General features: G+C 37.9%; 1 protein-coding gene and 1 long non-coding RNA gene across 8 annotated transcripts; one reads left to right on the top strand and one right to left on the bottom strand.

The window, feature by feature from the left end:
* The first annotated feature begins 21,554 nt into the window (after positions 1-21,554).
* LOC124262711 (serine/arginine repetitive matrix protein 2-like) lies at positions 21,555-137,622 on the top strand. Of its 7 annotated transcripts, none has more exons than XM_046697238.1 (9): positions 21,555-21,641; positions 68,689-70,411; positions 75,953-75,988; positions 122,315-122,850; positions 131,261-131,366; positions 131,888-131,979; positions 132,787-132,933; positions 133,416-133,494; positions 134,105-137,622. In XM_046697238.1, exons 2-9 carry the CDS (start codon positions 68,743-68,745, stop codon positions 134,296-134,298), a joined length of 2,859 nt encoding a protein of 952 aa, XP_046553194.1. In that variant the 5' UTR covers positions 21,555-21,641; positions 68,689-68,742; the 3' UTR covers positions 134,299-137,622. The 7 variants fall into 7 exon arrangements, with proteins under 7 accessions (XP_046553194.1, XP_046553196.1, XP_046553195.1 ...); XM_046697240.1 differs by lacking the exon at positions 21,555-21,641 and adding an exon at positions 24,788-24,996; XM_046697239.1 differs by lacking the exon at positions 21,555-21,641 and adding an exon at positions 24,788-25,005.
* On the bottom strand, positions 91,604-94,507 carry LOC124262712. Its single transcript, XR_006894672.1, has 2 exons — positions 94,144-94,507; positions 91,604-92,254 (listed from the first exon to the last, which is right to left on the bottom strand). It is a non-coding gene; the product is annotated as an uncharacterized LOC124262712 (long non-coding RNA).
* Positions 137,623-141,634: the final 4,012 nt, after the last annotated feature.

Below are 141,634 nucleotides of genomic sequence, written 5' to 3'. Positions count from 1 at the left end.
GAGGTGGTTTACGGGGAGGGTGAAATTTGTGTATATATGTTATGATGTTACACCTTAAAATTATGTGAAATGGAGCAGTAAAGTATTGATAAAATAACTATAAATGATTTCGCTTCGCGAAGTATATTTTCCTCAAATATATTTGGAACGTGATCGTTATTATTGATAGCGTGATCGTCACCCAGTTGACGGTGTGGACTGGTTAATTTAATCCGAAGAATGTATTAGACTGGTTTTCGGTACCGGAAGTGGTAAGCAAGGAAACAGTCTTGGTTTGGCGGCCCATACGAAAAGCGTTGCTGTAAGTAAATAATAGATAATAGGGCATTTTTGTGTGTCAGTTGACATAATACCATTTAGCATGCTGCAAGAAAGCTTCTGTGCTATTTTGCACAGCTAAATATCTTTACCGGCGTGTTCTTGATAAGTTGAACTTGACGTCTGCATGGTTGGGCCAATCATCGAAACAAAGAGGTTTTCATTACCAGCTCATGAAAAAAATCAACCTCGGCGTTATAAAGACGGGTCCATCCTGATACTTAGACAGTAATTTACCGATGCATCTATTGCGTTGGCACCACGCCTGTGTCACTGGCAACAAAACTTAGGTCTACGAATGTATAATCAATGATAATGATAACTTTCTTCGCACTACTGCCTTACTTATACTCGCCTTATTCCGCGAGAGAGGTTTCTTCTCCAGTGACCACATGGCCGATGTTTACTTATCATGTATCTGTACTGTTTTCTTGGTGGTAGGAAACACACAACATTCTGAAATAAGAACAGGCGGCCTGGCGGGTCTAATTCATGACTTTCATAGTGTTTTGCACAATGATGTAAACATGATTCTACAACTGTTAGGTGCGTGTCAATATAGACATGAAGGGACAGTAAGCAAATGGAATGTTTTTCATATTTTATGACATTGTCTCAATAAGAGTCAAACATTTCATTTACTGAAATGTGTAAACTTATCAAAAACAGATGAATACATGCATTATCTTCATTGGACTGTGTATAATCAGACTTGCACAAGTCTCTACTGTAAGTGTAAGGTAAAAAGTAATAGTTTGAATGCTTATTTCTAAAACATAATGAATAACAGACTGTACTCTCTGCTTATGTAGACTTGCCTCTTCGAATGATGGAATTACTATACATCCATGGGCTCAGCATTCAGTACAGCCTTGGAGCAAGGCTAGTGTATGATGTTACAATGTGGCTGAGGTACCAGGCTGTTTGAAAGGAACCTCTGGGTTGAACATAGACTAGCTAATGCTTAGTCTCTGAATATATATTATTTTGATAGAATAAAAAATTCCTTTTCGACTGAAAAGGAGCCCAAGTGAGATGAGAGAATCTGAGGAAATTCCCAAATGAATGTATTATTTATATGTAATAAAAACAAGTTGAAGTAGTTTCTGTTTCTTTTAATAACTGACAAGAAACTTAAAACCCAGATCAAGTAAACAGTTAAAACATGAACTCTATGAAGCTGCAAGTCTGCACCGAAACATCCTGTATTTTGCACTGCACATTTATCAAACGGAAGTCAATTACTAAACTATTGATAGTCACACATACAATCGATGCATCAATAGTACCATCGAGTTCTACCATTGAGAACTTGCTATCGGAGACTCAACAATTGCAATCCATCGATAGTTCGATGCATCATTACAGCCCTAGTCAGTACATGTTCTGAAATGGAATTGGCTTCAAATGACCAAGGCATTCATGTTGTAATCCAGGCATTGGTAAACACTTGCTTCTGATCCAAACAATCTAGTAATGAGTATTTTGTAAATAATTCGTTTGAAAAACACAAACCTATTTCCACTAAAATATGACCAAAGCCAGTTATTCAGCACAGTGTTTGGGTTCAGTATGTTGACATACCAGACGTGGTAATTTTTGCTGTGTGAAATCATATTGTTTTGGTTTGAGAATCAGGGTGGTGGGGTAGCCTAGTTGGTAAAGCGTTGGCTCGTCACGCCGAAGACCCTGGTTTGATTCCCCACATGGATACAATGTGTGAAGCCCATTTCTTTTGTCCCCTGCTGATATTGCTGGAATATTGCTAATAGTGGTGTTTAACCATACTCACTCACTCACTGGTTTGAGAATCGAATCATGCATGAACTGAGTGGAGGTATCACATCACACTTATGCATGATGGCTTTATGCCAATGCATGATGATTTAAAAAACACACAGAACTGTTGACATACTGGCAGTTTGATCTCTATCCCTAGACATTCAGTTACTTTGGGGAAGATATCTACTATCCACCTGTTATTAGAGTGACATTTCAGCATTTTTCGTCCAGCATGTTAGTTCGGTATTGTGAAATAGGGAGGTCACTAAAGGGGGAGGTCCAGCCATGATGCATACTGAATCTTAGGGCTGCAACGAATACACAATGTGGCAAATATGATACGTATCATGAATATTGGGTAACGAATACAAATAGTTATTCACGAATACAATATTGTTGTTAAGTGATTGATGTACAATATGGAACACCATGTCAACAGTGTTAATTCATCACAGCAATAACCAGTGATCTCATGACACTCAAATTTGGTATGTAATGGGTATAGTCGACAGTACCATGTGCGGCCTTGGCAAACTAACATGACTTGCACTACTGCAATGCTAGTACATGTTCCATCCTTGCATATCTCACTTTGGAAAAAGACATAAGGGTTCAAGTAAAACATGCTCCTTTAAAAAAATAGTAAATATTCGTTAATATTCGGTTCTGGTGACCGTGAATAACAAATTGAATTCATGAAGGGCTATGGTTCGATTCACTGAATATGCGAGTGAATCGTTACAGCCTTCATACTGATATTTCCAAATGTTATTTCTAAGAAAGGAGATTGCAGAACTTAAACATGGTGATGATGATAAAACAATCTTCATGTTTTAAAATCAGTTTAAGGCTAAACTATAAACTTTATAAGTAAACTATACAGTAACAATTATATGTATGATGTAGAATGTCCCTTTAGCAGGGACATACCATGCTAGGTGCACCTTTTTGCTTTGTGTAAAGAACCGAAACCTTGATACATGTATTGTTTTGTACTTATTGATAGCCTCATGATTTGTGATACATATATGTGCTGTGATACTTTGCAGAATCATTGCAGCCTTGTACAGTATCTGGAGACATATTGTACAAGTGTGTATTGACATATTGACTTTCCAGTGACAAAGCAAGCTGTGGCAACAGGTTTATTTGTGTTGTTCTTTATACATGACTTATGATAAGCATGATAAGCTTGATCAAGTCTGGTGTCACCCAGGGATTCAGCTAAGCAATTCAAGGCCAGCACATCTGAAGCAAATATCAGTACAAGTTCCCAAATCGGAGTCAATGATTCACCACATATGCCCCAGGTCTTCTTGTTACAATTCATATGCTTTATTATCAATGTTATTGCTTAACAGATATGGTACAAGTGACTTGTATTTCACTAACAACAGTGCCCTAAAGAGGATTAAAGTGGCTTTAATGCTCAGATTTTTGTATGCAATTGAAATTGAATTTTTTTTTGATGCTTTGGGAAAAGATGTCCAATGTACCAGGGTTTTACCTTGACTCACAACCACAGGGGTCCATGGGACCCCCAATTATTAGTTTTAAGGGTCCTTTCAGACAATATGAGGGTCCTGTGAAGTAACAGTGTAAAGCACTGTATGTTTTGATAATTTCTTTAGAGCCCGAATGAATCATTGATCATGTGGACTGATGGATGAAATGATGCAGTGTCGTTACTTCTCTGAAAGAAACAACCGAAACGCTTAGCAAAGTCACAGATGTGTTGTTGGTACAATGAATATTATTGTGAAGTATTTCTCTGAGTCCATGCTCGACATTTGTGTGTACTGGATGCACATTTGCATGTCGTGTAAAACCCCGATATACCCTCTAATTACAGGAAACTGAAAACCTAAGTAAAATCATAATTTCAAAACAAATATTTTTTCTCCAACTACTGTTATGGACCCAGACAACCAGCTGATTAATGTCACCTTAATTTCCAGATGCAACTTCATTTTACTGTTTTATTGGGAATAAATCAGTGTCCTTTTAGTTTTCTGTACACATTATGTAGTGAAATGATATTCGTAGATTAACACAACTTGTTAAAATAAAACATTTTTAAGCATGTTTTAACTTGAAATATCTTTTTCAAAATATGATGGCAGAGAAGTGATAATGCCACTAGAGCAAAAATACCAACATCATGCATTTTTTTAAGGAATTCATGAAAATGGAAAGAAATAAGGATATTATCTCCAGTGTTCATTAAAGGTGGCTTGGGCAATTTTACACTCAAATTCCTTAATGTTGCAAACAATAAATGTCTTCATGCCACAGGAATGTTAACTTTCATTTTCAGTCTTGCGTCTCTTTGACATGGACATTAACATGTCTTGGTAACTGAGAAATGATAGCAGACAAGGTTTACATGTTTATTGAATTGATTTTAGGTAAACTTAAACTATGACTAGTCATTACAAACAACTGAAAGTTAAATTGTGAATATATTCACAACATTTCAAAGGTGAAATTTGTTAAACATATTGCCACAGTCTTAACACAGCAACATTTCCACGGTATCATAGTACATCCATGTATATACTCAATGGATATATACAGAATAGCAATGTATACTATCTTACTAATGTATTGAGCATGACTGACACACTAGCGACACCTGTTGCTAGATGTCACATGACTGGTCACATGATTACAGTTGAATATTTGTGTGAATAAAAACTAGTGCCGAGGGATCCACTGTTGAATATTGTTGGGGAGGGTAAGGTTGGGATTTTTGTTAGACACCAGGTATTTTTGCTTACAGCTTCAAAACCAGTGTTCACGAATAGCGTCTGACCCTCTGACAAATCCGGCAGATTCGCCAACGGTCTGATAGAAGTCTACAACCCGCCAGCCCCAGTGTCTGACTGTATGTTTCACAATGACTTTGACTGAAGTTGTTATATGTGGCATGTAACTCTTGTTTCCTGTTTATAAATCTTATGTTTGTTAATAATTTCAATGCCAATTATAGGAAATGTAAAATCTGAAATGTGTCTTTAATTTTATTCTATGGGTCTTTTGAATTTTCAATGGGTCAGACAGACATCTGAAACTTACAGGACCCAATGTCCTGTTACTTTGAAACACCATTAGTGAACACTGCAAAACACTGAATTAATTTCAGTGAAAGGTGTGGACACAAGCTTTTCTTTACAAAATATATATTCCAGGACATCCAGTATGTCCAGTGTGATTATATGAAGAACAAAACAAACATTCGGATTCCTGACTGTTGAACCACTACATGTTATGGATTGTAAGTTTTTCTGAATTAAGTAATGAAATTGCCAGAATATTAGTGTTATGTCATTGTCATGGACAGATTGTGAGATGATTTTAACTTTGGGAATTGTGACACTCCAACTGCAAGACTCTTGACATTAACATCACTTGATTGTAAGATGTATTTCAATACAATGTATATGTAAACATAGCCTTGTTTATGGTGGTGTACTGGTGCCTTTTGGTAGTTTTGAAATTCTGAATAAAATATTTTTGGCATTTCCATGGCAACAAGTTTGACTTAGATTGAAATTGGTGGTTGTGTTCTTTTCGAGCAGAACTCTAAACCGTTCCCTATTTCTTCACCAAACGTGAGCATACATAGATCTGGTGGTGTACTGGTGCCTTTTGGTAGTTTTAGAATTCTGATTAAAATATTTTTTGGCGTTTCCATGGCAACAAGTTTGACTTAGACTGAAATTGGTGGTTGTGCTCTTTTCCGGAGCAGAACTCTAAAACCGTTTACTATTTCTTCACCAAACTTGGCACATAGATTGGTATGGCGGTGTACTGGTGCCTTTTGGTAGTTTTGGAATTCTGAATAAAATATTTTGGGCGTTTCCATGGCAACAAGTTTGACTGAGACTGAAATTGGTGATAGTGCTCCTTTCAATGCTCTCTTTCCACTTTTCTATATACACACCTAAATATTTGACATAGTCATAACTCGTAGACATAATCATGAAGAGTATTTTGCCATTGCGGGGGATATTGATGACTTTGTCTTCTTGTTTATATGGTATGTCCATATGATGGCTGTTGTCATTGAGTCCACAGTCAATAAATCATTGCTTATTGGATGATGTATTTACAGTACTGTCATGGTGACCAATTTGGGAAAGCCATGGTAGGAATGACCGTTTAATCCCAAAGGCTATTTACCCTGTATACATGACACGTAGTTACAATCACTTAATTGTCTTTACTTATGTTATAAGATGCTTGTCCCATTGTTAATCCGAATTCTACCGTGAGATTGAAGAAGGTGTGATTCTCATTGTTTAAGAAGAGGTTTCCATTTTCCTACTGATATTTCTTTTTAAGTACATTCTTGTCACATAAAATCTGTGCATATGAATGCGTCGATAGCCTACATATCGATCCATGAAATAGTCCATCAATAACCCATCAGCACTGTATGCTTGTCCCCCTCAATAAAACACTGGGTCACTTATACCACCAGGTTCTAGATGCCTTAATGTCTGATAAAGGAAATATGGGCCACAACTTTGATATCCCAGGTGGGAACTTTCAGATGTTTTATAAGATGACAACACTAAACAAAGGTAAAAAGTAATGTATATAGAAATCTCGGGGCTATATTTGGTAACTTCCTCATTGATTAAGATGACAAAATTAAAATATAATGTGATAAAAGATATTTTCAAAACACTTTATTCATGATAACATTATGTTTACAAATCATTTTATGTCACCTTAGCCTTAGCATGGTAGAGGTTAGGCAATCCAAACTGTATATATTAGGCAATCCAAACTGTATATATACTGCAAGTAAGGGGCTTCATTTTGTCACTTCCTACAGAGAACCATACACATTGCATATTGGAATTTACATTCAATCATTCTCAACATTATGTGTGTAACATGCATCATGCCAGATGTTAGTACTCTAAAGCACATTTCTGTATGTATCTTTAAGGACATTGAAGTACGAAATGTTGAATGTGTATTTGCAATAGACCAATCCTGTCCTGGCCAATGAGCCCTGTCCACAAGGTCTCATCTTCATTTAGGGGGGACAACCACTGGCTAATCTCTATGGCATCACTACTGAAATGTCATTGCATGATTGATGAGTTTTGCTTTTAAAAATAATTCCCATCATAATCATGATAATATTATGAAACCTGTAAACACAAGCATATGTCTTGGTAGTGCTGGCTACTTCGAGATCCATGCCTTGGTTGCTCCTTGAATAGAAGAAACATTGCAAGGTTCTTCTTGGTCTCAGATGGGACTTCATTGCATAGAACCAGTTGTCAGGACAGCCAGATAGACCTGACACTATTCCCTTGTTGTCGTCTATCCTCAGACCTCTCAATACCAATACTGAATCTATATTACTGCCTGGCAGGACCATCACCGACTTCACAAACGTGTCTTCAAACCGCCCTTTCTGCTATCTCTACAGTGGACGTATCATGTACTATGTTCACCTGGATGTGTTTGGTGATCATCAAGGCCAGTCATGATTGTTGTCATCCTGCCGAATAAGGTAATCTGCGGTTCGACATCCATCTGTAGGATAAGTGCACAATATGAGATTTTGAACTATAAACTGCATATTGATAAATACTTATCCTGTGGATGCTTGCCTCACCAACCTCCCTAGATTACTCGCATGGTTCCGGCTGCAAAAAGAGAATGAAGATAGCTGGAAGTCACATGATCAACAGGAACATGGCTAACTTGTTTGAGAGGTATTTAGAAGTTGGAGCAGTAAGGAAGAGTAACAAAATATGGATGTACAACTTCAGTATTACAGTTTTGGTGTAGGTTCTAATGCCGTTATGACGAAAGTGCATTGTAGTATTGCCAGAAATTATTGAGAAAGTTGTTTCGGCAAATATCTAATACTAGTTTTACTTAAATGAATATGTTGAGATATGATTCTCTTACAGTCTAAGTGTCTTTGCAGTACTTTGTGATACCTCCTTGCCATTCAATACAGGATTGAATGTGCCTAGGTACACTGCCGATCAAAGTTTGTAGGAAATCTTGTGACAGTGTATCCCAATGTTCAACCACTTCTTTCTTCATATCCTCAATATTTCTAAGTCCTTTTTATTCTGTCCTTCATTAGTCCCCACACAATCTCAGTAGGGTTAAGATCTGGGCTGTTGCTGGGCCAGTCTAAAACTTGAACATTTTCGTCCCACAACCACTGTTTTGTGAAGCATGGGTCATTATCAGGCTGGAAAATCCAATTATCTTCATACAGTGTTCGGGCCGTTGGAAGGAGGTGACCATTTAAGATGTCAACATATAGTTCCCTTGTCAAATTCTAGTGAAAATACACAACGGCGACACTCCACGTGATGATATCCCACTCATGTGAAATTTCAGGGTATGTTTTGGGCATTGGTAGATAGGTTTCACGTATCTTTTGTCCAAATTTTCATATAGTTCAGAAAAAGCCAGATAGAACTTTCATCGGAAAAGAAAACATTTTATCATCTAATGGAGGGTGTTATCGGTGCAATAAAGCAATCTGATAAACTTGGTATCCAAATCTGATAACTATGCAAATGAGGTCAATCCACGAACTACTTTCACAAAACCCCATACACGCCATGCGAATCCTAAAACGTTTAATATTTCATTGATGATGTCGTCGCGAGTTTACATTGTTTGTAAACAAACATGGCTGCCCCCATTCTCAAAATTGGTGATTCTGTAAGAATTGATGACCGAGGTTCTGGAGTCGTTACTGCACTAATTGACTTTTGAAAACATTAAATGGAGTACTTCGTTCAAATTGAAGGTATGGATTATGAGGTATGACTGAAAGACAATCGTCTAAGTAAAGTACCAACCAAGGATTTCGATCTATCAGTCACAATACTGACAACGAATCCGTTCCGTAAGTTATCAGAAACTGATATTGATGAGGTGATTACCCGCGGTGAAAATAGAAACACTGCCAGGACAACCCTGCCTGATTTTGTTGTTCTTTTTAGACAGAAAGATCTTATTTTAAGCATGAGTTATGTTTGCACTGTATTAGTGACTATAGTACTGTTGGAAATAGAAAAAAACTGAATTATCTTTGCACTGTAGAAAAAATATGTATTTTCTCATTTATCTCTACAATTAATGTAGTTGATATGTGAAAGTGTGAAATATCTGTTAAACTAAGTTCGGCCTCACAGTCTCAGTGATAGAAAGATAGGAAACGGAGAAAAAGGACTTTACTGAAAGGGAAATTAGTGCAGAAATGAGAAATGCGTTTTTTTGCTAAGTCCAAAAAGACTTATGTGGAACAGACCATGGCTTTATGCAAATTAGTGTGTGACGATATTGTATTACAAAGGACACTTTTTAAATGCCCAATTTGAAATAAGACGTAGATTCATTAAAAACGATAGCTGACGTAAAAAATAATAACTTTTATGCCGAAACTATTAAGGATGTAGCTACCATGCAGTCTCACTGTCACTATAAAAAGAAACAGATAGGAGGGGTCGCCTCAAAAGCAAAACCTGGGGTCGGGCTTGGGGATAGAGATATAAGCTAAGATAAGATAATCCTTTAGGGCAATTATACTGGGGAGGTACATGGCACGTCATAACAATTTACAAATAATATCCAGTCCTGTCGATCTTCGGGTGGTCATGCCACCTATATACTACGATGCGTTTCTGTGGTTTTCAGGTATCATACTCTCTTACATATCTCAACATAAACTTTATGAAAGAAAGACGCGTAAGATGTTAATCAGTAGATGAGACATAGTCAACACACATGAAAAAGCTCAAAATATCTTTGAGATGACCCCTTGTGCCTGTAGGCAGCACTTGCATTTCATGCCAGGTGAGTCGACGGTCTGAGCGACCTAATTGCCATCTATAGTCTGAACTATTGTTTTCAGCAGCTATTCATATTTTTTCTAAGTTTTGCCCGATTTTACGAGTAAACATGCTTTTCTGGAAATCGTATTACGCATCCCACTGAACGCCCAGTTAGGCCGAAGTGGGTTATTTCAACATATGCTATTTGCAATTGTGTCAATTTTAGGGATATAACAGTAACAGCCTAAAAACATTTTTTTCTATTTCCGACAGTACTATAGTCACAACTATATGCCGCTGTCATGAACGACCTTCACCTTGGTGTACTGCTAAGTATTCTTATGCGAATACTTGATTTTCTTCCTATAATTCACGTCCGATTTGCTTCTATTTTTAGAGTAATTTTAAGAATGACATTATATGATAAGAGATAATTTTAAGAATTAATATCATATATTAGAATAAAATTATATTATGCTCGCCAAAGGCTCGCATAATACAATTTTTATTCCTAATACATGATATTAATGATACTTAATGATACGGAAACACACAAGGTTAATAATCTCTATATCCCAATCTTGATTTTCGTGAGCCCTACACCAGTTTACAGGTCTTTCTTTTTGTGCATCTTTCGACAATGGTGAGGGGGCGGTGGGGTAGCCTAGTGGTTAAAGCGTTCGTTCGTCACACTGAAGACCTGGTTCCATTCCCCACATGGGTACAATGTGGGAAGCCCATTTCTTGTGTCCTCTGCCGTGATGTTGCTGGAATATTGCTAAAAGTGGCGAAAAACCATACTCACTTACTCATCAATGGTGAGGGAATTCTTCTCTTTTTCACCCAGTTCAGTATTTGTAATTCTTGTCTAAGGATTTAATTAGATACCTGAGGACTTCCTCTATTACCGTATATTACCGTCTATAAGCCGACCCCATAGATAAGCCGACCCCCAAACTTGACCCTTAAAATCAGTGTCAAAATGGTATGTTCGTACATAGGCCGATCCCCGGGATGGGGTCCTAATCCTGGCAAACACAGACAACTGGCAGTTACCAATAATTATAACTTTGGTCCACAATAATTCACAATCATATTGCGTCTACTCACGCATCGTGTAGTTGATGTGTAGTTGACAGAAAATGGATAATATATTTTGTTTCCCTAAAGATCATACTTATTGTAGCTGGATGATCACATGTCAACAAACTGGCTTGCTTATTTTACCCCAATTCATGTAGGTACAACTTCCGTTTACCACGTTCATGAGGGTATGTTTTTCGCTCCAACCGCGATAGCCAATTTCACATCATATTATCAACAATCACGAACTGATAACCGCCTCCTTTTCCATTGACTGCTAGTTTACAGTACAGTTTACAAAAGATGGAGCTGGGGTGTGTTCGGGCTGGACTGAGAAAGAGCATAAATGTTTAAGTGTGTGAAAGGAGTGTGCTAATTATACGCTGGCCCTGTGGTCTCTGGCTAGTAAAAATTCATCAGGACCACTAAATGATAAGTTTGCAGTGGTCCTGGTGGCCAGTGAATTTTGTATTGATAGTTAAGTAAAGCTACAAATGTTATTTTGGACCAGTGAAGTACAGACAGGACCACTAATTATTGTCCACCCACTGGTCCTGTGGTCTAGTGGGAAATTGTGAAAGGTTTCTTTCCCTGTAAAAGTACATAAATGTTTCCTAATATTTCATGCCATAAACAGGTAGTCATTGACTCACTGTCTGTGTAGTTATCTAGAGTCACTGCTTTAAGCAATTTCCTCATCATTGTTTTCAAGTTATGTTATGTGAGCAGCAAAATATGAACAGGCACTGGGTGCAAGTCGGTATAAATATGAGATTGCATTGTGTAGTTTTAAGTTGCACCAGTTTAAGTTTAAAATGCTTAAATCAAGCCCTGTAAATGTAATATTATTTCTATAAAGTTGTGAAATTGTTCAAGTGCATGTAATTGGTGTTTGTTGTGGCAGTCATCACATTATTATTACAATCATCATGCGGAAGATAAAATGTCCATGCAACATCTTTCATCTAAAAATGATAAAGTATCAAGTTAAAGAAAAATACCTTTCCAGAATTCGATGTAGAATGTCAAACTGTCTTTCAGCTGAATAGTTAAGTGATTAGTTTCCTGTCTGCTGTAATATATCAGATTTCCTGCAGTCATTGTATTGAAGCTTTTCCTGCCATTCAGTGTAAAATATTAATGCTAATTTTCTTTGTGCGCTTCTGTTACATAGCTGTCACAGACATGCAAGACCACAAAGGTTGTAGTGAAAAAGGTAAAGCAGCTAATGTTGTACTTGCTCGACTATATTGCCTTAATTCTGTCAGGGGAATAGCAGCGGCAATTCTCTACTGGTGACAAAACAGGTAGCAGTTGGATTTAATCATGTAATGGTTTGGTGTTCATTGTGTATTGTTTGACAGTTTTATATGTAGCATTGTATGTTTCAACTGACATGCAAGTCTTAATGGCTATGTTTGCAGTTAGGTTTTGTTCTTTGTCTCTTGTCTTCCAGGACCCAAATATGACAGATGTAGGATTGTGGTTAAGGATCACTCTGGTATGGACATTTTTGAGTTTTGAAACAGTACTTCAGTCTGTATGTATTCAGTCACTATTTAAAACTGATTAAGGATATATACTGTTTGAGACAGTCTGACCAAGAACTGATACCAGGTGGACCACGCAACGTTTTGTTAGAGATTTGAATGAAATTGAATCAGATAATTTTATGCCCTTTTCCCACATTTTTGTTTTTTTGTGCTAACTATTACAGTGTTTAGCATATTAAGAGCCCTGCTCTAGAAAGGTGCCTCCTGACCAAGATCTTGACCAATTTGTAGGCATTGTTCTTATATAAGTTATCTGCATCCCCTCATAAGAGCAGCAAAATACCCGTGATGGTCCTGGTTAGAATGAACCTTCAGTAACCCATGTGTCAAGCGGCAACTAACGGGATCGGGTGGTCAGGCTCGCTGGCTTGGTTGACACATGTCATCGGTTCCCAATTGCACAGATCGATGCTCATGCTGTTGATCATTGGATTGTCTGGTCCAGACTCGATTATTTACAAACCACCGCCATATAGCTGGAATTTGCTCAGTGCAGCGTAAAACTAAACTCACCCACTCACTCACTCATAACAGCAAACACTTACAAGACTATTTCCTGGTATATTTCTGATATTTTACAGAAAACAGCAGTGTGCTAGGGCTTTACAATGGCCAGCTAACCACTTTGAAGTACCACTGAAGTGAGTTGTTCTCTAGTTTGGAATGCCTACTGTTGTCTAGCCCTGTGCCAACCCTATCAATTTCTCAATGTCGTATAACATACAACTTCAAAGTTGCGTTTCAGATAGAATTTGTTTGAAAATTAGAACCATTAGTTAAAGGGAAAAAAAATTAATTTAATGATCATACAGTCAAACGTGCAACATTTTGTGTTTTATCATTGGTTTTCAAGCAACTAGGTTATACTTAAGGCTTATTTTTCCTTGCAGCATCTTTTCTTATTGTTTTGTCTAGAATCTTATTAAACTATGACATGAACTGTATTATAGGAAGGTTTGAGGGCTTTGTTGAATTTGCCTTGATTCATTGGTGTATTAACAGGTAATGATTGGTACAACATTGCTACAATAGGTTTCATACTTGTGATATTACAGCATTGCTCACTGTTCCCCATACCTGAAGCAGCACCAGTTGGAGTGTGACACTAGAAGCAGCGACCTGTGCAGGTTTGAACAGATGTTCATTGATCGTGTCTGTACTGATACTTTACGTCAATAGCTGGGCCTGATGCTGCATAGTTATGGCCATAATATTCTCATTCTAACATATCACCTGTGTTTATTTCAGTTTTTGAATTATCATTGCTATTTTGAAGTGTCACTGATTGTAATGGTACATATTACCTCAATAGTATTGTAGTGATAAGATATACATGAAAACTACATTTTAATGAATATTTTATTTTACCTTCTTAGCACTATTCCAGCAATATTATGGGGGTTGGGGGAAGGGGCAACACTGCATTGAAGTCACATGGAAAATTGAACCCACCCGTTCTGTGTGTCGAACATTTACTTTAACCGTTAGGTAGTGCTGGAGTGATTGATCGAATAATAGTTCAATTGATCAATCTCGCTTGTGTCTGCGATTATCAAGGAACTCTGGAGACTAATCAATATTCATAAAAAATGAAACATCACATTTCACTTTAGAAAGTAGGTTTCTTTTTGTTATGTTTGTTAAATCAAGACATTAACATCTGACTTGTAAAATTGCAATGTAAACAACATAGTTACATACTTGCATGCATCTCTCAGCGGGAAGTATCCTAGATTGTCTTATGTATTAATCAGTGCCTGTTTCATTTCCACAATGTTATAATTGTGTCCCGTTATTGCCCACATGAGTTTGCGGTGGGGTTTACGATTACAGTCGATTATTGATTGATTACTGATCTCCAATTATTGATCTGCATATAGTGAGTGATACCCAGTACAACCATTAGGCTACACCACTGTCCTCAACATTTGACATGTTAGGGGACATTTCATCATAAAAAAATATGAAAATAACATCCACACACTATTAAAACAAAGTAGATATTAGGTACGTAATGAAACTATGGCATGAGACAAAGATTATAGGAAGTTTTATGTAATTTTATACAAATTTCCATGTGTTCTCTTTATGCATGTGATGGGTGGTGGGGTAACCTCATGGTTAAAGTGTCTGCTTGTCATGCTGAAGACCCTGGTTCGAATCCCCATATGGGTACAATGTGTGAAGCCCAGTGTTGCCCGCTGTGAATATTGCTAAAAGCAGCGTAAAACCATATGCACTCCCTCACTATATATATGTTTATTATTATGCTGTATTTGCAAAGAATAGAAGTGTTAAGATTCACTGGGCATTTGATTCATTGCATTATGTTGCTGGTAATATACAATATAAATTGTTTTCCACATGAACGAATCACCTCAAGTAAGTATATAAGACCGTCCATTGTGCATCCTAAACATCTTCCGTGTAATTCTTGCACGATGAAGTTTCTTCTTCCAACCAGATATGACACCCTAATTTGTTCCAGAGGTTCTGATACTAATTTCAATAAATGCTGTCACATATTTGTTTCTTTAATAACATCTAAGTGTGACTGTGTCTATTCATAAAATATTACATATTGTGGCGTCCGGGACTCAAACTTCTAATAAACCTTGTCAGTCTTGTTTTCAGGAAGAGTCGAACACTTCTTTTCAATGAATAAATAGCTTTTTATTAATGGGTTTAAATGTACTTCAGCACAATGCTCTTTTTAATAAGTAGATCCCTCTCAAGCTTAAGGTTTATGTGCATGGACCAGTGTTAGGGCAATATAAGTATGACCTTTGACTTAGCTGTTATATAGATATAGTGATGGCTTAATTATCTGGGTAATCTGAATAACTTGATAGTTACTAAGATATTAATTTGTGTCTGTGTTCGAAAAGTGCAAGGACAAGGGGAACTTTGGGGCTGAATTATCTGCCCTTGGTTTGAAACTGACCTGTAGACTGCCAAACTCAGAATGACCCAACATGGGTCTCACCGTATTTATAGGTGTGAGAAAATTGTCACATGTCAGTTCTAGACCAATCAAATTACGAGATATTACGTCCGGTTACGTCCTTATTCTTTTGAGGGATCTACTTTCACAACATGAAACCACTGAAACAAAGAGGAAGGCAAATTATCTCAGATGGTAATCTGGTAGGATAATGACTATTTTTACCAACCAATTAATTATGTGTAATTAATTCATTAAATGCCTTCCAATATCATAAGATCAACAATTGCGTCTCTCTACGTCTTGCTACGTCCTTGGTGCCTGCTGAGGGGACGTAATATCAACAAGCAGCATCGGCTAGGAATTATGATGGACAATTCAAACAGGAAGATTACCGATGTCAGGAGGCAATTGGAGTTTATCTGACACATAAGATGTTTAAAATCATGACTCACCCCCTTATACAATTTGACAGTGGCACTGGAAGTCATATTTATGAAAACCACGTTCATAAATAATGATGCTGAACATCCCATATGAATACAACAGTGAGAATCACATAGTTCCCGTTGTCAGAATTAACATCAGCTTTGAAACATGACCTGATACATCATCAAGTACAATTCTGGGTTCCTCTGTACGTAATTCACAAGATTACATAAACTTTACAATGCAAAACACTAATCTGAGTCAAAAGTAGCGGTAACCCCGTTGCAAATAGACTGGCTGTCACAAAGTTAAAATTGCAGGCGTCACCAAAACATGTAGCTCGGCCCTGATCACAGATTCACCAAAGAATGGATAATTAACGAGTGTCAAGGGATTATGATCAGTTTGTCGAAGGACAAGGTAATATTAATCCATATCTGATAGTTAGTTTTCGTAACTGGACGCTTAGAGCGAGGAAATGTCAAAAAGTTACGGTCAATTCAAAAACTCTTGAAAAGGTAAACAAGATCGTTCTGACAGGTGATGTTGTTGACATTGACTCTTACAAAGTACAACTGTGTTCTAAACAAATAGTGTAATGTGATGGCACTATCTTATGATGTTTTACGAATACAATGCATGTTATAATGCTCAAAACAACATGCTACGATCTTTTGCTAGATTTCTTACCAAAACAGATTTCAAAACACTGAATTACGTGAAAACGAGGTTGCCAATAATACTCGTATATAGCTGTAAAACTAATTACACAATAATTATAATAATAATTTCTGCACTGCCATAAACTATCAAAAATACAGATGGGAAATACCTAACAGATATGTCATGATGCCTTATCATTTACAAGCTTTTATAACTTATGATATTTTGCAATTAAAATGCAGGAGTATTTTCCAAATCTCTGTGACGGCCATCACAATATGTGACTTAAACTGAAAAAGTGCTTTGATAAACATTATGACAATGTATTCTGGCTGTAGTTTGAGAAACATCGTTGACAGTGTGTGAAATAACCACTGGCCCGCTAGCCCATGGCTAGTAAAAATCAAGTCAGGCCAGTAAATCTCCACAGTCACTGGCCCATCTGGCTGGTGAATTTTCATGGGGTCATTTTGTAAATATATCACTCTCTCCGACTTGTTAAGTTATTATACACTTTTAAATAATGCAAGATTATGGCCTGATAAAAATGTTCATCATATTAGCAGCTTAATGATGAAACCAATGTCTGTATTCAAATTTCGGACTAGTGAATTATTTTGTGGGCTAGTAACTTTCAGGCATAGCTAGCCCAACTGACTAGCAAAATTTTGAAACTATTTCACACACTGATCGTTGATTGTAGTAACTAGATTCATCCTTGTTAGTTTGTCCTCATTATTGATGTAGAAAGCATTTAGATGTCAATAATGACAGCAACTGTTCAGTGGCTTAGTTGATACTTTTACTCATATGACAACTTATGCAGGTGAGCTACAGTACCTTGGCTCGAATAGCATTAGGATATTTTCATAAATTTCATTAGTTTTTAGCAGGAAAATCTTCTTTACAATTACTGCATTTGACAAACAACTAACTATTGGACTTTTGACAGTCAGTTCTTATGAACCAATAACAAAGTTGAGTATGGAGTACACAAAACAAGTGATGGTACTCATAACAGATCTGGGAACCAGGGACAGGTTAATGCATGCAGCAGGTTGCTTCTCTATGCCCAAGGAATTCTGAGGATTTAGATGACGGTCATGAGCACTCCCTCTAATTTAGTTAAAATTTGGTGGATAGGTCTGCGGATAGTATTTCTTTAATATAAATAAGATGCTTTCTTAATTCTGATCTCAGGGTGTGATTTCAGGTGTTTTTTTTACAGTACTTGCGAGTCCAACCTGGCTTATAAGTTTTGCTGCACCATAAAAATTTCGGCTGCACCGTAAAATAATGTGTTGGATCTAAAAAGTAACATACATACTTGTTTAGCAATTTCATAACAAGTACTTGATATCAGATACATTCATCAGAACCTGACCCCATGATAAATGAGGATTCTGTTTCAATTTTGTATTACCTTTTATAAATCTCAATTATATGATTACTTCTACGTGACTGATTTATGAGTACACAAATGTTCCTGCTTGTAACAAATCATGCGGAGAGAAACATGTTACCTCAAGTCACTTACTTCCCAATTAAAACACACGATGACAGCTATAAGATGTTTATTGTTACCTGCACCAGGTGCAACCTGTTACTGAAGGTAACCTGCACCAGACATTTTTAACATGGCCCAGTGCAGGTTGTTAATACTGAAATTGCACCCTGGATCAGTAACATGTTTGCCCATTTCACAGTGGATCTGATGTCAAGTGATGCTCATGTAAGCATGTTCATATATCATGCTTCCCATAATATACACTTCAGTAATGTCCTGGTCCACCACATGCCGGTTGTACTGACACATCTTGGTAGAATGTCTTTGAAGGGTTGTAAAATGCCCACAAGGAGATCACCACTGGCCCCATCTTACATTGAGAGTGTATAGCAGTAGCAGCTTCATGAACCAGACCAGCTCAGCCGTGTCTTTACAAACATATAGTCTATAACATCTTTATAACACAATGCATTTCACTCCTTAGTTATTTTCATGCTGATTTAATTTGGAATAGAGTTGTTTACAAATGCTTTTTATGAAATACATTGGTACTATTATATAAGAGTAATGATCATTTAGTCCCATTTACACCATATTCACCATAATATATGCTCCTTGCTCTGAGAATCTTGATAATTAGGGCTATTTATTAAAACCATACACAATGAGTTGTTTTTAGGGATAGCGATATGAAGAAACTTCATATCTTGATAAAAACCTTGTGATTATGATATATCCTTTATGCACTGCTCTTTTTGTGTAAGACCTATTGTTGTTGTTGTTTTATAATTGTCGTAGTGCTGTGATCATTTTGTATAATGGGTTCTAGGGGTTTAAGTGTGGTGAATATGGTTTGTATAATGGTGATTCATCCTCGATAATCTCCAGCGTATACGTTCGGAAAAATCTCCACTATACCCTGGATGCATCTACGGCTCGAGCCGATGATTTTATTACCTCCCTTTGCTGGCTCTGCATTCTCACAGTAGCCAATCAGATAAGCCGCCGTTACAACCGAGCTTGCCAGTGTCAACAAAGATAACGGTCGCAGCCGCGAAAGTTTGTTCGCAGTACAACTCAGATTTGGGAGGAAAACATGCAGACAAATTGACAGGTCTGAAATCTTGAAAAAATATATGCAAGAACTCCTACCTCTTTCAGTGTACCTCTGCAACAATATATTATTGTGTTACCAAGTTTAATCAGTTAGATAATTTAAAAAGCGAAAGTGAGTTGTGATTGGTACGCTCAACTTCCAAGCTTAGACACCTGATTGGATAAAAAGCCAACCAAGGGAGGTCATACAATTATCTGGCCGAGCCGTAGATGCTTCCAGTTTAATAAAGGCAAAATGTCAAGCAGTCTATCATTTGAACGTATATGAATCAGGATAGATGAATCTCCACATATAAAGGTAATGTCTTGTTGCAACCAAGACCCAGTTCATTCATGACCATTTCATGGCAGAGTAAGGGGGCCCAGATGTGCAGAGTTGCAGCCCCTAGGGTGTGCCAGTAATCTGTGATAGGGTGATATTCCAGATATACCTTGATTATGTTTCTAGGTTTGTCAGGACAATTCCTGTTCTCTTGAGTTTCTTCCCAATAGTCTGAGACCTACATCACCAGCTGACAGTGTCTGATGTGACAGAAGTAATGTTCACAGTGATGCTGAACCAACAGAGAGAGAAACATTTGTCACCTTTAGGAATGAATATAAATACATACACATAATCTCATGAACACAGAGTATAGTGGCATACGTCAGTGAATGGGATGAATGAGTTTCAAGTTAAGTCCAGGTCAGGAATGCTAGAAAACAAACCTAGAATTATGAAGTATGTAGATAAAATTCTTTTATATCTAATCACATAGACTGTAGAGTGGTATGCAAATCTGATCTTTCACCTCAAATGTTTTTGTGCATATGATGCCAGTATCATCCACTTGAAAAATTCATGTGACTTACCTACATCCAGGAATTATTTCTCAGTGTCCATTACTACTGGTACACTAAAGTTTCATGATATTTTATGTAAATTCAGGGGTGGAAATAACCCATTGCCCGACATCCGAGTCCAGTGTTTTTTTCTGTCGGGCAAGCAAATTTGTTTATCACACTGTACCGGTGTCCAGTTGACTTTCCAATGTTAATTATGTTTTTTATTTAAAACATAAACAAGAAAACGGACGGTATAGTGGAAATATTATCAGGGCAAGTGATTTTACATGTGCCACTGTACCGGAGTACACTTGCAATTTTAAAGTTATTTCCACCCCTGAAATTGGAAGCTGGTCATGATTACTTAAACTGTATCCCACAATTGATTGAATGCGCGTTTTTTTTTTTTTTAAAGCTGCTATCAGCAAGATTCAAGTCGTTTCGCTCTTGAAAATTGTTTTGATGCATTAGAATTGCAGCATAACAGATTTGGGTAATAATTTCTGAAATTGTTCTGAATTTTGTATTCATATCACCATGACAACTGCTTTTTGTGGTATTATATATTTGTATTGAAACTTGAATATTCTGCACAGCAAAGCAATGGACTAATGGACTTTGACACAATAATATCAAGCGTTTAACACCATGTAAATATTACTCTTTTATTGTTAAAGCAGTCTACTATTTCCATTGATTTCCATCATTTTATTTTGAATTAGTGTATGGACATAGAGTATTGTAAACAAGGTATTGTGATGGCAGTCATATTATTAATATTGAGTATCGAGAATATTGAGTATAAGTCTCTGAAACTAGGAATTTGTGAGGATTAATTTGTTTTAAATTTCATCTCGGGTCATGAAATTGTCAGGAAACTAATATTTATCTGTTTTTGACAGCTATTCCTCACAAATATTGAAATGCTAAACTAAGAGTTTATGGTTTATCATACAGGAGTTGATTTTATGCATGCAATTTGATATATGAAAAAATAAATTCCTTGAGGTGATCTGTGATGTAAATGTCAGCATTTGTTTTAAGGGGCACTTGCAAGCTGAAGATGAAAACAAAATGTCAGTTTGGGTATAATTTTACGGATGACATAAAAAGACATTACATGCAAAGTGGGTTCATTAAGGAAACCGCCCACATGACCTATTTTGCCTGCAGGCATTTCTCAACAATTGATATTGATTGTGTTGATATGTTTACTAGCTTACTAGAGTGAGACTATGGGGGTTCCCAGTGAAGACAGGACATCCTCAACTTGCTCAATGCTACCAATTTCAGGTGAAATATTGTAGTGACTATGAGGATTATTTCACCAATGTGTGCCTGTCCTCAGATTGCGATTCTTCTGTTTCTTTGTGGGCTTGATCAGGTGGGATGGGGCAAGTTACCTCGAGACATGTTTGCTTCAAGACAATGCTTGTAGTTTTGCCGTGTTTGACATGCTGGGAGCAATCAGCGAATCTTTACGCTATGTATCTTTACAGGTTGTGATGATACTGGGACTGTTTGAACTAGCTTCCAGGATACATGTATCACCTCTGCCACTCTGAGATGTCAGCTCATATGCCAAGGTAAGATCTTGATATGGATAATGTTCATGGAGACTCTTTAGCCCATCTTCTGTCCTACATCGGTCATCTGCAGGTTAGTTGTGGAACTTGTCGACTTGGAAATTATGGAAGTCTAACATTACTTTCATAATCATTTTGAATTCTAATTATTTGAAACAGAATTGCAGATGCTAATACTGGAATAACTCTTAAGATTCTATTTGAAAATGATCCATACTTTTAGTCATTATTACCAATTGGTTAAACAAAGCAGATTGTATGTTAAAATCTATGTTGTATGTGTGTTCAACTACTAGTTGTCTCAAATGAGCATCAACTAGCTTAATTTGATTTCCATAGCCATCCAGTACATGTCAATTAGATATATATAACACTATTTATTTTCAATTTGAACTAATGAAGATCTTGTCTCCAACAATTTTTTGGAAAATGAAAGTTTCTCTGGTTAAATGAATAATTTGCTGACACTGAACTTGCACACAGTTTGGAATTGCTTTTTTCCATTAACAGTATAAGTATATTGATTAATTCATACCACTATTGATTTTCTATATTAGTTATTGTATATGGGATTGATCCTGACTACTGGTTTGTTGGTCTGTACACTGCAGTTTTGAGGTTGGATATTACAATTTGTAGTTTATTGACTGGCCTTGCTGCTGTTTTGAAAATATTCTGTAAATTTTTGTGGATCTGGAGCTTCTTTGTTGAAATGGTATATTTTGTCAGTGATCAAATAACTCATTAGCTTTTGCTGTCAAATATTATAGAAAATAGAGCATGAAGTAATTAAAGTGCTGAAAACTTGGGGTTATTGGGCTTTACTGGTTCTCTGGCTACATACTTGAGAGCTCCTACACCTTACAGTTTTAGCATCATGGTAATGAGAAGGAACTCTTAACTTCCATGCTTGCCCCTGCGATTCCACTTCAGAATTGGTCCCCGGTAATAACTTGTTGCACAGGTGAATTAATGGATTGGGTGCTCAGACTTGTTTGATTGCATACCATTGTACCCCAATGGTCATTGTCCATAATATGATAGAATCACTTGTTTGTCTGGTCCAGATTATGTACAGGTTGCCATCATTTAGGTTGAATATTACTGAGTGAAGCATTAAACAAGCTGTCTACTACAGTGCTAAATTTGAGAAGCACTGGATGTTCATTTTGCATGTATTGAAATGTTGATACAATGATACAGGAATTGTCACCCAAGTATTTATACATCCTATGTAAGTCCTTTACTTACGCTTTCATTCTGATGCTCATTCACAAAAGGCTTAAACTTTATGATGTATAAGTAGCTGTGCTGCATTCAGACAACTGCAATGTAAGAGGCCTATGCAGTGATATGATTGAAATATTAAATCTCTTCACCGTCAGTGGTCTCTATGTATGTCACCACTTTCATTCTCTAAAAGTAGTTTATGCAACATTACAACTGGCCAGCACCCAGTCAGATCTGGTAGTGAAACTTGGTCAGTTGGCATGACTTAAATGAGCACTATAATTATGATCATACTGATTGGTAAGGTTATTGGTCAAGTATTGGCAGGTGAACAGCTGATTCACTCTCATGCTGCGACCAGGAATCTCTGTGAAAGTGTTGAATTTGTTTGTATGTTAAAGTGAGTGAGTGAGTTTAGTTTTACGCCACACTCTGCAATATTCCAGCTTTATGGCAACAGTCTGTAAATAATCGAGTCTGGACCAGACAATCCAGTGATCAACAGCATGAGCATCCATCTTCACAATTGGGAATCAACCAAGCCAGCGAGCCTGACCACCCGATCCCGTTAGTCGCCTCTTAACGACAAGCATGAGTTACTGAAGGTTCATTCTAACACGGTCCTTCACGGGTCTTGTATGTTAAATGGAAGACATGATTTCAGTTACAAGATTGGTACAGCAAGGTCTTTCTTCAGCTTCATGTTGCTAAATGCTGTGAAAAACAAGACAAATTCTTAATGCTTTTGTGATTTTTTAATTGCAAATATAAATGGTGAAATATGTGATTGGAATTGAGATGCTGGTCTTGGATGATGTCACTGTCTCATAACTGATTTTGATTTTAATCTTGAAAATTGATCCCAGTTGAGAATTACTTGAAGCTGGAATTCAAGAAAGCTTCTCCATTTTGGCAAGAAAAAAAGTCATTCTGTCTATGCAGCCAGTAGTAATGAGATCACAACTGCAGAATGGAATCTTTTAGATGTTTTGGCCACAAAATGTGTTTGATCAAAGGGATGAAAATAGTCCTGGGTTAGGATTGAGACCTTTACCAATGCTTACTGTTCATGTGAGTAATGGATTGCTGTGTAGTTTTTGTACAATTTTTAGGTATTGAGGAATATTGCGTGGGGAATATACAAAACAGATACAATTACTTGCAGTATTCATGTGTTGATGAATTACTGTAGATATTCCAATATATCATGCATATGTTCATATCACTCACTGATACCAGTGTGATATAACCATGACGAGAGGTTCTATCAGGTCTGCACGGGGTTGACTGGTGTGAGCCCAGGTAGGTAGAAACTAACAAACATGTGTCAATAACCCATCGTACTTAGGCTGATTGAAATTTTTTTTACTGCATTATGATCCAGTATCTACCATTTCAGCCATATTGATAATGTTTTATCAACCATTGCTATTTCTATGTGTACCAATGTGACACTGCAATATACAGAGTATATGATAATAACACATTTTACAGTTTGATGTTTTGCGATGATTGTTAGAACGAACTGTAGTTTTTTTAATCATGTATTGACTCGGATTTCGATGTAGGTTCAGTAAGAATATATGTTGTGTTGAAACTTCAGTTTCTTTTGTGTGCATTTCTAATTTGCAACACTAATTGATAGCAACTGATCTTATAACATGTATCCAGACTGATTCAGGTGAGCTACAGTGCTGTTTGTTCTATTTTGATGTCATAAGGAAACATATAGTGTTTACATCTTTCTAATCTCCATTTTTCCTGACTTGTATGTGACACCCTGGGTTTTTTAGAAGGTTGAATGACGGTAATTAATAGGCTGTGCTGGATCCCTGACACACTAACCAGTCTTACCTGTAAACCAGGAAGACACAATCATCCCTTAGCTGATTTCAGGGCTTCCTTCATCATTTAGCATGACTAGTCAGCAGCATGTTAAAAAACACTAATGGATGGTGTCACATGTAAGTGTTTAGTGTATATTGGTGGGTGTCAGGATATGTATCACTACCTTCCTGTGCCGGTCCGATAGATTCAGTGACACATCAGGCTGATGTATGAGCGTGTATACATTTTGTTTGTGTCATGATGAAAACACTTAATGGCTGGAATGAGGAAACATCTTGCAAAGTATGTAAGTAGATTAACATGCACTTTAATGAAAGTTTAGTAATAGGAGTTTAAAATTGTAACATTTCATTCTACAGAATTGTTTTGTCTAAAGATTGTGTATGTGCCTTCTATTTAACTTTGCCAGCGTTTAACTTTGCTGTACATGCTGAGAGAAATGTAATGGACATAGGGTTGATATATGTCACATTCAGAATGGCTACTATCTACATCTAAGATGACATTTGACATAGGGATGTACATTTAGTGACACTTATGGTTATATATGCTTTGTCGCTTTAGCATGATGCAAATATATTTGTGACCTGTTTTACTGAATACATTTGTCAATTTGTTATCCCAGCTTAGCATTGTTGATAGTCATCGGCTGTTACTAATAGGAAGCCATCAATATTGATGTTGTCACAATCTGATGTATTTACTATAACATAGTTGTAAAAAGACACTCAATCCACAGTTTGCAAAAGTTATATAATATAAAACAAGTCCATTCAAATCAGGAAACAATGCAATGAATGTCAGCCAGAAAATACCGTAGACCTAATTGCTCTGTTTGGACAGGTGCATCTTATACTGTAGATGGTTTGAATATTTTTATATTGTAAAATCTTTTAATGAGATGTGTACCGGTTTCAGTTAGTTGAGTAACTGGTTCAAGATTTTCAAGATGTGAAGTCACTAGAATTTGGCATGAATTTGACTAAATCCTTCATGAATTTAAACCAGGAATATTGAGCTTATTATCTGTGTATAGATATATATGTTGCATGAAAACATATGATGTTCTTTGTGTATCAAACGTAACTATGCACAGTCCTTCTATAAACTGTTTTTAATATGTATTTTCACTACCAGGCTGCAAGAATTGTCTACTACCTAGATGCTACTTAATGGTGAACATAGTCATCCTACAAGAAAATGTCAAATAGTACTTCCTGAAGTTTACTTGTCTCTGACTTGTGGATTTATGTTAATTTCTCACCCTGAAATATGTCACTAGTCTGAGATGATCATCACATACATGCTCTATTTCTCTCACCCACTTACTTTAGGAGGTATTGAATGAAAATATACTTGAAAATGTCTTGATCTGAAAAATTCTACTTCTGACAAGGAATCCTAGAATTCTATTTATAATTGTGAACACTGTTAACCCATGTTAACCCATCTATGGTGAAGTGAAATGGCCACAGACAAGGTAGAACCTGAGAAGCCAGCCTTCATCAATACAATGGTCTGTGATGTCCGTTGTGTATCGATACTTCCTGTGAATATTGTAAAAGGTAGAGGAAGTGGAACTGAGTCAACAGGTGACAACTCGACGACATCAGCACACCTGAAGGAAGCTATTGTGTTAGGCAGAGGAGGGAACATGTCATTAGCCAAACACACCGATCTCACGTTTCATCATCAAGATAAATAATGCACCTTGTCTTTGCTGTTTTGTTAGACTGTGTTGCATTCACATTCAGCCTAAATTAGATAATAGTTTTTAAATCTTGAGGCTATGGGAAGTCTTTTTGTGAAATAATTTTACGAAGGTTATTTTGAGAGTTTTGAAGGTGTTTTTGTTGGTAGGGAAGCTGAATGATATTTAGTCAGAATTAGACTTTTTCTGATGTAACAGCTTCAACAGAACATGAGGAAAGTAAGGACTAAGGTGTAGAGTAGTAGTGCAAGTGATTGGTGGTCATACTGTGGCCTCAGTCCATATCCACACATGGGTACAGTGTGTGAAGCCTGTTCCTTTTTACCTGACTGTATCAACCATGACAATAGACATGCACAGGAGTTATCATCAAGTAGACATCTGGGCCTCGTTCCACAAAATCGATCGTAACGCTAAGATGATCGTAACTCCCATACTTTAAGATAGATCGTAACTCCCATACTTTAACATAGACTTACGACTGTCGTAGCACTATGATCGTGTGTAAGATGTGTTACATGTTACTCAAAACTATGGTAGGCTGGTTTGCCATTAGGTGCTTGTTTCATTCATTCATGGCCTTTGCAGCCAGGAGACTGAAGGTAATGGAGTAGAAGGTGTATGTTCAGCTGACCCCACTTCACCAGTGGTCATCTTATCCTAATTGGTCAGTATCAGACATGGAGCTTGTTCCCACAGACCACAAGCAGATAGACTGCCAATTGTGATTAGTGCTATCACCATCTACAACCCATACACTGATAACAGAATGGCTCAGTGAGTATAGTGATTGGGTCTATACTTCTGCTTCATCATTTCCAGACCTACTACCAGTTTCTTGGGTTTCACATTTGTTTTTGAGGGCTATGAGCATGCTGACAGAGTACAATTTAATAATCTACCAGAAATATATTGGCTCATTTTATTTTTCAGAAATATGGAAAGAATTGTTGATTATTTCCTTCAACAGGGTTGTTTTCTTTCCACACCACATGTTTGAGCACTCACTCACTCACTCACTCACTTTTGTATCACCAGCAATGTCATATATCTATGTATCACCAGCTATTGGATACTACATTTTCTTCAAGTTTCTAAGGAAATGCTGTAGTGCTATGTAAGCATTGGCAGCATTGATCGATGAAGAGGATTATCGGCCACTGGTGGGCAGCGCACCATCCTGAAGGTTAACTGTAGATCAAATGAATAAATCAGTCATGTTTCTTTGGTCAACTTTGAGCCAGTGTCTTTAACATAGACTCCCTGTCGCTAATGCATTTTGTCGCATCGACCAAAATATGATGCCGCTGTTTACTTTTATATGCAGGAGGTGTTCTTCCGGAAGGTAAATCAATAGGTTATAGTGCTAACAGGAAGAGAGTATGAAACAGTGTGCCAATATATTGATTATTGCTTTATCGCATATCTTTCATAAAGCTGACTAAGGGCTACTGCTTCTCTTGGGCTTCTTGGAGAGACTGCATCTGTAGCAGAGGCTAATCAAGTAGTTTGTGATGTCATTTTGTGGTGGAACACAATATGGTGGTCAGGAGGTGTAGAAGTGATAATTGGTAATCAATGGCAGCATGATTTGACTTTGGATTCTCAGGAGGTAACCTTCTGGCTCGGGGGCGTCTTGATTATCAGCTAATTGAAATCAGAGTGCTTTCTTTTATGTCACTGTACTGTATTTGACCAAGCAATTATTGCTGATGCAGCATAAACACATGGCCTGTCTTCTACAGCAATGAACACTTGGGATGTACTTATTAGATGGTGCTTGTGTTGAGTATGTTTGAGAAGCTACAGGTGTGGCAGTTTTGAGATATTGTTTCATGTTTGTGACCTTGACTTAAGTATTCGAATCTTCGCACACAATCCAGTGATTTAATGTGATTCATGCATTTAGGATTGCAGCTCTCTCTGTATGGTCTCCCCCAATAGCAAGTGTAGAGTGTTCGTGACCTTTTATTACCAGAATGCCATGATTGAATGAAGATATTAAATGTATGGATCGATATACATCAAATCTCATTTATCAGGAAACCCAATTTTCTTATAAAACCAAAAAGTCCAGATGTGAGTTTTTGACAGGATTAACACTCTGTGAACATGCATTTGGAGGTTACACAAGCACTGATTCAATATCAGACAAGAGGTCATCATTTAGTCATATGATTACTGAGTGAACTTAAATAAGCCTACTTGAGTGAATGTATTAAAACAGTTTTAAACTTAAATATCAAATTACTTTGAATATCTTGTTAAGTGATCAAGTTTTAGGTTAATTATCTAACCATTTTGGCCACATAAATTGCAGTAGACATTTGCAAACACAATATCCTGGCACATTTCCGTTTCTTCTGCAAGTAAATGCTTTCAAATATTTAGTTTATGGTTTCACATTGTGCTGCATGCTGCCACAGTTGACAATGTTGACTGAAGACAGATGTTGAAATAAACAGCAATATGTTAACTCTTTGAATAAATTGAAGAGGTAGTGGTATGATTGATAAATATACCATTACATATATGTTTAAGCCATAGTGTATTTGAATATATTATTAATGATTTTCATTACTAATATTGCCCAAGTCAGTATTGTTTGAATATAATCTTGTACCTTTGAAGTGTCCTACAATATACACAATTCCCAGCACATCTTTGTTGACAGTCATCCTTTTGCTCGTGCTAGATTGCTTTCATCATCTCCTGTGTGAACTTCAAAGAACATCAGAGTCCTCACAAGTGCAATGTTAAACAAAACACTACCTGTTAATGACAGTTCAAACACTGTGACAGTTCTACAACATACATAAGTTGCCATCGTTACGATGTTCTTAAACATTAACACTTCCCACTGCTGTTTTCCGGATGTATGTCGATTTCAAGGTCAGATATAGATTTTGAAATGTGGAGTGATATGCACGTCTCACTCTGACAGCATGAGATTAATCAATACCATGATGGCTGAGGTGAGAAATGATCGATCTATACGTATGGAGAGTGACGTTTGTGACAAGAGCTGTTACTCTGGAATGTGTGCTATTCTCCTGCAGCTCACATTTGTGTAATCATACATTTCTATTGACCTTGTGCTGTAAAACTTGTACGACAGCATACAGGTAAGAGATGTGATCCTGAACTTACATAATACAACTAGTGCGTTGTGCAGGATGCTGTAAATAAGGAAGTTGTGGCAATGTTAACATTGCCTGGTTGATGGATTCTGTGCATGAGAGTGGTTGAGAAAGTGTGTGCTCTTTGTAATTGTTATGTCACAAATTGGAGCAATGTTCGTCATTAGTTAGATCTTTTAATGGAAAACACAGCATGTTTCAACTGTTGAGTCAGCACACCTATACATTTTCCTAGGACAGTGGAAGCTATAGTCACGATTTTCAAATCAATAACAGCTGGTCCATAGAAACTGTCAATTTACGTTGTCATCAGTACCTGAACAGCTCTTTCTTTACACTTTGGTGATGATGACATGTAATTAGAGACATATAGAAATTCAAACTGTGGATTTTGCGATGGTAATTGAACACTGATAAATTCATGACTTGTTCATGAGTATGCCTCATTTGGTTTGCATGTAAATATGTGAATGGCTTGGTAATGCTGCACAATATGTAATAGGAACAACTTATCTTCTAACATGCTGCAGATAGTGAAAGATATTGTTGAATGAACATTCCCGACAGGGATGTGAGTTAGCTACTCTATGACTTCATCATACCCTAGTAAAGATATAGCTAAAAGTGTTTTCAGCAGCCCATGCTTGTCATGAAATGATTCAAGGTATGGGTGGTCAGTTTTGCTGTCTTTGTTTCATGCATCGCCTCTTATTCCGATTCGGATTCCAGTCACTTGATTGTTTTGTCCAGACTAAATAGTTACACATGGATAATTTTTGTTTGAATGTATCCTCTGTGGCCCTGATAATATGACGTCTATTATGCAATCAGTTAGCATTTTGTTTCTTTATAGGTAGTGCTATCCACAGTAGTTAACAAACCAAGTTATTGTCTGACTTACAGTGAAACAAATATTTCTTTTTGACCATGTTGACATTTGATACACCTTAAAACATGAATCAAACCTCTGGTAGACATATCTTGTATTGCATCAACAGGTTAAACAAATGCATAATGGACAGTGACAGCCTTAATTCACTGTGCATGCACAATTTGTTTGGTGTACATGTTTACAGTCAGTCAAAGATAACATGACAGCATGATCTTCTCGTTATCATCCTGCTGACAATAGAATTTATGTCCATCCCATTACTTATGTGTACAGCAAAGGGACATTCAGGTAAATTACCTCTTTGATGAGATAGAAGTGCATCATCATGTCATCTGCTGGTTAAGACATTGTTAGCGAAAAGTCACATCATGGTTTATCATACAGAAAATCTATCTGTTGTTGATCTTTTGAGATGCATGGAAAGTACAATAGGGACACATTCTTTAATGCATTTCTAAGGACAGCGCAATGTCATTATCTGAGATTAAACTAGCTTCTGTTACTCAATCTTTCTCCCATCTGAAGTATTAACGATTTATCAGTCATTATGAACATTTATCTAGTCAGAGTGGTAGTTTTGTTTTGCTACAGTTCTTGGGGTGGAGGTAGGGGGTTGTGGTGGAATTATGGCCTGAAATTGGTCCCCAGTATGGAGCTGACTTAAACTAGCTGTGATAGATTGTGTGTCATGACCAAGTGATGTTGATCTTGGTCCAGATTTATTTATTTCAAGGCTCCCAGGGTACTGCAGGAATATGGGTGTTTTACAAATTCACTCACTCACTCACTTTGCCTGTGTTGAAACCTGTTAGTCCTGACAGTTATAACAAATCCCAGAGAAATAATTTCAATTAAATTTTTTACAAATTAATAAAACATGGTACATGGTAATGACCTTTTGATTTACAATTGTTTCCATACCAACTGTAAACCTTCAAATGTCGGGGTTCATTTAGAATGTAATACACATCTATTTGAATCCATTTATTTAAGAACACATGCTTTGACTTCATCTTTGCCTTCCATTACTGTAAGGAAAGCCACAGCACTTGAGGCGAAACAAACTAGAGGCCAGATTAGACATGCAGAGGAACATGTCTCGAGTGGCTCTTGAATGAACTTCCACAAGATACATGCAATCAGACTTAACATGCTGCAGGTATTTGCTTCAACTGACAAAAATAATTGTCTGAATCCATGTTCTTGAAGACAAAGAAAACAAACTGATGTTTCTAATATTCGTGTTCTTAAAAGTGACTTTTAACTTCTCACAGATTTTTGAGGTCATGTCCCTTCAGGCCAAACCATCATATCATATATCGTGTTTGACAGCTCGGAAAACCTTTAGCAAACCATGTGAAAAGTTGGGTGAAAATTATGGAAGGTAATCGCTGTAATTGCAACAGTAATAGTCTTTGTCAGTTGTCAAGAGCTGTCAGTAATGTAATGTTCTTAGAACAGAGGCTGTGAGTGACAGATTGTCATGCATACTACTTCAACCATAAGGCTAAATATTTCAGGGAGGGAGGAGGGCAGTATACATGACAGTGTTTGAAATTAAGCATGAAAGACAAGGGGTCTTGTGGTATATCCCTACTGTAGTAAGACAGATGGTCTTCTAGAATCACATACTTCAGCACCATACCTCAAGGATCCCAGTGTCCCCATAAGGGCTACTGTACCACTGTGAGACAGCATCATATGTAGAATTTTAACCCAGAGGCTGGATCTGTTTTAGTGTCCTGAGATAAATTTTAGCCACCATTCAACAGGAAAAAGGAATGCTCTTTATATTACCGGTCCTGTTGATAATTTACGTCTCAGGTGTCTACTTTGAACACTGACTTTGTACTAATACTATTTCACTCAATACGCTTGCATGCGAAGATCTAATATATGGACTTGAAGTACTTCGTTTATTGTCAACACTGTTTTGGTGAAGGTTCTCCCACCTAAGTCACGCCATTGATGATATAGATGCATGCATGGATAATCACAGTATATTGGTATGCTTTACGGTACATCTGTGTAAGTATGTGTCATGTTGTCATAGATCAATATTGGCAGTTTATTACCTGTTGACTTGACATGGCTTGTGTCTGTTCAGGATTTACTGATGACACAATCACATTGTATGATCACTGTAGGTGGTAACTAGTCTGTAGCTACCAGAGGAACACCTTGACAAAGTTGCAGTATACAAAGTAAGTGGCACATTGCTCTGTGTGTGCTGGTGTGTGCAGTATTGATCATCATAGGCAATGTGAATCAGGGTCAACTTCTGTAAATATTTATCATGCTTATGTTACAAGATACAAGGTACAAGATATTTTATTGTGCAAACGTTCCATGTAGAAACAGTGACAGTTTTCTTTAAACTACATAAACGAGATATATAATAAGTCAGAATAACAATGCATATACTCATACAAATGTGTATAATGACCTAGAACAACCTATGTGTTGCTTTTATGTGTGAAAGGCTGATGTTATGATTTGTATATATAAGTGATGTGGTTCCCATCATTTGTGTATGCTGGTCGTATGTTTGAAAGTGCTGTGGCTTCAATATTACTGTATGCTAGATATGGTTTATGTTTTACGTGATTAACCTTCAGCATTTGTGGTATGTATTCAAGTGTTACAGCTCCAGTCTTAAAGATGGCAGAAATTGTATGTGATAGAGATTAGATTCATGGAATGTAGGTAGTGAATGTGAAACATATTCAATTTTATTCTCATGTAAGAAAGTGTTGCAGGGCAGTGCCATTTGTTTGTTAACGATTGTGGAAATTTAATGTTGCTGATCCCACTGCACGTGAAGTGATAAAGTAAGACTGTTACATCTTCATTACGATGCTATTCTTGTGTTAAAATCCTAAATACGTGGATTTTTTACATTATATTCTGGTACAAAATTATTTTCTTCAAAAAAGGAACAGAATATCGAATAGTTATGACTAAGATGTGAAACATACGATTTAAAAATTGGATGTGAAACACAAGTAGATCATGTAAATGTTCTCTTCCTGTATTTCTTTTATTGTTGTTGGTAATATGATCTGCTGGCTTGATCATGTTGATAAGTATGATTCATCACAATGTTTACATCCTGTATTATAACCAGGGGCGGTGGGGTAGCCTAGTCGTTAAAGCGTTGGCTCGTCACGCCGAAGACCTGGGTTTGAATCCCCACATGGGTACAATGTGTGAAGCCCATTTCTGGTGTCCCCCCGTGATGTAGCTGGAATATTGCTAAAAGCGCCGTAAAACCAAACTCAGTCAGCCAGTCAGTGTATCATAACCATAACATCACCTCCATGAGGATATTTTTGCAGAACAACAACACTTAAAACAAGTGTCTACACATCTTTTATAGAATTATAAAATTTGTAATTAAGAATTCATTAGATATTTCAACAAGGGCATGTTGCCTCTGTTCAGGAGACATCAGGACTGCACTGAGTGAACTGCAGAAGTGCACACATGTTGTCTAATAAGCAGCCATGAGTCTAGCTCGGTGATGCTACTGCTGGTTACAACAGATGCAATGCATCATGGGAGTATCACGTTGAAGGCGAGACAGACCTTATGCCACACAACTGACGTGACTAATTTGTTTTGCTTGCCTGAAATCTGTTATATTATTTTTGAGAGAAAATTATTAAGTTTAAATTTTGAATAAGCTTTGCCCATGTTATCCAAGCTGGCAACAGAGCTTCTCCAGGCACTAGTTCACAGGTCTTGTCAATTGGTTGGACATACAAGATACGTGATACAAGATATTTTTTTGCGCAAACGTTCCATATAGAAACAGTGACAATATTCTATAACTACTATATAAACAAGCTATATAAGTCAGTGTAACAATACATATACTAAAAACAAATGTGTATAATGGCCTTGGACAATCTAGAGATCTTCTAGACTTGTTTGAAGTTCTGGTACATTATTTTTAAACAGGAGGTTTGTCTGTGGTGGTAAGGCTTTGAAAGTAATTAATTTGAGAGGAAAGGGAATTAAATAAGGCATGTCTTACATCTGAATATTTATTACAAGACATGAAATAGTGTTCTTCATCCTCAATGACTGAGCATTGATCACAGAGATGGTCCTCCAAAGGTGTAGGTGCTCTTGTACTACCCAGTTCAATTTTTAGTATTTGTTTTGTGAAGTGGATACAGTGTATTTTTATCTGGCAGTGTTCTAGGCTTGTTTGAGTTTGTTGTCACATGTGATTGTATACAAACTATGTAGATCGATGCTCATCATGTCAATCACTGGATTGTCTTGTCCAGACATGAATTAGAATATTTACAGGTCGCAGTCATTTAGCAGAAACTTTCCTGAGTGCATTGTATAGACAACAAGCCAACAAATAGATATAAGGATCCTTTAGGGCAGACAGTTTATGACCCCATGTCATTAAGATCTGGCAGGTTGGCCACAATTGTTGTCCATGAGTGTATTCATTATATAAACATGTTTGAAATGTTCTTTGTGACTGTCTTTGTGAGAGCCATCATGGGAATTCACTGGTCAACGTGATTGAAGAATATGGATAGATCTGACAAGGCTGATAATGTGTAGTGCCATTCAAACTTATTCAGACAGCATATTAAGACCAAGTCCATAGTTCATTTCTATACTTGTCGTATATGCAACATAACTAGATTTCTTCAGAAACTAAGTAGTCCGTCAAGATCAGCTTTGTCCTTGCAGTCATTGCTGAAGCTGAAATGTTTTTAGGATATTTCCCCCTCCCCCAATCATTATATTCAGGCTATTTATGCTGACTGTGTGAACAGATCCAGTCTATATGTACATTGTGTACAAAATGCTACTGTATGTACACAGGATATTTGTACTAATTCTGACTATTTATACATCGAAAATGTGTATCAATACTGAAAGATTCCTGTGTGGTGTACATCGACCATGCATAACAGTTCTGACTATATGTACTACAACTGTGTTCAGATTCAAACTATATGTACTAAACTAGCACCATGACTGTTGGCAGAAATAATGTTATTTCATAACATTATTTAACATTTCAGATATATAATTTGAATTGGCATACTGCAACAAAATTATTGTTTCCTTCAGGATGTAGCTTGAGGGAAGTTCTATAATGCCTTATGGTGTACATAGGTTACTTATCATCTCATGATATTTCAGTGCTTATTTCGAGTACAGCAACAATACTGTTGATGTTGAGACTCAGGGGAACTACGTCCACTCTTCAGTTTTCTTTGAACAATCCCACATTGATGTGGGTGGTGTAGGAGAGGTACAGTTTCCCTCTCTGAAGAATGCCCTCTAGCATGATGTAAAACACTATTTCGGAGCTTCCCTGAAACTGCAGGATTTACTTTGGCCAAGGTTTAGAGTGTATATTTTCTAAAGCAATGTTGGTATGGGCTGCTTCTGGATTCCTGAAGGCAGTCATCAATTAGAAATCCCTCCTTACCACTTCTGTCTCGTTAGCTGGTGAAGAGGTCTCTACCTTAATGCCCTGTCTAATGGTTAGATTTTTCTTTCAAGTCAGAAACATGTCGTCACCTTTATGTGGGAAAACGTCCTCAGGGTCTGTAGTAGATAAAAACTAGATTGATCTTTGCTCCTGTCGCGCCATATTGATTGGATTGAGAGTTGGACACTCTTTGCAAATTGTCTAGTTTTGCAGTGTGGGGACAATTCACAACCCAACTTTGAATTCTTAGATGAAATGAAGTTGAGTTGTGCTACTCAGACTGTGCTCATAATCAATCATAATTGCTGTTGTGGTATTTGAAATCAGTTTGATTCTTACAACGTTAACGAACACAGCACAGGTCTGTCACAGGAATGCTTTTTAATATTATTACTGTATAATGAATTTGGAATTTAAATGACAATACCCTTTTAGTAGTCAAAGAAACCAACGCTAGAAGCCTGGTCCAGTGTAGCATTCTGACTATATGATAAGGATGTGTTTGTGAATCACTCACATGGTGATGATAATAGTGAAGAGGTGAACGGATCTTGACCCACTAGCTGTCACAAACATATGCAAAGACAAGTCAGCTGTCACAATGAAAACATACAATGCGTTATTACATGAGTAGTGTCATCATTATCATGACAAGTGTTATCTGTTGCTCCTTTTCATCCATTGCCAGCAGAAATAACAGATGCCTTGCAGTTATTAAAAGGTAGAGGCCTTATGGTGATTAGTCACACAAATGACGTATAATGTATATGCATAAAGCTGTTAGGAACAACACGTCATAGTAACACACCAGATGCGATGACATAAGCTTCTTTGATTAGTTATTAAAATCCAGATGTTAATATTTTAGGTAGAGGCAGATTTTGTCCATATGTTACTTTTTAAGCAACAGTTGAAGGCATCTGTGTTAATTTACTGTTGACAGATCTGCTTCATACGAAGCATGGCTGCTATGTTGTATATAGTGCAGGACGTCAAAGAAATATTAAGAATCAAACATGCATAGATATTCTTTGACTGCAGGTCCTAGGGTATAATAAACTTGTATGGCTTAAAGAAAACAAAACTATGAAAGATCATGTGTTGATATATGTGTATGTATTTGTTCATATCAATATGACTGAATAAAGCTCTAAGTCATAGGCTTATTTGTAGTTTTGATCATTTTGGAAATGTGGCCAGTTAATTGTTTTGCTGTTTAGACTGCATATACCATTGTATTAATGAGTGAGAGCTGAATTCCCTCGGGTTACACATACATGTTCCACCTCTATTGAAATAAACAGGACCACAATGAGCTAATTCAATTCATAATCTGAATCTTTTATGTTTTCCTATCAAAAAGCAATTATTGGGTTGTATTATAAAAGGTTGTATTAAAATAGCCTGTGGTCTTTTCGGTGTTACTGTGCCTTTATCTCATGTTATGCAATGATACAGACCACATCCCCCCTGTTTCCGCTTTCTGATTTACTTTAAACTGTTTTTGATGCTAATGGTATCCCAGTGGTCATTACAGAATAAAGGTCAGGGGAACCTCTGTCGGGAGCTATTGTTTGTGGAGATCAACTGGTTCTCGATGTGTTGGAGATCAATCAAGTGAGGCAGTGTTTTGGTCAGTGGTATAGGTGGTAGACAGGGCTGTACTCACACTGGACACTGGATGGTGTTCGTGGCATTAATAGGATTAGGAATACCCTGTCTCAAGAAGGTATGTGTTGTTCTACTGTAGACTAACATGCTGTTGGGAACATACATGAATCATATGTTTTCAGGAGTGTTTCTGGATGTGTTTCTTCTTATTTTCTTGTTCATTTGTAAATTCTTGGCATGAATATTGCTTTTAAGATTTGTAAAAATGTTCTTGGTCCCTAAGTACTTAACTTGTATCATGTGATAGATCTTTTTAAAATGTTATGTGGAGCATCACATGGTTTGCAATGGCAGTTTCTTGGCAGGGTTAAACTTTCAAGAGGTCTATTTTGAGAGATTACAAGAGGAACAATATCTAGAGCATAATTTATGTCAGATTGGTAAAGTCATCCCTCACTTGAGTACATCCAAACTCTTTGTGAGAATTTTTAGTGTTCAGATATTAATGATACAGGACAGCGTGGGTGGTCCAGAGATCTAGAACGCTGCAGTTTACTGTGCAGAGTTGCATCCTTTAGGCATGTTAGGAACTGTGATCAAGGGTTTGAATCCTGATTTGCCCTGATGATTGTGTTTCTAGGTTTATCTGCACCATTCTGTTGCTCGTTTGTTTTCCCAGAGAGGTAACCTTCTTAGACCTACATCACTCAGTGAGTGAGTGAGTGAAGCAGTATGGTTTTACGCCATCTTTAGCAATATTACAGCAATATCATGTCAGGGGACACCAGAAATGGGCTTCACATATTGTGCCCATGTGGGGAATCGAACCTGGGTCTTCAGCATGACGGGTGAACACGTTAACCACTAGGCTATCCCACCGCCCCATTTCACTAAGGACTTTTCTCATTATAAAGCTGACTTGCAGTATGTAACTGTCATACTGTTGAATGTGGTGTTACACCCAGCCCACTTCCTCAATATTGATTCAGACAGGCAACAACTTTCCCAGACTTTGTATCAGAAAAGCCTTGCATGACAAGTTACAATACAAGGTGTGAATAATCTACCTTACAAATGTAAGTCAATGAACATGACATATCCACTCTTAGTATTCACACATCATGTCTACGAGTTCTGTTGAGGCTTGCATTGAACAATAGATCCTTGTAGTTCCTGTCGGGGCATTCTTCTGATGCCTTCTCTGCCCTGTCCTTCATTCCCCACCCCCTACCAGCTCCTGTGTCTCCTGTTTGATCTCCAGACATCAGTAAATACAATACACTGGGGGGTGGGGACCAGGAATGCCATACTCTGATAACACAGGCTTCACCCCAGTGCTCCACCCCTCCATATAGGTTCAGGTGAAAGTTGATTGCAGGGTCATGTAGGAAATATTTTTGGTTGTGCTTGTGAACATGAGCAGGCACTCTCACCTTCCATGCATGCTCTTACAGAAACACAATGGATGCTGCCCTGTTGTAAGACCCAATGGTTTCAAAAAGGTTTTGTTTTGGCTTTGACAATGAATGGCAGATTTAACAGGTACATACAAGAAATAAGTAGTTCTGTGTTCATGTAGATGTTTGGTTTGAAGTGTCAGGGTGTAAACTGATTGATTGCAGCTGTGAGGTTCTGGTCTGATGGGTTTAGGGGTTGTATGGCATCACTCCACTGTAAGAGACTCATCTCACGATGATATTGAGAATCCTCTACCATCCATTAGAATATATGTTTTCAGTGTGTTTAGTATGAACTATCATACCATATTGATCTTACTCATAAGAGTTAATAGATTGGAGTATGAAGAGGTATCTTTACTAGTTTTTTCTTTTGCATCAGCCATCAGTTCTCTGTCTACCTTGTGTTTGAAACTAAGAAGGGTCATTGGGGTTTGTTCCTATCATATTTCTATGTGAGGTCTATAAGATTTAGCATTAGTGTTAGGACAAGACTACTTTGACTTTCATGCTTATTATGAACACTGCCTATGTTAATATGATTCTGCATTTGAACAAGTTTCGAGTAAATTGTCAAGAGTTGAAGGACCATGAGTATCCTAGTTGTTCCAACCTGTGCGGAGTTGCGTTCCCTGGGCAGGCCAGTAACCAATGAATCCTAGTTTACCATACCCATGCTTGTGGGTTTCAGCAAAGGGATAAATACCTGAGACATGCTTCACTCTGGGCTTCCTGAAAGGTTTACATAACATGCCATAATATAACTGGAATACTGTTCAAAGCAGTGTTAAATTGAACATACTCTGTCACTCATAGGAGCTGACCAACTGTGAATGGGTTTTTAACAATGTGTGGCTTATTGTATCAGTATATCACTGTGCCCTAACAGTGTGGATCAATGCTCATGCTATAAACCACTGGTTTACTTGGCCCAGATTTCATTACTTTACAGGCTTTTATTAATGCAGCTTAATATTGCAGACTTGCACAAAACAACATTCACACACTCTCTTGTTAAGTCTTGAACAAATATTAAAGGGGAAATCGTGTTTGATGTAAAGATAATGACAAAAAAGGTAGAAAGTGATGTTACCTTGTGTAAACATTCTCCCTGAGACCAAATAAAAGCTGAAGGTGAATATATTTTTAAACATCACCTTCCAAATGAAAACAACTGCCTGAACCTAGTATATGTGGCCATACATTGTCCGGAACAGTGTTTGGAGAGAAAATATTGATGCTGGCATGGATGTGAAAAAACAATAAGCAGACACTATTTATGAGCAGTCTGCCAAAATACCATTTTAAATAAGCCAATATGCTCCCCGCCCAGTAGCTCTCTTTAGTGGGCTTTGTAGAAAGTGATCATTACCAGGGGCAGGGGTCTGGAGATGGGTGTCTGCCTTAATAGCTAGGGAGAAATTGCTTGTCAGTTTCATAGCTGTCACTGAGGTTGTGTATACCAAATTATACCTACAGTTTCAGTGAGAGAACAATTTGTCTGGTAGCCTCCAGAAATTTCGTTTACATTTATGATGGAAGTCAGTCAGTGCATTTTTGTCTGTTAAGTCAACAGTACATTGGAGCTGGGTATGTGAAATGGCAGATAACACTTCTAATATTACTGGAATGGAATTCTAAAACGTGATCATCATCTTTAAAATTAGCTTTCTTTGATTCACTACTAATGATGTAAGATGCAATCATGCTGATGAAACCGAGAATACATATACAATAAGGAGAAATGAGAAGTATCCTTTGATTAACTTCAATGTGTAGATAAACCTTTATGTGTCAATGCCAGAGAATAACAAGGCTCGATTATCTGTTGAAACAGATTCCATAGGCCATTGAAGGCAAAACAGTACTAAAAATATATGAATGATCACTGAAATTGAGCGATGACACCAGGTGTTGACAAAAAGGGTAAGCATGTTCGGCATCCAGTAGCTCTCCCACTGACACAGTTTGGTCTAAAGTGTTTGTTACCTGATGCCGCAGACTAGAGCTCCTGCAAGGTGATGGCAGCCTGTAAACAAAAAGCCTAGTACTATTCCTACTGTGTCTATAAATACAGTGTAAACAACTAAGGGAGCAGTTCAAAAATGTAGTGTTGGAAAAAAAATCCTTAATTACATAAGTTTTGAGGTATATGGCTTGGCATCAATGGGTTTTCAAGTTTTTGGTTTGATAAAATGTTCTTTTCAAAGGACTTTCTGGGTGTTTCTTCTCAGTTTCTTTTGTTTCAATAACATCTTAACAATGATTTGTATGTATTTCCTTCTGGAAATGTCTATCATTTTGCACTTAGGCTATAGGTGATGCTGGGTATGTCTCCAAATGGAACAGTGTTATTTATCTGACATCAAACCGTTGAAGTGCTCTATGGCTATAAGCATAACTAACACTGAGCCAACATGGATATGATGTTAATGGAAAATTGTTAAAAGCATTCATTTCCTCTCTTTCTCACTCACTCTCACTCACTCACTCCTCATTATTCCTCAGAAGTAATTTTTATTAAACTATAACTTGCTTTAGTCACGATATGGCTGAAATATTGCCAAAGTGACTTTAAATTTAACTCACTCACTCACTCAGAAGTCTGAGAATTGAAAGGAGAATCTTTTCACTTCAAATTTCAGCTATTATATATTAATGTTGGTAATCATAATGTTTAACATTAAAGTTATGAAAAGGGTTCTTGTCTTCATGCTTGTTAACAACAGTGATGATGGTGAGAAACGTCATTCACTTACTCTTTGGCCATATTGCTGAGTGTGGCGTAAAACTCAACTCACTCACTCACCAAAAATTATGTTTACTAGACCCTGACAGTGTGAAACATTATCTTTCTATTCAACTGTGTATACATCAGTCACATAGCTTTTATGATAGCTTTTGATTTTTGATCTGGTACTTTGTCTGCATGATTTTAGTGGGAAGGCCACTGGTCTTGTTAATAGGGTGTCACGTTATATCGAATATGAACCTGATTGGATTTGTAATACAGGTGTTTTACTGGCTCAACATTCTGGAACAGTGTTGCTTGGCATCTAATGATGGTAGCATGACTGTAGGGGCCTTTCTTCTCACAATTACTGTCATGTTGAAGCAGTGTGGTCTAATTGCTCCTGCCACTCCCCGACCCCCTTGTCTACCTGCCTTGATCTCGTGCAGCTGGTGTTTACCACCTGACAAATCCAGGTATGGCCAAGTTCTACCTCAACACCTGATTAGGAACTAAGTGGAAGGCAGGCATCTTCTAGTCTACCTTAGTTGCTCAGTTGCCACACACCTGTGAAGGGGTGGGCTGGTTGATGAAGCTAATTGTTGTCATGACCATGCATACATTAATCTACATAGCATAATTTCATGTTACAGTGTTTCATACATCCACTGTCTTGCACCAGTTTGGGATCGATTTATTGAGGGCTGTTCAAAGCTTACCCTCAAGCTAAAAAAGTAGGTATCAAAGTTACTTGAAACTTGAATATGATCATCAGTGTTTGAAATTGCCCTTATAAGTCAATGGGAATTGTACTTGAAGTAGTAATGTATTACAATAGCAGCACAGAGTATTGAATAAGCATGGGATCAAGTGAAGAAGTATTTCTGTGGCTAGATTTTGTGTCATTCTGTTCTCTCTCGCCTTTAGGCTTGGTCTGACTAGGTCTCCAGTACCTCATGCCTTTTGAAAGAGTCCCAACCAAGTAATATGTAATAACTAATAATACACTGCTAGACAGACTGGCTGTGCGTCAGATAGTTTTTCATGCTGTGAACTGCAAGGGTGCCTGGTCTAAGCACAGTTATTATGTCAGGCCTCTTCAGACAGGTGAAATTCTTAATACTGCTTAAAACAACAATCACCAACTCACTGTCCCTCTCTTGTGTCAATCCCAACAGTAAGACTGTGGGGGATTACCTGTCAAGCACCATTCTTTACGTTTAACCTTTTCTGAGTTGAAAGTGAGATCTGGCGCCTGTATTTATTGCTGTAGAAAGATCTTGTTGGACTATTTTTGATCTATCAAAATGTCAAGTCCAATGAGCATAGCAAGCACATGCTGATTTAAAGTTTCTTGCCCATGTTTATCGCATGTCTATGACTGTGTCTGTGATTGTCTTGACTGCTCAGTAAGTAAAACTTCGAATTTATGTGATCATTTCACATGAGAAATCAGTTGTCCATTAGCTTCATAAATTGACATGATGCCTCAGGAGACGACGTCGTTTTAACCTTAGTCCATATAGCTCCTCAACAGATTCCCAGCAGTGAGTGAGTATTGTTTTATGCCGCTTTTAGCAATATTCCAGTAATATCATGGTGTGGGACACCAGACCTGGGCTTCACACATTGTACAGATGCGGGGAATCTAACCTGGGTCTTCCTCGTGATGAACGAATGCTTTAACCCCTAGGCTACCCTACCGCCCTGGATTCCAGGCACAGATATGTAGGGATCTACATATAGATGGAGAAGGTTGAATGAAGGAACAGTTCTGGATTAGAATGAATTAGAAAGAAATCATCAGTTAAGGTTGAATGAGGATGTGGTCAACAATTTAAACAGCTGATTGAGGATACATTTTAGGATTAAGAAGGATGGATGATGATACACTCAATGATTGAGATGGTTGAATGAGGATTACGATTAAAACAGGTTGCATAAGCATATAGTCATTGATCAGTATATTGAATGATAAAGTAAATAATTAAAAAAGTGTTGGATTAAGGTACCAAAAGGTTGAATATGGATACAATCAGTGATTACAACACTGGGAAATACAATCAATAGACACAATCAATGACACCAAAATTGAATTCAGGGATCATTTTAAGGATTATAATGGCTGAATGAGGATACAATCCAAGGACTATGATGTTGCATGTTTGTTGTCCCTTCTATGGCTTTTCTAGCTTCTTCTTTTCCATCTTTCCTGTCTGTTGTTGTTCAACTCACCGCTATGATTTCCCCAAGCCCAGTCATCTTGGCATGTGACCAGGTGGTGTTCACTGGGACATGATTGGAATTCCTCCTTGTCTGTGGTGGAGATGGTCAGCTTCTATTGTCATGTAATGATAATATACACATGTCCATCTCCCTCCACCACCAGCAGCAGCCTGGTCTGCCTGTCATCACCCACCAACGGGCACTGGACAGATGGCGCCACAGGATGGAAATGGATTCCATTGGATCTCCAGGAAATCTCAGAACTGATAAAAGTGTTCCTGTTGATGTTCAGGGAAAAAAGACAAGTAAATCAACTGATAGCAACCCCATTTCTTCTAAGAATACACATTGTTTGATATGTTTAGATAACAATCTTATCTGGAATTAAATCTGAAGAACACTTGAACATATCATGTGTTTCTGCATTTTTAAAGTTGGAATTAAGTGGGTTCCTCCTTGAGAGTACCGGTAGTTTAAGTTGTGCACATATATTTTGAAATCCCCTATTATGTAAATCATATTATGACTTGTTTGTTTTTCAACTTGGGCTTTCCTCTCTCATGAAGTTCACATGCCATGATATAACTGGAATATTGTTAAAGGGGCATTAAATACAATTCGCTCACTTTTTTTACACTATTGTTTTATTGGATGTAACAATTCCTTTCTGATTTTTCTAATTTCTAGATTTTTGTCTCTGTCAAACTGCATAGAACAGTACAGTTTCATTTTCGAGCATAAAACCAGTCTGTGCCTATTAGTCCGTGGCATGTTGTGTCAGAGACCATATTACAAAATTATTATTATTATATGGTCTCAGGTTGTATACAACTGACAGTCTTTTGTTACCCAACTGTTGTTGCTATGGAAGTAGATAATTTCAACTGTACATGTCATACTTGAGATGATTGAAGGAAGTTGTAGAGTACAATTCCCAGAATACAAGAGGCTTGCCCCAAGCAAGGTTCCCATTATCTGTGGTATTTCAATGACAGCTGTTCCTACCTATCATTGCATGATCTACATGCAAACAGCTGTGATGACTGGTTCATTTATTTCCTTGTACAAAGCTACCTCACACTTGCATCAACTTACACTCCTACTATGTATACATCTGCCCTGTAATTAGTACCTGCACAAGATGGGAGATCTGGGTTAGCCATGCCATATTTCTGTGTCCTGGAAGTGCTTCAGTTCTAATGATTATCATCAATGTGATGTATATGATTATGATGACTCCTGGTGAAAAGTTACCATTGTTCAGTCTGTTTTCTGAAAATAGTAACATTCATGAAGGGCTATTGACATTTACTAGAGCTTTGTTGTGGATTACACATTGTAACATTAAGTAGAAGGTAACTGATTTGCAGTGAATGAAAAAGGTTTCTTACAATCAGATGACATTAAGAATTTAAAAGTTAATTCAAGACATTGGAATCAACAGCATCATGACTCAGACAGAATTGAAATTCCCAGTAAATACATGGAAACTAATACATAGAGAAGGCTGAAACACCACTGCTCAGTCCACTGTAACAACCATCTGCTTGACTTCCTTATAATCATTTGTATTTGGAAACATTTTTAGTTGATAAAACATACATTTAACGATGTGCTGTGCCTGCTGAAGATTTGAAAAGTTCTAAATAGGAGTAAGTTCAGCTTTATGACCTAAGTTAACATTTTTCCTGAAACCCTAGCGTGTGTGGTGTGACTTATCATTCTCATATTGCACTTCATAAAACACAACTTGCAGGGAAATGTGAATCTCAGTGGAGCAATTATTGCAGTGAAATTGATGATAATATTTAGCAAAGATTAAAAAATGTATCTTTTTTATGGAAATGGTGATTTTTTTATCATCTTACAGAATGTAGTAGAACATTGCTGCTCCACATTCATGTGTTTTAAATGGCCTGTGCAGCAAAAGTTATCCTTGCTATGTAGTTCAAACAGATAAATGGTGGATTCTCTGATACCAACGAGAGCTTTGATTCACCTTTCTCACAGAAGACTTATAGTGAAGCAATCTAGTGGCTGATATGGGTGTTACAAGAACGCTACAGCCACTGGAACAGGAATTTACACTAATAGAATACTGAACATTTCTACAATAAGCGATGTTCTTGATATTTAAGTTTTTCATGTTGGACAAACTCTAACATCACTGTCGAGCTGTGTCTAAGTTAACCAGGTGAAGACATGGATGTTGGGGTTGTAATGTGTAAGCTGCGCCTATCAACACATATACTCTTATGTCGTAAATGTTCTCTCTTGATTATGGTTGCCTATATCCTGTGGGTACCACTGAGACATATAGAAATGGAAATGAAAATAGCCATAGCTATAGCCATAGCCATAAGTCATAGCTATCCCTAGTGGTATGCCTATGGAGAACGCAGTTATCTCTGTCGACTGTGACATCTTTCTGTTTTAGCTGCATATTATCAGAATTATCAGAAATTTTCCAACCAAAACTAATAAAGTTGAAAAATAACAAAATGAAAAAAATCCCGCGAAATCAGAGTTCAAACGATTCTTTAAAATAACCCCAGCTGGGGTGAAAAGTGGTTTCAACAGCTGTGCTGTGCATATAACGCATGCGCAGTGAATAGGTTCGGGGGGCTTGGACCGGGATGCACACACAAAGAGCCCTGAGCGTATCGGCAAATGAACCAGCCAATGAAAAAATCTTCGTTACACTTAAGTTCACACCCACCCGTTCTGACTGGGTTCGGTATCCCGGGTGCTTCATTTCGAGGGTAGTAAACCCAAGTACAAAATATTGCACTTTTGATTTGCGATTGTATGCTTATTATTTTGTTTATTTGTTTTTTCACAGCAATGTATATTATATGTCATGAATAAATTATCATTGTGTTTTAATTATGTTTATTTTGTTGGTTGTATCTAAGCTTTAAACTTCTATATTCAACATAATCATGTTTCTAGATTTGCTAGGACCTACCACATGATACACCTATATCACTTTTGGTTTTCCTCGCACTCTGAGCTGACATGCCATGATGCTACTGAAATGCTATACAAAGCCGCAGAAATCAAACTCACTAACTCACTGATAATGCACACGTGTTTACTGGTATGTGTAGTTTGTTTTATGAATTCCCCAAATGACTAGCAGCTTTGATAACTTAATCTGAATATGGAAGCACCAGACCCTCCATGGCACGTGATCAGTGCTACCTGAGTGGTGTGCTGTATCAGGGCACACGTTGTGGGTGGTTGATGCTGATACCATTCTGCTGTTTTCTCAGTAAATAGGCTGCCTGTTTGTGGAGTTTTCTACACGTTTTACATTCACCATATCTACTCAGGAGAACCAGCATAGGCATGCTCCTTAAAAACTGTGTGTTTTCATATGTAGATGTGATTATGTCAGTTGTGACAGACCCACCTCTGAAGTGATACATGGTGGTTTTTGTTTTCTGTTGTGCCAAGATATCAGAGGTTTGAGTGACAGGATTTTTAATTTTATATGTCACTCCCGAAGAAGCCCTGTTCTACACGTTTCTGTTAATCTGAACTGATGCTGCAGTGGAGGTTTTAGTTTAATTTGATTAATCTGAGCATGCACCAGCAAAGGGTTGGAGTTCTAATGAGCATTAATTTTTGAGTGCTGTAAGAAAACTAGAATTAAATTGAATTTTTATGTAAAATTAAAGAAGATTCAACATGTTCAATGTGGATTGAGGTCCTTAAAGTGATTAGAACTTATAAAATATTATCCTGTTTCTTACAACGATCTCATCTCACTTCAGGACTACAACTCTCGCGATATTTTTGTTTTAGCAGTCAACTTTTGTGTCTGCTAGCTGAAATATGCCTCTGTGCATCATTTTAAGTAAAATTTATTGTTTTCATATTTTGTTATTAGCTGTTCTTATCAGACTGATCAGTATGAGTATTAGACTAGTTGCTAAAGATAAAGACTGCTACTACAACCAGTAGGGGTGAAACGGTATGCTCTCACCACGGTATGGTACGTATTGCAGTACAAGGCCGTTGGTTCGGTGTTTGAGATATGATCATAATGCTGAAAATTAACATCAAGAGCCAAACCTTACATTATTTAAAAACATGGAAAAAATAACCATAATCTTTGTCATTTTTTAACTAGATAGAAATGACAGTATGAATTTTTGGATTGCATTACGGTATACCAAAACCACAGGCAAAATACTGTTCTATTAATACCACGGTATACCGTTTCACCCCTAGCAAACAGTGGAAATATAACCATATGAAACCTGAAGATGTGGCAAGGTCTTTTAGTAGCATTTCAGTATTTATGTCACAAGTACATCGTCATTGACAAGTGTTATGGCCTGATATTTTTAGTACTTAAACTTTGTCTGATTTGATCATCTGAACTTCACTCAACCCATTGCCCAGGTCAACTGATCACCGGTTGATCAAGAAAGTAATATCCACAGGAGATATCTTTTGATGTCTCCTGTGAAAGCCAGTATTGTATAATACATTGCCGTCCAGGGGGAATCTTCACTATGGCCTGGCTGGGTTGTGTGTTAGAATTTACCCCGACTTTGAAGAAAAGCTATCACTGTCTGTCACTATTGGGCAGTGGGATAACGTAATGGTTAAAGTGTTGTCACGCTGAAGACCTTGGTTCGATTCCCCACATGGATACAATGTGTGAAGCCCATTTCTGGTATCGCCCTGCTGTGATATTGCTGGAATATTGCTAAAAACAGCATAAAACCTTACTCACTCACTCACTGTAAGATTCATAACTGCGGAAAAACTCAATTTCCCAGGAATGTACACTGGAATGTTATGTGTAAAGGTTTGTGAAAGTTATGGCTCTTACTAACATGATTAGAAATAATGGAAGTTACACATTTGCTGACATTAGGCAGATGTTTTGAATTCCGGGAATGAGTAGAAACTGAAAACTGTAACACCATGAAATGGAAACGCTATATATCAAGATAACCCTGTCAACAACTGCAGGAAGAGAATTGGTAGATAATTGGATAAAGACAAATGCAATTGCGCTTTCCTCCTACAGCAGTGCTCAGTTTTATTGGCAAGGCGGCTATGAACTTTCTTATTCAATTTCTTCAAAGTCTACACTCTGTGACATTTATCAGATTCATGGACACATTATTGTCAGTGGATTAAATATACTGGTTGGTTCAAAGGGTTGCAGGTCACCTTGCATTGTAACTAAGATATATTTCTTATGAATAGCCAAAGAATACGTATAGTTTTCAATAATCCTGACACAGGCTTCACATATGAAATTGAAAAAGGTGTGTAGCATAGATACAAGATACAAGATATTTATTGCCAAATTTTCCATGTAGAAACAGTGACAATAATCTATAAACTACACCTAAACTACATACAGTGTTCACTAATGGTGTTTCAAAGTAACAGGACATTGGGTCCTGTAAGTTTCAGATGTCTGTCTCACCCATTGAAAATTCAAAGGACCCATAGAATAAAATTAAAGACACATTTCAGATTTTACATTTCCTATAATTGGCATTGAAATTATTAACAAACATAAGATTTATAAACAGGAAACAAGAGTTACATGCCACATATAACAACTTCAGTCAAAGTCATTGTGAAACATACAGTCACACACTGGGGCCGGTGGGTTGTAGACTTCTATCAGACCGTTGGCAAATCTGCCGGATTTGTCAGAGGGTCAGACGCTATTCGTGAACACTGTACATATAATTAACATCTTACCAAACATGGATGCAACCTTATCTGAAACTTTTACTTGACTGAAAGTGATAATGAGGAGCTGTTTGAGAGGCATTCTGGAAGTTGTAAGTAATGGGAGTCTTTATGGATGATTTACTTCTTTATTGTACAATTGTGATGTTTCAGTATAGATACTTATATCATTTCAAGCATAAAGACTTCATTCCTGATAATGAGGAGGACTCCATTAAACACCTGACATTCTTCTACTAGTCCTCGGCATACCTTTAAGTTTATACAAACTGACTCAGACTAGTGGTGGTTCACATCCCTGCCAAGTGTAATAACCAAAAAGTTTTGTGTTCAATTATCCTTTTTGGAATGTATACGGGTGAGGATACTGGTAATAAGCTCGGTGATATAATACTGTTCCCATGTTTTGATTCTATTCAGAACCCCATCTGTTTGATGCAAGCATTGTATGTCACTGACAGTAGTAATGTTACACATTAAACTGGTGTGTTGAGTAGCCAGCCTATGTATGAGTCAGTGGGACCATGCTCACATATATGTGTACTTGTGGGTATCCACATGGATCGGCAGATCAACTTCCAGAGGAGAGTGTTGTTGTGGGCAGAGACACCTAAAGAAGCCTTGCTTGAGGTACCTCCTTGCTCTTGCTCCTAACCATTTGTTGTATGCCTCCGAGGAATAACTGCATTTGGCAATACATTTGGTAGCAGTTTCAACTTTTCGACTGTAATAGAAGGTATGTCTGCTCTTTCCTAACTTAAGCAAAATTCAAATGATTTATCCTTCTCAAAAGAATACTTCAGTCATAGGCTTGAAGAGTGCATTGTGAAACTGTGATTTTCGGTGTTATGAAACAATGGCAAAGAGTGGTGTTTAACATGGTGTTCATCCTGAGATCCTGGAGGCTTTCTTCCATTGTATTTTAATGTAGGGACCCTCAAATCTTTACTTTCTGACAAGGATAAGTTCATTTTATACCTAATTTTGAACAAGTAAAAAGATGGTAACACCATGCTTTAAAAAGGTGCTGATACATGGATTTGTACGAAAATTTAAATCAGTTATCAACTGACTGTCAAGAGAAGAGTAAGATGAGATACCTACCGTACATAATAAATCATGATGCTCGTTATGATGGAATTCCTCATTGAACACAAGAAAATTTCATTGACATGCCATAAGAGATATTCTGGTCAGTGAGCCAAGTCCATAACTAGTTCTGAAGGGTCCCAGTTGGCATACTATTTAAGACGAGCAAGTTTAATAGTTTTTTCATCCTTCCTCGTCTTTACTACCGCCCAATGAGTCAGCCCTCCTAGCACCAAAGGCCTCTCCAAGTGCATGTGTGATGGCCTACAGCCATGCTAACCTAGATAAGATCCAATCTCCCAAGTGATGAGAGATGCAGGCTGTTTAGTAAAAGACATGTCTATTCTTCCTGGAGCACCATTGTGGAGGTGCTTCTGCTGCATTCACACCTAGCTGCCATATGTCCTAAGGTGATGGTCTTGATGGGCTGCTTCAAGTACTGCTGGCATTTGGTACAAGGATACCTCTAGATTGCTACTATCAAGTGGTACTTGCCATGTTGTTTGACTGTGGGTTATGTATGTTTACATATGTCCTGCACATGAGGTGTATTGAGTTCTCACAGGGGTATATGTGGGATAAGTGATGTGTTTATTATGTGGTATGAGGATATACAAACAGTCATTTGGGAAATGATGTGATATGTATAGTAAAATGAGAGCATCTCTTGGGGACTCAGAGCATGACATATTGGGGAGTGTGTTGTCTGGTGATGCTTTTCTTGGTTTGATTTTCTTGATTTGCACAGTGCACTGGTTTACAGTTAGTGTTCCCAATATGGTCTGCACATTCCTGACTTTAGGCCAGACCAATTTTATTTCTTGGTTTACAGATTTTTGTCCTCAGAAAACCTAAAGGCAGGAGGGAAAAAAAATATAAATAAAATCACCAGTCAAAGTAATATTCCTTCTAAATACTTGAAGTATTTTACTTTTGGCAATTTATGAAGTGTATATGGGGCAAAAAACAATCTAGTGCCATTTTCTTGTAAGTTTACATTTTTGGCCCACAAAAACATTAGGATTTTTATTTTTTGAGCGGGGAAAATTAATTTATATTTTTTTTCTTATTTTTGAAAAAATACGACAAGCAGATCCGTAAAACAAGAAATATAATTGGTTTGGCCTTATGAGCATGTGTTTATGAATTCCTGTCAAATCGTGATGCAACCATGTTTGCATAAAGGCGATTGTACCTTGCCCTCAGACTCAGACCAATCACAAACACATGCAAAGGCATGTCAGTTTCCACCTGAACAATTCTACTGAAACATATAGTACAAATTGAAATTGCAGCCGACATACTTTTGTCACTGATGCACAGTTCTGAGATTTTGTGTTCTTCACATTTGATCAAAGCGCTATATTCCTAGTTTGCAAAACTGCATATAGGATTGGTTTCTAAATTTGCCTTTCCTTTTGTTAGCAGCATAACCAACAATGAGCTCACCAATGAAAGAAGTAAACACACATTTAGCATAATTTGTTTTAAGTAACCAAAAACCCATTCTAATAAGCAGTATGTTCTTGTTTGAAAATCTGAAAGATAAAACCACAACACAAACTTACTGTCTTGTTTTCATATGAGAACCTGGATATCTGAATAGTTTAAATTGTGATGCTGACGTGGTATATCTACACTGAAAAGGTCTTATCACCATCTTCAGGCTTGATGAAGATATTTATGGATGTTTGAAAATTTTATCATGGAAGCAATGATAAGCATGATCTAAGACAGATTCCAATAGTAGGGATAAGATGGCAATTGCAAAATAATAAGGTCACACTGATTTGCTAACCATGTTTAAAATGTGTAGCCAAGGCCAGTGTGGTGTGGTAGATCATGTTAACTTTCTTACCTCTGCTGTCAGTTTTATGATGAGGAAATGATAACTTAGCCTTCCTCTTTAATCTCACAGCGAGCTTTCTTCTGAAGTCAGGATGGGTCGTCTTAATATCAACGCCAAACATCTATACTAAATAAAACATTAGGGAACATGCAGAAATTAGCAGATATTTTTATGAACTTGTTTGCTTGGTTTTCATGATCCTAAACTTTTGTGGTTGTGTAAGTTTGTTTAAAGTTATGGTAACTATCATGATCATATTCTGTAGTAGCACTTGAGAAACAGAAAAGAATTATTTGAAAATGTCTTTCTTCCTGAACTTGTGCCTATGTAAGTAATATCTAACAAGCATGCTAGGATGAAAGAGATGAGGTGAGGTGAAATTGGGTTTAACGTCGTGCTTGAGAATATTTCGCTCATATGACGACGTGCATGCGTGTGTATGTGTAGGTGCGGCTGCTTGTACTAGCCCAGACTGAAGCTGGTTTTATAGTGCTAGCTCACTGAGATACCATGCCACAGTGAAGCATGAATACCCGACTCAGACACATTATACTGACTCTGAGCCGACCAGTCCTTGTTGTACCCATTAATACCGAGCGCCAGGCATGGACCAACAAGTACCATATTTTAACGTCTTTTGGTATGACGCGGTCGGGGATCGAACCCGCGACCTTCCGCTCTCCGGGCGGACGCTCTAACCACTTCACCACGGAGGCGGTCCTAGGATGAAAGAGGGTAAGAGTGGGTAGGTAGACACTTGTGTGAAGACTGGAGGCTGTGTTGGGGATAGTCTGTCTCACAGTCCCTGAACCATATCATTTTCCCTATAGCCTTGCCTTCCCTGCAATGCTAAACCTCTAAATAAGCAAGTCTATTTCCCCAGGCTCTGGTCACCCCAGGGCTCCTTTTCAATTTGAATGGGTCTATTTGTTACAGTCAAAATTATATATATTCAGGGACTAGTCTAGGGGAGTAAGCAAGATGATATGAATGAGGAAATGAGAGAGAGAGTCTTCTTGGTGAGGTTCTTCATGATGATCCTGAAGATGGAGGTGAGGGAAGACAGGCGAATGTGGGACGGAAGATGGATGAGAGTGGGAAGGAAAACTGGCAGAGTTTCTAGATTTGTGAGAATGTAATAAGTGAGGGAGTATTGATGGTGTTAAGAGGAAAGTGATGGCAGGGTGTCCAGAAGAGTGAAAATGTAATAAGTGATGGAGGATGGATGGTGTTCAGATGGAACTGATGGCAAGGTGTCCAGAAGAGTGAAACTGTAATAGGTGAACCAAGATAGATGGTCTCGGGATGGAATTGATGGTTCTAGAAGAATGAAAATGTAATAGTCTAGGGAAGTAGGATGGCATGGTGTCTAGAATTACAATGAAGAACCTGGTTAATATGTGGATGAGGTTGAGGTTTGCTTGGTTGTTGTGTAATGCCGCACTCAGCAATATCCCAGCATATGGTGGCGGTCTGTAAATAATTGAGTCTTGACCAGACAATCCAGTGATCAACAGCTTGAACATCGATCTACACATTTATGATACAATGACATGTATCAGCCAAGTCATAGCGAGTCTGACCCCCCGATCCCGTTAGTTGCCTCTTACCTTTGACTGGTGATATTAGACGAAAATTTGAAAATATTTCTGTATTGATATGTGCAACACTAGATACAATCTGTGCGGTAAACCTACATTAACTGGCAGCATTTACAACAGCTGGCATGTTGACATCGGTTGGAGTACACAGTTATGACTCAAGCATGCAATATACCATATATACAATGTTCTCAACAAGCTCTGTTACTGAGACTTCGATCCCAGTTGTGTGTCTGCCCGCTTTGATGTAATTATCCTGCACACAGTAGCCCAGTCTCATTAGATTGGATGAGACTATTTGCAGGGCATATCATTGTCTCATACTTTCAGAAGTCTGATACTTTCATTACAGATATATATGCACTGGCAATTATCAATTTGAGAGTTAGGATTGTGTTGTATATCATCAGATGGTAAAGGGACCTATATTGAATCTTTTCACCCGATAACTGATCATTCTGAGAATAGGCTAATGGGTAAATTGGTGTTGGATTTTATCATTTCACAACAGAGACCCATAACGTATTGGAATGTCAAACTGAAATATTTGGAAGGTATTCCATGTGAAGAGTAATGCATCTGGTAAAGGATACACCCATGGGTGAATTGTTATTGCTCATGTGTTTAATGTCAAATGAATGCTGCATGTCTTTGTCATTTCCTACTTTCGGGGCAGTGGGGTAGGCTAGTGGTTAAAGAATCCACTCGTCACATGAAGACCCGGGTTCGATTCCCCACATGGGTATAATGTGCGAAGCCCATTTCTGGGGTCCCCGCCTTGATATTGCTGGAATATTGCTAAAAGCGGCATAAAACAATACTCATTCACTCATTACCTACTTTCAACATTTGCCTCAGATCGAGTACCTGTAGGTTCAGAGGCTATAGGGGGCGGTGGGGAAGCCTAGTGGTTAAGGCGTTTGCTCGACACGCTGAAGACCTGGGTTCGATTCCCCACATGGGCACATTGTGTGAAGCCCATTTTGGTGTCCCTCCGTGATATTGCCGGAATATTGCTGAAAGCGGCGTAAAACTAAACTCACTCACACACTCACTCAGAGGCTAAAGGAGGAGGATGTATAAATAAAACTATACATGATGAAATGGCCTTCACATTCCCTTTCTCTGACATTTAACCTATTTGGGGTGTTTACCACCACAACATGAAGCCATGGAAACTCACGGTTAATTTATCACATGTGATTGTTCCGTTTGGAATGCAATTTTTGTCTATTTGTGTGAAATTACATGGTAGATGGATGGTGCTCTGTGGTATTATGCAAATACACTTGCACACCACCTGATTGTTTTGTTTGAACCCATCGGGAGACAGGTATGTATTTGGATGTCCACACACGCAGTGATGTACAAGGCTGGAGTGAGCTGGTCACATGCTGTGTGTTTGGACAGTTATTGGGACAGAGATGAGCAAGTCAGTTGGTCTGGAGCCAGGTTAGCTCACTGGTAGCGATCTGAAGTAACTTATTTCCACTTCACTGGACAGTATTTTGCTGGTGATTTCATGCAGGTGTGAGTGTGAAAAGACAGTTTTGAAAGCCCTCTCCACATCGCTGTATCACACGTAACACAGCTGACCTCACCAGTGAAAAGGATAGGGACAGTTATTTTGAATATAAATCCATGACAGACGTTATTATGCCTGGTCGGATTGTGCTGGAACTTTACTTTGTGAAAATGTATGGACTTTTGTAGAAAGGATACATGATGCAGGTGGTTTGCTTTGACATTCATTGCTGTGGATTATTTTTAGAAATTTGAAATAAATGAGTGGATAGAACAGCGCTGCGGATGCACTAATGTGGTTGCTGGGACAGTGGAAGGATGCTCCCCAATAATTGGTTTAGGAAACAGACTATAGTTCTTCTGGCGGGGCTTACACTGTGCTGTGAATTATTCCTGAGGTATGCACTGCCTTGAGTGACACAGAGAAACAGAATCTGCCGACTACCAGAGGAGTAAAGCAGCACATCCACGCAGGAAGCTTCTGTCAGAATGCCCCCCTCCCCGTGCGTTTGGTTGGGTAGTAGCTTCCTCCCATCATCCACACACCGTAGTCCTGTATCTGTGTCTGTAAGTGACTACTACTACGCTGCCACCATTCATGAGGCGATGTGCATCCCACTTCTGACACCAGTTGGGGAACTGTCCTATATCCTTCAATTACACAGAGAAGGCAGGCAGTAATATAGGAACTAAAGGCATTTATCTTTGTGAGACTATTTGACTGCACAATGAGCTATGATCACAGACAGTGAAGGATTACTGGCCAGTCACATCGAGGGATTTCTTAGTAAAGTGAGTATGGTGTATTACTGTTTTAATGGCCCTCTGGGGTGTCTCAAGCTATGAATGACTTGATGATCGCAAGTCAACAATTTAGGCTACCAGGGATTATGATGAGCCTGTGTTAGTATTTGCATTGATCTGAATCTTTGTTTATGCTTTGAAGTTCTGTTTCTTCCCGCTAAGTGTACCGGTTTCAGACTTGAATCTTTAAGCGGGAGAGCCGAGGGAGAGACAATCACAGAGATAAGCCGAGAGATTTCACCCTTGACCTTTCAAACTGCTGTAATGACTTTACCAGATCAAATGTTACATCTGCTTATGAAATTAAATCTTTCAGTTATCTTGAGTTTAAAATCCATTTGCTGATTTTAAGGAATAATGTTAGATTTGATGAAATGGGTATTACTGTTTTAACACTTGTCAATATAACTGAACATTCTGGGTGCATTCTTGAAACTGTTTGTCACTTTACTGTTACCTTTACCATCCTCTTTACCATCCTAAGGGCTTCTGTATATTTTGCAGGGGCGGTGGGGTAGCCTAATGGTTAAAGCATCGGCTCGACATGCTGACGACCCGGGTTCGAATCCCCAAATGGGCACAATGTGTGAAGCCCATTTATGGTGTCCCCTGCCGCGATATTGCTGGAATATTGCTACAAGCGGCATAAAACCCAACTCACTCACTCACTGTGTTCTAGCGTAACCTTGTAGATTTGAACTATTAATGCTGTGACATTTTGTATTCAACATCTGATCTCCACATTTGAAAGGGACATATATATATAGTTGCACTGGCAGTGTAATTTGGAAATACATTATGTTCTGAGTTTATGAGGCACATGTGTGTTCTGACTTCAGCATCAGGCATTTAGTTGTCTTATATCCGGGTTCATCTCCCCCCACCCAGCTTCTGATATTTACAGCTGATGCAAGTTGTCAAAGTAAAACAGAATGTAAATATCCAGTCATTGGGGTGGGGTGGGTGGATTTGGTTAAATGTGATGAAGTATGTTCTGGTATACTTTAAATGTATCAGAGATCTCGTAAGTGCAGTCAGTGAGTTCTGGTATGACAATCTTCTCTTGATGAAAAAAGCTGCATGTTTTTGTTTATATATTTTTAAATGAAACTCCACGCAGGATGTTGGTTCCCTTTATTGGGTTTCCTTCGACAAATATTTCAGAAATTTTATAGAATTTGCATGAAACCCCATAGGAAGGCAGTTAGACAGGTGCTTCGATCCAGTGCATTCAGCATACTGAGGAAATGTCAACATGTTTTTGTCATTGTGAGTAAACTTGTTTGTTTATAAACTAAGGATAGAATGTATGTATCAGGATATGAAAGATTCCTCAGGATATAAAGGATGTGTTCTAAATTTGAATAACTGATTAAACTATTTCTTAGTTGAAATTGTGTTTAAACTGATTTTCTCCCCAAATTACCAGTGCAGTTGCACTGTGTTGTCGCCTCACTTCTCAGTATTGGGTAAAGGATGTGTTTCTTTAATGCCAAATCTTTGTCATTATCATGACATTGTACTGGTTTAATACTTAGATACTGTAGCAGGGGTTCAGGCTTCGAAATAGTTACAACAATTCTAACAATTGTTATCCCTAAAACGTTTATAATTGATCTCAGGACCTGTGAAAACAAATGGAGGAATTGGAATGTATGACTTTCGAAACTGACTCCACCCATTAGAAGGCAGTGGTAGTTTGTAATGAGACATAAGGAAGGGCTGTGCTGAAAAAGGTTATGGGCATTTTGAGGCAGCAAGGGCGAAACAGATTCCTGCAGTTCCGTCTTGTAACCATGCCCTCTGATGCACAGGGAGGAAATGTAAGTAATGATGTTTATGGTATATATGATATCCTGTGTGTTTGGGCTCCATCAGTCATGGCAGTTTGTATGAATGTTTTTGTGTTCACCTTTCCTTGCTTCCTATGTTATATCAGTGGTTACAGGAAGAGGTGTGAATATGAATGTAGACGGTGAAGATAAGCAGGGATATTTCTGTTTTCACACCACTGAGTATGGTTTGATAATCCTTGCAGGTTTTGCACAGCCTGTGGTTATGCATTAAAGTAGGGTTGTCTGCTGAAGGAAAACAGTGTCCTGCTGTGTCGAGTGTTTAAATGGCTTTATGTTGTTTAAGAAGAGCTTTTGATAAACAGTAAAACTTTTAAAAAGGGGTTGTATTTGGAGTTTGTCACATTCCTGAAAAGGAATTATCTTCCATTTTGAAAAGAAATCTTACTTGTGTTTTGTGTATGTTTTCAAGTATAGAATCTCAAACATCTGTGATGTTTTGATGTTTAACTACCATCATAACACACTGAAGCACATTTCCAAGTGTACAAACAACAATGCATGATATGCTGCTTGCCTGAGCACGACACTTTCTCTTGACACATGAGTCAGTGATCACAATCAACAGTTTGCTTGCATCAACAACAGTATGAATTACAAGCAATGGAGAATTAAATTTGTATGTTTATTTCGTTTTGTTTATTATCGCCAACTCTTGTATTCATGAAGGATTAATGTAAAAATTACAGTGTTGGAAAATACCTATACTGATAGTGCTCAAAATGACCATACTTATTAGTTAAACTATTAATGGAACGTCACAGTGAGGTCCAGTGACTTAAATGTTAAAGATCGGTGCAGTACGTACTGGTTAATATCATGTAACTTTTTCTCAGGACTGACTTTGATATCAAAGATTGTGTCTCATACATTTCTCAGACAATCGGTGCACATGCTGTTGATCACTGGATTGTCTGGTCCAGACTCAATTATTTACAAACAGCCTCCATATTGCTGGAATATTGCTGAATCAGGCCTACCAAAGAAAACTTTCCCACTGTGCAGAAAAACATAGAAAAGCCCACATTAATCGTGGAAATAGCAACATAAACACATTACCTCGCTACTGAAACAGTAAAAACTGCAACGAAAAACTATGAAACTGCAACATTTTCATAGTTTTCATAGTTATCAGCGAACTTTGACCTCTACTGCGCATGCGCATTATGATCCGGGCTTCTTTCCAATTTCCGAGCAACCGTGAACCGCCTCGCGTAAAAAAAGTATTAAATATATCGAAATAATTGCTGTCAATTGTTTCATACGAATGGAAAGTAAACTAAACAAGTGTGCACACAAGTATCATGATGATATATGCCAAATTACACAACAGAAATACTTAAAAAGGAATGTAACTTTTGTCCAAGCTGGAAAATGTCAACATGCAGTCGAGACTTCCTCTTCCATGTGCGCATGCGCAAAATCGAAGTTGCGGGCTCCTCGTTTTATGATGCAGTGTTAGCGATTTAAAGTTGCCGTTTTCACTGTTTCAGTAGCAAGGTATTATGTTTATGTTGCTATTTCCATGATTAATGTGGGCTTTTCTGCGTTTTTCTGCACAGTGGGAAAGTTTTCTTTGGTAGGCCTGTGAGTGTGGCGTAAAAACTAAACTCACTCACTCACTCACGTGGGAGAGTTGTTTCCCCTGGTCCTGCCAGGAACTGCTGATTATGAGTTTAAAATTTGGCAATGATTATGATCTTCGGTTTATCAACATGTGGGTTCCACCAAGATGGTACCACATCAGACTTGCCCTATTTGTGACCTTTCCTTCCTACATTAAGCTGCTGTATTGATGTAACTGAAATAACATTCAGTGCAGCATAATACCTATCTACCTCACTCAGATCACAACATGTTATTCCATGTTTACCTACATATTCATGATTGCTGTCATTGGTTAAACAGAAATGATCAGTAACATGTCAACAAATGTATTTATTAAGACAGTTTTGTACACAGGATTTGGAGTGGAGTGTTTGCGTTGTACATATCTTGAATGTTGTGACAGATGAATATTGAATGCTGGAAGTGTTTGAGTGGGATATATATACATAGACGACTACACCCTTACGAAGGTATTGATTTCTAGCCTCTGTATCAATAAGGAACTGTAGCTACACCACATCTAAATCACTCCTGGCAAAATATCGAATTTTGCAGTATAAATCTGTAGATTTGGGAAATGTATTTTCTTGATAAATTGCAGCTGTTGGATATACTCTTATTGATTCTGATGGTTGGTTATAAGATGAGAGAATTTACTTGGTCTTTCAACCCTGCTTTATCACTACACTTCTGGGCTGTAATCATAAAATATTACTTGGATATTTTTGCTTTAGTTCTTCAGTAATCAGTGATATTACTGTGTGGTGGTTTAAAAAATGGGTCACTTCTTGGGTTTGGTTCAGTATGAGTGTTTGAGTACAGCTTTTGATTATAGCAATTTCAATGTCGAATGGGAAATTACTGTATACATTTAGGACTTCAAGGATGAATAATCACAAAGTTCAAAGGGTACACTTTCAGATGTCTAAAGCTTGACTCATGCGACCTGTGAAATGGCTGACTTGACAATATAGTTTAGTAATATAATTTGAAACAAAAACAGTATTCCTGCATCATCCTTCATTGTACAATTTATGCTCAGTGAATCGGGCGTAGTATTCTATTATTCTGTCCCTGCATGTTTATAGGCTGTGGGGCTGGTGGCATAGTTGTGAGAGTATTTGCTTATCAAGCCAAAGGCCTGGGTTTGATGCCTCACATTGGTACAATTTGCAAAAACTGTTTGCCTGTCCACTGATGTGATATGCCTGGACTATTGCTGAAAATTGGTGTAAAATCATTCCTTCCTGACATGTGAACTGGGAGGGGAGAAATGCTCAGAGAGGAGTTTGTAGATTGTACATGGTATGGGTGGGTATTGCAAAGAATTTTCATATTGTGATATATTGCGATGCGAAAGCATGTATTCCGATATGTATCGCAATATATTGCAGGACGTTAATGCTTGATTTATAAAGCAAAAACACAACAAAATCACTATGCCTGATTAAGCTTAAATAAAAACTACTTTACCATTGCATATTCTACATACAGCGTTACTCTTACCAATAGTTCCATCTACCGTGAACTTTTTCAACCCGAAATGCTGCCTTACCGATGCCTTTGCCCTAGTAATTGGCACCACAATAAATTGTTCGTTGTTGGGAGTCACCAGTTTACAACACACGCATGGCTTCCGGTAAAAAAACGGAAACATCCGAAGATTTTCGAGTGTTACCAAGTTTTCCAAATGCATGTCAAAATACCGGTTTTCGATCAACGTATCGCAATACGTATCGTTTTCATGTCTGAACCGGTATATACCGGTAAAACGGTTATATTGCGCAGCCCTTGTACATGGTAAGGCCACCCCTTCACTTACAGATGTCACACATGAAGAACAATTCTTTATGTCAGGAAAAATTGGCAAAATATTTACATTTTTTCTTTGTAGCAGAGATATTACTTCAACCAGGAATACCAGAATTTGGCAAGGCAACTAGAGCGATAGTCCATGACAAGCAATATTCTGAAAGGGTGAAAATGATATTTTGTTCACTGTCACTAGCCAAGGAATATAATGTACTGAGTTCCCTCTCCTTCAGGTGTTAGTCCACTAGGTAATGACACTTTCAGTCATGGTCTTTTGATGGAAGTGGGGCGGTGGGGTAGTCTAGTGGTTAAAGCGTTGGCTCGTCACGCCAAAGACCCGGGTTTGATTCCCCACATGGGCACAATGTGTGAAGCCCATTTCTGGTGTCCCCCGCCGTGATATTGCTGGAATAATGCTAAAAGCGGCGTAAAACTAAACTCAGTCAGTCAGTTTGATGACCAACTATGTTATTTTACCAGAGAAATCAAGAAATACTGCAGTCAATATTTCCTTGAACTGTAACAGTGTTCATGTATGGATTGTTGTAGTAAATATGTACAGCTAACAAATACAGGATGATTATCAGTATGATGAAGTGTAATAACACTCCCTGGCTTAGTTTATCTTCTCCAGCAATTCAAGCAGCTATGATTTTTCACAGTTTGGTGCCATCCTTCATCACCTGTTTGCTAAGTTGTCTGAGCTGCTGGTCTCTTCATTGTTATAGTGGACCTTATTGGCACAAGCAGCTAATTTTAGTTATTGCACAGGAATCGTGGGGACCGTTTGTTTGATCATAATATAAGCCTGTGGGCCTGAGGGTCACTTCATCTCCATTTTGACTTGGGGGGGTGGGGGGCATTTTAAGTTTGATAATTTTGATTGTGAAAGAAAATGTTTGTCCTAAAACGGTTTCATAGATTTGCCAAAATGCTGGTTTTGGTAATACAAAGAATGGCAACATTGAACTGAGAAATACATTTTCCGATGTCACTTAAATGACATTTTGAAATTTTGATAGTGCAATTTTGAATTTATTGAGAATGGAAAAATTAAGAAATCAAACAATGCTGGAACTTTATGGACAGAATCTGGAAGGAAGGATGTCATCTCTCTGCTGTTTTTCATTAAATACAATAAAGAATGTGATGCTGTACAAATGTTTTTGTGTTTAATGTGGAATATTGATGTTCAAAAATGGCTGCGGTAGCATTCATGGCCACTGTTTATGCAGCGTGTTGATAAATGAATAATATTCCAGCTCCTACAAGTAGAAATGACGTGTCTGTTGTCTGACAGTTATGTTTGATGTAAATCCTGTGTGTGTGCAAACTGTTTGGGGCTGAAAATACCTGCCATTTTCCACACTACAACCTCTAGTGTGAGTGAGATGGATGTTTTTTAAGGGGCACAGGTGGCACTCCAGTCTGTAGCTCATCCTTTACATGGGCCAGAGACCTGTGATCATGGGTTCAAGTTCTTGACTTTCACTGAATATGTTTCTTGGTTTGGCAACACCACATCTGTGAGTTTCACCAAAGTCTTGCATGTTTAAGATCTGAATCACCAAGGCCTTTCCTCCCTCATTAAACTGACATTCTCTGGTACGATTGAAATACTTTTCACAGTCATGTTAAATCTGCTCATGCAGTAATATGTCTTAGTCAGAACCAAGAGTGAGTGAGTGAGTTTAGTTTAACGCTGCTTTTAGCAATATTCCAGCAATATCACAGCGGGGGACACCAGAAATGGGCTACACACATTGTACCCACAGAACCAAGAAGTTCTAGCTCTGTCAGCCCAACTGACACTAGTCGTATAGCCTAAAGATTACTTAATAAGGCATCCACTGTTTTGTTTTGTGTTAAGGACAACAGTTGGTGTCTACCACTAAAGTGAGCCGTACCCTGTTCTTTAAAAAACAATATGACATATAATTTTCTTTGTAAAAAATATTCTGTGAACAAATACTGATGAATTATTTATACCCATGTGTTGAGTTTACTTCAGTGGAAAGAGAAGCATTGTCATATGATAAATAATATATATGCTGACTGAAGCAATATATGTCCATTGTTACAGCTGCAAGTGTGACTGTTCCGACTCACTACACTTGTGGTTGGTTATAATTGCCTTGCCCTGGTTCAACTTTGTCAGTTTACTGTAGAGCAGGGAAGCTACTTTAGACTTCTGTCTTGTGCAATGGAAAAGGTATTGGTCAGAAATCTATAACATGTAATAGTTTATTTTTTACATGTTATTCCATGTCATCTGACTGGCCAACAAAGCAATTATGTTTTCATATTTGCTTCTATAAACCGAAAATACTTTCGGCCAAGCCCCATGGCTGTTTTCTGGTTGCAAATGACTTGTGTTGAGTTATTGTGCTTCAGTGATGTCGCTGATTCTGTATCATACACTGTCAATGACTGGCTTGTCTGCTCCAGACTGCTGTCTGAATACTGCTCCATCAATGGTGTAGATGGCTGGCTTTGCCTTGACCACCATGTGTGCTCAAGAAATAAATCACATTTTGTGCGATTGGTTTGTTTTGTTGCTGAGTAGGTTTGTTGTTTGAGGGGAAGCATTTGTCATTGTGTTTTACACACACAACACTGCTAGGGTTAAAAAGTCTCCAGAACAGGGAGGTTAACATGCTTGTGTGGAGATCAGAGATTTTGTAAACACTTGATGTTGCCAGAGACAGAAAAGCAGTTGAATACCTGCCAACTTGAAAAAACCCAGATGTACCATCTTCAAACTGTCTTCTAAATAGGATTAGCTAAAGTGCTAGCTTCAGCTTAGCTCTGTAATTGACTTGCTTCACTCACATGTGCTAACAAAACGATACTCTGATGGCAACAACAAAGACCATGCCGACCCCTTGGCCATCGCCCAGGACAAACAACCACCACCAGGGAATATACTGACTAGATGCTCAGTGCTTGTTGTCCCAGGTGTATATAGACAGATGCCATTTTCTGAATACTACTGCTCCTTTACTTTTCAACATACTCCATTCCTCAAATCATTTCCTGTTATTCCCTTCCATACCAAAGATGGGAAATGAGTAGTTCTTGTAATGGAAGCTTTTCTTATGACTGTGTGAACTGTTTTCTTCATGATGGCTATGCAGTAATAACCAGGTACTGGGAGGTGACAGGTGGGATGTGCGTGAGTAGGATGTTTGGTATTTTCCTGCATTTGTGTCTCAGATATGTTTAGATAGACGTTTCTTAGAATTCCTTGGCAAAATTGATATGATACAGTTCAAAGACATTTTTTAATTTTTCCAGTAAGAAGAGTGATTCAGATGCCTTTCTGTGTGATTATGATGGACGTGTAATAGCACCATGTTCCTTTGACCTAGAATGCTGGTCGATATAAAATAATGTAGCTATCAGCTTGTGTAAACACTGACAGAAATTGTCTTTAATGGGAAAGATAAAATGAGTAAAAATACCTCTTTTGACCCACCTGCCCAGGGTTTCATTGTGGCATGTATTACTGAGGACTTGTCAGGGAACAGGGTGAGACTTGCACTGCTTGATGATGACAGTTTGTAATGGTGATGGTTATCCCAGTTTGTATGAGTGACATGGCATTTGACTGCATGGAGCTGTTTGTAGCTGGATGTTACAGTTTTTCAAGGTAGGTTGGAGAGCCTTACAGTTGTGTGGCTGGGGCTGGACTGTTTAGTCAGTGGGTGATCAGTTGTGTGGCTGGGGCTGGACTGTTTAGTCAGTGGGTATCATTGTTGATTGGGAAGGTGATATTGATGACACATTGGTGATCATTGTGATGGTGATGTCAATGATGATTGTGACAGTGGTATTGATTGCAATTGTGATGGCGATATCAGTGCTAATATACTTACTAGTGCAAGTTATTTTACAGTTATCTCACAATAACTGAAACCTGTGGGGCTTTCTGGGTCAGAATTGGTCCTCAGCTACTAAAGCTGATCATGAGTTGTGACTTAACGGATTGCTTTGTCAAGATCAGTGACTTGCTGGATGGCACTTCAATGCAGAGTATGGCATGGGTTGTTGCTCATTATGTCATTCACTAGATTGTCTGGGCCAGATTAAATTATTGACAGTCTGCCATCATATAGCTGGAATAGAGCTCAGTGCAGCTTAAACAGACAAAGCACATCAATACCTTGATGTGGTGCTGTGTGACAGTTCTATGAATATTTGGGACCATACAGTGATGCAGCATTGTAAGTGACATTGATGTTCAAGATGACATTGATTACACTGTCAAGCTGCTGTTGTGGAAGATGATGATCTGTGCAAATGTGTTCGGTATGCTCCAGATCAAGTCAGCTCATTTTCATCATGAAGAGAAACTGATGTGAAAGATGATCATTCTTGCAATTTCTGATATAAACCATGTGATTCTTTTCAGTAAATATATCACCATTACAGAGTAAGGATACCCTATAATCTTTTGAAGCTCCTGATTTATTAGACTTGGACATGTCAGAGGTGTTTTGTGACAAGCCTGCTTACCATCATGTTGTTAGTTTTCTCAGGTGAAAGGAAGCCATGCCAGCAACAGAACACCCCTCAGCTGCCATTGTTTACCATATTGACCTCAAGCCCTGACTTTGATTAACTGTTCTCGCCACTTTGATTTTCAGTCAGTTTGATTCTTCCAGTTATTTATGTTAGGCTTGTTTGTAGGAGTATTTGTTACTCGTGTTTGGTTTCTTGTCTGAGCAGCATGTTCACTCAGTCATTTTTCACTGCTGTACATAGGAGGAGAGTCACATTATTTGTCCCTTGCTTGGTCCTCATTGATTTTCTTGAATGTTTCCATGTCTTGACCCCATATGTGTCAGAAATGTCAGTGCTTGACCCTTTTGTATTGATTTTTTGTCTGTTCTTGAAAGAGGTCATCCAACACTGTTTTCTGTTCAGTACCTATTTCATTGCCAGACAGTATGGAGAAGAAGCTGTAGTTTACCAGTAAGTTCCTTAAGTAGGGGGAAAGTTGAGTTTAAAAACTGGTAGATTATTTGAAATATACACGCGCAAGGTCAGATAGGTGACAGTGAAAGTGAAAGTTTTTGTCCAAAAACAATTTAAAGTATTTTGGGCCTCTCTGTGTTTGGTTGCAGTCATAGCGTAGATATAACTGAGGTAGATTTAATGGCTCTTATAGCAGCATTGCTCTCCAATCACAGCAGTGGACACAAAGAAGAGCCACCATGTGTGCCTTATTTTGGGAATGCAAAATGCAGTGGTCTGTTCCTTCACCAGATGTGGTCAGGATAACATAAAATGATGACTGTACTCATGGTACACATCGAGAAAACTGGGCCCCAATCCACAAAGCGTTTGTAATGTTACGACATGTCGTAACTCTATAGTTTATCATAGGCTTATGAATGTCGTAACTCTATAGTTTATCATAGGCTTATGAATGTCGTAGTGCTACAAACGCTTTGTGGATCGAGACCCAGGATTGTAAAAAATAGTTTAGATTATTTGGCAGTTTTAATTCAAAATGCTTTTTGATATGTATATAATTTGTTAAAACAGTTACAGGATAAATTGGTGAGGGAAACTGCTTTGGTTTTGAATGATTTCGTTAAGAGAAGGATATTACTGGAATTTAGGGCAATGAGTCAAATGACAGAATGCTGATGTTCTGTCAGAAGTGGTTTATCATGTTCAAGGCTATCACAAGCAAGGATAACACTGGCGACTTGGACAGATTTGTCTTCATTAAGGTCTGATTGTCAATTAGCACGAAACTCAAGGAAATATGATTGATTACTACATCATTAAACTGTGGAGTAGTATTTTTCTTGTATATAAGTCTAACATTTCTTGTATTTTATATTAAAGTTTGAGCAGGGTATTCCCCAAGGACGATGTGATTATCCTGCGCTTGTTAAATAAGCTGCTCACAATTGTCAAGAGGATACAAACATCATGTGAATTAGTTCCTGATATTCAGTTCATGACCCAACTCATCATTTGTTTTGCTTCATGTGATATTGATTTGTCTGTCATGGAAAGCAATCATTGATCCTGATCAGTTTGTTAGGCTCATAGACTTTATTGATTTTATTTGTGGCATGAAAAGTGTTCAGGCGGACATGATTGCCAAATGATGAAGAGAGTGATTTGATCTGACACATATCACACATAGCATGAATAATTAAGCCAAACTGCCCTGAAGCTGATTTTTTTTTCATTCATTTATCAGTATATTTCATATAGCCAAAATCATAAAATGTCTCATGGGGCTGCAATAGTAACTCATTTCAGTCAAATGTCCATTTATTGATGTATACATGAAATCCTGACACAAGTAATTTCCACTAGTTCTATGAATACTTGAACTATTGATCTGGCTTTTGGTTTTGTCTCAGAGTAGTGCCAGCTTCTCAGCCTGTTTGGACATGAGGGACCCAGCTCTCACACTATCAAGTTATGTTATAGACAGTATGACAGTGCAGTTGATCCACAGGTTAAATATTCTTGGTAACCCTGGAATCTGACTGTGCCATAAACATTTTGGTTTAACAGGTCTGTTGGCATTCCTTCAAACAGACCCAGTGCTCTGTAATATATAAAAGTATTTAAGAATTTAGCAGCATGACAGAACATATAGCCGAAGAAGAGTTAGGGCTCATGGTTGCAGACCCTGAGACAATTATCCTGGGAATAAACAGGAACTCTTCATTTCAGGGGGGTCCTGGGAATGCTGACAGTACAAGGATGGCTTAGTACTGGGTATGATCTTCCGGGTTGCTTTTGCCCCCATGGTAGGTTTATTGTCATGATGGCATAGATCGTGAATGTTTGTCTAACTTGTATTCTTTGTTTCAGACAGGACATCCCTGGTAGGATGTGTGTTGGAGAGAGTCTACTGACCAAACAGTAATGGCAACAAGTGGCCCTGTGTCTGTGTTAGATAGTGGTAGAAGAGAAGCTGCAGGAACTTTGAGAGACAGAGTCACCCGGCGACGGAGTCCAGCACGCTGTGCCAGTAGGTCCTCAATTCATGAATTACAACTTAATGAGTTGCAAGTGACTGACTTTGATATAGATTATAGGATTCCACAGCCATACAGGACAAGTTTCAGTGCCACCCATTCTGTTGAGAAGAAGGTAGGACGAAGCAGATCCTTAAGTCCATCATCTAGTCTGAGGTCTGGAAGAAGGCCCAAAGGAGCCAGAAGTAGGTCCAAGAGTCCAAAGCGAGTGACATATGACACAAGAGTCACTGTGCGCCACTCAGATACAGAGGATAGTATGTTCACAGAGCTTTCTAGTCATGAGTTTGAATCAAGTCCACAAAGTTTGACAATCAATTCGCATCCAAATAAACTAAACACTTCAATACGATCCGCTGATTCTGGGATAGATTATTCTTCCCAGCTGCGGGACATCTCTCAACAGATATACAAGATGGATTGGTCTCCACATAACACACTTGACAAATCAAGTCGCCCTTCTCATGGGATTCTCAAAGACAAACAAAATTCAGTAAACATGTCCCCAGTGTCTCCCATGTCTCCTGTGTCAAATGACAGCATACAGGTATCACCGCAGAGTCCAGTATCAGTTGATATTGGGAACAAAGAGAACAGTCCAGATGGTTCAGTGAGTAGAACAGGAGACACTGACAAGAGAAGGATTATCACGAGGGAATACAACTATGACCGGACCATAAGCTACAGGATAGCGGTACAGGAGGAACCGTCAGATGAACTGAAACAAATCGGGGAGGAGATCATTGATGGTAAGTCTCCCGAAGACAAAGGTGTGAGGAAAGAGAGGTCTAATACTCTACCAACACAGAACCTTGAAAATGGGCAGCTCTCCCCCATGAAAAAAAGTGTCAGCACCAGTATTAGCAACTTCTTCAGGAAGATTTCACCAAGACTTGGAAGAAAGAACAGCAAAGACAGGTCGGGAAAGTCCAGCTCAGCTAGTGGGAGTGCACAGAGTCTGACAGTAAGTGATGGGGCGTCAGATGGTCACGAAAGTGACCGCTTCTCTAGGAGCAAAGTCAGGAGGTCATTCATGAAGCTGATTGGTAGATCAAAATCAAGGTCAAAAACCCGTGGAGATTCTGGCCACATTTCACCCAAATCCAAAGAAGGTCATGACTTACCAGATGCAAATCCAGACACAAGAGGGCCTGTCACCCCGAAGCAGCAACAGCTCCCTCAGTCAACCAACAGATTGATGAAATCCATTGAGCGCAACTCTTTGTCAGAGAGAGATGTATATTCAAAGTTCAAAGAGAAGCAGTCACCCAACAGACCAAATGAGGTGAGCCCTGGAGGAGGAAAACCTCTTGCAGTTCGCCCGTTGCAAGATTCAGCCAATGAGTCTGGTTACAACAGTTCTAGCATCACTGTGGACAGTGGACATATCTCGGACACAACATATCAGCCAGAACAGGACAGGGGCAAGCCCAACCCACCCAAGTCGCTAGATGTCATGCCGCCAAGGGCAGTCAAGGCATTGCAGACGTCAGTCATCAGCAGCATATCAGGGGATGAATCCATTGGGGAGTGTTCCCTTGATGTCAATCTCACAGGTAGGTTGCTGCTATTGTACCTATTGATGTTTATGTCACGAATGTATGTTAGGTTGGCCTTATAGAGATCAGTTCCAGGACCATGTCTGTCTTTTCAGTACCTGGCCTGTAGTTTTAGGTGTTGGTTGACAGGTGGGTATTCTTATTGTTTCTATGAAACGTGACTTCTTCATGGGTTGTTAAGTGAGACAAATTATTCTTTCATTCTGATGTGGACCAGTACCAGTAATCAATAACACAATCTTTCGCTGTTCAATTTTCACTGGCCATCACTGGACACAAATTCTTCTTATTAGCAAAGAAACTTTACGGGTATTATTGTCTGATTTGACCACAATATCAGTCTCAACATTCAGTTTAGAATTCGTAGTGATATGACTGTTGAAGTTCATTGGTTGAAGAGATTTGTGAACATCTTATGCAGCAAAGAAATGTAAGTGACTCAAGTTCTTTATCCTTATACATAGTTGTAGTCACGGAGGTTAGACATCCGTTATTTTGTGAAGCTGAATCTCCACACTTAGCATTATACTACAGCAAAACTTTATCATTGACTAGTAGGTGTTTTAACGGTTGACTCTGTAAAACTGCCAGAGTGATTTTCCGTGAACATGCTGAAACATAAATAATTTCCTCAGAACATGCTGAAACATAAATAATTTCCTCAGAACATGCTGAAACATAAATAATTTCCTCAGAACATGCTGAAACATTAAAAATTTCCTCAGAACATGCTGAAACATTAATAAGTTACTCAGAACATGCTGAAACATTAATCATTTCCTCAGAACATGTTGAATTATTGTAGTTCTGAATAGGGACAGACAAGTCCAAGAGCACAGTGCATTGTCTATGGCACTGGTGGTACTGAATGAAGTACCACAGATTGTTACACATAACCTGATGTGACTACAGAACGTAAATGGCACTCTGAACTGCCAGGAATATATCAAGGGAAGTTATCTTAGTACTTCTTGCAGCATGTTGTTTATTTTCCGCTGACTATCCGCGTGGATGCAGATAAGATACTGTTTTTCAGCTTTCTTCACTCATCTCCACTTCATAATGTCTTTCTGAGCTGTTGTTATGCAGATGTGTTTAATCTATAAGTGTCTGTGATAGTCTTTCAGTACCAAAATACTGCTATCAAAGAGAACCTGTTTCATTAAAAATGTGAGTAAATGATAAGCCACAAGTGGTTGTGTACTGTTGTGTAAATAAGTCAAAACCTGTGGTTTGTTTTTGTGAGCACCTCACTGGGTAATTATGGTCCAAGGTTTCTCCTTGAGGTGACAGAAATAGATGTTGTTTTCTCTCTTACTGGAACCAATCCAACTTAGCCACAAAAATACTGGAAAGAAACGAAGAATTTGGGTCTGATGTTTAAACCATGCTTCAGCTAGCAATGCAGTACACCTCTGGCCTAGAAAAGACAAAATATTTGTTGTGCTTCCTGGTACTGTACGTGAAGTCTTCCCAGTACTGCATGTTTAGACATTCTGGTACTGTACATGAAGGCTTCCCAGTACTGTATGATTAGACTTTCTGATACTATACATGAAGGCTTCCCAGTACTGTATGATTAGACTTTCTGATACTATACATGAAGGCTTCCCAGTACTGTATGATTAGACTTTCTGATACTATACATGAAGGCTTCCCAGTACTGTATGATTAGACTTTCTGATACTATACATGAAGGCTTCCCAGTACTGTATGTGTAGCCTTCCCAGTACTGTATGTGTAGGCTTCCCAGTACTGTATGTGTAGGCTTCCCACTACTGTATGATTAGACCTTCTGATACTATACATGAAGGCTTCCCAGTACTGTATGTGTAGGCTTCCCAGTACTGTATGTGTAGGCTTCCCAGTACTGTATGATTAGACTTCCTGGTACTGTACATGTAAGCTTCCCAGTACTGTATGATTAAACGTCCTGGTACTATACATGAAGGCTTCCCTGTACGGTATGTCTAGACTTCCTGGTACTGTATGTGTAGGCTTTCTGGTTCTATACATGTAGGCTTCCCAGTACTGTATGATTAGACTTTCTGGTACTATACATGAAGTCTTCCTAGTACTGTATGTTTAGACTTTCTGATGCTGTACATGTAGACTTCCCAGTACTGTTTAGACTTTCTGATTCTACACATGAAGGCTTCCTAGTACTGTATGAGTACACTTTCTGGTACTATACATGATGGCTTCCCAGTACTGTATGTTTAGACTTTCTGGTTCTATACATGACGGATTCCCAGTACTGTATGTTTAGACTATCTGGTACTATACGTGTAGACTTCCCAGTACAGTATGATTAGACTTTGTGGTACTATACATGTAGGCTTCCCAGTACAGTATGATTAGACTTTGTGGTTCTATAAATGATGGCTTCCCAGTACTGTATGTTTAGACTTTCTGGTTCTATACATGACGGATTCCCAGTACTGTATGTTTAGACTTTGTGGTACTATACATGTAGGCTTCCCAGTACAGTATGATTAGACTTTGTGGTACTATACATGTAGGCTTCCCAGTACAGTATGATTAGACTTTGTGGTACTATACATGATGGCTTCCCAGTACTGTATGTTTAGACTTTCTGGTTCTATACATGACGGATTCCCAGTACTGTATGTTTAGACTTTCTGGTACTATACATGTAGGCTTCCCAGTACAGTATGATTAGACTTTGTGGTACTATACATGTAGGCTTCCCAGTACAGTATGATTAGACTTTGTGGTACTATACATGATGACTTCCCAGTACTGTATGTTTAGACTTTCTGGTTCTATACATGACGGATTCCCAGTACTGTATGTTTAGACTATCTGGTACTATACATGAAGTCTTCCTAGTACTGTATGATTAGACTTTCTGGTACTATACGTGAAGGCTTCCCAGTACTGTATGATTAGACTTTCTGGTACTATACATGTAGACTTCCCAGTATGGTATGTGAAAGCTTCCTAGTATTATATGTGTACACTTCCTGGTACTATATGTATAGACTTTCCAGTACCGTAGGCTTCCCAATGCTGTGTGTGTAGACTTCAGTAAATATTTGTGTACACTCCCTAGTATTATATATTTAGACTCCTGTTACTGCATGTGTTGTTAAACTACACTTTCCTTGATTGGAATTCATAGTTTTGTTTTCTTAAAATATGTTGCATATTCAGAAAAGGAGAAAAACGAATCTTCAGACTTTTTGGCCTTCATTTTCTCAGTCCATTCAGGAACAGTTCAGAAATTGTTCGTTGGTTACATTTACTTTAAGTTTATCATTTTGGAATAAATATTTCAAGAGGATTTATGAAGATTATGTAATTTACACCTCAGGTTGAGATATAATCGTCACAATATTTGAGGTGTTGCACTTTTGCAGCCTGCTAATAAACTGAATTCTTTGGCCAAAGCTTTACTACACAATGGTACAGAGCTTTCTGATGACCAGACTCCCGATTTCCATTTTAGTAGGACCCAATTAGCTGCAAATATCTTGTTGATAAGTTTAATAACATGTGTCTTATGATGATGAGATGTTGATGTTTTGTCCTGTGTACTGTTTGACCCACGTGCACTTTTGGGAGGTGTATGTTTTGCTCATACTGGGCTTCCTACCTCTCTACCTAATGTTATGGAGAGGCGATGTCTGCCTTTGCAATTTGAACATTACAGAAAAGTTCATTTGGTGTTTTCTTGAGACTGCCAAACACAAAAGATGCCAAAATATGTATGGAAATCTCTGTGTCCTTTCTTGGGATAGCTTTGTTTACACACAAAAGTTCCATTCACCATGTTCAGCGTAAATATAAATACTGTGATCTGAAAGACAATAAACTTGTGAGCAAATGATGGAGCGTATTCTATATGTCTGTGGTTGTTTGAAGAATACATTGTCTGTTCACATTAAGTTTTTTTTGCTTTACTGCAGGAATAAAGCATATATTTGTATGGTGTGATCTGTTTTACATTTACTGTTATTGTGCTACTTGAACTGCTCATTCATAAACCATGGCTTATGAAGGTTAATTACTTGGAATTTTTTAGTCTCTTTGCAAGTCCTGGCTTAATTATGTTAATCATATTGCTTACAATTTGTAGAGTGGCTAAATGGCAGTTAGGAAAAAAGAAGTGATCTGTTTATGTCTGGAACTATGTATTTGTGGAAACTTGCATACCTTGGAACCATGCCATCTGATTATATGCTTTGGAGCGTGTTTGTTTACATATGCCTGATACTAACTCATTCATTTTGGTTTACTTTTGGATAAAATTCAAAATTCATAATATGCTTTTGATTATGATGCAAAAAAATTATCAAGCAGAAGGAAATATTGGGTGATGTGGCTGTAGACGTAAACAGCTCAGTGTTTCAAAGAATGTCATCAGAAAGGCCTGATACTGTAAGCCAGACAGAGTTATCTCCCTTAGTGTACTATTCTTCGAATGCTTTTCAGTACACTTTTGTTGCACTTGTTAAGTATATATGGAGAACTTCTATAATGGTGACATCTGTTGGCTTCAAATCATTGGTATTAGTAAAGGTGTTGGGAAATGTTTGACATAATAATAATAATAGTGCCTATTTATAGTGCGCACAAATCCACTCTCGTAAGCATGCTCATGGCTCTTAAAAATTGTGCATCGACCATATTCATATTTATTTAAGTCAGAGTGTGTGAGTAGGTGAGTGAGTATTGTTGTGTGTTGCTTATAGCAATATTCTGGCAATATGACAGTAATATGATGGCAGGTAACACATTAAATGGGCTTCACACGTTGTAGCAAATAGAATTTTGTGATTCAAACTTGAGAGTGACAAGAGAAGTCTTTGACCGTTATGCTATTTTCTTTCTACACACCTTGATTAGCTGCAACATTGCCGATGTGACGTTAAGCAGTATTCACTCACTCACTCAAGCTACACAGCCAGCCACCCTCTCAGTCAGTAGTTATCTATGTTTAGGTAAAGGTCTTTGAATAGCATTGAGGACTCTTAATGGGGAATTATATGAATGCCAACTTCTGTAATATGAGAAAGATATGTAGGTACAATGCCCAAATTGTGCAAATAATCATCAACCTGGGCTTTGAAGAGACTCAGCTTGTTGTTTTTTTAGAATGGCACAACTTCAGATTGATCATTTCACAGTCTTTATTGTCATTATTTATAATCGCTTTGTAAATATATTTGTTGGGCATCATTCAAATTGAAATGGAATGTACATGTAAGTACTTCCTAAAGAGTTTATCAGTTGAGAAATGTATGTGAAAAGGGTACCACTGAACAGACAGAAGTAGTGATTGTGACCTGCGCATTTAGCACCAAACTACACGTATTGTATTAACCACTAGTCTGAAGCCTGAGTTTTGTACAGTTTTGTAAGCTTTGCCATAAATAGCCCAAGTCATAATGCTAAATTCTACTGAAAATGATGCTGGGAGCCATGTTCAACTAGTAGAGGAAAGTGGTACAACCACAGTCAAGCATGGTAGTCAAGATGATCTGAGGTTCATAATATTCTGTTTTATTGAAGGAAAGGAAAGGCCGTCTCCGATGGAAGACACACCAGGCAAGTCTTGTTCTGTTCATCTGGTGGCAGTTGCTTTTTGATTTTGTTGTTTGAAATAAATTGTATTCTTGAATGGTATGAGTTTTTCATGGGAATCAAACATGCTTTTCTGTATCAACAGTCCACAGGTGATGGTGTATTTTACCACTTAATGCAGTGACAATATAACCTGATGGAAGGGACATGACTGGGGTTTCCCATTTTTCCATAGCTCTAGATGTTGCCACAGGGATTTATCTAGAACCCAGAGACTCATATCTGGCCCCAAGTCTATAGTAACTGTCTGTAAATTCCAAAATTGGAATTCAATATTTCCCAATTCGTGTTGTTATAGGTAAAACTAATTTGGCTATTTTGGCTGATTTGTATCTAACTGATAATAATAAGGCCAATAAAGAAGAACAGCCTTGAATGCTTTGTTTGACATTTTTGCTTTGAATGTAGTTTTAAAGACACATTTTCTCCAAATTTTGAACCAAGTAATAGTTTCAGTCCTCATCCCTGTGCAACTGTAAATATATTAAAAACATGGCCTTATAAACATATAACACGACATATATGAGCATGCATGTTGGTACAGTATCTTTGTACAAACATTTCTAATCATCAACAGCTAGTGTATATAAATGTGGTAGCACATAAACATTGTCATCTCATGTTGAATGTGTCTCTTGCGATGAGGTTTCATAATGCCAATGTGACGTATAGCCCAACTCAACTCAACTCAATTCAGCTCTCATGTTGAATAGCTATTAATCAAATGGAACAAGATTTGTCTTTGTGACAAGATTGATGACTATCGTGACTGAATCAGTAAACAGCAGCATTTGCAAAATTTAATGTAGATTAAGATACATCACTTCCCTGTTCACTACTTCTTGCACCTACCCTGTAAAACAAAATACAATCAGAAATACAGGGGACATGAGTAAAACAGTCATTCCTCTGTTTCCACAACACTTTGTCTGCAGGTGTTACCTCCCTTTACTAGGTAACCTGCTTTCAATGCCACCACAGCCAAATTATATTTCTTCTCGCAGTGAAAAAGAGGGAGAATAATTTTATTATTAAAGTAACTTATCTATAAGAAATATTTCAAATTAAAATTTATATATTTCATTTTCTAATTAATTACTTAATTTATTTCTAAATAATTCCTACTTTTTTTCTTAATTAACTGATTAAATCTGATGTCTAATTACCTACGCGACAAAGAAAAACAATTCTCTGGTTTCATCTGTTAATTTGAAGAAGATAATTATTTTTAAAACTTTGTTAATTATTTCCATTACAGGTACTTAATATTAGTGTAAAATGTCACTGCAATGTTCATAAGCAAGTACATAAGAAGACTCAATGTCTGTCTTCCTCAGAAACATGAAGACTAGGCATTAGGCTGAAATTTGTCCGTGTGTTTGATGGTAATTGAAAGTCATCAAACATACCCAGCGACTAATGTGTTCCTCATTATGTGTGCTTGATGTTCAAATGACCAGGAATGCTTTTCTGCACGCATCAGCCCCCATTTGGAAGAGAGTGAGCGGATATGTGTTATAACTAATTACGTTACGCGCAGATGCTTTTATCACAGGTTCTTTGCATTATGTTTTTTGTTTGTTGTTGATGTTCTTTTGCAAAATTTGTGTTGAATTGTTTACCTGTTGGGAGTGAAGCAGTTTTTTAAATATCTATTTTCAAGGGAATGTTGGATTATTATCATGCAGAAATAATGATAAATTTTGAAATTTAAATATAATATTGTAACTTTTAAAGAAATAATTCTCTGTGTAATGGCGAATATGAAATTTTCCATTTACTTTTCATGTCACACGACTGAAGGTGCATTGGGAATGAATTTGTGTGGGCACATGCTTGAAAGTTGTAAAATAAAGGTGTGTTATACATTTATACTGCAGTAAAGCTGGTCACCTGTTGACCTTCTCAACCCATCATAGAGTGCAACTGATGATTACTTAGAGTAGTGCTGCACAGGTGTAGGCTGCAGGGAGGGGCTGAATATTGCACCATAGCATGTCAGGCATATGTGAAGTGCAGTGGATGGGCTGATAAGATGTGTATGTGGTGGTGCACTTATGTTCAGTAGGTAGACTAAAAATACATCATTTTGATAAAAACACATAGTTATTTAAATGACCCAAGTGAAATGGCTGATACAGAACCTGAGGAATATCTAAACTTGCCTTATTTAGTGTTTGTGCATTACTGAAGGCTGGGCAGGAGAGAAATACAGATGGTTCAGGGACTGTGTGACAGACTACTGAGTAGGGAACAGTCGGGAAAACTGACACCAAGTGTACACTGGGGTATGAGGTAGATACTAGGTAGAAACTCCAACCTATTCAACATATATGCACATGATCGGCATCCCAGTGTTTGTGCATACTGACTGCCTGTAATTTTGCTGACAAATGCATAAAATGTCACAGCTCACTAGTTTTCACTGACATTGTCATTGACTCCATTCTGTGTGAAGTATGTTTTTGATTTGCTGCAGGTACTTAAGCTTGCAAGCTACACCTAATATCTATCAACCTTGTGGACATGGGTCTCTTATTGGGAAACTAAGTGGCAATAGAAAGAGAGATTTTTAGCCTTGTATCCTGTGGCTAGTGACATTTTGATGAGCAACTAGCAACATTTACTTGACCAAGCTTTCTTTGCTGACTTCCTTTTTGTACAGAAATGTGTGAGTCAGAACTTACATTCCCTGCTGAGTGATTTACTTTGGCTAGTTCATTTCATGTTCACATTAGTAATTGTATCTAACAACCATGACTTATAAAGCTTTAAAGTTAATTGCAGTGTGCGTCTTTAGACGCAAGGAAGAAGTGATTTCTTCTGTCTGGTACGACCAACTCTTACTATTTTTTTATGAGAATATGCCCATATTAGTCTGTTCAAACTTTTACCATTAGACCTGTTTGGGCAGGTACACAGGGCACAGGCAATGACATGGTCCAATAGAAATGCTCTATAAATTTGAAGTCTATATGGGAAAGTATGAAAAACATAACATTTTCAATTACACTTATGAATCACATATCACACCTGGTTGCATTAGTGCTGCTTTATTCAGCATACATGTTAAATGATGTCTGTACAAAAGGTGAGATTTGGACACTATAGTCTTTCTCGATATGGTTGTCTCTTTATGGCAGTATGACTTTTATGTTCTTGATTTTGTTGTATTGTCGACAAGATTTAAGACTGCATTGTCAAACACTGCATCATGAAACTTGTTCATTGAATCAATGTTCAATGCTACTTCATGGGGAAAAAAACATACCGAGTGTGACAACTTACCAAAGACTGTGATGTGAGGAAGCATGACTGCAAGATATCTAATAAGGGTGTAAGAAAAGGGGTATATAGATATTACTGTCAGGTTTTATTGGAAACTGTTGTTTCTGCAGTGTTATAATGTTTGATCTGGGGGTCAGACTCAATGACTTGGTTGATACGTGTCATAGCACCTTGGGTCGTTATTCATGATATCAGTCTCTTATCCAGATATTTCCAGCTCACTGTCATATGGCTGGAATATGGCTGAGTGCAGCATTAAGCAACAAACTTCTAACCTCTGATAAGTAACACTGTTATTGAATGACATGCTCTTGTACAAGTACCTCAATATACAGTCTGTGGGGAAATACCAGGAATAGAAGATTCAAGATCATTGTTTTTCTGTTATTCACTTTAAATATATTTGATGAAAGTCATGACATATCCCAGTGATTAGTTTATACTACTGTTGAATCAGATTCTGAAAAATGGCCACTCAAGATAAGGGAATAACTGACTAATTATACCTTGAAACAAACATTTCTGGGTTAGTATAAACCTCAAAATGAATGTCAGTGCAGTCATGAATATGAAGAATAATGGCACAGACAAATGTCTTGAAAGAGGCACACGGTTACTCTTGAAGCCAACATAGTGTTGGAAGCTTGCAGGAAGTTTTTGCCTACAGTTATCCTATCGCACTTTTGCAAGTATAGAAGACACAGATCGAATTGTAACAGATCTCTAATCAGCACCATGTCTCTTGTGTATACTAGCAGGTATAACCATCCTTATAGACACTGTAACATCACACCACATCTCAGACAGTCAAGCATACCCTATGCCTTTACAGTAATCAAGGGGATAACTCTAAATAAAACCAAATCACACTTGAGGAGCAGATAGTTCACACATTTTGTGTAGATATCCTCAGAATTAACAAACAGAAGTACTTACACAACAATAAATTTCAACAATTTTAAAAATATCTCTTATGTGACATCAGATATTTTATGTTTATTTTGAGTAATTTTCATTTACAGGAGATGAATGAGGTGGTCATTGTAGTGAACTATCTGCTCCTCAAGTGTGATTTTATTTTATTTAGAGTTATCTCCCTTGATTACTGTAAAGGCATAGGGTATGTTGTACAGAGTGAGTATGCCAGAATAAACCAACTTGGCTAGGGACAACCATTGATTGCACAAGACGTCAGTACTATGTTCAGCAATTTTATGAGATGAATATGTACATACAGTAATACGGTAAGCCTTTTAGGTGTAACTGATATCACGACACACAGAGGGATATAGTAGATCATGTTGAATTTTAGGGGCTCAATACATGTAGGGAATATTGAGAATGTTAGTTGTGTAGCTGAGTTTGTGTTTGCTGGTCATGCCAGAGATGGAGGGATCTGTTCTTGAAGCAGGGTACAATGGGTGACGTCTATTCTTGGATGGTACACTTTTTATAGTGTTTAATCAAAGCTGTATTAGAAATTATCTTTATTTTCACCTGATGTGCTTCCCTATAGTAGAACTGGTAGTCCACAAGAAAATGTCACTGTATGATCTTTCCTGATTCATTTTATTTCTTGTCTCAGGTTAGAGTTTCAGAGTTATGTTTATATGACCCCATGGGGATTCTGGGTTTGAATCGGTGCCCAGGTACCAGTACCTATGCTTGTCAAAAAAGTGACCTGATAGATCTGATTGAACTATATGTATCCAAATGACTTGAATGATAATGTATCATTGTACCACCGTCATCATATAGCTGGAATACATACATGTTGAATAACAAACAATATGTAAAATAAAGCCAGAGGTTGGTGTCAGAACTATAGCCCATAAATTGTACAGACACTATTCACCATCAAATGAGGTTTTCAACGGATCCAAAACTGTTGGGTATATGGACAAACATTGACAGTAGTCATGATCATTATGTTATTAATGTTGATAAAATTTTGTAAAATTTCATGCTGAATCATGAACATTGAGTTCTTTTGCCTGATTGATATTTCATGAGTACCTGTTCATGACTGAATGCGTTTGTAATGAGGGTATTGATTAGTCGTGTATAGACGTTTATTCCAAATTTCACAAATCAGTGTCATTATATATTGCCAGCTGACACTACAGGAGAGGTACGCCTACTTCAAAACCAGAAAACAATTACGAAAACATATTAACAAAATTGAATAGAAATCTAGCAACATACATTCAGTACTACTGCTTTTGAATCAGTAGTCTTATGAAGACTTATTGTCTACTCTCAAAGAAATGTGGGTAATACGACACAATATCACCCTAGTTGAGTTGCCTCCCAGTAGAGAGCCCCATTATGTGTGTTGAAGTAGAACTATATGTATCCCAGTGTGTGCTATCCTGGATATATACCATTCCTGTGTTTAGAAGATAACAACGGGATAAAGACTGACTTGAAGTTGACAGGAGCTTCTCAGACTCAGGTAAAACTGAAGTTTCTTGAACAAACTTGTGTTTTAACATTCCTTAACTTTAAAGAAGTCATGGAATTTGACTGTAACCTCTCATGTCTGCGGTGGCTATTTGCATTTCTGTTTGTCTTCAGATTGAAGGTTGAGCCCTCTGTTACAAAATGTGCATCAAGAGTTTAAAATGCTTGTCAAAGTATTTGGATATTAACTTTTTTTATTGGATGTTTTATGTAAATTGAATATAAATTTTGATTCTTTACATGTATGTGTTTCGTAGTCATATTTCTCCTAATTGACAAATTGTTAGTTCGGCACTTTGGCATCTGAGAGATAATTGTGCCTATTCTTTTTTACTTTGCTAAATAGGGTTGGGTAAAGAATTGAAATACAGGTTCATTATCATGCCCAGTTATTTAACGGCAGTAGGTTTGACATGCTTTGAAATTATGAGTAGTAATATGTAGAGGATAGAGTGAGTGTCTGCCCAGTGAGAAGGTTAGGTATTGATCCTTTCCTGCGTCATACCAAAATATAGCAAATGTTCTGTTCTTAGTCTGCCTGGTGTTTTCATTCAAGAGTTAAATAGGCACTGTTTTTCTTGGCGCTGGTATGTTGTATTCATGTTAGAACCATGGCATGGTCACTCCTTTGGGCAGCGAAATTAACCCCACACTAGTCTGCACTAGTGCAGACTAGCATGCAAGTACCATACATATGTGCATGCATGCATGCTGATATATCAGCCATCATTCAACCACTTCCATTTCAAACCGAAGAGATGAAACTTGGGAGATTTGGAAGATTTTAGATATATTTAGATCAGGATCTGTATGACAAACTACTGCACATGAGAATATATGGTTTGTGAGGTTATCCAAAGGTTATTCCATCTGCTCATAACACAGAAAACTGAAGTATAGTTGTGAAGACTCCCAGACCTTCCTCACATGTTTTTAACACATGTCACACAAAAAACTCTTGTCTTACAATTTATGTTTTGAAGCACAGATGTTCCAGAGATGCTGGCTTTTTGTCCTCTGAGGCTTGTAAGATATATCATATATCTGGGAGTGATGATATATTACGTATATGTGAGTGACATACAAATTCCTGCTATATTCCCACCTGAGGGGCAAGCACGCACCAGTAAGCAGGAGATATTCTCTTTATTTGTTCTCTTGGTGCTAATACTGTCGGCAAACCAAGGCTCCAGGCAATACAGACAGCATCAGTTTAGAATGAAGTTTTAATGAATTTCAAACAGTTGCCTTCATTTAAAGACCCCTGTTTCAAAGGCATGCATGTCATGTTCTTGTGAGAAAAAACAAGATGTGTGGACATTCTTTGGTGAATTGGAGGTTCTCGTGTTTGGGACATACGTGTTGGTGGCATTAGGCTTGTTTACTTGTAGGTTTAGCCCAGCATGGGTATTTACCCAGGTGAGGTGTCTGCTGCTCCTGTACCTAAGATAGCCCTGAGAGGCTAGCGCAGTGTTTCATGTCCAAAGTCTGTTTATAAACATCAGGGAGATTTAGTGAAACTATGAAAGTCTCATTGGGAAGTAGTTGTTTGTGGAAGCTGAAATGGATCATTTTAAAATTACAAGTTGTGTTGAAATATTATAACTTTTAATGTTTGGTGGTTGTAGAATATGTTTTGAAAATATTGATTCATGTGGGTTGAGTAGGGGCAGTGGGGTGGCCTTGTGGTTAAAGCGTTCGCTTGTCACACCAAACACCTGGGTTGATTCCCCACATGGGTACAATGTGTGAAGCTCATTATTGGTGTCCCCCGCCATGATATTGCTGGAATATTGCTAAAAGCGGCGTAAAACCAAACTCACTCACTCACTCACTCACTCACTCACTGAGTAAATATAGGTGATTTTGTACCATACAGTAGTTAAATGAATACATGTATTGAATGTTGTTCTCTTCATATTTAAAAAAGAAAAAAGTCAGGTATTTATGTTCAAAAGAAGTTGCTATTGCTATGCCTGCCTTGAAGCTATCTAATGTAACAGTATGTTAGTTGTTGCAATGCCACACTCTACAGTATTCTAGATGTATGATGGCTGTCAATAATCAAGTCTGTACCAAACAATCCAGTCATTGATGTTATGGTCAACCGTCACACATCCTTGGGTACAATAACACACAATCAACAAGTCTTGAAACCTGACCACACCATCCTTTAAAGCACCTCACTCATAAGACAAGCATAGGTTGCTGAGTGAGTGAGTACCTTTGCCGACACAGAACCCCCGCAGCATCTTAAGAATGTCGGAGTATCAAAGTCAGGTCTCGTCTGTCATACAGACCCTGAAGAAAATATATCCAAGAAAGCCCACGCAAGTCTAGAAAATGTGGCAAGTCTAGATTTCCAACAACTTCAGGAAATGAAGAAAGTCTCAGGGCTCCTTTTGATTATATTTTTTTTTTTTACTATGAGCATTTCAGAGACTAGTTGTTAGTCTAGTCAGGTCATGAGTCAGTATTTGAGGCCAGTATCAGTTTCTGTTACCGGTAGGTATGAATGAAAATGTGTTGTTGAACTGATGTTAAATAGAAATAATTAACGAACTACAAAGATTGTCATTAGAGATATTACAAGATATGTTGATCTCTGCATCAAGGTACTGTATGTCAAATCCAACAGTACTACTTTGTGTTATGTCTGAATCATTTTGTCAAATAAGAAATAGCAGTTAATGCCAAGGAATGTCGGAATTTTCAAAGAAATGTCTTCCCTGAGCTGTTGCTACTGTCTGACAGGTGGAGGATTACCTCATACTTCTGTAACACTGTTATAACGGCAAGAAAGTTGGAATAATTCATGACTATTGTAAAAAGCCAGCATTTTCATGAGTGAGCAGGTGTAACATGTTGGTATCTGATGAAGATGTTTGACAACAGCCAGTTGACCGAGTGTGGCTGGAGATAAGGTAGTGGGTAGGTGTAAGATGGCACACAGTGGTGTGTCTACCTGATGCACATACAGCCAGGCGACAGAAGTCAGGGACAGCTGACATTTTGACAAGGGATTTGTTGTACATGCGTTCTTTACTCTCTGTCTGGGCAGAAACCTTCTGCACGCTGGTATGTACATATTTCATCAGTTACCTTTTTTTGTTAAGTTATTTTTTCTCATGTGCTGAATGTTTTTGTCAGCATGTAGTGTTTATGATGTATTCTTAATGAGTGACCATTCAATATTTGAAATGATTGCATTGTATCATTCTTGTAATTCAATGATCATCAACAGTCCTGTGGCTTGTCAGAACCCAAATGCTGATTTGTTTTTGTCAAGACTGGTCGATGGGATTAAACTTAATTCACTTGTTATTAGAGTTTGTAGCCACTCCTGATGATGGCAAACATGTACTGTTAAAGGTCACATGCAACCAAAAAATCAAACATAATTAAAACACAATTATCACTTCTTCATGACATATAATATGCATTGCTGATTATGAAAAAACAAATAAACAAAATTATAAGCGTATAATCGCAAATCAAAAGTGCAATAATTTGTACTTGGGTTTACTTCCCAAGAAACGAAGCAGCCGGGATACCGAACCCAGTCAGAGCGGGTGGGTGTGCACTCAAGTGTAACGGCTGGTTCATTAGCAGATGCCGTCTTCACGGCTCATTGTGTGTGTATATATAGAGATATTTATTTACTGTCATAACATATAAAAAGCTCGCGCCTGTGAGATATCAACAAAACATTATGAAAATAGCTCACACCAAAGCCTTCACCGAGTATTCACCAGACAGCCCGCTTCCAAGTTGCGCGAACCTATTTCACTGCGCACGTGCTATGAGCGCAGCCCAGCTGTTGAAACCCGTATTCCCCAGAAAAGTCTGGGGAAAATTAGAGAAACGTTTGAACTCCGATTTCGCGCGTTTTTTTTCATCGCGTTATTTTTCAACTTTATAAGTTGAATTTGCATTTTTGACGCTTTGTTTCGGTAAGTCCATACCGAAAGGTATCAGAATCTGCAAAGTTGTGTTTTACGTTGCATGTGACCTTTAAGAATTTCTGTCGATTTTATTCTTTTAGAAATATAGGGTTCAGTTCAGAATTATAGGCCTCAAGTGCTCTAGTGAACTAGGATTACCATCGCTGGGCTGTTACTTGTCCTCATTACAATTTAGTCTTGGCATAGTGAACTAGTGTGAATTTCAAAGCTGTAAAGTTGAAAGGGGTTCATTGTATTCAAATACTACAGAAACAAACTTTGAACATTGAGGTGACATGGCAAAGAATTTGCTTATGACAGTCCAGTCTACCAGACTGATCGGTCTTTGCTGTGCTGCCTGGTGGCATGGTCTTATGAAGATGATTAAAGTGAAATGATAGAGGTTTCTTGATAATACTGAAGATATCCAGTGCTGCTCTTGATTTGAAACTTCAAAGTCTTGGCTTACTGTTGTTGGCAGTACGGATAAAGTGATTTTTGAAATGGTTGCCATTTCACTCAACACATGAGCTGTTTCACATGAAATTATGGATTGGCGAATTACTTGATCTATAGTCATTGCCTGTTCTCACAGGATGTTGTGAGATAGAATCCACATATAACTGTTGTGTTGGGGCCAGATGTGACATTTAGTTGAAACAAGTGGTATCCGCTCTACATACTGTCACCACCAGACCACAACAGCAGGCTGTAGGTGCAGGTAACTGTTCTGCTGTCTTAGCAAATTACTTCTTGTAGGTTTGCAGTTTGTTAAATGCCACGGTTTGAGGACACATACCGGTAATCAGTCTTTGATGTCTGGCCTTTGTGGACTACCAACCGAAACATTTGGCTATCTGCCACATAGACCTATTCTGTTGGTATATGTCAGTTTGACAGGTAGGTTTAGAGCTAAGCTTATGTGGGACACTGCCAACATTGCAACAATCTGAGATAAAGTTATGATATGTAAGGTAAACAGTTTTGTCTGAAGTGTAGGTTTCATTGATCGAAAGAGCTTCCTAAGCTGCAGACATTTTTCTCCAAAGCTTCAGTAAATTTTCTACTCTTTTGAACCTTTCTGTATGAGTGAATTTCTTAATTCTAGCTCTTTGAAGAGTGTCTGATTGCAGGGCTTGATGTGGAGATAGTGTCAGCGTTGTGACTTTGATACAGTTGGTTGTGGTTTGTTTAGTCTAACCTTTGGCCGTGGTGTTGTAATTCTACTGTTATCAATCAATGGCTGGGGCTGATACAGCTGCACAAGATGGTGGTATCAGTGTGTCCATGTTCCTACACAGACATCCCATATCCACTGGCTCACAACATGTATACAACTCATACATGGTCCTGTCTGCCCTGTGCTCACATTTCCTGGTGAACTGATCGTAAATCTGAGCCTAATCTTGAAGTGGGTCATGAATCATCACCTACTTGCACTATATGTGTGTGGAAGGTTTTTACCTACCTTCTGTCAGAACTAAACCTATACCTTCACCATTCTATCATGCTCACTACCCAGCTTTAGCTGTAACCTTTATCAAAAGATAAGAAGTTTGTTTATCAGTCTTGTGTGCACTTCAGTAAGGCATTCATGGCTGGCACCATGTTTGTCTTGCTCCTGGGGAAACTGTAGTGTAAGCTGGTGTTTGTAATCTGTAGAAAATTAAATGTTTCAGGAATAATTGGAAGTAGTTGTAAGGGGGAATCAAGAATGCAAACTTCATAAAATATCATTCTTGAAAGTAAATAATATATTTTAGCCACAAACTGTATCACCATTTACAACAGTCAAATTTTCAGGTCTCATCTCTTTCAGTATATACAATTACCGTCTGAACACACATTATTAAAAGCCTGGAAATTTTATAACAGCAGAGTTTTATTTTTCACATGCCTATGAAATGAACAGTTGATCATGGTGAACCTCTCTGAAATGATCGATAATTCTACTCACAACTATTCCTCCTAAAGTAGACAATGAATAGAAATACATAAATATTCATGGAATCAGTATTTAGTTTCAGGTCATGATGCTTTTGTTATCCCATAATATACACATATTTTTATACATTTAATTGGAATAATTAGTGCTTGATATAGGACATGCGAGGATACATCTATGTAATCTAGTAACATTAAGTACATCATTATTTACATAATAACAATAAGCAAGACAGTTTCCATTGTATATATCTCAACTTATTAAGAAAACAACTTAATTGCTTGTGGACAAGGGGAAATGTTGGTCATAGGTGATTATTTCTAGGATTGTCCCTGTAGTACCCTTAAAAAGCCAGACCTTCTACTTGTCTTGGGATACCTTTAACACTGTGGACACTGACTCCAGCTGGCTGGATATTACCAATTTGGTATACCTGTGTTTAGCACCAAAGGTTTCACGCCAGTCTAATGAGACTAATATTTATTGCTACTTCTGGGGCACTGGGGTATTCCACCAGTGTTGAAGTGCTTGATCATCAAAACCCTGGTTTGATTTCCCATGTGGTAGTTCAATGTATGGAGCACATTTATGGTGTTGCCAGCTGTGTAATCACTGGAATATTGCTCAAACAGCCATACAGCCATACTCACTCTTTACAATGACCACTGCTGCCACCCAGGCCCTTGTTGAGCAGTGACAGCCTTTATGGTGTAGCATGTAAGAGGATGTGTCTATAGTCAGTCTTCATTGTTTAGCTGTGGATATCTATATATAGTCTTACAGGAAGAAAACTATTTCAAAACAAAGGACTGGAATATACCAGTGATAGTATTTCAGTTACTAGGATGTCCGTTCCAAGTGGGTCCAAAACAGCAGTGTTGGTATATTGAAATGCAGAGAAATACCTCATAACATTTTTTTCACAACTTTATCCTGAAGAATGAATTCTGTGGCTGAGTCCAGACAATGAATCAATACCATCCTATTGATGCAGCGGGGTTCCGTGAAGAGGGCAGGAAGGCATATGTGACGCTATTAATAAATACTCTTGTTCCCCATTGTACACATAATCAATAAGAAACTCTCCACAACTAATTTACCAAATGTATTGCATTGCACTTTGTGATAGTAATTAGATGTCCTGGGAGATCAAGTAGTAAGGGTATCATAATATTGCTGACAGTAGGATGTCACTGTGGGTATGATGCTGGAAATGGCTACTTCACAGTGGGGTGATGGAGGATAGTTTTGTTTCATCATGGTATTATTGCCTGAGTCGATCAGGTTTTATCCAGTACTGAGCAATATATCGGCCATAGTGTGATTAGGCCACTGTGTGGTTATTACTGAAACTTGCATTCCTGTGATGTATCCTGTTACCATGGGTAGATGCAGTTTGGGTTTGATGGTACACTGTAGCAGCCAGGCTACAGATTGTCTTCCTGTAGCCAGCTATACAGGTGTTGGATATGATCCATATTACAGGGATTCAGAGTGTTGGTTTGGAGTGTCTCCTGCTTGTTAGGGCTGACAAGAACTATGATAGGGTGGTGACTTTTTGTGACCTTGTTAGGTGTCTCCAAATACCTTTGTCTCCATATACCTTTGTCATGGATTCATGCAACTGCTATCAACCCTGCTAACTTGGTTATTTACAGGATGGTGTGATATATGTCTGAAATACTACTCCCTGATCGGGGGGTCTGATCCATATTATTGTCCTAATGACGCGTGTAGGTTATTTCTTTTGAGGAATTTCTTTGTAGGGACCAAACAAGTTCTTCAGTCAACTTCAGATGTGCCTTATCTGCACATGAAGTATCAACACTAAGATATCAAAGCAGGTTAATAATACATCACACTTGTTCCACTGGCCATTCTATCTTGTAATATGATGTGAACAGTTTAGTGATATCCTAACAAGACTTGACACCTTTTCTTTGTGCTACTACTTGTAAGTCCCACTCTATAAACTAGTCATAGCTATAAGACCCTTAATGGATCTCTCTCTTGGGCACTATTCTGCAAAGCAGTGTTGTGAATGTGAATAAGATCATCTTAGAGCTAAGATAGCTTTGTTAAACTGGCCCCTGGACTGCTAAACAATGGTTCCCCAATATCAGGATGCTGTCTTCATTTGCCACCACTATGACAAAGAAACCTGTATGGTCAGTCTTAGTCCTACATACCATGATAACACATAAATCAGTTTAATTGAAACCGACATGAACCAAGTCAGTAAGTATATGTTAGTAAACATTCCATAGTAAACATTAGGTAGTGTTCTCCTCCAGCTTTGTGTAGAGATAAATCAGCTGCCTGGCCGGTATGATCAGCAGGTGAGATTCCTGTATGGCAGGTTGTCCTGTAGCAATCCCATGTCCTAATCCACTGTGCTAGCAACAAGAAGCTGACAGGCCTGTTATATGACTGGGACACAGGTACGGTGATTGTCAACTTCCCTGAGTTATAAGCATTCATGCTTGTCAGTAGTCACTACACAGTTTACAAGAACACTGGTTGTGGCCATTGGTAAGTTCAGGTAAGTCAGATGTATAAACTTCTTGTCCACCTCAGTTTGGCCAAATATTTCTTCAGTTGTGAAGATTACACATTGTTTATTTATGTTCTGTTGCTATGTATGTCTTTTTAAGGTTTTAAAGGTTATGATTTTTATTAATATTGAAATTCCGATCAGTACTAATTGGGTGAGTGACTGAATTTACTTATCACAGTTCAAGTGGAACCAGATTTCTATATGGCCAGATGCTACTGACAGAATCCTCTTTGCAAAAATGCAAATGTTTTGTTCGGTAGTTGTTAGCAATCAACCGATTTTCACCTGTAGAACCATCAACAGGTGTGACACAATATTATTGGATTTACCTGAGTGTCAAAATTTCACATTTGGAACTTTTTAATCTTTCTGAGGCAGTCGATTAAATTTGTTTACATTTCAGTTTTTCAAAATGTTGGAAAATTGAGCTTTTCTTGTGGGCTATGTTAGTGAGTGACATTTAGTGGGTGACCTCTCAACACGGCTGAGTGATAGGACAGTTTAATCTATGTGGTTGCCACACTTGTAGCAACAGCTGGACAGGAGGCCCTTAGTCATAGCTGCAGAAATCAATCTGTCATCACTTTGCCGCTTCTCATGTTAGAAGCAGTGATCTCATGTGTACATGATGTAAACTAGGGCATTTGATGCTTGTTGTAACACCCTGTACAGGGATGGAATTAACATCAACTAACCAGAGAGGGTTCACATATAGCAAAACTCCCAAAATGTTTAATATTTTACTTGCCATCGATATGTATTTAACATTTACAAAACTGATTTTGGCAAGTGATATTTCCACAGTTTCTCATAGACTAGGACCTGGTGAATCCAGAATCTATCAGAACCATGTGTATTATGTTTATAGAAATATAGGAATCTTAATTATTAGCCTAAAATGAAAACATATTTACCACTGACTTTGATATGGTTGTAGGTTTAGGTTGGTTGGTTGGTTTGTTGTTTAATGCTGCACTTAACAATATTAGAGCTATATGACAGTGGTCTGTAAATAATCGAGTCTGGACCAGACAATCCAGTCATCAACAGCATGATCATCAATCTATGCAACTGGCTGAGTGAGTGAGTTGAGTTTTAGGCCACAGTCAGTAATATTCCAGCTATATGGCGGCGGTCTGTAAATAATCGAGTCTGGACCAGACAATCCAGTGATGAACAGAATGAGCATTTTCTACACAACTGGGATACAATGACGAGTCAACCAAGTCTGTGAGCCTGACCACCCGTTAGTTGCCTCTTACGACAAGCATGGGTTACTGAAGACCAGTTCTAACCCGGATCTTCATGGGTGGTAGGTTTAGGAGTTGACTATATATGAAAAACGTGATCACTTTTTAAGAACTAGGAATTAAGGTTAGAAATAGAGGATTATGTTCTTTGTTAATTGCCATTACTTTTTGACCCTGACAGTTAGAAGCACACTTGCAGGAAATGTGAGGGAGCTGTTGTTTTCAGTCCTTGCTCTGAAGATCTTGGTTTGATTCTCAAAATGAGTGAAGCCCATATTGTCCCATTTCATATGGCAGCAGTATTGCTAAAAGTGATGCAAAACCCTGCACTCTCACTGAAAGTTTGCATAGGCTTTCCGCCATGTCTTACTGTATTTACCATATTCCAAGGATACTTGTACAGTAAATCATCCAGATGATGCCCATCCTATAACTGCAGGCACGCACACATGGCCACTTCCCTGCTGTCCATCAGCGCTGCCTGCTCATGGTGTAACTTTATGTTGGTCATTAGTAGCAGAATAATGGAAAAACAGGGACTCATTTAGCACAACCACTGTGACTTGTTGGGAGAATCAGTATTTGCCGATCTGATTGATGGAAGATACTCCTCATGAATAATCAGTCTTACTAATCCCGGTGAACATCCTTTGGCTTATGATTCAATAATGTTGGGTCGAGTACTGATATGCTATATCCCGAATGTTGACCATGTGTTTGGCCTTGTCTTTGAACTCTGCTTCAAACCTGACTGTGTATTCGATGGATGGTCCCATGTCAGGGCTGCAGTATGAGTTAAAGGCATTTCATTGTGTTTTGATGGGGGAAAAATCTTTTGATGAAAAGCAAACAGAAAATGTCGATGCTAGAGAAGAAGCAGCCTTGATTATCTACTAAAACAGGTTACATTTGGTGTAAAAGGCTCAATACTGGTGAAGTGTGCATGAATGGATCACTCACTCACACATTGTGATGACTCCTGGCTTTCAGAAAAGGAAAATCATACCCTCATGCACCTATCTACGAAATTATCCCAAATTTAATGCGTCACCACATATTTCAGTGACACAACCATTAGGGGGTAACCATTTGTCTTTATGTTACTGGTATGTGAAGGAATGATTACACTTAGTTTATCAGCAGTCTTAACTTATTTCTCAGTTACATATGTTTGGTGCGAGACAACTGATATACATACTTTGATAATTATCATGGGTGTGTACGTGCCTCAGCAATGTGAACACATTCCCAGGGGTGAAAATAACTTTAAAATTGCTAGTGTACTCTGGTACAGTGGCACATGTAAAATCACTTGCCCTGGTAATTTTTTCCACCATATCGGCTGATTTTCTTGTTGATCTTTTAAATAAACAACATAATTAACATTTGAAAGTCAACTGGACACCGGTACAATGTGATATACAAATTAGATTGCCCGACAGAAAACAACACTGGACTCGGACGTCGGGCAATGGGTTATTTCCACCCCTGATTCCCCAGTTGGTGACATGTTACATCCATGTTAGGGGGATATACCAGATCTATAACATCCCCCTGGAGACCTCTCCCTGGGCCCCTTGAGATGATACTTTGCCCCCTTCCCTTTATCTGACTGAGATGTGGTATGCAGCATCATAAAGCACTTACACAAACAGTATGACATCCAAAAGCCAGACAGACAAGATGAGGTCATTATCAGGAGGATGTGAATGGTCAGGTCAACGACCAAGTTTGGATTATGTAACAACCAATAGATCTAGCAGGGAGGGTGCCATGTGAGAAATGAGATAACTTGTTTGTCCTCCCTATGTGAAGCATGTAATAATGTCTGTAGGCATGTGTTGTTTGGTGTCCTGGTGGAGGGAGCACTCCAATGTCTGGCCAGCTCATGTACATGAGTCTCTGATTTAGATCTAGATCCACACCCATCACTTGAGGGAAATTATGGATGATGACTTATTATTGGAAAATTGGAAATGTGTAAATGAAATCCTCATACATTACTACATGTCATGAATTAACTGTACAATTAGATTAATAAAATTACATATCAAGAATCATGCATCACAAATTGTATCTCCCACCTGGAAATTGAACATATCATATATATCGTGCAGTGATTAGAATATGGCAAATGATTAAGCACTGAAATAATTGTTCTAAAGTTTCTAAAGTTTCAAAACTTTTAAAAGTCTGAATAAGATATCTGTGATATTTCATTGTCTGAATATTAGTATGGATCTATTTGTGTTCTATAACTTAGATTTGCAAAAGCTAATATAGATCTCTGAAAATTTTATAACTTTCATTGATTTACATAGATTATAACCACCATTCAGTTGATTTATTGATTTGCACAATTTGTCTGTTACTAAAACTCGCTTACTTGGATAGGTATTTGTAATACTACAAATAGAAAGTTTGATATTTGTTTGGTTGTAGGTTTAAAAAGATCTGACTTGTTTATACTGCACACTAGCGTCACCAAATGAGATTCGTCATCTCTAAAAATACCAGCAGCATCTTCAGTCAATATTTCCTGAATCATACATTTATTTTGGTGTTTTATATGTATTAGACAGTATTACACAAAGGTCCTTATATGTCTTACATTATCTCAATCAGTACTCCCAAAATATTAGCATGCACATCTGCAAGCAGCCTGGTCTCACCTATACAAATAGATCTGTATTTCGTTGCCACTTAAAAGGCTGTAATATATCATCACACTGTGTGGGCAGGTATTGTTCCACTATTCCTCCTGTGAGGGGATCACATGTGCATCTAGTGTGGCAATTACCAGCTTGGGTTACAGGGCCGGTACAGCAAACAACAGACCCCCATCACTCCACCACCACCACCCTCCCTCCACTACTGCTTCTGCTGCTGATTCTGGTCAATAACCAGCACTATGCATGTTCTATAAATAGCCAGCCACGTAATAACTCGCTGGATGTGGACATTTTCCACAGGATTACTCATGTGCAATGACATCTGTTGAGGCGACCATCCCTTGAAACACCTGAAACATTTTTTGGGGTGATGTCGTGATTTGGTGGAGGGTTGTGACCTAAGGAGTGGATGAGGCTTTCTTAGTGAGTTAGTGGCAGGAGATTGTGAATGTAGAGCAAACAGCAAGGCCTGACCCCATTTGCTGACCTGCCATTTAGAACTGTCAGTGAACCAAGAGAAGTATGTGCTGACAATAGCCAGTCCATTCACCTCTCTACTACACCGACTGGACAACATTTTACTTCACTACCACACAGCATTGTAGCTTAGGATTGTGGAGACCAGGATTTTGGATGAGTAATAGAATCTTGGAGTGCTCTAGGAGGAAGGAAGAGGACATGGTGTACACACGTGGAGCATGATATACAGTGGACTCGCTGGAGGGATTGCTGATATCTGGGCTGGAGAGTGTAGTGTGTGTGGAGAAAGATCTACAGATTACCCTGATCAGGACTACCCTAGCTAGTCAGGAGACCAGACCTCACAGTTTGTGTTGCTCTGTCAATCAGTCAAGGCCTTCATTTGTGTGAGCCTTCGGTGAGAGATCAGCTGCATGCTGCCTGACCTGTCTGTCTCATTCTCGTCTCCAAACTGCATGCTACATTCCCTAACACACTGACCGGCTCCCTAACTAATGGACTAACCTGCACCACTATTTATGGCCCGTGGAACCATAGATAGAAATATGGTCTTGACCAAAGGTATGTTTATGGACAAAAAAATATGTTTAGTTACAAAAAGTCATCCATTTATGTATCTTTACATGTTCAACCATTATGGTAATGTTTTTAGCTTCATAGTGCCAGTATTGATAGCTTTGAAGAAATACTTGTTTCAAAAATATTTTACAAATATCTGAAAGTAATTTATTTTTTTGTGTTAATTATGTCATGTTTTATAGGATTACATTTGTGCATATTTATGATATTGTTCAGGATGTTTTTCATAAACAGCAGGTTGGTGTACAGGATAGGGTGTTATCACTGACCTCAACAAAACTGAACAAAGAAGGTCACATCCCATGTTTCTAATTGTCATTATTCATCATGTGCAGCAGCAAATCTGTACAACCTCACTCAGGTACAGGTCAGGAATAGTGTAACAATTCATTCAGCGTGACATCAGAACAATGTGAGTTCTTGACATGGGAAAAGTAATACAGGTCTAATTTTGACACTTTGTCACAGTCTGGTGATTGTCAAGTTAGAGGTGAATACATGCTTATGTAAAGTCAACAAACTCCATCCCTGCTGCAGGCAAATTGAAAAGACAGGATTAAGGAGATGGGATCATTATCATGAGGTTTATTTGATGAAAACATTAGGTTAGGTCTAAATTTATCTCTCTCTGATGGATTTGACTTAGTGTTGTATTGTTCAAACACAAACATCAGTCATTTGTAGACATGATTCCTGCGCTTGATATTAAATCCACGTCAGGTTGGTCCCACTAAATCCTGGCTACCAGAGATAGGTTGATGAGTTCATTTCATGATGGTTTGTCATGGTGTAGTGGCCGAGAAAGTCTGATCACGATTGGTGTATGCCGGTCTCTTGTTGCTGAAGTTAATATCTTACATACCTGAATTTCAAGTTTCGGCTCAGTAAACTCCCGTAACCTTTTTAGTACACTTCAGTGAGCTTACATATCTAATGGGCTGTTTGCTTGTTACTAGAGAGCCAACATAAAAAACAGATCATAATGAAAATATGTCATGGTGTACAAAATGTGTAAATAAGGGATTGGTAAATGGTTTTTTTAAACATGAGTTCTTGGTTACCATGGAAAGTTATTTGCAGTTTGAACTATTATGGGCCAGAATGAACAGCTGTGCAAGCAGGAATATCAAAGAGTTGTAGGAAAATAGAAATTGTCAGTGATGCTTCAACCATAAAGTAATTTAACATATGTTATATTTGGGATTACTCTTTCTTTGTAAAGTACAAATTCTGTACTTTTGGAGTTGAGTCCCATCCGGGATTCGAACCCACACCCTCACAGTGGGTTCGAATACCGGATGGGACTCAACCAAAAAAGTACTAGAATTTGTACTTTACTAAGAAAGAGTAATCCCAAATATAACATGTTACATTTGACCACTGTCTAAATGGCATTGTGTAATCATAAAGTAATTATTCACAATGACCTATTACAGGACAGGATTGTTAATATATGACATCTCCACTGATCCTGTAACATATGTATGTAGGTTCACCTAATTCAACTAGTTGAGATAATTACATTAAAAATTTTATTTGATAGCCAGAGAAATGTAAATACCAGAATACAATTGTTTTCAGTTTGGTTCCATGACCTCCTTCAGTAAACAGTGCCAATCTTGTATATTTGTATGAGTGTTAGCTTAAACTTCCCTTCCGAAAGATTTCTTGACCTCATGCAAAGTTTAAATGAATACAGTGATAAATACAAATAGACATCAATTTTACCTCAAAAGTTTTCAAATATGTTCAATTGAATCAACATAGTAAAAGTTCATTTATTCAAATACTACAAGACATTCTATATTTGCCACTATTTGAGGAAAAACAGTTTCTCGAAGCAGCTGTGTGAGAATCAAAAGAATTTCATATTCACCATTACAATTTCTTTTATCCAATGAAGTATCAAAATGACCACTATATTAAACTGAATGTATTTAGTCATGCATCTTACAAGTTATGAAATGAAGAAGTGCACATCTTTCCACATTATTATGAAATTATTTGACTATACATGCCAAGCAGGTCACTTTAGATATATTTAATAAGCCATCCCTTGCTGATTATTGTAGGGTTCATGAAAGCCAAACATTAAATCATGCATCCCCTGGTCAAACTGAACATTGGATCATGCACCCCCTGGTCAAACTGAATATTGGATCATGCATCCCCAGATCAAAATCAAGATTGGATCATGTATCCCCTGGTCAAACTGAACATTGGATCATTCATCCCCTGGTCAAACTGAATATTAAATCATGCATCCTCTGATCAAACTGAATATTGGATCATACATCCTCCTGGTCAAACTGAATATTAAATCATACATCCCCTGATCAAACTGAATATTAAATCATGCATCCCACCTGGTCAAACTGAATCAAACTGGATATTAAATCATGCATCCACCTGGTCAAACTAAATATTAAATCATGCATCCCCTGGTCAAACTGAATATTATCCATCCCCAGGTCAAACTGAATATTAAATCATTCATCCACCTGGTCAAACTAAATATTAAATCATGCATCCCCTGGTCAAACTGAATATTGGATCATTCATCCACCTGATCATTAATATAGGATCATCTACCTGGTCAAACTGAATATTAAATCATGCATTCCCCTGGTCAAACTGAATATTAAATCATGCATCCTCTGATCAAACTGAATATTGGATCATACATCCCCAAACTGATCAAACTGCATCCCCTGGTCAAACTATTGGATCATACATCCTGGTCAAACTGAATATTAAATCATGCATCCCCTGATCAAACTGAATATAGGATCCATCCCCTGGTCAAACTGGATATTAAATCATGCATCCACCTGGTCAAACTAAATATTAAATCATGCATCCACCTGGTCAAACTAAATATTAAATCATGCATCCCTTGGTCAAACTGAACATTGGATCATTCATCCCCTGGTCAAACTGAATATAGGATCATTCATCCCCTGGTCAAACTGAATATTGGATCATACATCCCCTGATCAAACTGAATATTAGATCATGCATCCCCCTGATCAAACTGAATATTGGATCATTCATCCCCTGGTCAAACTGAATATAGGACTATGCATCCCCCTGGTCAAACTGAATATTGGATCATGCATCCCTTGGTCAAACTGAATATTAAGTCATGCATCCCCTGGTCAAACTGAACATTGGATCATTCATCCCCTGGTTAAACTGAATATTGGATCATGCATCTCCTGATCAAACTGAATATTGGATCATACATCCCCCTGATCAAACTGAACATTGGATCATTCATCCCTGATCAAACTGAATATAGGATCATTCATCCCCCTGATCAAACTTAATATAGGATCATTCATCCCCTGGTCAAACTGAATATAGGACCGCATCCCCCTGGTCAAACTGAATATTGGATCATTCATCCCCCTGATCAAACTGAATATTGGATCATTCATCCCTGGGATTAAATCCCCTGGTCAAACTGAATATTGGATCATGCATCCCCTGATCAAACTGAATATTGGATCATTCATCCCCCTGATCAAACTTAACAGGATCATTCATCCCCTGGTCAAACTGTATATAGGACCATGCATCCCCCTGGTTAAACTGAATATTGGATCATTCATCCCCCTGATCAAACTGAATATTGGATCATTCATCCCCTGGTCAAACTTAATATTGGACCATGCATCCCCCTGGTCAAACTGAATATTGGATCATTCATCCCTCTGATCAAACTGAATATTGGATCATTCATCCCCCTGATCAAACTTAATATAGGATCATTCATCCCCCTGATCAAACTTAATATAGGATCATTCATCCCCTGGTCAAACTGAATATAGGACCATGCATCCCCCTGGTCAAACTGAATATTGGATCATGCATCCCTTGGTCAAACTGAATATTAAATCATGCATCCCCCTGATCAAACTGAATATTGGATCATTCATCCCTTGGTCAAACTGAATATTAAATCATGCATGGGCTTGTTATATTGAATGTACTTTTCTGATCATGCCTCTCAATGTAAATTTAAATTCATGTCATCAAAAATTCACAAGTGATTAAGAATGTATATATCATACCTTGAGGTAATGTGTTTTTCTTCCCAATATTCTTTTTGAAATGGAAATGCAGAGAAAATAGTCTGTACCAAATACATTGTTTCAAGACAAACGATGTTAAGATGTAATCAGTGGAATCCATAACGTTTAGGCTTTGATTTTAATATCGAAGGCAAACTTCAAAAACTGACATATCAGACTGATCATGTAACCTCAACACTATCTTGATCCAATCAAAGCCACAAAGCCAGTCAGTTTCAAACAGTTTGATGATGCCGAGTAGTATTGAACTAGATGATACAGAGTAGTATTGGACTAGATGATACAGAGTAGTATTGAACTAGATGTTACAGTGTAGTATTGAACTAGATGTTACAGTGTAGTATTGAACTAGATGATACAGAGTAGTATTGAACTAGATGATACAGAGTAGTATTGAACTATGATACAGAGTAGTATTGAACTAGATGATACAGAGTAGTATTGAACTAGATGATACAGAGTAGTATTGAACTAGATGATACAGAGTAGTATTGAACTAGATGATACAGAGTAGTATTGAACTAGATGATACAGAGTAGTATTGAACTAGATGATACAGAGTAGTATTGAACTAGATGATACAGTGTAGTATTGAACTAGATGATACAGAGTAGTATTGAACTAGATGATACAGAGTAGTATTGAACTAGATGATACAGAGTAGTATTGAACTAGATGATACAGAGTAGTATTGAACTAGATGATACAGAGTAGTATTGAACTAGATGATACAGAGTAGTATTGAACTAGATGATACAGAGTAGTATTGAACTAGATGATACAGAGTAGTATTGAACTAGATGATACAGAGTAGTATTGAACTAGATGATACAGAGTAGTATTGAACTAGATGATACAGAGTAGTATTGAACTAGATGATACAGAGTAGTATTGAACTAGATGATACAGAGTAGTATTGAACTAGATGATACAGAGTAGTATTGAACTAGATTATCTGAGCAAATTTTGTTAGCTGAAGTGAAAGCTACGTGTTGTCTTTATTCAAAATCATAGAATTCATGTACTTAAAAATTAATTGTAAACCGTTTTTCTCAACAATTTCACATTATTTTGAGGAACATTAGATCATATTGAACCTTTAATATAAAATCAACCAATGTTATTGATAAATAATCATTATTCTATTCAAAATATGATTTATGGATGTGAATTATCAGTATATGTTGTGTGCATGGTTATGCAAGAAGTTACACAGGAATATGGGTATGAGTAACCTCCAGCAGTAAAGCTGTACCTACAGCATGTGACAGGGTTACATCACGGGGCAGATCCCATCATCTCACCCACCTAAAACTGCTACTAACCTATTGCTTCAGGGGAGGAATTTTCACCTACTCAAAGTGAAAGGTGTGTTTGATATACCGAGTGCCAGCTGCAATCCATGAAGGCAGCAGGGCGTGACTCTTGTTTTACACTCCATTCCATAGCACAATACAAGGGGTAAGTCACGTCCACATGTGTCTCTGTGGTTTCTGTCCGCTTGATGACAGCAATGCAATTTTACAGAAAAAATTGTGTGTTATTAAACTCTGACCAAACACATATCATGTCAGATGAAAGAAAAAAGAGGACACTATTGTTTCTGGGTAATATGAATTAACTTTGACTGGTACTATTATATATGTACAGCACAGAAGTTTGGGTGGGTCAGAACAACTTAAATCAGACTTTTCAAGATTGCTTTGTCCCAGACAAATCTTGTACTCCGTTGACAGCAGTTAAACTGCTGTTGAAGATTCTAACCATTAAATTGTAGATGTATTTTGAGTGACTGTCATGAGATCAGTTTGGATGAATCAACTTCAGAGATTGTTTTGCAAGTAATGCATCAAGTTGACTGTTATATTTAATGGCAGTGTTTACCTTACAATTAATTATTTTTCACCTAGTTTCAATTCCTCCACGACTCTATAATCAGTGCATGCACTATTAAATATATTGCTCGAGGCATATACCTATCTCTTCACTGGAACATGTATATGCAAGAGGATATGTCAATCTTACCCTCAACCTGTCAAATATCAGATAAGTATCCATAAAGAGGGCCAGGTGATCAAGGTATTGTGCCCTTCTCATGGATAGGACTGGGCGATATTGTCATTACTGGTTCAGGAGTTGAGACTTGCAGTGTTGGCCTGGGAACTAGCGAACTATGTTGTGTGTTGAAGGTAGGCAAACATGTTGTAAATGAAGGTGTTTGGTTGAAGAAAGTGGCCTGCTATTGTCAATGTTATTGTTTGGCTGTTCTGTTTTGTCTCTGGATCTGTTTGACTGATACAAACTTGAATGATTCTTGTTGTGAAACGTGGAATCAAACACCTCTACTTGCACTTTTCTCTGCTTCTGAGTCTGTATGAGGCATATTTTAGACATGTTGAGTTTTCATGTCATTGACCTAAGAGCAATTGATAGGTGGCCATGCAGATTCACAGTGTTTCATTTTGAACACATATAATATAGCTACCATTAGTGGTTCATATTCTAAATACAGACCACAAACTATGTTGTTATGACTAATCTCAGTTGGTATTGTCTTATCTGTAGAGTTTGTTATTGAATGATTGTGAAGATCAATGGATCATTGTCTTTGTGGGTTATTGGTGTAAAATGAGTTGCGATCACACCTTAAGGACCCAACTTATAACTACACTGTCATATCATAATATATGATCACAAGTTCAACTTATTCTCAAAGCTGCTTTCCTGGCTTACGTGTTACAGTTCACATTAAATCAAACAGAAAAATCATGCTGAAGGTTTTTTTGTGCTTCATGTGAACGTTGCTGTTTTATTGTGCTCATTGACACATATATGGACCTGTTTTATGGATGTACTGTGTCCATGGGGTCCTAGCCATCATGGTGATCAAGATGACATCCAAACCGTCCATGCCTTCAGGGCACTTTCCTCAAAGGCTGTTCCTCCCAACCCTGCTACAATGCTGTGGGCAAGACTCAATGGGTAGTAATACAGGATGTGAGTAAGTACATGTGATGAAGAGCCATAACAATCATCATAAAAAATAACCGAGTTCCACTGTTCCCATATGTCAAGATTTCTCTTTGAAACAGCTTGGGCCATCATATAACAGTTGTCATGTTCTGTGTTAAACTGTTCTAGTGGATGTGCATGCAGTTACTGCATTGGGTAACAAATGGCAAGCATAAAGTTCGAGTCCATGTTAATTTCAAGAAGTGTTGAGGTTAGCCTAGCGCATGTTATTTATGTCCTGTCAATTGCAGATGTGGATACTGAAATGGGCAATTTGCCTTTCCTATCAAACTGCCCACCAATTCTGTGGCTATTTCACAGAATTTGTAACCGGTGATTATTCACTGGAATATTTCCATTTCGATTTCATCCATCCATGTTCGATTTTAAGGAATGTTTTCAGGGTATTTTAGAGATGCATGAAACCGTTTGTCAAGTTGCACCAGTGCTTTTTGTGCCACTTGATATACCGGCCTTCATTGTTGTCTCAAGAGAGTGGAGGAGTCCTCATTACTTCTAGATGAGAAATAGATTGATGTTGTATGTGTGAGTTAATAGACTGTCTTAGGTAATAAATAACTATACATGGCCAATAGAGATATATCTTTTTGAGTGCTGACACCTTGTCAATGAATGAGACCTGCTGTCTCGGTGGAAATTGCTATTGACTAGCCTTCTGCCGTGTATGCCCAAGAATCGCTTGTACTGTTATGGCTAACTAATTTGAATGACTGAAGGAGAGTGATCACTGATCAATATATATATAATTATTTTCTTAGAAATTTCAAAATATGGAAATAGATTTGTGAAACTGCATTCTTGTATGAGATTTGAAAGATCAGGTTATTTCTTAAGATATTTAGATTGCTAACAACATGCGTTGATCTAACCTACATAGCATCTGTCTGCATGGTGTCGTATATTTAAGATGACTAGCATGACATGATGCAAGTAAAAAGTTGAAGGTGTAATTCTATCCTTTTGAAATAATTTAGGGCTGGGTGTTAGACTTCTGCAGGGTTTGCTGCCTTCAAGACTCCAGTGGTTTTTGAGGAGCTGGTGGTGGATTTAGGTCATGTCACTTGTGGAGATGTTGGGCTTCCTGACATTGCCAGGATCCTGTTTTACAGGACCCATGTGACAGGAAGCATATCGTGTGGTTGTTTAGTGAAGGTAGGAAGGGTTCTGTCCTTGTTATAAAGCCTATTATATAAATAACAGATGTTAAAACTGTTCAAATTACAATTGCTGAAAACATTAAAAAAAGAGGACATCCCGCTAAAGTTCAGACATTTATGTTTTTCTGATAAATGAAAATATGTCTGTTTGACGTATGTGTGATGGTTGTCATAGAGACTGTTGGAAGTTAATGTTATTTTCACTTGTGCCTGACAACTGACATAATGGTGCCATGCACCTAATGGTGGTGGTCCACAAGAAAATGTCCTTCCTTACTTGAACTAGCAGTCTTATGTTGATTTTGTACCCTGATTCAGTGATTGTAACTTTAATAAAGTGACACTTGAAATGTCTGTCTGATACAGATAATTATATATGTAGAGAAGCAAATAAAGGAACACAGGAAAATTCAGGCGTTCCTGTAATATTTTCTAGTTTTCATCACCAGGTTTGAAGCTGTTAGTGCTGTGGTGATGAAAACTGGAAAATAATAAAGGAACGTTGGAATTTTCCTGTGTTCCTTTATTTGTTTCTCTACGTATATATACAGCAGCAAATGAGTTCCTTATTCTCATTTCTGTCAAACCCTCTCATTCTTTGGTTGATAAACTGCCAAACTACACCACAGATGATCATGTACAACTAATACAACTGCATTCCAGTCTACAGTGGTGTTTGTTGTCTAATGGTGACTGTGAGGGCGATTCATACATCAGTCAGAAGTTCCAGTGTACACACGGCAAATCTAGCCATTTACTCTGGCTGGCTGCCCAGGTTGTAACAGGGTAGACATATGATTCATATAATGTGTGTAGTCTTTGGGTTAATCATGAAGGCTTACTGGTGCAGGTACCTCATCAACATGGCATTCTTTAGCTATGAGAGGTCACAGGATCATCTGGGATGAGACACAGAAACAGCTACAAATGTAGTACTTGGATAGTGCCAGGAAAATGCTTGAATGGTGTCTGCTTAGTTCTTACATGATATCTGGGTAGTACATAGATTGTGCCTGGCGAGTGCTTCAATAGTGCCTTGTAAATGCTTGATGTCTGCTTACTGCTTGGACAAAGGACTAATTATGGAGACAACTCTCAGCTATGTCCAGGTGTGTCATTCTACTCTTTTGGCAGACTTTGTACATCTTGTTGATCACAGGTATTTCTGCCATATTTGTTATTTCCCCCTTCAAACAACCCACAGTTACTCAGCACTCCAAGCACAATTCTTGTTTAGTTTACCTTGGAAGATCTCTCTGAAAGAAGTTCAGGATGATATTTGAATGTATCCATCAGTGACAATGAGCATGGTTGCTGTGATGCTGCTGTCTGTGTATTACCGGTAAAACCTTTTTATCACTCTTATTACTTTGTTACTTGTACCTGGTTATTTGGCAATGAGGATGTATATTTGATAATACTGGCATAGCAGAAGCATGGAGGTCCCTCACAGGAAAAGCCTTGATTAGTGAGGTCAGTGAAATAAGGGTGAATGTTTTTACCATATATTTTCAAAGGCAGCCCATCTTCACAATTTGATAAACCAGCATGGTCGGCATTCAGCATGACACACTTTTGAAATTAAATTTAGCCAAGCAAAATCTCTTAACCAGTAAGACCTTATCAGAATAATAACATTTCAAGAAATCAATATTTTGATGCAGGTAGTCCATTACTACCATTCATAGTAAGGAAAGGAATTTGATCTCCAGAATAATCCTGTAAAAAGGTTACTGGCAGTCTTCAGGCGTTATGTGAGTGTCAGAATTGCATGGTGCCCATTCCCATCTGTGGGTTTGTGTGAATCATCTCATGGATAAAAAAGGAACAGATGAAACCCTATATTTACATAGCTGCACAGGTAAATCACTTAAAAGATATTCTTGTCTGCCAGTGTTGAGCTTCATGCCTGGAAATGCTTATAACTGTCAGAAGCCTGTTTTGCCCCGTAACAGCGCACCTTATATCTACATGGTACAAATTTAGTTATTTTGTTCATTTTGTCGTGTTATGTGGCATATTTTTCTTGCAATTTCAGTTTGGGAGTAAAAGGTTAAACTTTATGAAATGTTCTGGAGTAAGTGTTCTGTTTACTAGCAGAAATGTCCTTTAGGAACTATACAGTTTTCCTTGTTGCAATGTCCTTTAAGTCTTTGATTTTACTGGAGCAGTGTGAAGTTTTATTGCCTATAACTTTCAGTGTCCTTGAAGTGTTGGATAATGTACTTAGGACATGTTTAATGATACAGCTGCTTGCAGCATTTTATTTGAAACAGTCAGCATTGTGCTGGGTAGGACGTTATGATATAAGTAGGCTAGTATGGGGTTATTGATCACCTGATGGTATCACCTGATTGTACAGGAGGAACAGCTGGGATCTCCTTGTGAGTATTGCACTAAATGAGCATAGAAAACAATGTTCAATTCAAGCATTATATATGCAGGAATTTCACTCTTATTATGCTGAGGTCTGTACTTTATTGATATCCATTATTTTGATATGAGTTCTTCATGTTGTTCTTCTGTTATCCTAAATTATCATCAAGGAAGAGGAATCTATGTCTGGAAGAAAATGTCTGAGCAGAATAGCATCATGTTTGCTTGTGTAATCACAAGTATTCCAGAAGCACATATTCTAACTTCAATGACATGGACCCTAAGATGGTCAATCCAAACAGAATGATTCTTTGTAAAAGACACCTGAGTATGCATCACACATGAGCATTTTGCACTTTGCAGTGCTTAGTCCCGATCCACAATGTGTTTGTAGCGTTACGACTATTGTAACTCTATGCTATATCATTGGTTACCAATGATGTAGTGCTATGAACACTTTGTGGATAGGTTCCTGATAGATGATAGTATGTGAGCCTCTTTCGATGCTAAATGATAGAATATGAGCCTCTTACCATGCTAAACAATAGAATATGAGCTTTTAATGATGATAGATGAATAGATTCATGTTTAGATTCCATATGTCAAATTACATACAGGAAGTGATGATTCCTCACATGGAAATGTCCTTCTTCATGCTGTGCTAATATTGCACCAACAGTGCCACAAATTGGCTCCACATCAGGCTAACTCCTGGCAGTGATTGCCTTGTCATTCTAGAAAATATTCATACATGTAATATGTCTACAGTTATTGACATAGATTGTTATAAGAAAACCATGTGCACTTGTCCATTCATTTCTACAGATAAATGGCTGGAGGGGAGGTGTATTAGCTAGTTCAAGTGTTTGTGTAAAGATCTGATATGATAAGGTGGTGTCTAGTGATTTGATTTAAATGATGTTAGGACATTTTCATTCTTACTTTTGATAGGAGATTCTTCTATATCATTACCAAATAGGAAAACGATCTTTTAGATATTTTGAACAACTTGATGTATGAAAAAAATTAACAATTTTGAAACTTAGGTATCTTAGTCCTCCTTTGCTTCATTTTGCCTTGAAAATTAAAATGCTGTAAGCTTGTAGCATAGCATGCAAAAGAATCAGCCTTAATTGTTTAGCATTGAAGAAAGCCCCAAGATGATATTCTTAATGAAATATATTAGCATGCAGAACATGAAAGAATGGTTATTATGTTTTGTTAAAAGGAAGGGAGATGATGATGGCAGAGCTTGAAGGATGTCTTTGTTGATGAGTATCTTTGCCAATTGATTGATGTCAGTTAACGAGATGTTTTGTAATCAGCGCAAACAAGACTGTCTCACGTTTGAGCATATTGGCAAGGTCTGCTGTATGACTCATTGGTCCCCTGTTCAGCCGAGATTACCACCGATGGTGGCCTGTAGCCTGCACTGGGGACACTGACACTGTCATTACATAATGAACAGCTCGTCCAGTGCTTCAGGCTGGACTCATATCCTGCATCCATTTCTTATCTCACGGTATCTCCTTTTGGAGTGTAAGGTAGAACATTGGCCCTGTCCTTCATGCTCGTAACTGAAGCTTATAGGTTTCAGTGTCTGCTCACTGGTTGTATTGAATGACTTGATACTTAGGAAAGTCAGTTCTCAATTTGATTTAACATTTACTGTGCTAGTGACATAGGTTGATGCTTTTATTATCGATCACTTGTTTACAATGGCATTGCAATGGAACCCCATTAAACAAGAATTAGGATTACCTAATGAATGAAACACAAATCATAGTAAGGTGTAATATCCTCTTGGACATATACAAATGTCCCCGGAGCCATCCTCCTGTTTATAGAGATGAGGGGTAATGTACTGTACCTGTGTGTCACTTTGTCCCCACTCCTTTTTTTTCATCTTCTATGACGTGGAATATTAACATGATTATTGATACTGCCATGGCCAGACTATCATCATTAGTAATGTGAGGTGAATAAGATGAATCATTATCTGCATTTGAAAATAGGGGATCTCCCACCAACATGCATTTTGAATTACCAGATTGGGCAATTGTTTACATATCAACATAATATCTCATGGTAATATTAAAACTTAAGCTTTCATTATGTGAATGATTGAGATGAAATATTATAGAAACATACTATTTTACATAGTGTATACACCATCCAGCTAGATATCATATATTAATAATAATAGTAGTTGATTAATTGTATAATTATATATAACAGATTGGTTAATATAAAGTATTATAGCATTATTAATCAAATTTCATATGTTACATGACAGTTCAATTTTAACTCCTACAACATGAATAATCAGATTTTAAAACAGCCATAAAAACATGAAAGATAGTTTGTATTTCATATTCAGATAACCACTGATTCAGAACTAACAGTTCAGTTCTTGTCCCTTTGTTGCAAATCTCAGTGCAAAACACCCACCCTGATGTGACAAATCTTTCTGTTGGAGGGGGAACCGCTTTGTGTCCTGATTAGCCTCAGCTGATGCAGACAGAAGGCTGAAGGTTATGTAATAATAGACAGTAGTGCAGGCGGGTGATTATGCTATTCAATAAAGACTGTCCCAGATGCAGCCAGGTCTAGGTCTTGCAGCACTTGCCTCTAATTGATGGGGATGCTTCTGTCATACAGAAAGTTGGTGAGTATTGTTGGCGACATGTGCAGACTCCGTTATTGCAAGGATCAGGTCTTTTATGACTAAGTATTGCTTTCGAGATCTTGGTGCAGTTTTGGGGTCAGACATGGACTACTTTTATTTTTGTTTTTAAAGAGTTGTGTCTGTTTTGGTGGCACTGGTGGAGTGATGTCTGCAGTGCGGCTGATTTGTGTCCTCTTGTCAGGGGTTGTGGGGTCGTCATGGTGTCAACATCAGTAGATTGTAGGTGTATTGTTCACTGGGTGGGTGGTACTGGGTTGGGTTATCCCTGTACTGGTGGTGGTGGTGGCAGTGTTTGTCTTTCTCCATGTGCAGCTGTTGTTTTGTTTTGGTTGCCGACACGAGGCATTTCTGTATTGGGTGGGGAGGTGTTGTTGGTTCTGGTTTTGTACAAGCAATAGGGTATTTTGTCTTGTTCTTATTCAGTGGGTGTCACTTTTTGTTTTGGTATGCGTATGAACTATTTGCTATCTATTCTTGAATCAGAAATGGATTATTGCTATATTGTTTTAGTGCCACAAGTTGGATACTTTTTTTGGGGATATGGTAGGGATTCCTGACTAACATTTTTCTTTGAAATGAAAACATTTAGAAATTATATTCATGTTAAATTGTCTTTTAATGTATGAAATAGACTGACTGACTGACTGACTGATCTTGGTTTTATGTATTCCAGAACATCAGACAGAAATGGCTTCACATTGTAATGTGGGGATTCATGTTCAAAAGCTGTAACCTTACTACCCCATCAGAGTTTTCATGTTCATAGTTTTCTGATATTCTTGTTTCAGGATCTTTCTGTTTTGTTTTGGTGTACTGAAAATAAGTACCAGGTATTCAGATTTATCTCAGTGTCAATAATTGGATGCTCCTCGTTTTGTGACAGGTTAGTTGTGTAACGACAGCTCCCCTGACTTCATCACAGTGGGATAGGTCTGTGTATTTTAGTGGCGCGGGCTGGTTAGATATACAGATTAGTGTTAGTGGCTGCAAATGTCATGTCACTGATGTAAAATGTCACATGTCTATGGAGTGTGTGGGGGAGGACCAGCTGACAGGGTGGGGATGTTCACCTAAAGGTCTCCATCTGAAATACAGCACACAACTTTTGTGTAGAAAAGCATGTCATGTAAACATTATATGGAACGCTAATTGGATCTGTGTGTTCTGTTAACAAGATTTTGTGCTACAACATGGGTGATAATTGGATCAGTGTATTCATGTAGACAAGTCAGAATAGTTTGAATTTTTTAGGGGTTTTTATGTAAATATTAGAATATGTAGAACTTTCTGTATTAAAATTCTTAATCATTACTTTGTCATTTCAAACCCAGGTTACTTTTTAAGTCAATTCTTTAATGGTCTTCAACACATATACATTGGAAATATGAAACTAAATTTTCTTTTGTTAATTTTAATAGTGATGTCTATGAAGACTCTTTATCAACTGTGGGATTACCCTCAGGGTCGTCCAATAGCATTATTCAGTTACCAGTATTCTGTGTAGGATATCTTCTCAGCTGTCTAGGGCAGATAGTAGTCAGAAAATGAGACTTTTCACGTTAAGATGTTTTCCTTATCAGTCTTCCACCTGATTACCCACAATAATATACATAAAAAGTGGGATGGGGATGCAGCTCCACCTGGCTGCAGATGTACATCGCTACTTAGACTTAGATTCTGTTTGATTGCTGCAACGTGAGAACCAAAGCAGGAAATGTTGACTGGGTGCTGATCTCACCTGACACATGTAGGTGAGATCAGCTTAATAGTGTTCAAGGTTGGGAATACACATGGGAATGTCGCAAGTCCTTCATTATTCTGATTCTGACTTTACTTAATCTGGTGTTTGAACATGCCTGAATTGTTTTTGTCAATTTTGACAAGTTTGACATATGATGGTGGTATTTATTTAAATGGACAGGCATGTTAGATGTCCAGAGATCCTAACATGGGATGCAGTGATATGTTTATCACAATTAGAATGTGTAACTTTATGTATTTAGATGTATAGAACTGTGAGGCTTTGTGTTCGACTATAACTCATCAGTCATTAAGGGCGTAGAGTTGTTGTGATTAATTAATGCTCTTACACTGCCTGTGATAGGTTCTTTCCTATGGAATTATACATACATACACCACATGACTGGCCCATGCAGGAAATCAGGTTTGTAAGTATGATACTGTGTTATCTATGTATCTTGCTCCCAGCTAATTCAACTATGAGATCATTGAACATTACCGTCGTTCAGCAATACAATAAATGTTTGAGAGCTGCACCACCTCCCAGTTATCGTCCTGTCAAGCAGTATCGATGGGGGATACGGTGGGGACTTTAACTACGGCACACTCTCCCATGCATTATACATGAGATAATACTGAACTGTATGCTAGCATTTCTAGTGAATAGTCACAGTGGAAGAGAACCATTTGTCCCAGGAACTCCTGGAACTCCTTATGTGGGTCCAAGACAGACAACCTTATCTTTAATGGTTTTGATGTAGATTTGGAGTAAGATGTGCAGTACCGATAAAGTTTGTGTAGTTTTGGCCTTGTTGTGAATGGATAGTACTGATTTGTGGATTCAGTGAGTGGTAGCTGTACATGGTGAGTACATGTGTATGTGATGTTTTATGTTGTGTTTGTAATTACGGGCAGAACTGTGGTACTTGGAGTCTTCTTTGGCTTGCATTTTGGGGAATCCAAAATAAACTTTTAACAACTGGGCTATGACAAGGTCTTCCATGCTCTTTTTTTAATATAGTTGTGTATTTAGTTATAAGTGTTATTGAATGATTATCTGACATCTTGTTGGTTGACTGTTGTATCCTAACATGGAAGAGGCAGTTGTATAACTCAGTGGTTATTTTGTTTGCTTGTCATACCAAACACCTGTATTTAATTGGGGATAATGGGTACAACGTGTAAAGTTCAATTTGCAACTATTTCAAATGGAGCATAAAACACCACTTTGTACTGAACGACTCTTCATGTTTTGATTCCAACCAGACCTTGACTGGTTTGAGAAGTTTAATCAAGAATCTTATTTGTGTAACACCCCAAATCTACGCCAGAATGTACCTAGCTGTGATGGCTCCACTGGATGAGACCCTTGAGGACTCAATGTAATTGTTCTCCTGCCTCTAACACAGTCAGACTGTCTACTCAATTCAGTTTCACATAGGCCTGATTAGCTGTAATTTTTAACGTTTCTTACCACATGTGGGATCTTGTATTGTAGAACATTTCTCCAAGTATGTTATAAATTACATGCAATCTCGGGTACATCTGAATCTTTCAGGATTTAACTGTTCTCAGTGTCTCCAAGTTTCATTGATTAGTGTTGACCTTTTTAATGTCACGGAACAGATAATGGCTTTTCTATGCATGTACCTGATTATGTGTACACACCATTGGTATTTTTCATTATTTTTTCCCTGAGTGATTGATAGATATATTTCCTGTCTTAACACCATATCTTTTTTTCTGCTATGTTTGGCACTTAGTGTCAGATAACGAACATTGTGTGTTATTAAGCTGCTGTACGGAGAGTTGTTGTACATTATTGACTGGGATGAGAGGAGACTTGGTCAGGGCTGGTGAGGGCATTATCCTCACTTCGACATGTGAATAACCAGGTTGTCGCAACCCAACACAAATGTCTGGCTTGTAGTGAGAATGTTGCCGCTCTGACAAAGTGAGTAGTATGCAGGATGCAGAAGAGAGAGTACTGTGGTACATGAGACCGGGCCTGGCAAGGCTGGTAAACCGGGGAGGAAGGAAGGGGATGTCAGGGTAATCGCTCCAATCACTCTAACCTTTCCTTCACTTCATTCTTGCCGATCCTTGCTCGTCTGTCTGATATGCTGGTTGTGTGATACAAGCGTACACTTCTGGACCTGTGTAGGTGTTGTAGTAATTCCAGAGAGTCTGGATGTGGACATGTGGAATCTCTTGCTAGGGTATGTGTTTGCATGTAGACTCACTGAACCAGGATGGGTGTATGTACCTGTGTAAAGCCCAGTCTCCCAACACAGGAACATCACCTGCTGGAGTTGATCGGCAGGTCAGGATAGATCAAAAGGTGAGAGATTATGAATTGAGTTACGTGGGACGTGGGAGGCATTATAATACTATGGGACTGTGGCATATTTTTGTAAGATGTGAATGAAGGGTGTATGTGGTGAGAATCATTCCACTGTACATGTGTAGCAGCTGTAGTCTGGCAGGGTTCAAGAGTTGATGATGAGATGGGAAACTCATCTGTATTATTGTCTGCCGGAGGGTGTACAGTATGGAGCTTCTTCTGTGAATGGTGGCTGCCGTTTGGTCTTGTAACTACTAACAACTATAGTCTGTTTGCTTTTGAAAATACCATTTATATACAAGATCATGTGTGATATTTGTTTTTGAGGCCAGTACTGGCATGTGTGTCCTTGATGATGTTGTCAACCACCAGTTTGTTTCAGTTGTCTACATGCTGCCACAATACTGCTAGAAAGTTGCTGACTCTGGTGTAAACGTCATATATACTGTGATCCTGTATTCTTTCCACTGCTACCACAAAGGGTTACAACTTTGTCCAACTTCTCAAAAATGAAATGAGCTATTGACACAATATCCTTCACCCAATCTTTTTATATTATTTTGTTAATCTGTCATGCCTTCACAGATGTTCTATTTGAATATGAAAGAATCAAGAGTTCCGACTTTTCTTGTGAAGTATACCTTTGAAGGTTCGGGTTAGAATATTGATCTTCAGTAACCCATGCTTGTCGTAAGAGGCTACTAACAGGATCGATGTGGTCAGGCTCACTCACTTGGTTGTCACATGTCATCGGTTCCCAATTGCGCAGATCGATGCTCATACTGTTGATCACTGGATTGTCTGGTCCAGACTCGATTATTTACATACCGCCTGAGTATAGCTGCTGAGTGCGGCGTAAAACTAAACTCACTCACTCACTCTTGTGAAGTATACATCCTATTTTCACATCAATGAACAATATTTCACTATCAGTGAGTACTGTACACTAAGAAACCTCTGTAACATTAAACTTAACCATTTGTGACACATAAACAATTTAGTCAGACCTAGGTTTATGGTTGATCAACCATATTGATAGGTGGTGAGTCATAGTTCTGTGGCTTGATATCGACACTGTAAGCCCTATACTTGACTGTTTATAGGAAGGCAAGTAGAAGGGGAGTACATGTATAGTGATCTAGGTACATACATATGCTAGCAATTACGGCATACAGACTTGCACGGAAATTTATGTATTTTTGTGCGGGAATCAATATTAGCACTAGAATTGTCATAAGTCATTGAGTGTATGTTGTGGGTGGTAATTAGGGGTGGGTATTGCAGAGAATTTTCATATTGCGATATATTGCGAATTTGCGATGCGAAAGCATGTATTGTGATATGTATTACAATATATTGCATGAAGTATTTTTAAACAAATAACTACATATAATCTAGGTAATGCTTGATTTATAGAGCAAATACACAGCAAAATCACTATGCTTGATTAAACTTTAATAACAACTTTTATTCATGATTAAAAAAAAATGTGAATAATATTTGGCACAAATGAAAAAAGGAAATATCCGAAGATTTCTGAGTGTTACGAAGTTTTCCGAATGCAAGTCAAAATACCAGTTTTCGATCAGCGTATCGCAATACGTATCGTTTTCATGTCTGAACCGGTAAATACCGGTAAACCAGTTATATTGCGCAGCCCTAGTGGTAATATTATATTAACACTAAAATGTGAATAAGGTCCAAGAGGTGGGGTCATCATGTTTGGTAATGCATGCAGGAGGAAAAGATTTTTGTGGTTTGTTTGAAAATAGTAACAAAAGATTGAGACAATCAACATGAGAATGTAATTGTCAGTTGCTAATATAAACATAATAAAGATAAGAGAAGGTGCTTGCCTCCTTCACTGTTAGTGCTCCTTCACTGTCCTGACTTGCAGGATGTAGCAGCCATTGTCAGTGGAGTTGGGAGATCCTCTTTGTATCAATACCTTGTTATTTCTTCTCTGTTGAACTATTTTGACAAACAGTAGACGGATGATTTGAGGTGTACTTTTGTGGACAGCTGCTGAAGTGGTCTGGTGTGACTTGTACTTTTAGTGGTTTGAAACTTCTCTAACTTATCAGATGGTTATTTCGTCTGTGTTACGTTTTGCTGAGGTTTATGTGGGTTCTCCACTATGTACAGCAGTAATATTTAGTTGCTACAAGGTATATGCTTGCTGGAAATGAGTTAGAGACTGCATGTGGGTGGTCAACCTGTGCCTTCATCCTAATGAGTGAACACATCAACCACTAGGCTACCACACCTTCATGTTAGGGCTGAAACCAGTCACAACAAACTAATCTGCTTCTCCGCCCCAAGCACATGGAATTCCCTATCCGAATGTATGATAATGCATTTCTAAGTGTGTCCTTTGAAGAGTATATCAGACACATTCAAGGAGGTTTGGGTAAACAGATGACACATAGATGTCCCTTCAGTCACCTCTATTATTGCTGATTCAGCAGTCATCAGGCTTTACCATACAGGGTAATAAATACTCACCACATTTCAATACAGCCAAGTCTGAACGATGATTGGGTCAAATATTCACTTTGTTGGTTTTGTTCCGCAACTGATTTTACTTGCCTGAGGTACACAACGGTATTGACAGCGGGGGATAGTACTGCTTGCAGGGTCAAACCGTTTGTCTACACATATAAAAAATACTTGAGAGGGATCAACACGTAGGTTGTAGCAGCTAACATTCTTCAGAGGGTAGTCTGGGTGTTGTGTGAATAGCCGACCGGTCTTTCATAATTGACTCATCTAGTTGTGTGCTGTTGGGTCTATTGGCACATTGTGAATGTTTTATGTATGTTTGATACGAATGAGGAAGATGAAATGTTTGCCTATGATGTCAAGTTATTGATATCTCACTCAAGTACAAGAATGTTGTTTTTGTTTGGGGTGTCGGTACTACCTTCAACCCGACACCTATCCCAGGATATATGATGAATGAATGATATCGGACTATGTAGGCGGGTATGAAAACATTGAATGACGCTCACGTGACATAGAACATTTTTGAATTTCAAAGTAGGATGGGTCTATTTGCTTTATAGATATCGGCTGTGGTTAGTCATTAGTGCAGTTGGTTTGCCAGTTGGTTTAAGGTGTTTTACCAGAATGGAGGTTAAGGAAAGAAACTTGTGGAAAATGTTTGTAGAGGTTTACAAAGAGCAGGTACATCCGTATATTCACAGTGAGTATGATATAGAGAGCTCAGCTGGGTACATGTATGATCTTGGATTACTGACTGACACTACAGGACTAATGGCAGGTTAGCCTGACAGACTTGTGTACAGCCTGTGTCTCTTTGGCATATCCTCCACATTAGGCTGACATGTCCTGATGTAACTGAATAATGGGTTCAAAGCTGTGGAAAACCGGACACACTTAATGAGTTTGTCTGACAGCGCTCTACTTGTTGCTTGTGCTAAACATCTACATCTGAGTCAGTTCAGGCTTTCTGCGACATCACTCTGACATCCATTGATGTTAAGTTTCATTGGAGGAGTAGCAGTACTTGTGTAAAAACTAGGTCTACAGTTGTAGACCAGCAGGGCTGGCTGGTTGGTTATGGATGTCCTTTGTAAACACAAGATGATAGAAGAACTCACTGATGCGTCAACAACATGCTAATCAAATTGTCTGACCTCATTCATGAATAAATGATACTGGGTCCAGACTGTTTTGTCAAAGATGAAAAAACGAGTTTATTTGTTCATTCACTTGTATGTTTTCAAAGACATTTGGAAATGGTTAAAGAGTGATGGTTAGCATTAAATAAAAGCTGTGTTATGATATGTGTAGACAGATCACCGTTACATGCTGAGCCTCTGTGGATATAATATCCTGAATTATACAAGGTTGTTGTGACATTGTCACACCAGGAATTGGTTTGAACAAAGTTTGTCAGTGGTGTTATATTTAACAAAGGCCATGTCTGCAGAAGCAGACTGCAAGGAAACTGAATATGATCATGTTCCCGTTCCCGTTTCCTGCAATACAAAAGCTGTGGTGTGTACAATACAAAAGCTGTGGTGTGTACAATACAAATGATGCACATACTAATGTATTAGTTATTTGGCTTTGAAAGTTGATGATACTTTACTCATCATTTTCATCAATTCTTGAAAATATATTTATTTGGCTGTATCATGTGTGAACTTATTGTTAACTTCTCTGCATAACCTAAGCCCTGGTTTTCTCCCTTGTGGAGATCTTTATCTAGACTTCTGAGAGCAGTGATGAGCATGACCTGGTGTGGCAGGTTTCTGATAGTCTAGTCATGTATCTCACACCTTGGCAATAGTTGCGTGTCTGTGTTCATGATTCGCATGCATTGGATGAAGCTTTGTGTGCCTCTGTAGAATCTGCTTAGTAAAAGTAGGATAACGTCAGTGCCAAATTGAGTTGTTTACATACTTTGCAGTTAGTTAGCCATGATACTTTTTTGTGTATAGTTTCAGATATGTATCATAACAAATTAATAATTATAAAGTTAAACTCTTTCTTTCATTATTTACTTTATCATGTTATTGTAGCATTTTGCTATTTTACAAATAGACTTCCATTTCTATTAGAGATCTCAACAAGCTTTTCAAAACATGTTTTTGTATGTTGGCTTCTCATAGCATTCACATACCTTACACATTAATTCATGGCTACTGAGATCACTTAATCTCATAAATAAATATAGGTATGTATAGATAAGTAAATCAGTTACATACCAACCTATCTACCGACATTGTTATCTGTAAGGTTATACATGCATGCCCACCCTTTGATACAGGATATCCTTCAAGACCGGTGTGTACCAATCAGGAGGCACAAATAGGCCAGCATGTGACTGTTGGTCACCAGCCGCCCGCCCTGTATCTGCAGTCTGTGTCACTACCAGCTCTTGTATGACACTAGAGTTTCTCTAAGATACACATTATGTATGGTGGCCTACAGCTGTAGTCTTGGATGCCTGATTGCCGGTTATGGTGATAGTATGAGTAATATTCAGGTCACCAAGACTAACCATCAAAGTGACTTTATTGTGTATTTTGGCAACCATAGGCAGCTGGGATCTATTTAAAGTCTGCGTCTCATGATGATACATGGGAGTTAACATGATGCATGTATTTTAGGAGGATATGCCACACAATCAACCACGTCATGGAGCCTTAAAACATCATGCACTTTGGTGTGCACATTCAGTTTCAATGAGTGAGTTGGTTTTACACCATTTTTAGCAATATTCCAGCAATATAATAGGACACCACCCTCCCAAGCACCTGTTAGTTGATAAGTACACTAGATCTGGGTCTGTGTTCATTCCCATTGTTGACACAGTTTGAGTATTCATGAATCATGTCATGTAATAAGAAATTACTTTCACATAGGGCTGTCAGGATATTGATGTAGGTATCGTGATGTAGTCAGCTGAATATATGAAAGTAATTATACCCTTGTGAAAAAAATTTGTGAAATTTGAAGCATTGCTTGTATCATGATACAACTTTGAATTGTGATGTATCAAATCAGCATCATTGTATTGGCAGTATTCCAGGAAATCACTGAAACATTTTCACAGATTTAAACATAATGAGCATAGATTATATTGTGGTTACCATAAAATTAGCCAGACTAATTGTGTTGATTACAGGTATAAACATTGTTTGTGGTGGTATCTTGAGGCTGTCTTATAAGGAGAGACGTAAGTAGCATATGTACTTAGACCGGTGTGCATGACTGGGCCAGATAGTCTTTAGAACATACACCAGCTGGAACGTCATTGTGCTATAGCTGCTAGTTATCTTTGTCAGTTGGATGTGATGGGGTGGTACCTTTCACCTATAGTAGGTTACTTGGTTAGGTGACCTTCTAATGGTGTTTTGAGGATACAGGTAAACTGCCTTCTCTTAATGTGTGTCAGAGATGTGGATTAAATCTGGGGTTTTGTAATATGACATTTGCTACTGTTTTCCTAGATGTGAGGATGAAGATGATGGAAGTAACAGTTTTTCACTTTAGCTGCTTCTGCCTTTGGTCAGTACAGTATTTGAATAGTATATAGAATAGACCTCAATTTTCTGAACATTACTGATTTCTTGCAGCTTGCCTCTAGCTGGAGCTATCTTGTCATGTTACCCATTGTTCCAAAAATATCTACAAAAACAGTGTTTTGTGGTATGTCGTTTTCCAGCACTGTGACATAAATGGGTTACCAAGGATACTGTGAAACCATCTGTTAGATGGCATTTCCAGAGTTTCTGTAAATAGCTGTGATTACTTTTGGGTAATTCTACAGCATGACATGCTGCAATGGTGTGTAGCTGGCCTTTTGACATTACAGAAAGCCACTGTAAGCCATGCCTGGTCAGTAATAGGACTGCTTGTAACACAACATTGGTATTGATGTGTTTTCTGGAATTTCAGACATTTCCCCCAAAGTACATGCACCAGAAAACAGGCCTAGACCATAGCAATTTATATTGAAGTAAAAGACTGGTTCACATGTATTTTTAAATCTGTAAACCTGTGAAATGAATATTTTCCAAATTACTGGATTAATTGAATATATGACTTCCTAAAATATGTTGGTTGCCTATAATGACAAACTGACTGCCTGCCTGTTTTGATTGTTTGGTAGACGTTTTGGTATTTGCATTTTAGATCCTTTTTCATTTTTCATTTTTCATGATATTCAAGAGTTGTGGCTTTTGATTTTATATAAATACATGAAGATGGTTTAGAATTAATTGAGATGTTGTGAAGTTAACTCTCAGAATGATATTGATTGAAATATTCTTCGAGGTTTACAGTGAGCATTTAAAAGAACACTGTTATAACTGAGAGGGAAGTCAGAGAGATGTTAAAGGCTGTGGGTGAAGGATTGGTATACACTTGGTTTACTCTACTCACAACACATGAGATCTATAAACATGCATCATCCAAGAATAGGCTGTAGTGAGGCTGTGGGATGCAATATCCGTGTTTGCTGTACAGATGCTAGAACGATGGTGTTGGTTACACTTGTGAAGCTCTATTTTGCTTCCCTCAGCTATATATATGTGTGTTCCACCAACTGGCTGTGTGAAGGGCACTCACAATACTGGCATTCTCACAACCAACCAGGAAGAGAGTGGGCTTTTTTCACAGTGAGGAAGCTGACTTTCAGGATTGGTTTCTAGATCGAAATTTCATATCCTTGAAATACGCCACTTCAGATTTAATATTTATATCTTATCAGTTCTAACATTTGTATTGAAGATTGTCGAAATAAACATTCCGAAACACTTTCCCTGTCTATGATAAAGAGTCTAAAAATTCTTTTTTCATTTGGTACCACACAAAATATACCAGTACTCATACAGCTTCATATAATCTGCTGGAGCTCTCCTGTCAGTCCAATCTCATTCTTCCCACAAGTACCAGGGCCTAATCACTGCAAAGCTGTGGACAGATTGAGCTATTTGCATGGTCATTATGGAACTGCTAAATACCCATTGTGTGCCTACAATGCCTTTTGTCTGGTGTACAGGTAGCATTGTTTAGGTTGCACAACAAAGGGCTGTACATGACTGAGTGATTATCACTCCATCTAAGTATAATCCCCACACTTGGCTGTGTGAGGGCAGGAGGCCCAGACTTGTCTCAGTGTGTATGTGTGTATATAACAAGAGGCATGGACCCTGTGGACATACTGTACAGACTAGGAGTAAATACAAGCTGTGCTGCGATGGTGCAGTGGCAGGAAGGTACATACCCATACTAGTGCCTTGTGCAGGTTGAAAATAATTTCAAATTTGGGCATACTATTTCCAGACATTAACAATAGTATGCAGTTTTAAACCATGAGCAGATACTGATGTGATTTACACAATACACTTTGAGGTGTTTGATGGAACTGTGGCTCTATCTATGGTTGGAAATAGTTAAAGAATTTGGGGAAAATATGTCAAGATATTTCTTCAGTGTTATGTAATTTCATGAAATGCTTTTGGACATTGATTGTGATGTTTATGTATCATTCAATAGAAACAAGGTATGAGTAATGATTTGTTTCTGGTTCTCCCTTGCTCTGCATAAATTCCAGAATGTAGTTAAATATAGAGCTATAATATTCAGGGTAGGCGTATGCAAGGTTGAACTGGATGTTTATGAGACATCCATGGCTGTTCATCTAGACAGTTAGACAGCTGGTAAACAGATTTAGTTTTGTGTATTGATAAAAGGAATATGCCAAATGCCATGTATGTACTGGTGTGAGTTATGATTTCACCAATGTTATAGTTAGCTGATACTTGGTTTGTTTGTACATAACTAGATTTGATTCTGTTGTCCTCTCCCACCTTTTGTCCTGTCTCCCATAACACATATGCATTAGAAGTACAAATATAATTGTGTGAAATATGTCTTCAATGTTTAAAATATTAAATTAAGTGATATTGTGGAAGTTCCCCTTTATGAAAAAAAGCTTAGTTCAATAAACAAATGGAAAACCCCCAAATCTTCATGATGCGATGGTGTATTACCTGCTAAAATGTTCCTTATTTCTGTATCTGAGGTCAACTAAGAAAGGTAAAGAAATGGGTGATATCTGGGCCTAAGCAGGAAGTGGTGACAAAATTCTGAAATATTGCCTTGAATATATAATGCTGTGCATGTTGAGTATTCAGTGCGCTGTTTTCCTTCTGGGATGTGGTAACTGACAACACAAAGTGTTACATGTGTGCTGGAGCCTACCCAATGTCTTCTGGCCTGTCTGGTGACATCACTTGACCCAGCTAATTCCATCCCCCATCTGGAGGTCATGTCGCATAAGCCGCTCCTAGCAGATTCCAACATGAAGAGGCAGGGAAGGATCATTACCGTAGTTAACACAACACTAAAAGTATCACCATGTGTGGATTCTGGATTAGAACAGATTAAGATAGGTCACCAACAGCAATGGTTTTGATGGTCAGACTTGATGTTGATCCTGTGCTATGATACTACAATTGCATGGAGTATTGAATGCCACAGCAGTCATATATACTTATATGTTTACAAGCTGGAACATTGCTGCTCTAAACAGTTCTTGCAACAGCTAAACTATTAAGGAAAGAATTTGTATGTTGGTGATACTTTGTGAATCATAATTATGGATTCTAACGAACCCAAAACAATACAAAGGGTCAGTAAATGTGTTTAATACGGAGTGTATGGCAGTGTCTTGTGACCAGGAAGTGAGAGCAGATGGTATATCTGTGTATCTAGTGTCTCAAGTATGTAAGTGTGCCCACCCTGTTTAGACTACAGGGATGTATTGGGCAGCGTCAGACCTCTCACCGGTGTTCGTACATCTGTACAAGGACATGGTTACTTGATCATGAGATTAAACATCTCCGTTACAATGATTCAGTGTGGGAAGTTGAGTCACTGTTGTTTCAGTTTTGGTTGTTTGTATGCTTGAAAATATTGTGTTATCATCCCATTATTCGAGTGTTCACTATATGATGTGCAGTTTTGTATGTCAGGTTGAGAAACATCATGTCTAAACATGTGTAAGAGGTTTTCCTTATATTTTAAAAACATAGGTACATGGATACCAACAGCTGTTAGACATTCATTGATCTTATACACTCCAGTATTTGCTTGTAAGAGGTACTGTTTCTGACTGTATCCTTTCTTCTTCCAGCAAGTGAACCGTCCCTCCTCAGCCAGTCTACAAGCTCCAGACAGGCCGTGATAGGCCAGGAGTCTTCGGAAGGGACCATACTTTCGGACACCAGTTCGAGCAACAGAGGCAAAGACAAGGGATCCCTGAACAATGTTCTGACAGAGAGTGACAAGGAGAATGCCATACCTGACCTTAAGTCACCATCACTTACCAACTCCTGGGACCTCTCCCCACAAGACCCCAACCGGAAACCTTCGTATTTGAAAATAAGTTGTGCAGTTAGCGGCTATGGCCGATACAGTCAGTACTCTTCCTATAAAAACATAGAGAAGCGTTCCCCTTTTTCTAGTACATCGTCCCTCCGCTCAATCCCAAGTTCACCGGATATGCCATCCGTACAGAGTCCCAGTGGGGACAGGACTCGTGATGAGTGTTTGCGGTCAGCTCTTGGACAGTCACTGCAGAGCCCTCTTGTGGCCAATGGACAGTCGACTAAAAATGGAACTATACTAAATGGACATGGTCAAGTGCATCCCACAGGAGATAAGATCAAGGTGGGTTTATGTGGCACATCTCTGCCTGGGTGCTTTCATTTCAGGGTCATCAGTGGATGCTAAAACAGATTGGATTACTTTCTGTGATAGGTTTGTATTTTCATGTGGATGATGATATTTATGTATAGTAAAGTCAAGGTGCTCTGACTGACTGGACTTGGATAAAACTCAGAGGTATCAGTTTAAAGCTGATTTTTGACATCTAGCATTACAAGGATTAGGATGTCTGTTATATAAGAAAAAAGTGCTCAAGTAAGTCCAGACATAAGCTATTTAATAAGAACACACATTTGATACAGGTATTTGCATCTAGGATGTTGGATTCATATTAATTGCCTAAAACAACATTATCTGCGACACCAGCCGCAAGTTTGAAGCCTCTATCCAGTAGGAATGTTTGATCCTGATTCCATTTCAGTCATCTAAAAATAGTCCAATATTATCATGATACAATCTCCTCATGCCAAGAGACAATTTCAGCTGGTGAACTAACAAAATGTTAGCACAGACTGACATTATGATTTCAGCAAGTTCCATTTTCTTTGGCTATGTTTACCATGCTTCAGATTGTGCTGTAGGCTAGAGCGAGTGCCTCATATTTCTCCTGTGATTCATACTAACCATTGAGATCAATACCTACTTCACTGCTCTATACCACAGTGGTGTAACGGACCAGGAAAACACCCTGGAACCTTATTATTACACTCTACACAATGTGCACTTGTTACAGACATGATGGTAGCCCTGTCCTGGGAAATTTGTCTTGAGTTATCTGCCCTTGCTGGATAATAACAGGCAAAACTGAGCACAGTGACTTCCTTCCTGATAACAGTGACTCAGATTAGATATAATTGATATCAGACATTGTGGACATATTTGTTTAGCCCATTTCTGTTGTAGAAGGGATTCTGTGATAGCTCTGAGTGAAAATTTGATACAGAAGTTATAGTTTTGGTCTCAACTTGAGTATAATTTATGAGCACAGTTACCAGTACCGCTTACATAAAAAGGCTGCAAAAATTACTAAAATTCTATGCTACCTGATTCTCTATAAATGAGTATCATTGCCTGACCTAGTACTAAACATATAGCTGTAATACTCTTCTATGTGATGTCTAATCAGATACCTCTCTCACTCCCATCAGAAATTATTGCTGACAGTTTTTGAGTGCTGTCTTTTATAACTTTGTAAGAGAATCACCAGCCTTTTTCTCCAGAAAATGTCGTGTATAGATTGTTTCTGTCTTGTTAGATTATCACATAAATACCAACATTTACCTGCCAAACTATCAAGGGAATGTTTAGTTATTGCCACCAGCTTAGATGATACTTTCCCCCCATTATGTTGAGTCATGGGACTATAAGTCAGTGCTTAGCTTCAGCTGTGTACAAGTCACAGTGGGTATTCTGGTATTGATGTTACACAAACCTAGACCAGTAGTGGACAACTCATACATTGGATTTATGAGTAGGAAGTAACGACAGAAGAAATATTGACTGAATCTGTTTGCCAAACCAAATGGCAAATATATGGTCTTGTTCAATATTGTCAATATAACTGCTCACTGGGAAACAATTTGCTGACTTGGCGAATTATCTCCCTGATATATTGTTTGATATGTATGGTGATATTTTGTTCAAATGAGGTTGATAATTTTGAGTTTTCGTTCAGCATAAGTATCAATTATTAATATTTAATCATATTTCACAAGAAGAATTATTGATGTCATTGATAAAGACGATTTAAATGTTGACGTGTGTGCCATTTTCATAAAATGCTGTTTCTCTTGATAGAAATGAAAAAGGTTAGCTCAGCGCATACTCAATACATAAATACAAAAAAAATGCTGATTTTATTCAGTTTCTCACTGAATTGTTTATTCCTAATCATAAATATTTGGATAAAAATATCTAAATATATTTATTCATTCTTATTATATTATAATGTTTTTCAGTACATTCTTATCCTATAACCAATATTTCAATGCCATTGTCTTGGATATCAATGTTCAACTTACCGGAAAGCAGTTCTATCCCATGATAGTTTGACAGAATTTAGTGCAAATATTAAACGTATCCAATGGTTATGATCTATTTTAGTACTGCCGATAAACAAAGATTGGCAACACATTTAAGTGAGCTGTGCAGTTAGTCATGCTGCAGGCCAGCTGATGGTGCAGGTGTACTGTTGACTGACTGAGTGACTCACACATCATCACACACCTCCTGGCCTTCAGGCGAGGCATCCCACCTTATATTTACATGATGGGGCAGTATTCTGCTGCACTTGCTAACAAAATGTACCACTTAATATAGGGAGTATCTGCGATCTGGATAATCTGTAGGTCAACATCTGTATGAATTCTATGTCTTTTGTTTTCACTCAATGTTGTAATGCGAAATATTACTATCACTCTGAAGAGAACTCTGGAGTTGGATATATACGACCAGTGAAAAAAACAAACAGTAATATATATTTATTTATACTGAACTGCTGTGGGACTTTCTGAAACATATGACATTGATTACATTTGAATTCCCATGTAAGCTGTCACCTATGCCTGATCTGAAACTGGTAAAAGAACACTGTATGTTATCCTAAATGTTAACAAGTAATGATTCAGATCATGTAATGCAAACATAGAGAATTTTTCTGGGTTACATCTTCTTTTTATTCTCGATTGCAACGTTTCAGGGCTTGTTCTGGCCCCATCATCAGGTAAAACTGAACAGTAAATGTTAACTCTGGCCGTGACGTCACAATGCTTATGACGTCACAATGCTATGCCGACGCAAAATGTGGTGGTCAATAGATACAGATGACATGGCTAATAGAATACATGTTATTATGAATATATAAGATGTCGTTTACTGCAAAATTAATGGATCAATTTAGAACTGTGCAGATACTTATACCAAATTGTTGATTGATTTAGAAATGTACAGAGACGTATTTATAAATGGATAGAATGTAAAGTTATAGCAGTGTATACATAGAAATTATGCTTTATACATGGGAACAGTGACGAGGGTAGGGTACTCGAGAATAAAAAGAAGATGTAACCCAGAAAAAATCTCTATGTTCATCAAATATCATCTTCTAAAATGCCAATCAAGCATCTAATGTAATGCAAAGTTAGTTGGAAACTATGGACAGAGTTGTCAACCTGTTGCCATGGAACAGTTGCATAACATGTCCTTCCATTATCAGGTCCAGGTTTGAATTTGTCTCTAGCAACCCATGTTTTTTTTGTTTTTTCCATAAGAGGGGCTAATAGAAGCAGTGGCTAGGCATGTCATTGTGTCCCAGTTGAATTGATTTGTGCTCTTCATGTCAGTCACTAGATTGTCTGGCCCAGGTTAAAATATTTACAGACCCCATCATGTGGTGAAAACAACTTGATACCAGGTGAAACAAACACGCATGATCAGTTTGAATGTTTTTGCTTTTATATGACTTCATCTTTTTGTATACAGAGACAAATACCAGTAGTTTTGTCAAAAATTGAATACAAGGTTTGAATCTAAAACTTCTATTCCATATACTAGTGTTATATTTTAAAGCTGTAACTTCAGTAACCATTTGCCCATCATGTCTCCTCCTCATTTGGTTAGAATTTGTATTATAAACCGGATTACTGATAGCCGAATATTTTCTTAGGTTTCAGTTGTATGTATTCATCTTTAAGAGGACTGATTTAGAAGTGGCAGTCTTGTTCTGTTTTAGATGAAATGATTTCCTCTTGCATGGACCTGTGTACACTGATGCTACTGTAAATTTAGATACTAGCCATGTTGGCTTCATGCAGCATCAACACTCCTTACACAACTGATGTTTTCTCACCTCCTCAAGTATCCATGGAAACCGGATGATGGTATTATTCAGAATAACTGTTACCATGTTATAAAACACTGTATATGTTACAGATATATTTGTGTTGTGATGGTGATGATAGAAATGGTTATCAAATTCAGTGCAAATCTCTATTACTGGTACATTATGATTGTTCAAAATCTTTCTGTTAAAAGGATATTGTAATTCCATGTCTGCCTGGGAAAGAGCAGTTTGTAATTTTCTCACCAGACCTTGCGATTCCATGTTTCTCAAATGTTATACAATTTGATGAAACATAATGAAAACTTGATAATACTGAAAATTTGACAATAGGGTGATTGTCATAATAGTTATGTAAGAGTTCTTACAATAAGATATGATAACAGACAGTTCAAGGCCCCCAAGAACCAACATTTATTTAAAACGCTGTGATATGACAATACAGGCACTACAGAGATCAGCCTTCGATCTATTACCAGCTTTATAGACAATTAACATAGTTTCCAAACCACACATATATATTTTGGCTGATGAATACTTCACCTAGGCTTGACTTTCTACTTAGTTCACCTATGAGTAGTGCAAATATTTATCATGCAGGAAATCAAACATCAACAGGGAACAATGTGTAGTAGTGCGAGGAAGTACGTCGAATACCTTCGGCTTATGAGTGAAGACAGGTACATGTTTAGGCTTTGATTTCAAGGGGACATGTTGGTAGAAATTGGTTGAGTGAGTCAGCAAGGGTCTGTGTAGAATAATTACCTGTGTTGGCTTATGTACAAGGCTTTATGGTACACTACTGTAAGTCTTAATGTAGATCCCTATTGTACTGATGAGAAGTGGATGTGAAGCCTGTGTGGCCAGGGATTAGTCCTGCTTCTTTGTGAGGCTACAATGTGTTGATTAAGGCTCAGTTGGTGCACCGTGGCTCTGTAGACTAATGCTTAAAATGATTAGTCTTTGAATATATAAAATTTTGATAGTAACATTTAAATTGAAAAGGAGCCCAAGTGAGATGGGAAATTCAGAACCTGAGGAAATCTTAAGTTGCTTCATTTAGAGCTTTAGCATTGCTGGGAGGGCTAGGCAGTAGGGAAAATAATGTGGTTTAGGGACTGTGAGACAGACTACGATGTACTGGTATGCTGAATGACAGGATATAGGATTCAGTCTGTTCAATACTTACTGGTTCAGCTGGTGGTTGAATCAACTATATCTGCACAATATACCGTATTTCCTCTAATAAGGGCCTCTGGCTTTATTTTCAACGGACCTCCTCAGCGCTTTATTAGAGGCCAGTAGCTTATTAAAATACCCTGTATTTTTAAAAGCGGGGATGAGTACAAAGCCTTCATTATGTCCATCATTTAAGGGACCATTCCTTAATATATTTATTTTTAGACCAAGGGAGAATGCATTTGCGAAAAAATGCAAAGGTCTATACCCGGCGAGACCCGGCGCTTATTAGAGGCCCGGTGCTTATATCTTAAAGCACTACTTTATCTCCGGCGCTTAATAGAGACCCGGTGCTTAATGGAGGAAATACGGTATCTAAAAATAATACTGGTCAACATTGTTGCTTTGTCATCAATTTAAGTTTCATTATGGTATGCTGACCATGGTACCATACTCATCCTAATTTTTGTCACAACATGTTAGTGAGTGAGTGGTTTTATACAATCTTATTAATGGGAGGAATGTGTCTGGGCCTGATAGGAAGATAAGGCATGTACCTGTGAGGGTCGCACACTAAGGAGGAGAACAACAGGTCTTGGAGTCCCCTACTATGTGACCCAGGGGTCAGTCAAGTCCAAGCACTTGTGTTGACTCCTCACCCCCTCAGGGTCTTTATTAACAGGCTAATACAAACACAGGTCATGCAAGCAGAGAATCTCCTTCATTCTACAACCTTTGACCACATTTGATAGAGTATGTTGTATTTGATAATACAATTTGACTGGCATTCTCCAATTAAAAGGTCATGTTACTTGGGCACTGTACTTGGGCATTTGGGATCCATTTGAAATTCAGTGTGTTGATCTGAAGTTGGTTGTGTAATTATTGACTGCTAGATCGAACTCATATTTGAACATAAGTGAATCGAAGCCTGTGATATGCGCAGCTGTGCCTTGTGATGAAGACAAAACGCTATTGTGTGGATGGTTGTCTGGAATGTTTGATGTTGACTGGAAATGCCTGGTTGACGCAACATCACGGGAACAGGGACATTCCAGCAGTGGGATTCTAGCTGTTCGCTGTATTTTCATTTGTGGATAGATTGATGAGTTCAGCTGAGCTTTACTTGATGCAGAAAGAAAGATCTTCTTCACCCAAACGTATTGAATGGATGCAGAAAACATGTACTCCATCCATACAATGATATTCACAGAACCAAATTCTTGACAAGAACAATAAAGGTTATGTAATCAAATTCATTATAAAATCATTTTGTACAGTAGCAGTATGCTACCTATTACTTACACAAGACCCTCATATTTCAAGTGAAGACCCAGGAATCCTTGAAATTTGTAACAAGGGTTCTCTGGGCCCTTAGTTTTGTAAGTTAAGGTATAAAAACCTGGTTAAAGTCTTGATTTTTGTGTACTTGCGTTAAAGTTTATCCATTATAGGTATAATTGTATTCTTCAGTTTTGTTAGACAGTAAAATTTGATACATTTGTAGTAACATAACTATTTATGTTTAAATATGTTCATAAATTCTCAGTGAATGTCAAAACATACTCAAAAACGTCGAGAAATCAGCAAAATGACGAGCTTATTACACACTTTATATACAACTGACTGAAAATCCTTCCTCACATAACGTCACTTCCGGTTCGCTGCAGTGCTCTGGCGACAAAGTTACGTAACCTCTGTATGGTTTCGTTGGTGGGCGAGAGTGAAGCAGACGGCTTTTTGGCAACGTTTAATCGCTCAGTATTAATTAACCACAAGTTTTTAAGAATGAATTTGGTAACCACAAGTCTTTCATATGTAATGGTTAAAAATGTACAAAAAAACAAAGTTTATTCGTTCTTTAATTATCTTATGATAGATATTTGTGCTTGTTTGTTCTTCCTGCTGTAAATTGGAAAAAAACAGACATTTTGAGTCTTAGTATAAAACAGCTGCTGCTGTAGAGGGGTAAAAGAGTTATCCCCCTTTTCAGATCAACCTTTTGTTGATTTTACTTTTAGTAACAAACAAAACTAGCTAGGCTTGAAATGTATTTGAATAGATGCTAAAAATATGTTTGCATTGCACAAATCCATTCAGTTGGTATATTTAGATGATTATAACTCAAAACATGGGTGTGGCCGACTGTACAAGTACATGCCTGGATCTATATATAATGTTTAAAGGTTTCTCGTGTGACTTCTCATTGCATTCGTGTTTACTTCAGTTAATATCCTTGTACCCAAGCCACCTGGTCATGATTCTCAAATGTGTTTTACTCTCAAATTATGACTCACAGCTCTGTTGAAGCGTCACCATTCCCACATCAATAATCAATCAGATAATAGGTGTGTTTGTTACTGATAGTTAAGTTGTCAGGTTGTCATATTTGTAATAAATAATAACTATGATTACTCCCTACAAGGCTGAACAATGCTAGAACTCAGTTCACCAAGAGAAATTACTGAAATAATATTCCTTCAAAGAAATGGTTTTATACAGTCTAATACATTGGAGATTTGACTTACAATATACGAAAGAAACAAGGTAAAGAATTAAGCTAGTCATGGGGTCTTGGATGTTTTCTCTTCTACAGTGTTTGAATAAATGGATCCTAAACATTTTCAATAGTCTGCCGTGCCCCCCCCCCATAAAATAAATAAAACCCAACAAAAAACAAACAAACCAAAAAACAAAAGAAAAACAAAAAGCTGTATCCATCCCTGTTTCTGATAATAAAACCCCCTGAAATCAACATTTAGTGTTGAACACTGCACAACTTCTATCAAATTGATCACATTTGACCATTTTACGTACAAGATGATTCATACCAGCCCTGAGATTCAGTGAGAGTGTCGGACAATGATTCAGTGGCTGGTATGTTTACACATTTAGTAGATCATTTATCTAAGTGGTATAAAGGGTCAAATGTCACATACACCATGTACTTGTCAACTCGAGACCAAACACTGACACCTGCATGTGAAGCTGTGGCCCTGATCAGCTGCCATGACATCCTCTCCCAGTCACCCCGACATGAGGTCACAGCGACATGACAACAAAGGGCTCATATTAATTCTGTAGTATTTTTTAACATTGTTGTCTATCTTGCATTGTTTTGGTTGTATTTTTTCCAGTGAAATATATTGCACAATATTTTTCATCGTTGTGAATTATGACAAATTAAGTGATGACTAATTATATAAAACATGTGACAGATCCTTTGTGAAGTTATTTTGTTTTGTCACAGAAGTGTCTTAAAACTACTTTGAGTATTTACGTGACTGTGTGGACCTCTGTATATGTGATATCCCAGTTCATGTAACAGACTAAGTAGTATGGCCAGCTGCGTTGAGAATGACTTGCTTGACGAGGTATGCATCGTCTGTGTTGCAGGATGGAGAGTACTTCCTACAGGCCACCCAGCTGGAGGAGGACAGACTTCAGTCCCTGTGTGACCAGGCTGAGACAGAGCTCAAGGAGCACATACTGCCAGAGGAAGGTATGCACCACACCCCTGGAGATTCCAGGCTCCCAGTAACCTACACTGGTCGGGATGACTGGCTCACTGATTTGGCTTGTCAGCATACTATAGCAGCTTCTATATTTGCTCATAATATCAATCATTGATCCAGATTTAATTAATTACAGGCTGCTGTGGATTTAAACAATAATCAAACCATGCAAGCCTAAGGCGACTATTGAAGGCATGATTTCTATGGCAGTACAGTAGGATTATTAAAACACAATTATGATAATATCGTAATTCAGGTACAGCTATGGCGATAGTATTGTGACAGTTCAAACTTTAGGGTCTCTTAAAAGATTGGAAAAGTAGATAATTGATGGTTTCTTTCATCTTAGGGCAAGTGATGCCCCAAATCAGCATGAATATTTTAACTTGTCGTAATGCGCACTATGGTTTATTGTTTTGTTGAGGGATATCAAATCCAGTTTGACACCCATATTAACCAGTTAACATCATGATTCTCGCATGCTAATCACTGAGTGTATTTGTTGTAGTGTCGGGCAGATTGCGAGCAGCTGTTGGCAAGGGCAACTTGTTAGTCACACAGAAGTTTCAGCAGTTCAGGGACTTGTGTTCACAACACATGGTATGTATCCAGTCAACACCTTGCCCTGGCCAGTCATAAATCTATGTTACAGTATGGGAACTATGATTGTCTTCTTGCTACTATCACTTTGTGGAGTAGGGGTCCTTATATTGAAAATGTCAACTTGAGACTTGTACGAAAAAGGTTTTTAAGACAAGAAATATGGTTTCAATTCAATAAACATTCATTTATAGCCTTCAGCTTATTTGTCTTGTGAGTTATATCAACTTTTTCAATGTAAAAATGGCCATTCATGTTAAACTGGCAGACTCTAAACAGTTCTATTTCATTTTGAGATAAACATGTTTCAGAGGAAAGAGAGTTTAAAAATATGTCAAAGTGAATTGTCAAAGTGTGAAGCCATTAGTAATGACTCAGATATGTATGCTTCCACCCTTGCATTCTCTGACAACTGCAGCTAGTAGGTTCCCAGAAAAAGACATGTATGTCTTCAAGGTTATCTGTGGATTATTGGCTGGTCAGAATGGTTGTCCTGAGTCATGGATACATGCTCACACTGCCTTCCATTGTTTTGGAATGAAACTTTCAGAAAATGTATACATGTATAATGATTTGTCTGCAGAAATGATTTGCTACAAAGTTATCATCTACCTAATGACAATAAGATAGTCCACAGGGTAATATTATTCCTTTAATGATCTTTGCTAGTCTGTAGATATGTTTAAGGATGATCAAGACTACGATGTAAAACTCTGTTGATTTATACATCATCAGAGAGGAAAAAGCAAAGAGATGTTTCAAATGTGGTCTTTGTGGATAAATGAGTTGTTGTGTTTAACCCGACAGTACCCCAAGGCAGGTGAGAAGGAGACAAAGTGGGAGGATCTGCAAGGATTCTGGGATATGATCAAGATACAGGTGGATAGTGTAGATGACTTGTTTGCTGAGATTACGCTGATGCGGCAGAACGGGTGGAAGGAGATTCCACGACAAGTGAGTTGTCTCGCTCATAGCCAAATACATGGAGACAGTCCAGTGGAGCTTTGAAATCTCATATTTATTCCCCGTTTGCAATTCCAGGCTAGAATTAATGCCTTTATGTTACTGCCCTGATGGCATGGACCACTGCTCATGTTTTAATTCACTGTTTGTTGAATATTTACTGGCCAAAGTGGCACAGCTGGAATATTGATGAGTGTATGTTAAACACCAATCAGTCACCAACTTGTCAGGTCTCTAGGAGAGACATAAACTTCATACTATGTGTTATGTTTTCTTTGTCCTGTATTTACAAGTGTTTCACTGTAAGTTTCAGGCCTAATACTGAAGAATCACTTTGTGTAGTGTAGTCTATACCTTTATGATCATGTGGAAGAAAGTTTCTGTGCGACTGGTAGATTGTTCTAAGTTTCAAGAGACTACTTTCTTAATGGAAACATTTGTTTCATGTCTAACAGAGGTAATGTAATTTTCAGCCATCACGGAGAAGCTCTGCAAGTTCTAGTCCAAAGTCTGGCAGTCTGTCTCAGGGAAGCACACCCTGTCACACACCAGGTACTGAGACCTCCCTATCAATAATAATATATAACCCTTTCTTGAACATTTTCAGTGGGGATAGGTGAGGAGTATGTCCCAAATACATGATGAAATTTGTACTTGACTATCTCTTGGATCTGAGTTCCTTGAATAGGCTAGGTGCTTCTTTGCATTTCTTAGGCACTGTAATACACATGAAAAGGAAATTGAAGCATGATATTTATATGGACGATGACTTCATATGTGCCCAGTAAAAGGCCCCTGAAATTCATCGTGCAGAGTTATATCCCTTCGGCATTCTAGAAACCTGTGATCAAATTTCCTCTGATCATGTTTCTTGGGCATGTTCATGGACTTCACTGAAATGATATACATTAAAGAATGGTGAACCATGCTTACTCACTAGGCCCGCAGTGATGTTAAAGTTCTTAGATAGGCTTATTTTCATGTTGGTTATAAACAGTTTCCATTTCTTGTATAGAGCAGTGTATGTATCTATTCTGGTACAAACAACTTAAGCCAGATATTTATGTAGTTGTGGTTTTGTTTTCATTTGTATGAGTCTCTAAATGTTGAACGAAGAGACTAACATGTGAACATGTAAACAATTCATTGTTTGGTTTTGTAGGATCAAAACGGAAAGGGTTGAAAACAAAAGACACACCTGAGTCTTCCCCAGAGAGAGTTCAGAAGGCACGTCTTGCCGCAAAAGCTAGAGATGACGCAAGGAAAAAGATGCTGGCTGAGAAGAGGGCTGCAATGAAACAGCAGCAGGCGAACCAGGAAGTAGAAATCTACATGCCCGAAAACACAAAAAAATGACAAGAAGAGTAACTGTTTCCTGTTGAGATTATTGTGTACATCAACAACTACTTCATATGTATAGTAACCAAATATATGAGACTTCCAAACAAGATGGCATTTATATAGGAAATGAGTATCATAGGTATAGTGTATACTTATTGACAAGTACATTCATACCAAGTGCAATCATATTTCATGTCTTGCCTAGTCACCATCTGGCAACCCTTACTTCCACGTTTCGTGCCTTTTTTTCGTTGACAATTGTAGATAGTTGAATTTGTGGAGTAAGGGTAGCTGGGATTGAAATGGTTAGGTGAAAATCGCTCATGATCTTTTGGGCCAAAAGCCTCTGGTGGATGCTGAAATCACAGAATCAACAACATATTCATATTTTCAGAGTTGTTCCATATCCACAAAATTATTTTCAAAATATTGATGCAATCACAAGTGTGTACTTGATTGGGTACAAGTGTTATGATACAAAAATCATTGTTCTTTCGTCTTTGTACTATGTGAAAATGGACTTTTGTATTTGAGAGGCTTTTGGCTCCAAAGTCAATCATTAACATTTACTTGCGATGGTGCGTTTCTGTGTGCATATATTTGGTTTAATTTGTCTTAAGTCAATTTTTGAAGGTGCACATTGTGGAACTTTGTTAGCGACATATGCAATCTGCTGAATATGCTTACCTGAAATATGCCTTGTTATTATTATTATTATGATGTGTATTTTTTTGCATTTGTTATAGCAGTATTCAAACTTAGTAATGATGGTGGATAATTATATTGTTACAGATTTCTAGTTGGCCAAGGAAATCGACTATCCTGAATGGGATGTATTAGTTTTCTTCATGTAAATACATGGGTAAAGTTATCGTAAAGGACACAATATTGATGAGGTTGAAGTTGTAATTAGTTAATTATTCAATTTTATGCCAGCCCAGCTCCCTTAAGAAGTTATTGTCCTGAAATATCAAAAAGAAAGAAAAATCTCTGTATGTGTTACCGAATATCTGTAATTTATGAAATATGCCACAACATTGTCATAGGTTCATGGGAATAGTATCTGTTTGCAGGAATGTACATACATATCTGGAACAGGTTCTAACAACAATTACATGAAGAAATAACATGCCCACTGCCTAACATTTAAAAATATACTGGATGAATAGGTAAGAATTATTTGTGTTGCCTAAAGAAATATGCATATGTCATTGCACTGAAAGGGATATTACTTGATGGAATGTTCTTTAAGTCAATATTTACCAATATATACCACTGTCACAACATGATTTTATCTGGATAATATGACTGCTACGTTTCTCAACTCTTGTCACCTAACATACAGTGATTGGGCTATATATCAACACTATTTATTTGGGATATTTTAAAGTTATGCTAGCGCAATATTTCATTTGAAGAAATGAGTGTTTTTGGTTATTGTTTTGTATTTGTAGACATATTTTCATGTACTTTCTCTATTTATTGTGCAAGTGTTGATACAATGAAATAATTTATGCCAGTATAGGCAATGATTATTTAAAGGTGCTCTTACATCTCAAGATTATCTCAATAATTCCCATCATATTATTGTCTTGTTCAGCTTTAATCACAAGAAATTCACTATTTAGTGTTCTGTGTTACCTCCCTTTGATCAGTTTCCTTACAGAATGTTACCTCCCCTTGGTAATTGTTAGTTCCAAATTCATGATTTCCTTTACCTTTTAAGACAGTTGTTGATATCATATCACAGTTGATAGGAATTATATCATTCCCTTGGAGAAAGTTGAAATCAAAATTTAATCCAAGACCATGAAAACTTTGTTAATTGAGCACAAAGTACAGCTATATTGTTATTCAGGAATTGTGTGGTTGTGTCATTATCCTAGCAGCAGTAATGTGATGGAAATTGTGTAGATAAGCTCAGAGAGAATCAATATCATGTACGTATCCTGAATTTTCATGTAAAATGTACATATATTTTCATTATGAGCATATAACCCTTCCAGTTTGCACATACTGGGACCTAAACCAGTCAATATATTTATGATACTTTCATGTCTCAGTTTCATACAAAAGTGGAGTGACAAGGGGCTTGTCAAGCACATAGACTGTACTAGCAAATGAAAGTCCTCAGTTCATGTTATTAATTGCAATTTACATGGATGTTAATGATTAATGTATTATCTGATTGGTTTGGGGAGATTCAGGTTGCGATTTGATCATTGATAGTTGACAAGTCCAACTGAAAAATAAATTTTGAATACAAGGAAAATATCAGTGCTTATTACAAGCCAAAGATATTTAAAGAACATTATAACATTGCATGCGTACAGCTTTGACACAACATGCCAAATTGTTCATTGCTTCCAAACAGTGACTATTATATTTCTGCACAAAATACGTTGACCCTGAATGAGAAGCAATTAAGAGATACATACGTCATTATTTTTCTATTCCCAAAGTTTTTCTATGTTTATTATGAAAATAGGTTTTGCAATAAAGTCATAGAATATCCCAGTTTGACTGACACCTAAAACTAATTATCCCACCTATACATGTGAAAGTGGTGATCACAGGAGATGCCTGTTATACTGGCCAGGACAAACTATACACCAATATGTCATGTATTACTAACAGGTACAGCTTGTGTAACCATCCTTACTGTCAGAGATCTGGAATATTGAAAAAAATGTGTATCGAGTATGTGACCAAATTTTGTACAGTGATGTTAAAGTGGTTTACAAGTACTAGACTTACAGAATGTAGATTCTTGTATTGTTAATCAGTGTTTGTGACATGTGGCTTTGTTAATCTACAGATGATTTCTTTGCCTAATTTGTTACTGACAGGGTAAGATTTGTTGACAAGCGTTTCCATATGTTGGCACAGGGCCATTTTTTAGCCTGGACGTTATCGAGTTTTTGAAAATAATGATTATTACTGAAAAATGTCCTAAATATATCCAGTACATGCCCGAAATATCCAGTTAGCTTTGACAGTTGTTTTGGTCATCAGCATATCTGAAATCATCACTGGATGAATCTATGCCTTATAATTGTACAGTGTTTTTTTTTTCATCAAGGGTTTTGAAATTCTTGAGGGAAAGATGCATATTTCCTTTGTTTATTTGATTCACATGTTCACATTGCAAGCTTTGACAGTAACATTTATGATTACATTTCAAGGAGTAAACTGTAAAACTTGGACGACAATACAAGATCAATTAAAGGCCTTGGAAACAAAGTAATGACATACAGTATTTTGCTAATGAATCTCCAAGCTTTTAATATTGTGCAGTTTGATATGCATGTCAGAATAAAGTGAAATGAGAAAAGAGCAGAATTGGTCTTTGTGATATGTTGTCAGTCAGACAGTGGATGTGGGAGGTTTATCAGCATAGACAGCAGAATTCCAGATCCATCACTGCAGCTTGGGGGAACGATACATGCTGAGTCGGTCCTTTCAAGACAATCTATCACCATGAGCACAAGAAGGTTTCACTTGAAAACTAGATGTAGTGAAAAGTAACATGTTTTGATTAAAAACATAATTGCGATGTCCAGCTGTCAGAGAAGGACATGTATGTATGTGCTGACAGACACAAGTTTTCAACAACAAGAATCCAAGGCCACCAACATGAATAGGACATAGTCTGTCACTAACCCTTCATAACCTGTTGACTGTGAATCCCATATTTCATCCCAAATGGTATTAACTCTGCACATACCTTTCCTCTTTTACTTCATAATCCAGTACTTTGAAGTTCTCGTCACAGCGATGGTCTACAGAAACTATGCCCCTGATTCAGCTGCCCAATTGCAACAGTTTTCCAGTTTGGGCTTGGACTTTGAATTGACTGAAGAATGGTCTGTCTGATGGGGTAATCATACCTGTTGAAGTCTTATGAACGATTTGAAGGATTTGAATTACTTTAACAATTTCAACTAACAATGCTAGGACTACAAGTCGTCCCAAACCTAGTCTACCCCCAAGCCCAAACTCATCTCAAACTTCGGAGATGTTTTCAAAGCTGAGTTTTATCTTACTGCAGTTGGGGAATAGGGAGAGTAACATTGTAAAAGTGTTATCTGATTGTTGAGAATTACACCCAAATGTCGGTGACCTTTTATTACAATTAAACCATTACAAAGCCAGATGAACCAACTTTCAAAATGTAAGCAATGATCAAAACGGTTTCTCAACATCAGCCAGATCACATGTAGTGAATAGTTCAACATTTAAGGTGATCTTTAGTTCAAATAGTATTCAAACTGACCGAAGCCTTTGTGGAAACCACATTCCGCTCTCCAGCTGCCTCTCATTACAAGTATCAGTTTCTGCTGTCCGAGATTGTAGAGTGATTGAAGCTCCCGTATAATATGCCTTGCCTGTTTGAGAAGCTTCTGCTGTATCTGTACAGATAAATATATCCAACACACAATATACAGGTGACTCTTACTATGACAAGGACTTAAATTCACTGACATTGAGATGAGAGTAATTTGTTATTATGACCATGAGGTTTCCCAAACCCTCTGGATTTTCTTAAAGTTTTGCAGTCTGGTTCAACCCTCATCAGATTTGATTTGTCCCACTTAGTTCCATGACTTTTGGGGCATTTGTAACTTAAACTGGTGACCTAAGATGTAATTTATTCTCTGTCCGTGAAAGACCTGGACAAATATGAAAAAAATGAAAGTAACTGCCACTGGAAGGTTCACATAAAGTATTTGAGGCAAGTTGAATTGATACCTTATGCTTCTAGAAAATTCACAGGATTTGCTTGCATTGTTGCAATCTCAGATTATGTTAAAATTATGTTAACATACATGTATTTCATTTTTCAACTTTGTCCACCAAAGGTCCCACAGTACAAACATTCAGTGTGGATTAGATCGGTGTCTCATACTATTTGTAGCATTGAAATGTCGGGAAACTGCAGTCTGCGACTCCCCAGCTTCAAGGCGGCCAATGGCGATGTTTCGATTTGCGGCAGACAAAAACGAATTCCAAAATTAAACACAACGTTTGCCTGTGTATAGTGATCGATACCGCATGATTTTCCGCTTATTTTCAAGTGCAATTTGTTTTGCATGTTTTCTTGGTAACGTTTTGGCGAATATTTCTTTAAACGCCTCTATAACATGGGAAAACGTTAAAATTGCCGCGTTTTGGCTCTGAAGCTGTTTACAGTCACACAAAGATGACGTTTTGGAAAGAAATAGTATATTTGTATTGTTTTTGCCGTAGTTACATGAGTCCAATATTCTCAAAATGACCTATGCGTTTCTTTTTATGAAGAGTGTACTAACATTAAGACTACTATTTAATGAGTTTGTGAACAAGGTATATTCTGCACATAATGCATACATATAATCCGTTGATGGAAATGAATATAAATTCAGAGCTGTGTACTTCTACACAGTAGTATTAATTGCAATTTATGTAACTGGATGTTCCGGTCCATAAAACACTTGTCTGGTTTGTGTACACATTGCCGTCGCATGGCAGGAGTACTGCTGAGTGACGTCGGGCCAAAATACTTCAATTTTAGGCCCATTGTATAAATGGCGGGTGTTACCAGTAGAGCAGGACATGCTTACCCTTTTCGAGAACACCTGGTGTCACCACTGAGTTTCAGTGATCCATTCAAATAATTTTCACAGTCTTTTACCCCTTTACACTAAACGGAATTTGTTTCTGAGGATAATCAAGATAAAAGTATTCTTTTGCACTGACGTTCTATATTTGCTCATAATCGTTATACAAGAAGTAGAACGAATGTGCTCACTTCACACATAGCGCTCCTTAAACCATGGTATACAGCTACCTGTAAAAAGTAAAGTTCTATACACTGCAGACATGCACAGTCGTCATGCATATAGCAACATATGCAAATTCTCATATTCAGCGTCATGATCTTATTCAACGTCACAAGCGTGTGTAACTTTATTTATTACCCACGAGGTCAACGTATGGGTAGTTGCATACTAATCTCGTACTAGTGTCGTATCGCGTTGACCTGTGTCGTAACGACTTGACCTGAGATTCTAACGATTTGATTGGATAACCGATGACCTTTCAATTAGGTCATATTCCGACGTAACTATTGTTTCATTCATAACAAACACGTGAATTCATTCATTCTACAACTTAAATGCATTATGGGAATGTAAACATTGCGAACGTTGCCGTGTCGGTGTTTAATTGTGAGTCGAACTGAGACATTATATCTGTCGAAAAACATAAACGCAATGTTTCCACCAGTGATGTTAGCCGAATGAAGCAACTGGAAACCAAGAAACGGGGTGCTACGGAGTAGTTTACTGTAGAAGGCTGTACGAAGCGATGACAACTGACATGCATCGTTACGTCGGTTACCAAGGCAGTGACGTCATTACAGTGTGACGTCATGCAAATATTGTACTACAGTACAAATTCTTCCGCAACCTCTTTATGAAACCGGTTTCGGTTTGAAACCAAAAACATAACAAAAATACGCTATTTTGTCAATTTAATGCATGTAAGACGTGGGTAATAAATAAAATACCACACTCGGTCTCATTACATACGAATTATACGAAACTCGTGACCTTCCTATGGTCTCTGACCTCGCTTTCGCTCGGTCAGACACCATAGGAAGGACACTCGTTTCGTATAATTCGTATGTAATGAGACCTCGTGTAGTATTCTCTATGTATGTGGTGAAACGTGTCATGAAACGTCTCGGAGATACACCATTTAAGACACAAATAATGAAGCTTATGTGCTGTATAGTTCCTCCTATGGCGACTGAGTCCCTCACTTACATTGATCCAAGAAATACAGCAACACATTTGTTCCCAATAACACAGGTACCTTGCCATCTTGTTTCAGGGACAATCGACATGAGGCAAGATGCTGCATGTTTACTGTTAATTCCTCTGCCCATGATGCTTGCACAAACATATCTGAGATATGGAAACTGTTTTTAATGGTTCCCAGGGCAAAGTCTGTACACAATTCTTGGAAAAAGATTAACAAAAGATAGAGACTATTGTACCGGTGACCAACAAAGCTCGAACTGGAAAGCCTTTAATGCTGATTTCAACTTTTGTGGATTCCTCAACCAGTCAATCAGGAATCTCTAGTAGTAGATCAAGTCCAACAAAAAGCCTCTGCAAAGCTTTATTTCACAAATAAAGCTTTTGCCAGGCCCTTAGATCTCGCCCCAGTATATCTACTACTTTTGAACCCCCAGTTAACTTCCCGGCCCCACGTGGCACTATTGTGCCGCTATGTCGCGTTGACCTCGATGAAACAGTTTAATGTGAATCGCCTATGATCTCTTTGGTGTTCGTAATAAAGGCTT

The sequence above is a fragment of the Haliotis rubra genome, unplaced genomic scaffold (assembly GCF_003918875.1).
Source record: "Haliotis rubra isolate DU_JTF1 unplaced genomic scaffold, ASM391887v1 Scf85, whole genome shotgun sequence".
Lineage (NCBI taxonomy): Eukaryota > Metazoa > Mollusca > Gastropoda > Lepetellida > Haliotidae > Haliotis > Haliotis rubra.
Note: the sequence above shows the minus strand (reverse complement) of the source record. Positions and strands in the feature narration are given on the sequence as shown.

Bases quoted from the DNA above. Each gene is read 5' to 3' on its own strand.
- LOC124262711 (XM_046697238.1), top strand. From the start codon at position 68,743: ATGGCAACAAGTGGCCCTGTGTCTGTGTTAGATAGTGGTAGAAGAGAA. The intron at 131,367-131,887 runs GTATGCACCACA...TATTTGTTGTAG, and splicing joins GCACATACTGCCAGAGGAAG to TGTCGGGCAGATTGCGAGCA. The intron at 132,934-133,415 runs GTGAGTTGTCTC...TGTAATTTTCAG, and splicing joins GGAAGGAGATTCCACGACAA to CCATCACGGAGAAGCTCTGC.